The 127,537-nt window shown below is 43.3% G+C and overlaps 3 protein-coding genes across 4 annotated transcripts; 1 reads left to right on the top strand and 2 right to left on the bottom strand.

Annotated features, from left to right (window-relative positions):
- The first annotated feature begins 10,602 nt into the window (after window positions 1–10,602).
- LOC139381258 (1-phosphatidylinositol 4,5-bisphosphate phosphodiesterase epsilon-1-like) lies at window positions 10,603–57,202 on the top strand. The gene is made up of 32 exons (XM_071124727.1): window positions 10,603–11,787; window positions 23,191–23,485; window positions 23,807–24,126; window positions 29,551–29,696; window positions 29,782–30,037; window positions 31,266–31,486; window positions 31,825–32,551; window positions 32,742–32,924; window positions 33,062–33,303; window positions 33,719–33,841; window positions 34,056–34,192; window positions 39,057–39,295; window positions 39,416–39,477; window positions 39,620–39,785; window positions 40,079–40,186; window positions 40,642–40,758; window positions 45,679–45,837; window positions 46,001–46,136; window positions 46,292–46,333; window positions 46,693–46,817; window positions 47,051–47,168; window positions 47,368–47,526; window positions 47,719–48,018; window positions 48,370–48,533; window positions 50,703–50,964; window positions 54,007–54,125; window positions 54,305–54,433; window positions 54,642–54,875; window positions 55,211–55,366; window positions 55,550–55,774; window positions 56,038–56,279; window positions 56,569–57,202. Exons 1-31 carry the CDS (start codon window positions 10,603–10,605, stop codon window positions 56,230–56,232), a joined length of 7,050 nt encoding a protein of 2,349 aa, XP_070980828.1. The 3' UTR covers window positions 56,233–56,279; window positions 56,569–57,202.
- Window positions 57,203–62,457: 5,255 nt separating this feature from the next.
- On the bottom strand, window positions 62,458–93,160 carry LOC139381446 (hypoxia-inducible factor 1-alpha inhibitor-like). Of its 2 annotated transcripts, XM_071124987.1 has the most exons (8): window positions 92,850–93,160; window positions 81,822–82,072; window positions 76,107–76,255; window positions 75,217–75,362; window positions 74,853–74,959; window positions 69,981–70,044; window positions 68,900–69,010; window positions 62,458–67,767 (listed from the first exon to the last, which is right to left on the bottom strand). In XM_071124987.1, the coding sequence occupies exons 1-8, from the start codon at window positions 93,021–93,023 to the stop codon at window positions 67,711–67,713; spliced, it is 1,059 nt and encodes a 352-aa protein (XP_070981088.1). In that variant the 5' UTR covers window positions 93,024–93,160; the 3' UTR covers window positions 62,458–67,710. The 2 variants fall into 2 exon arrangements, with proteins under 2 accessions (XP_070981088.1, XP_070981087.1); XM_071124986.1 differs by lacking the exon at window positions 62,458–67,767 and having other exon boundaries at window positions 68,594–69,010.
- A 13,957-nt stretch (window positions 93,161–107,117) lies between these two features.
- LOC139381529 (protein Wnt-8b) lies at window positions 107,118–115,012 on the bottom strand. The gene is made up of 7 exons (XM_071125148.1): window positions 114,867–115,012; window positions 114,169–114,202; window positions 112,756–112,894; window positions 111,761–111,886; window positions 111,331–111,473; window positions 108,325–108,465; window positions 107,118–108,233 (listed from the first exon to the last, which is right to left on the bottom strand). The coding sequence occupies exons 1-7, from the start codon at window positions 114,938–114,940 to the stop codon at window positions 107,805–107,807; spliced, it is 1,086 nt and encodes a 361-aa protein (XP_070981249.1). The 5' UTR covers window positions 114,941–115,012; the 3' UTR covers window positions 107,118–107,804.
- Between the last annotated feature and the right edge of the window lie 12,525 nt (window positions 115,013–127,537).

Here is a 127,537-nt window from a genome sequence, read left to right as displayed (position 1 = left end):
AAAAATAATAAAATCACAACTCCTCTATTTCAATCTATGTAGTCCTACTTCAGGGCAACAGCCTGAAAGGATGAGACACCACCACTTAACACACCATGTAACTATTCTGACATCAAGTCTCTCACACCCAAATACCTCTCTGCAGCTGCCACCACAACATCAATTTTCTGCGATTTAAGTTCCATCCCTGCAGTACAGTTGATAACCATTGCAATAAATGCAAAAAATCCAATCTTACTGAAACATACAGTACCAGTCAAAAGTTTGGACACACCTACTCATTCAAGTGGTTTTCTTAATGATTACTGTTTTCTACCTTGTAGAATAATAGTGAAGACATTAAAACTATGAAATAACACATATGGAATCATATAGTAACCACAAAAGTGTTAAACATATTATATATTTGAGATTCTTAAAAGCAGCCACCTTTTGCCTTAATGACAATTTTGCACACTCTTGACATTCTCTCAACCAACCAATCAATCAATCAATCAATGAAATCTATTTATAAAGCTCTTTTTACATCAGCAGATGTCACAAAGTGCTATACAGAAACCCAGCCTAAATCAGGAAGCAATGCAGATGTAGAAGCATGGTGGCTAGGAAAAACTTCCTAGAAAGGCAGGAACCTAGAAAGAAACCTAGAGAGGAACCAGGCTCTGAGGGGTGGCCAGTCCTCTTCTGGCTGTGCCGGGTGGAGATTATAAGAGTGCATGGCCATTTAAGGCCAGATTTTTCTTCAAGACGTTCAAACATTCATAGATGACCAGCAGCTTCATGAGGTAGTCACCTGGAATGCATTTCAGTTAACAGGTGTGCCTTGTTAAAAGTTAATGTGTGGAATTTCTTTCATTCTTAATGCATTTGAGACAATCAGTTGTGTTGTGACAAGCTAGGGCTGGAATACAGAAGGTGTGTTTGGTAAAAGACCAAGTCCATATTATGGCAAGAACAGCTCAAATAAGCAAACAGAAATGACAGTCCATCATTAAGACATGAAGGTCAGTCAATACGGAACAGTTCAAGAACTTTGAAAGTTTCTTCAAGTGCAGTCGCAAAATCTATCGAGCGCTATGATGAAACTGGCTCTCATGAGGACCGCCACAGGAAAGGAAGACCCAGAGGTACCTTTGCTGCAGAGGATAAGTTCATTAGTTACCAGCCTCAGAAATTTCAGCCCAAATAGAGTTCAAGTAACAGACACATCTCAACATCAACTGTTCAGAGGAGACTGTGTGAACTCCTTCAATACTGTTGAAAAGCATTCCAGGTGAAGCTGGTTGAGAGAAGGCCAAGAGTGTGCAAAGCTGTCATCAAGGCAAAGGGTGGCTACTTTGAAAAATGTAATGTCTAAAACATATTTAGATTTGTTTAACACTTTTTTGGTTACTACATGATTCCATGCATGTTATTTCATAGTTTTGATGTCTTCATTATCATTCTATAATGTAGAAAATAGTAAAAATAAAGAAAAACCCTTGAATGAGTAGGTGTGTCCAAACTTTTGACTGGTACTGTATATCATTTGTTGGCCTATCCCTCTGTATTGGTACAAATCTACTACTCACACCACTCCTCTCGGGATCCCTCCCTCTTGACCCATCTTCCTCTATTTTCTTCACTGCCACAGTGTAACAGTATAACTTTAGACCGTCCCCTCGCCCATACCCGGGCGCGAACCAGGGACCCTCTGCACACATCAACAACAGTCACCCACGAAGCATCGTTACCCATCGCTCCACAAAAGCCAAGGCCCTTGCAGAGCAAGGGGAACCACTACTTCAAGGTCTCAGTGCAAGTGACGTCACCGATTGAAACGCTATTTAGTGCGCACTATTCCACCGCTAACTAAGCTAGCCGTTTCACATCCGTTACACTAGCATATGACAACTTCTTCACTACTCTAACCCTGGATACCTCAATCTGCCTCTCTCACACTGGACATTTCTGATCTCCAGCCACATGGGCACCCCTACAATTAACAAATATCACTACTTTCCCCAATACTACACATTCCTTTGTCTCGTGCCCTTCTGCACACTTCTCACACATAGGAACCTCCCTCCTACACACTGCTGCTACATGCCCAAAAGCTTGACACCTGTTACAATGTTGTTAGAGCCGATTTGGACATATTTGTATAAAAGCTTCTATCCCTGATGAACACAAAGCAGATAAAATAACTGAACCTGGACAGAGAAAAGCTGCCTGTTGAAAGAGCACTTGGAATCCGATGGAACATTGAAAGTGATGCGTTTACCTTCCGAGTCACTGTCAAGAAGAGGTATTCTCTCAACTGTCAGCTCTATTTATGATCCATTAGGTTTCCTCGCCCCATTCGTATTAAAGGCAAAGCAAATTCTTCAAGTGCTCTGCAAGCTAAAGTGTGGATGGGACGAAGTCATCCATGAAGAACACTCTATTTCATGGAAGAGATGGCTCTCAGAGCTGGACCAGCTCTCCAGATTCCAGATAGACAGGTGTATGATGCCTGAGAACAAGACCGCACAGCTGCATCACTTCGGTGATGCAAGTGAACAAGGTTATGGCACGGAAAGCTACCTTAGGTTCACAAACAGTATGGAAAAGGTCCACATTGCATTCATACTGGGGAAATCAAGGGTGACTCCACTCAAGCAGATGACAATCCCCAGACTGGAACTTGCTGCAGCAACATTGGCAGTGCGAGTGGACAGGATGTTAAGGTTGGAGCTCCAGATTGAACTTGAGGAGTCAACTTTCTGGACAGACTGCCAGTCTGTGCTAAAATACATCCGCAATGATACCAAGAGATTCCATACCTTTGTGGCTAATAGGGTTGCTATGATCCGTGACCTATCGAAAGCAAAACAGTGGAGGTATTTGAACTCCAAACACAACCCAGCCGATGATGCCTCAAGAGGATTACATGTTGAAATTTTCCTGAACTCAAAGAGATGGCGCAAAGGACCAGAATTCCTGGAGAAAACAGAAACTCAATGGCCGAAAGTCCCAGAGGAGCTTGACTCCATCCCTCCGGATGATCCAGAGGTGAGAAAAGACGTAATCATAAACAGTACAAGTGTGGAAGAAAAGAGTCCAACCAGCAAACTGACTGAGTACTATTCAACATGGAACAGCTTGAAGAAAGCAGTTGCCTGGATGCTGAAACTGAAGAGACTTCTTCTACAGTTAAGCCAGAAAAGGAAAATTCTCTCACAAACTGATCCAAGATCAGATCAGAGTCTGACAAACTCACTGAAGGAACAAATTGACAAGTTCAAACTGACGTTTGGAAAAGAAAGTCTGTCTGTGGATGACCTAGATGAAGCAGAAAAGGTCATCCTTTGATTTGAACAACAACAGCACTTTAAACAAGAAATTGCACTAGTTGTGAAGGGAAAACAATGTGCCAAGAGAATCTGTAAGCTTGATCCAATTGTTGACAATGACATTCTGAGAGTGGGAGGAAGGTTAAGCAAATCTGCTATGCCTACGGAACTAAAGAATCCTATGATCCTGCGCAAAGACTCCTACATCTCCAGACTGATCTTACTCCACATCCATGAGCAGGTTGGCCACTCTGGGAGAGGTCACATGCTTTCTAGACTTCACCAGCGATATTGGATGCCCTGTGCCAACTCCTTAGCAAGGAAGATCCTTAAGAGCTGTGTCTTCTGCAGGTGGATGCAAGCTAGAGCTGGAGAATAGAAGACGGCCGACCTTCCACAAGATCGGGTGTCACCTGATTTGCCACCTTTCACCCATGTGGGCATAGATTACTTCGGCCCCATAGAGGTGAAGCGAGGCCGAGATCATGTGAAGCGGTATGGTGTCATCTTTACTTGCCTTGGGAGTTGAGCTGTCCATCTAGAAGTTGCTAGTTATCTGGATACTGATTTCTGCATCAATGCCCTGTGCAGGTTCATCTGTCGAAGGGGCCCAGTAACAAGTATCAGAACAGACAATGGCACCAACTTTGTTGGAACACACAGAGAGCTAGGAGAAGCTCTGAAAGAGCTGGATCACAACAAGATTCAAAATTAATTACTGAAGGAAGGAGTGATATGGTCATTCAACCCTCCCTCTGGAGCCCAACATGGGGGGGAGTATGGGAGAGGTTAATCCGACTGTTGAAAAATATCCTCTATTCAGTCCTTAAAGAGCAAGTACTGGATGATGAGGCTTTGCAGACAGCCTTGTGTGAAGTTGAGGCGATTATGAACCACAGACCAATCACAACTGTAACTAATGATCTAGAACCCCTGACTCCGAACCATCTGCTTCATCTGAAAGCTAAGCCAGTCCTGCCACCAGGACTATTCCAGAGAAGCGACCTATACTCACGAAGGACCTGGTGACCTTGTGGTCATCGTCGATGACACCGCCCCAAGGAACTCTTGGGTAATGGGGCGTGTGGTGGAGGCGTTGCCAGGGGCCAAAGGTCTTGTCCGGAGAGTCATGGTTAATACTAATATTTTACAGAGACCTATCAATAAACTCTGTCTGCTCCTTGAGGCAACGGAGTGACACACACACACACACACACACACACACACACACACACACACACACACACACACACACACACACACACACACACACACACATATATATACACACACACACATATATATATACACACACACACACACATATATACACACACACACACACATATATACACACACACACACACACACACATATACACACACACATATATACACACACACATATACACACACACACACACACACACACACACACACACACACACACACACACACACACACACACACACACACACACACACACACACACACACACACACAGTGCTCCATCTTAGAATCACGTGCACCTCTGATTCATTGATGTTGTACTCTTACATTCTTTGATGTCATAGTCATACATTTTTGGACGTCAAACTCTTGACATTTTTGGAAGTTGAACACCTTTACACTTCAACTCAGACTGAGATCTATGGACTATTTTTCCTATATGGCACCTTGTATATTTGTATATAGCTATGAACTGTAATAGTGCTCTGGTATAGAACGTTTTGTGTATTGGCTCTACGTTTGAATATTAAGTAATTGTTGTGCATTCAGTGCAGTCAACAATTAGGGGCCAATTTAGAGCCAATTTGGACATATTTGTATAAAATACTGTATAAAAGAGCTCCATGTATATTTGTGTAAATATATGAAATATTAATGTACATGATGAAATATTAGGTACATACCTTTATGATTTATATTTACCTGATTGAGATATATTCATTTGTTAGTGTAATTCAGTTTTTGCCCCCCCCCTCTTGCCCATTCATTGTACTGTGGTAAGTGTGTTAGGATAAAGGCAGGAAGTTGGGCCTTCGGGGGAGGGAGTCCTTGCTAGATGCAGGAGCGGTATAGTTTTTTGACCATACAGACATACATACATACAGACAGGTCATATTATGTATTTTACATATCAAGTAATCTATGCTTTAAGTTTATTGGAGAATCATTTCTTTGTTAGATATAAGAAGAATAAACATTTTGCTCCATATCCCTGTATCTCATTGAATGTTTGGCCGTTTGGAAACCTTGAGTGTGGACTGTATGCGTACCAAACAACCCCGCTTCAGGCTTGGGCAGTGGCTATGGTAAAGAGGAAAGGAAGCCACGACAAATATAATGTATTCTGCACAAATCTTGACCCTGTCTGCGTCGCACTAAACGACAAGCATCACAAACACCGGGAATCTTCACTTCAGTTGGTCAACTTTCACATTTACCGCTACCCCAGTAATCACTCCTTTCAATGGTGCCCTTTTCCTGAGAGCAAAACTATTCACATCTCTTGCCCCCATTCATTTAACACGGAGTGCCTGCTCCCTCTGACCAGCAGAAACACAAACAATTATCACAAGACCACTTCTGCTTACCCACACCACTTACCCACTCCACAGCACCCAACTCTGTTTTCACCCACCCTGAAACCAGAAATGGATCAGCCAAAAGTCAAGGGTCCACTTCTTCCAAATACTTTACACCTACTGTCAAAGACTCATCTTTATCCTGACCCATGGCGCAAGCCTCAGGCTCCGAGAGCTTCACCACACCTACCATCTCCGACACTAAGCCCTCGTTCACTTCCCTTTCTCCTCCTGTCCTCAGCTCACTCTGCTTACACTTTCTACCATTCTTCTTTAACAAACCATCTCAAGCTCACCCTCTTTCTCCCTCTCTCTTAGACCTCCTCTGCCTCTCTTTTCCCTCCATTCCTCCTCCATATTCCAAGTATATGTATCCTTATGATAATACTGCACTTCTCCTGACATACATCTTGTTCTTGTCTTCTCAAGGGACGCCATTTAACCGGCTGTCACAATATCCGTACAATCAGCACGAACCCCTCAGGATGTAGAACGGCTTCCATATTCATTTAGCTATTGCTTTTATCCAGCCCTGTGTTTCAACAGCAGGAGGTTGGTGGCACCTTAATTGTGGAGGACAGGTTCGTGGTAATGGCTGGAGCGGAATTGGTGGAATGGTATCAAATACATCAAACACATGGTTCCATGTGTTTGATGCCATTCCATTCGCTCCGTTCCAGACATTATTATGAACCGTCCTCCACTCAGCAGCCTCCCCTGGTTTCCACCTACTATTCTGGAGTGTGAATAAATTACACTTTGTGGCACAAAAAGGGAAGTGAAAACAACGGGGAAAAGAGAAGAAAAGTGCCCTACCAACTAACCCTACATACACTATTCTGCTACTTGGCCTTATCTGATCCTACACCAGGCAGACATCCTTGTAGGATGGGACAATGTTGTTCCACACACCTCGTAACTCTTCTGTAGTAAAATCTCGTACACCCAAGTACTTCTCTGCAGCGGCCACCACAACCTCTATTTTGTGTGACACGTTCCATTTCTGCAGTACAGTTGATTATCATGGATATGGACGCTAAGAAACCAACCTTACTGAAGCACATGTTATTTCTATCACTCTGTATTGGCCTTGTCCTCCTCACAGGGATACTCTCAGGATGCCTCGCCCTGTAACCTTCAAGACATTTATTTCCTTCTTCTTCACCTTCTTCTTCGTGTGAATTTACGGCATACTAGACGCTGTGTTGCGTATTGCTGCCTTTCGCCGGTCAGAGACCAGATTGCACATTTTGGTCACAAAAAAGGGGGAAGGTGTCAAATTTGTATTACACAATCATCTAACCCTGCACCTATATACTAACCCTGCACCTATATACTAACCCTGCACCTATATACTACTAAAACTCACCCTCTCTGGATCTCTCTCTTCGGGCCTACTCACTGGGGGGCTCCCAGTCGAATCCCTCACCCTTGGGCTATCCTCTACTCTCCTTACTGCCTCAGCATATGAAACCTTCCCCACTCGAACTCTGGTAATCACAACTTGTCTCTCTCGTACAGGACACTTCAGATACCCAGCTGCATGGGTGCCCCCACAGTTTACACACAGTGCTTTCTCAAACCAAACTGCACACTCCCTCTGACTATGCCCTCCTGCACACTTTCCACATCGTGGGATCTCCCTTATACATACTGCTGCCACATGTCCGAATCCTTGGCACCTAAAGCACTGTAGCGGTTTCAGAACAAACACCCTCACCAAATTGTTAATAGAATGTACCCTAGCCTGACCTTATCAGGTAGAAACTCCATATCAAAGCTCAACAAGACAATCAGGGTATCCTCCGTCTCGCCATTTTCACCGGATCTGCATCTCACCAAATGGCGGGCGTCACAAACACCAGGAACATTCTTTCTCATTCACCTCTACACGTATCCACCTCTACACTGACCACTAATTTGAGCGGGGAGCAAAGCACGATGCAGGCTGAGCCCCGAAATGTGTGACGCGGAGCAACCGCTGCGTCCTCGCGGCCTCTCCCTTCCTGCAACTAATTATTCTCAATCGGATAACTGAATCAACCATTTGACATGTAATGACTATTCTATCTCAGCTGGAGACACTATTATACAGAGTTTGCTGCATGAAAACAGTAATCCAGTTGTTTCATCAAAGTGACGGAAAAGGTTTCAAACCTCTCTGGTTTCCTGCCTTTTTTGGTTTGATAAGTTAAGACATTTATACCAATGAATTTCATACAGAGATAAGTCATGTGCTTCACAATGAAATACTTATCGGCACCCGCCTCTGTCCCGTCTGTGTTGCTGGTACAGAATTCCTCCAACATAATGCCGGCCCGCCTGCCTTTCTGTGTCTTCCTCCTTGTTGGTATTCAGAGACGTCAGAGCGAGAGGTGGGTGCAGGTGGAGTCCACAACAGCTGTGAACACCAGGAGAGTCAACGCTGTCCGGGAGATGCGTCCCTCTGTGCACACTCAGAGATTGACCTTGCTGCCGTGCCGGCCAGGCTGACACATCCCTCGTCAATCTGCAGGGGACAGCAGGAGAACCCAAGTTAGCTGAAAAATAGAACACACTGTTTTGTGATGAAGACTATCCCAAGCCAACAAATTAGATTGTGTCCTAATGATATTTATTGAACTCGGAATACAAACAAAATCACAACAAGATAATTATTATTAGCTGTAGTGAGAGGTTTGAAGTTACAGTGGATACTGGACAATGCACCATAACCTGTGAAAGGGAAGTGACTATGATGTGATGATTGAAGGCAGATGAACCATACAATCAGTATTCCCCTCACTTTCCCTGCCTAAGGTGTGCATGGCCAAATAGCTCTATTTTCATGTCACCTGACCATAGCACCAGTTCCAATCCAAGTTCGAATGCCGTTTAGCAAACTCCAGGCATTTACATTGGTTGGATGACATGAAAATAGAGCTCTTTGGCCATGCACACCAGTGGTGGGTTTGGTGTTGAAATGAGAATGCATAAGCAGGTAAGAACACTCCAACACACACATAACATGCACACACATTAATACTGACTCTACACACACACACACACACACACACACACACACACACACACACACACACACACACACACACACACACACACACACACACACACACACACACACACACACACACACACACACACACAATCATAATTTACGCTGCTGCTACTCTGTGTATCATATATTCTGATGCCTAGTCACCTTACCCCTTAAATATGGAACTGACCCTGTATATAGCTTACTTACTTTCTCGTGTTCTTCATATTTATTTATTTATTGTTTTGTTTTTGTTCTACTGTGTAATTACTGAATTGTTGGGTTTGGCGCTAGCAAGACAGGCATTTCACTGTACTTGTACACTTGACATTAAAACTTGAAATATCTATTAATGAATATTAATATTAATATAAATTTCTGAATGGGCAACTCATATGATTGATTGTAAACTCATATTGATGTGAGGGTGATGGTACAAATTTCTGATTGAATAAATGGCCGTAAAAAAGCAAGGCTATTTAAGTGACTGCCACTTTAAAAGCTGTGAATGTATTAGCATTAGGTTCTGTCCAGTGTGATTGCAAAATAATCCAGTGAGCTGTGAGTAAAAAAAGGGGAAAAACTGAAAAAGCTTCAGCTCGTTGTCCTGCCAAGTTCTGTAAAGGGAGCCCTGCCCGGTGAGATCCCTATTTCTGTGGCTCCCCCCTTTTCCCCTCTTCCCAGATCCCTCTCTTTTCCTCTCTCCCTCTCCCCTGATCACTCTTTTCCTCTCCTCCCAATCCCCCTCTTTTCTTATAGCCTACTGTGGATAGAGACGGAACAGGGACACATCTGGTCCGCTGCAACTGAATCTGGAGAGACAAACACCAACCTTTCACACAAAGGTAAGGAAAACCTAACCATTCAACAAGATCACAGGCTGAAAAGGTTGAGAAGTTTCAGTCGTTTGACCTTCGATCATTCTAATAAGGTTTTCATGTGATATGTCGGCGAGTAGACCATTGATAATGCAGGGTTTTACATTGTTATACTGTAGCTGAAGAGAATGGGGTACAATACTTTCTTAACTATTTTTCATTCACCACTTTAGGAGCTTTAATGCATGTAGGTCACTGCACAGAGCTCTGTTACAGTTACCTCATAATCCGGTCTTAATGTTTTCTCACATTGTTTGGCCATAAGCAGGGAAAGTGTTTGGCCTTAGGCAGGGAAAGTGAGGGGAAGACTGATTGTATGGTTCATCTGCCTTCAATCATCACATCATAGTCACTTCCCTTTCACAGGTTATGGTGCATTGTCCAGTATCCAGTGACAACTTGGCACTGCAACTTCAAACCTCTCACTACAGCTAATAATAATTATCTTGTTGTGATTTTGTTTGTATTCCGAGTTCAATACATATCATTAGGACACAATCTAATTTGTTGGCTTGGGATAGTCTTCATCACAAAACAGTGTGTTCTATTTTTCAGCTAACTTGGGTTCTCCTGCTGTCCCCTGCAGATTGACGAGGGATGTGTCTGCCTGGCCGGCACGGCAGCAAGGTCAATCTCTGAGTGTGCACAGAGGGACGCATCTCCCGGACAGCGTTGACTCTCCTGGTGTTCACAGCTGTTGTGGACTCCACCTGCACCCACCTCTCGCTCTGACGTCTCTGAATACCAACAAGGAGGAAGACACAGAAAGGCAGGTGGGCCGGCATTATGTTGGAGGAATTCTGTACCAGCAACACAGACGGGACAGAGGCGGGTGCCGATAAGATAGATCATGGGATTGTAAAGCCCAGGAGCCCACATGGGACCCAGCGGAGAGTTAAAGTCCAACTACACTCTGATGACACAGACGCACCGCCACCGCCATTCCAACCGGATAAACACTCCAGCAATGGCTGCCGTTCAGTGGAGTCTCTGGATGCTGGATTGAGACAAAGAGTGTGTGTGACTGTGCGGCCTACCAGTAAACCTTCAGGCTGCTGCTGTGGCGTAAGCCGCAGGAAGGGCCTTGGGCCTTGTGTACTGTGCTGCAGCCAAAGTAAACCGATCACAGACGTCTGCAATGACTCTGACAGTAACACTCCAGTCCAGAGAGCAGGGATCTCACCTCAGACATACACAGCGGATAAAACAGGATATGTTACACAGAGCATTGTGGGTACTGTAGTACATCATGGTACAGATGTACGTAGGAGTGTCAAGGAGTTGGAGTCGCAGGAGTTGTCTCCTCTGTGCAATGCAAGGACACTGCCAGGTGAGGGCAAGAACTGGTTTCAGAGCTTGCTCTACTCTGGTACCTCCTTAGGTGATAGAGGCAAGGAGGCTGTAGGGGGCAAAGTGTCAGGCTCAGCATCCTCAGTCCCATCTTCCCCCACAAGAGTCGCTACGGGCAGCTTTGCCTTCTGTCTCGTAGAGGAGATGACATCATCAACAGTCGCTGACACCAGCTGTGCCCACGGACTCAGAGATGGGCACATCAGCCCAGGGGGCAAGGCCAAAAAGCAAAGGTGCTCTACACTGGCACTCCTTCCCACCAGTCCTCCCAAAAGCCCCACAACTTTGAAGATGGACTCAGACAATGGGTTAGGATTTGACTGCGAGACTGAGGATAGCTTTGTATATAATAAGAGGGAGCGTTCGACGGTCCTGGTCCGTAGGTTCTTGAGGGATAACCAGAGGGTGAAGAAGTCTGTGTGTACAGGGACTAGGGCAATCATCAGGACATTACCCTCGTGGAGGATCAGTGAGGAAGCGTGGGACGCTGTCTGCAGAAGGGACCGTTTCTCTGGGCCTAGTGAATACAGTCGCTTGAGTGGATACAGTTCAACCTCTCAGAGTCTACATCTGCAAGCATGTAAACCTCACCTTGGAAATAAAGGAGACATGTTTTTTGAGGTAAGAACATACACACAGTTATCTTTCATGGTTCCATTGAGCAAAACTGTGTCACTTTTAGTTTCAAATCTAAAAGCCCTAAACTGCACTGGACTCAATCACTCACACTCACACACACACACACACACGCACACGCACACGCACACACACACACACACACACACACACACACACACACACACACACACACGACGGGGCACAAAAAGGGAAAATGTGTGTGAAATCCCCTGCTACAGTATGTAATAGTTACTACACACAGTGCAGTGTGAGACAAAACTCCCGGAGCTGCAGGGGAAATGGGGGTTGGGGTAGCCGGGTAGGAGAGCAGAGGGGAGGGGTGGTTAAAAGTTAAGTAGAACACTAGAGGCCTGTATTATAGAGGGTGTGTCTCAAATAGCACCTTATTCCCTAAAGTGCATTACTTTTCAACAAAGCCTTATGGTGAAAGGTAGTGCACTATATAGGGAATAGGGTGCCATTTGAGATGTAGAAAGAGGGTCTGGGATTGCTTCTCTGCTCCAGTGGGTACACACCCAATGGAAAAGTTAGGCTACACCATTACATCACAATCACTTGGCAGATGGTTACAGTCTCAACCATGAGAAACAAATAAAGTCAGTGGAAAACAAAGCACACACAGTCCAGAGTTTGTTTTTAAGGTGTTGCCGAGTCAAAAACAACAAGCTTCAGGGGAAATGAACGGAATAACTTACATACTTAGCCTACTTACTTACTGGTCCATAATTTGCTAATGGTTTGGCTGATAGACCCAGAGCAGGTCAAGATATTCATAACCTGTATGGAAAGAAGAACCTCTGAGATTAGGATGATTAGAGAAAACTGGTGATGGTGATGTTTGTGTTGACTTAGAATAAATATATTTTACCATAATGGAAATAAGCCTTTGGGTTATATTTTGTTTTTCCCCCTCAATAATTTTGTGTGTATGTAAAGTTAATAAAAACAGGATGTGTGTACAGTGGTCCCACACAATAAATAGTTTATGAGTACATTCATAAAGAGGGGGATGAGTGGCATAAACTCAGAGGGGTTATGGTGGTTTAAAGTGTCAATCTGGGATAGAAACTAACTGCAGACCTCATTCAGTACTAATTCTGCAGTGGCAATAGACTCGACCCTGACAGGAAACAATACCGTGGATTAGACTTCCACCTAGTGGTAAACTACATATTGGTCCATATTGAATCCTTGGAACAGAGAAGTGACCAATCTGGAAAACACTGCTGTTTGCTCCAGTCAAAGCAATAACACTCCGGATTCAATTTAGCAATAAATAACAGTCTGCGTTAAATACTTTACTCGTTGAATTTGGGCAATAACATTTCAATCTAATTCCAGTAAATGAATTGCACTTCTTTGAAAATCAATTATATGGCTGATTTCAATGGTTTCTTCTTTTTTATTACCGTGAACCTGCAACAAAGAAGCTCAGATGTGTGAGAGCCTTTTGCATTTTGATTTAACTGGCAGCCATGGAAATTGAATTAACTCCAACTCTTGTTGTACAAGAGGTATTTGTACCAGAGGAGGCTGGTGGGGGGAGATATAGGAGGATTGGCTCATTATAATGGCTGGAATGGAATCAATGGAACGGAGTCAAGCGTGTGGTTTCCATGTGTTTGATGGGTTTGGTAAGGTTCCATTCCAGCCATTACAATGACCCTGCCTTCCTATAGCTCCTCCCACCAGCCTCCACTGATTAGTACTGAACCGCCATGGTCTCAGCAGAAAATAAGACTTTAGATCCTGGTTAAGTTGTTTCTGTACAAAATAATGGCAGAATTTATGTCAGTAATCAGGTGATCAAGGTTAAAATAGGTCATTTAGGGTTGGCTGAACTCATAGAAAACACAACACTTGTTACATACTACTTTTAACTGTGGGTCAGGGTTAAGGACAATTCAAATAATTATTAGGGGAAATTCTGTGTAATGAAAACATTACCATTGAAAATAACAGCTAAGCAATTGAATAAACAATTGTGATTGGTAATTGTGTGTGCATGTGTGCATGTCCTCTGTGTGTCTTGAGTGCACTCACTGCCGACCAATGTGTTAAAATAAGGCTTTGTTTATATAGTAAAGAGATTTTCACCCATCACCCAAACTGCAGCCTTTCGTAGGATGGCTGTGTGGCAAAAAAACATTGCTGTCTTGGTTTTGAAATACATTGGGATCAAATGTATTTACAGTATGATATGAAAGATGTAGGCATGTGTACATGAGCTGCAGACCTGGGATAACTATAGTTGTAACCAGGGGCATTTTAGAAGTGGGGAGGACATAATATTTTTATTTCTATATATATATATTCTTTTTTAATCCTGTAGGATAAACACTCCAACCAGTCTACCAGATTTCTCGGAGGCGTCTGCATGGTCCTAAAGCACACCTTTGCCTCATTTTGTATCACATTCCAATGATAAAACTGGGGGGGGGGGGGGGGGGGGGGGGGGACATGTTACTGTTAGCATTCTCAGTATCACTTAACATTAAACTGTTCTTGTGCCTGTATAATAAAACTGTAATTACTTTTGGAGCAACATTTTATTAGCATGTTGTTACATAATACTTTGGTAATTGCATTTTATTGCATACAAATGAGCTGAGAGTTTTTGTAACTACTGTACACAAGAGGAAGGGACTGTGCTTTATTCCACTTATGTTATAATTCATTATTTATGCAATTATAAAGCAATTTCCAAAGTCTTATAAGACAACAATGCTGCTATTGTAGTAATCACTAAGTTACTACACATATAGTAAAACTTGATGTTAAGGGTTACTGTATTACCTCATGTCTCACTCATTGTGAAAATATACTTGTTAGTCATTTTGATGCTACAGAAGTGGTCTACTATAATGTTGAGGGGATTCCATGTCATGTATTTCATTCTAGAAAATAGGCTATATTAAGATTAATATCTAAGAGCCCTCCAAACCATGTGCTTATGATCATATATTTAAACTAATCAAACTAAGTGTTGTAGTTTTTGATTCTTCATCAAATATTTGGCAGCCATCAAATACATTTTTGTTTTCAAACAACTTGCATGTATTCAAATACCTTCAAATATTATTTGGTTTTCTGAGAGGTATTCAACATTTCTGAGGCCTTTATTTGAATATCAAAGAAAATAATTGAGTATTTGAAAAGTTTGTATTTTCAAACAAACAAAAAAAGATAACTATTTTCTTCCCAGATCTGATGAGCTGTGATAATTTTCTCCCTGTATATTTTAGTTGAAGCCCACGGCATTGTCACGGCTGTCGTAAGAACGGGACCAAGGCGCAGCGGATGTTTGAGTTCCACATATTTCATTCAAAGAGAAACTTAAACAAAACAAAATATATCAAATAAACGGACAACTAAACGTGACTACGTGGTGCACAAACACAAAACAATATCCCACCAACACAGGTGAGAAAAATAGCTACTTAAATATAATCCCCAATTAGAGACAACGATTACCAACTGCCTCTAATTGGGAATCATACAAAACACCAACATAGAAAATATAAACTAGAACACAACATAGAAATGTTAAACTAGAATACCCCCTAGTCACGCCCTGACCTACTACACCATAGAGAAACAAGGGCTCTCTATGGTCAGGGCGCGACAGGCATCTTGTATCAACTCCTGTCATCAGGGAGTTCTGACACCAAATCATTGCAAGAAAAAAAAACTTTCTATTGAAAAGACCTGGCTGTTTTTAATGCAGAACTAAGAACTGTAATTAATCTATGCTTCATATCTATCTGCAACACTTACCATTTTGCCATAATGAGAGAGAGAGAGAGAGAGAGAGAGAGAGAGAGAGAGAGAGAGAGAGAGAGAGAGAGAGAGAGAGAGAGAGAGAGCGAGAGAGAGAGCTATTGAATGAACCCACAGTAGAGTCATTGGTGAATTACATCACAGTGGCTAATACTGGCTATGTAGTCACTGTAGTGGTTTACAGTAGGAGATGAGAGATGGTGATGTGTGTTTTATATATAAAGGTAATGTTATTTTCCTAATACCTCTTACTAATGTCCAGTCTCCCTAACCATATAAGGGGAGCTGTCCCAAAACACACACACACACACACACACACTCTTTCTCTCTCTCTCTCTCTCGCTCTCTCAGGTTTCAGACATGCTCTCCCTCTTCTGTCTCAAACATATCTCCCTCCTCTCTTCCACTACAAACTGGAACATACAGACATGACACGACTATTGTGGATTTACTGACTTTCACCAATTTTGGATGCTGTATCACATCAGGCATGATCTTCTAACGTAAGTCAGAATATATTTTATCTTTCTTTCAGATGGTTAATTCAAAGAAAGCACTAGTACTTTACTAACATTTCTACCAAACCATGCATACTATAATCTTTGCTATTCATATCAGTGGGGATCGCTCGAATTAGAGTATGATTGTCTTTCTGATGGTAAATGTGGGTCCAATTTGTCGGTCTTCAGACGGCTGGAACATAATCAGAGAACCTTGATACTGATCAACTGTTTTGTAAAACCCTACCAGACATAGGCATAGTGTTACTTATGACAGTTGCTCATGACAGTGTTGCAAGGGTTCCATGCATGTTCTTCTCAACTATCGTTTCACAGGGTTTCATTAGAAAACATACAGTACATGCATCCTTGTGACAAGAGCTGCAGTATTATAGTCTATTGAAGGCTCTATGGATGGCTGAAGTTTCAAGTTTTATTAGTTTAGTAGTATGTACAGGATACACATGGTATACACTGTCCAATGAAATGCTCACTTGCAGGTTCCTTCTCGACAATGCAACAACAATAAGAAATAATACAAGTTAAGAATCTGAACATAAAGTTAATGGCTCAGTAGAATAGAATAAACATTTTAGCATAAGTATAATACAGGAAGGCACAATTTATAGTCCAATATTGACATGTGTTTTGGGGAAGGTGTGTGTGTGTGTGTGTGTGTGTGTGTGTGTGTGTGTGTGTGTGTGTGTGTGTGTGTGTGTGTGTGTGTGTGTGTGTGTGTGTGTGTGTGTGTGTGGATGAGTGTGTGTGGATGAATATAGATCTGTATGGGTGTGTGCGTGAGTGAGTGCATGTGTGCTGAGGTGCAGAGAGTCAGAGCAGGTGGTCAGTCCAGTTCAAGTGTTCAGCAGTCTGATGGCTTGTAAATAGAAACATTCTCTGAGCCTGTTGGTATCAGACCTAATGCTCTGATACTGTCTGCCCAATTGCAAGGTAGTGAATCAAATCAAAATCAAATTGTATTAGTCACGTGTCGAATACAACAGGTGTATTACAGTGAAATGCTTACTTACGAGCCCCTTAACCAACAATGCAGTTTAAAAAAATATGGATAAGAATAAGAAATAAAGGTAACAAGTAATTAAAGAGCAGCAGTAAAATAACAGTAGCGAGACTATATACAGGGTGGTACCGGTACAGAGTCAATGTCCTGGGGGCACCGGTTGGTTGAGGTAATATGTACATGTAGGCAGAGTTATTAAAGTGACTATACATAGATGACAACAGAGAGTAGCAGCAGTGTATTAGAGGAGAAGAGGGGGGGGGGGCATTGCAAATAGTCTGGGTGGTCATTTGATTAGGTGTTCTGGAGTCTTATGGCTTGGGGGTAGAAGCTGTTTAGAAGCCTCCTGGACCTAGACTTGGCGCTCCGGTACCATTTGCCATGCGGTAGCAGAGAGAGCAGTATATGACTAAGGTGGCTGGAGTCTTTGAACAGCTCATGGCTGGGGTGTGTGGTGTCCTTGAGGATGCTGCAGGCCTTCCTCAGGCACAGCTTTGAGTAAATGTCCTGGATGGGTGGGGGCACCCGCTGAAGGGCCTTGCGGTTATGGACGGAGTAATTCCCACACCAGGCCGTGATGCAACCGGTCAGGGCGCTCTCGATGGTGGAGGGGTAGTATTTGGAGAGGACCCAGGGTGGCATGCAGTACTTCTTCAGCTGCCTTAGGAAGTAAAGATGCTGTTGTGCCCTCTTGATAAGAGTGATGGTGTTGTTGGTCCATATCAAGTCCTCGGTGATGTGGACGCTAAGGAACTTAAAACTGCTCTCTCTACTGCAGTCCCATTGACGTGGATCAGGGCATGTTCCATGCTGCTTCCTGAAGTCAACAATCAACTCCTTTGTTTTGCTGACGTTAAGGGAGAGGTTGTTGTCCTGGCACCACAACGCCAGTTCACATGATGGAGTTAGTGTCATGCAAAGCCACTTAGCAAAGGGACACCCCTGGGGGCCCCCTGTGTTAAGAGTCAGTGTGGAGGAGGTGTTGTTGCTAGTCCTGACAGCCCGTGGTCTGCCTGTCAGGACGTACAGGATCCAGTTGCAGAGGGTGGTGTCCAGACCCAGGGCTCTGAACTTGTTGTCGAGCTTGGAGGGAACAATAGTGTTGAATGCTTAACTGTAGTCAATGAACAGCATTCTCACATAGATGTTCCTCTTGTCCAGGTGCATTAAGGCTGTGTGAATAATGAAGGAAATGGCATCATCCATGGAGTGTTAGGCAAATTTGAGTGGGTCCAGTGTGCCTGGCATACTGGCCTTGATGTGGGCCATGACCAGCATCTCGAAGCACTTCATTATGACCGGGGTGAGTGTGACGGGGCAATAGTTATTTGGGCATGTTACCTTGTCTTTCTTGGGGACTGGGATGATGGTGGTCTCCGTGAAGCATTTATCAAACGTAGTAGGGTGTTCCCTCTCATCCCTCTAGACTAAACATGTTCTGTTTCATTTAAACAGACAGAAATGTATAAACTGACTACATGAGTTTAACTTTTAATATATGAAAGGTATTTGACTAACACTTAACATTAATGTAACATTTCTAAAGGGGTTGTAAAGAGTTTATCAGTAGTTTAAAGACAGGTGGTAATAAACAGTTATTACTATTTGAGAGAGAATGTTATTGGTTTAGACCTTCAAATCATTGTACAAGTACTAGCAACAAGCTGAATGGAAAGTAGGACTACAACTCACTTTCTTCTTTTAAATGTTGAAACTTTACAAAATTGGCAAAACCAAATATAATAACACTGTATATCTCAATAACCAAGGCTTTCTTCACCTGCTCTGATATGAAACAAATGGACTGGCAGATGCAAATATTAAAGGCTTCTTCTAACATACAGCTCTCGCCTTCCTCATGATCAGGACACAATGAAGGGAGAGCGGATGAGGAGAGGACACCACTATAGACAATTGTGATGCACCCTATGATCATGTTGAAATCGGCCAAAATCCTGAGCTTTGAGTGAGAATGAAGAGATTTGACCACACAACTATTTGACAAATGAGGTCCATTGATGGCTATTCTCCCAACGTCTGGGGAGGCCTCTGGTCCAGCCCAGCTCATGCTGGGTCTTATTCATTATTCTCCCAACGTCTGGGGAGGCCTCTGGTCCAGCCCAGCTCATGCTGGGTCTTATTCATTATTCTCCCAACGTCTGGGGAGGCCTCTGGTCCAGCCCAGCTCATGCTGGGTCTTATTCATTATTCTCCCAACGTCTGGGGAGGCCTCTGGTCCAGCCCAGCTCATGCTGGGTCTTATTCATTATTCTCCCAACGTCTGGGGAGGCCTCTGGTCCAGCCCAGCTCATGCTGGGTCTTATTCATTATTCTCCCAACGTCTGGGGAGGCCTCTGGTCCAGCCCAGCTCATGCTGGGTCTTATTCATTATTCTCCCAACGTCTGGGGAGGCCTCTGGTCCAGCCCAGCTCATGCTGGGTCTTATTCATTATTCTCCCAACGTCTGGGGAGGCCTCTGGTCCAGCCCCAAAAAATATCTTACGGAAAACAAAAATAAGCTGTTCTTATTGGACAAATCCAAATAAACAACCAGAAATAACAATAGATTTTTTGGTTCAAAGCTAAACTTAGATATGTGTTTTTGGTTGTCGAGTCTATTAGACCATGGCCATTTCAAGCTTATCTTTCTATTAAAAAAAAGAAAGGTTATTTCAGAATATTTATGCAAATGTATTGGCTAAGTTATTGATCCCACTTTGTAGTATACCCCTCAGGTATAGTCCCTCCCTGTTTAAATCCGTTTTCTTACGTTTGGTGCCTAATGAACATGACCCAGGGTTTGATAAAGCATGTGGCCGTGGAGCCAATGGAGCTGTGCAGGTATCAGACTGTCTAAACATGGCTGATTGATCCTTGATAAGGATGGAGGCCGGGCCAGGCCAGTCCGGGCAAGGGGACGTACACGTCCTGGAAAACAAAATATTTAGTCAGCCCTGACGCTCTCCAGACCTGAGATGCATGCCATAGAGAGTGCTGGAGGATAGAGCAAGTCACTTGAGCATTCAGATGATACAGTCGGTATGCTAAACTAAATGATGCACAGCCTGGTCTCAGATCTGTTTGTGCTGTCTTGCCAACTCCTATGGTCGTTGGTCATTGGCAAGGCAGCACAGACACAACTGGGGGTCTGGGACGAGGCTAGCAAAAATGTTCTAACTTTGTCAAAGGTAGACTGGAAATAGGACAACACCATACAGTGTTTCCCCTATATTCATTGCCCATCGCTGCTAAATTGTTGCCACCGCTGTAAAAAATATGTAATTTTAAAAATATATATATTGCTGTCGATACGCGCTTTTAAATTAATAGTCCTTTGCTCAAAGACTGGAAGTCTATTGGAAGAGCTAGCATGTCATACCTGAGGGGTATACTACAAAGTGGGATCAATAACTTAGCCAATACATTTGCATAAATATTCTTAAATAACCTTTATTTTTTTTTGCTAGTAGCAATGCACCCCACCCTTGTCACCACTGCTGAAAGAAATCCTCGGGGAAACACTGTCATCATACAATATGATTGGGGCAACCGTTGGGTTACAGAAATCAACAACAGCACAATTCAAATCTGTCAATAATGATGCCATTGACTTTTACCAATGTAGCCATTTCTCAAGGCTTTTATATCTGTAAGCAAGAAGACAACCTGTTGTGTATGATATCTGCACATAGATATAGAAGTATGGAGAATGGAAGACATTCTATAAGAATTAACGTGTGTGTGTGTGTGTGTCTGGTGTATGCATACGTCTGTTCATTAGTGCGTTCATTCATGTGTTGGAGAGAATAACATAATTTATGACTATGAGTTCCATACCCTTTAAAGGAACCGAAGGAGGATAAAGTGCTGTGAGGATGATGTGAATATAATTTCTGAATATTCGACTCCAGGGAGTAAATATTTGGTTTAGCTAAAGCACAATGTCTGTTAGGCTCTGCCAGCTGGATCTGCTTCCCTGACTTCTCTCTCTCCTCTCTCCCCATACTGACTAACAGCCAAAGGGGACTGGAGAGGGGGGGGGGGGGGGGGCTGGATGTCCTGGGTCCTACGGAGGGTTGGTGGAGGTTTAGGGCTAGAGGTCCTCAGGATTGGTGGGGATGGTGGTGGTATGGGGTTGCTCCCTGTCTCCTCTCTCCCAACACTGAGTAAAATACACAGTTTGGGAGGGACTATGGTGGTGGGCGCCCTCCAAGGGTGCTGACCTTCCCTCTCATCTTTCCACATACTGGCTAACAACCATCTCCCCAGGTTCAGAGGGTTTAGATAAGCAAAAAGGTGTGGGTCCGCACTCAAAAAGATGTCTCATAAAGCTTCTTTAATGTTTGTATTATTTTTACAGGATCAGAGGGTTTACCTACAGCCAGTGGTGTAAAGTACTGAAGTAAATACTTTAAAGTACTACTTAATATGTACTTTACTATATATATATATTTAATTATTTTGTGAATTTTACCCCTTTTTCTCCCCAATTTCGTGGTATCCAATTGTTTAGTAGCTACTATCTTGTCTCATCGCTACAACTCCCGTACGGGCTTGGGAGAGACGAAGGTTGAAAGTCATGCGTCCTCCAATACACAACCCAACCAAGCCGCACTGCTTCTTAGCACAGCGCCATCCAACCCGGAAGCCAACCGCACCAATGTGTCGGAGGAAACACCGTGCACCTGGCAACCTTGGTTAGCACGCACTGCACCCGGCCCGCCACAGGAATCACTGGTGCGCGATGAGAAAAGGATTTCCCTACCGGCCAAACCCTCCCTAACCCTGACGACGCTAGGCCAATTGTACGTCGCCCCACGGACCTCCCGGTCGCGGCCGGTTACGACAGAGCCTGGTCGCAAACCCAGAGTCTCTGGTGGCGCAGCTGGCGCTGCAGTACAGCGCCCTTAACCACTGCCCCACCCGGGAGGCCCTACTATTCATATTTTTGTTAGCCTACAGCTAACATGCAACAATGCTACAATGTGAGAATTGAAATACTTACATGTCAGATACACAGATCAGGAACGAAAGCAATACATTTCTACTACGGTCTCTCCATGTGGTCTGACCAAAATACCTGTTGCTTAATTAGGTTGGTTCACATCAATCAGGTTTTCCCATGTAGCTAAAGAGCTTAGTACTAGGTAGGTCCAAGAGCCGGGGACAAGGCAGAGAGGGGGGTGGGGGTTTAAAGGTGTTTGTGACACAATTGTTATGGGGCTTTTAGTGCACTGTCTTTAGATGTGTCACCTAGCAACAGAAGAGCCTCTTCCTCATAATGGCACTACTTTGTTAACTGAGAATCGTTGTTAATATCACAACCCTCATTTTCACACTATTTTAATGCTCAAACAAATGCATTAGAAAAACAAAAATGTATTGATATTATACTAACTGCCAAGTTGCATTTCAGAAGCAGACAGACACTTCATATAGATTTTGTCAGGCTAAAATGGAATACAAATAATTTCATATGTACATGTAGGTAGGGGTAAAGTGACTATGCATAGATAATAAACAGCAAGTAGCAGCAGAGTAAAAAAAGGGGGGGTCCAATGCAAATAGTCCGGGTAGCCATTTTATTAAGTGTTCAGCAGTTTTGTGGTTTGGGGTTAGAAGCTGTTAAGTAGCCTTTTGGACCTAGATTTGGCACTCAGGTATCGCTTGCAGTGCAGTAGCAGAGAGAACAGTCTATGACTAGGGTGGCTGGCGACTTTGACCATTATTAGGGCCTTCATCTGACACCGCCTGGTTTAGAGGTCCAGGATGGCAGGAAGATTGGCCCCAGTGATGAACTGGGCAATACACACTACCTTCTGCAGCGCCTTGGGGTCGGTTGCTGAGCAGTTGCCATACCAGACGATGACGCAGCCAGTCAGGATGCTCTCGATGGTGCAGCTGTAGAACTTTTTGAGGATCTGAGGACCCATTCCACATTTTTTCAGTGTGTTCAGTAGGGAGAAAGGTTTTTAACATTTAGGGACTACTATCTGAACTTGTCCAATGACAACAAAGATAATTGTTTTCCGTAGCAAAAAGCTTTGCCTTGCTGAACACGACTATCTTCCTCTGTCTTCCCAGGCATGCCATGCTCTGAGTGCTGAAGTAAGGGTGGCCAGATCCGGAGAGCTACTCCTTTCTTCCAGGAAGCTGCTGTCGTCTGCCGAGAGGAGGGATCTGTGCCGTAGGAGGGCCACATTGCCATGGCCAGGAGGAGGAGGGGCGTCTAGCTACCGAGCAACCCTAAAGAGGACTGACGTTTCTGCCTACATTTCAGGGACCCTCCTGGAAGTGGTTCTGTCCATCGGCAACAGGGGAGAAAACGACTCTCCTCCCTGTATCACAACAAGTCCATTGGGCTGGGCTGTCCTGAAAGGTCCCATAACCAATATGAATCTTATGAAATTCAAGTTGATTAAACATTGAATCAAGTCAGCTTACATAATAAATTAAATGACATGTATATTAATCAAATGTGGTTCAAATACTACCTGAATTATCAGAGAGAAGGATGATCCATTCAGTTCTACAGGAAGTGTCTATGAGTAGGGGCTAGGGGACACATTGGAATTCAGAAACAATCTACAGTATGTTCCTCCTGTCTTAACTCCCTCTTGACTCACCCTCCCTCCACTCCCTCCTCCTTCCTCCTTCACCCTTCACCCTCCCTATTTCCTATTTCCTCCCTCCCCCTCAGAGCGCCAGCTGCACTCCCCCATGGCGGGGTCCAGCGTGGTGCCGGCAGCTCCGCTGGCAGAGGTCAACAAGGAGCTGTCTGACCTCTGTCCCCTGGTCAGTTTCCCGGAGGAGATGGCCTACGTCCTCATGGAGCAGGAGCTGCATCTATACAGCCGGATCTTACCCCTGGACTACCTCTGTTTCCTCACCCTCGACCTGGGGGGCCCTGATCAGCCACAGCCCCAGGGGCAGGCACACCAACCTGGACAACCCCATCTTATGGCTGGCTGCAGACGGCCCCACAATGCTGTAGAGGACCTGGTCACAAGATTCAATGAGGTAAGAGAGACATAACTCAGCAATACGGTGCATTAAAACTTAAAGCAGATTTACCTAGCTTACTCCTACTGTAGGAGCCTCAAGAGTTAACCAGTCCTGTGAATGGGTTAGGTGACTCAGGTGTCTGTCTATACTACATCAGCAAAGTTAGATAAGACGGAAGTTTATGAAGAAGGGCAACAAAAAGTGAGTAATGTAGAAATCTATGGTCTTTAGCGAAGTCCAGCCGACCTTCTGATACAGGAGGCAGTGATGAGTATCAAAACTGTCACCTGTAACAAAATGAAGGGCACTATAGTAGATTGCATACAAAGGTGTAAGAGTAGTAGCAGCTCCACATTGATAAATGATATAACTATAATCAAGAACAGATAAAAAGGTTGACTGAATAATCTGCTTCCTACTGCTTAGAGAAGACATGATTTGTTTCTGTAGAAAAAACCTACTTACATCTAAGGCAACAGCACAAAGGGCAAGAAGGCAGAGACAACAATACATCATAGGACAAATGGATATTAATTTTCTTAGGCCAACAAACCTTACATCTAAGCTTATTAACCAGCTCATTTATATGTTTTTAAAAATGTTAAATCCATATCAATCCACATACCTAAGTATTTATATACGGGAACATGTTTGATTGGAGAACCATGTAATGAGTGAACATGTAGTTCATCTGAAACATTCTTACGAGAGTGTAAAAATAACATGTATTTCATTTTGCCTGAATTAAGCACAAGTTTTAAATTGTCAAGGGATTCCTGCATAGACATAAAATCTGACTGTAGTTTTGACACAGCCAGATCAACAGTCGGGGCAATAACATACATAATAATATAATCCGTAAATAGATGGAGTTGACTTATTTACAGATTGACCATTGGATTTTATATAAGTAGTGAAGAGAACAGGTCCCAAAATCGACCCATGTGGTATGACCACGGTGGTAATTTAAGAAATCCAGACTTAACCCTATCAACCACGATGGCCTGAGTTCTGTCACTAAGATAATCGTGAAACCATGAACAGGCTGTCACGTTGGTATGAAGGATCAGGAGACAGGCGCAGTAATGCGTAATAGTTTTTAAAATTAAGCCCCAAATTACGGCGTGCCGTGCGTGTAAAGGCACGGGAACAAAGACCAAACAAAAACACAGGGTTGAAACCCAAACAAAATAGCGAGGAGTACCTTGAGTAAATAAGACACGCGCACAATGATTAACACATGGGACGAGACCCGTAATCAACTGCACAATCCACAAGGGCACGAAAGCCCAAGACACACAGCACAGGTACTCACACACCAACGGACATTGTAACAATAACCGACACCACCGTGGTGAACAAAGGGCACATATATACAAATACAATCAGTGGGAATAGGGGCCAGATGTGCGCAATAAAAGTTCCAGAGGGATCCGTGACACAGGCGTCAGAGCTCAGGCCTATCGAGGACAACTTATTAAATAAATTCAATAAAAAACACAATAAATATTCAAAGAACTTTCTAAGAATATTATTTACAAACATATACATTCCGTTCTCACCATAAACACTCTCTCTATCCTCTATCTTGCGAAGTGTGTTCAGGTTTGTTGGCCTAAGCAAATTAATATCCATGTGTCCTATGATGTATTGTTGTCTCTGCCTTCTTGCCCTTTGTGCTGTTGTCTGTTGGTGCTGTTGTCAATAATGTTTGTACCCTGTTTTGTGCTGCTACCATGTTGTGATGCTGCCATGTTGTGTTGCTACCATGCTGTGTTGTCATGTATTGCTGCCATGCTATGTTATCGTCTTAGGTCTCTCTTTATGTAATGTTGTGTTGTCTCTCTTGTTGTGATGTGTGTTTTGTCCTATATTTTTATTTTATTTTTAATCCCAGCCCCCGTCCCGGCAGGAGGCCTTTTGTCTTTTGGTAGGCCATCATTGTAAATAATAATTTGCTCTTAACTGACTTGCCTATTTAAATAAAGGTTAAATAAAATGTAAAAAATGTAATATCTGTGCTTGGAGTTCAAAACCATTAACCTAAGCTAGGAGTGTAATATATAGCAGAACATGATAAAAAAAACAATCATAAACCATTCTCAGAATATTAATAAAACCTCCCAGGAAGACTTTCAGGGAACCATAGTAAAATGTTCTCAGAATCTCCCTTCACCTTAAACACTGACGTTCCCAGAACAGACTAAATTTTTACTTACATTTTAAGAATGTAAAAAAAAATGGCTCAATTTTACAGGTCAGGAAATTTATGGCTTCGTTCCCAGAACCAATGGGAAACCAAAAACGTACGTTCCCACAACTTCAAAGGAACCAAATGTGCTAGCTGGGAACTAACCTGTTATGTGTCTCAGCAAACCGTGCACATGTACAAAATGTCCCCTAAAATGTGCATGCGCAAGTTTTCACGCAAAAGTGGGCATTTGTACAAATTTAACTTGAAGTGAGAATGTGCTCACCTCCTCGCAAACCTTAGACCATGCATACAGATGTGCTGACATCTGTTAGTTGTTGAAATATTGTATTGCAAGCTGGTAAGTAATATTTGTGCAAATGGAGAATATGATTAAAAGCTTATTCATAAAAAACTAAAAACAGGAAAACATATTAACAATGCAACCATTATTGAGAAGTGCGAAAATCTGTTTTATTTTCAGAATCTAAAATAATTAGACAAAAAATCTTATAATTAGGGTGCAGAGGTTTAAGGTACTTGGCCCAGTGTTGTCCAGGTTAGGGGAGGGTTTGGCCGGTGGGGCTTACTTAGCTCAACGTGCTCTAGCGACTCCTTGTGGTGGGCCGGGTGCCTGCAGGCTGACCTCGGATTTCAGTTGAATGGTATTTCCTCCGACATATTGGTACAGCTGGTTTCTGGGTTAAGCGGGCGAGTGTTAAGAAGCGTGGTTTGGCGGGTCGTGTTTCTGGGAATGCATGACATGACTCCCGAGCCCATTGGGGAGTTGCAGCGATGAAACAATATAAAAATTGGGGAGAAAAAAGGGGTATAAAATAAAACTTATAATTAGACATAAGAATATTTTCCTACTTATTTTATATCATAATCATTGCAGAACACACTTTGCATCCAGAACAGCCTGAATTCTTCAGGGCATGGATTCCACAAGTCGGAAATATTCCACAGGGATGTTTGTCCATGCTGACGCGATGGCATCACACAGTTTCTGCATATTGGATGGTGGTACATCACTACCAGCCTGTACCGTTTACAGCAGGCAGGATGGGTCCATGGACTCATGCTGCTTACGTCAAATCCTGACTCTGCCATCAGCATGACTCAACAGGAACAGGGATTTGTCGGACCAGGCAATGTTTTTCCACTCCTTAATTGTCCAGTGTTGGTGATTGCTTGCCCACTGGAGCCGCTTCTTCTTGTTTTTAGCTGACAGGAGTGAAACCTGGTGTGGTCCTTTGCTGCAATAGCCCATCCGTGACAATAGTCGACACTATGTGGACCTAATAGCCTAGTAAAAAGATAGTCTATATGTATTTGCAATATCATAGGCAGTGCTGTTTATAATACCGGTATACAGTTAAAATTAGTAGCTGCTATTTTACATTGAAGTAGGCTTATGTACAGTTGAAGTCAGAGGTTTACATACGCCTTAGCCAAATACGTTTAAACTCAGTTTTTCACAATTCCTGACATTTAATCCTAGTAACAATTCTGTTTTAGGTCAGTTAGGATCACCACCTTATTTTAAGAATGTCAGAATAATAGTAGAGAATGATTTCTTTCAGCTTTTATTTCTTTCATCACATTCCCAGTGGGACAGAAGTTTACATACACTCAATTAGTATTTGGTAGCATTGCCTTTAAATTGTTAAACTTGGGTCAAACATTTTGGGTAGCCTTTCACAAGCTTCCCACAATAAGTTGGGTGAATGTTGGCCCATTCCTGCTGACAGAGCTGGTGTAACTGAGTCAGGTTTGTAGGCCTCCGTGCTCGCACATGCTTTTTCAGTTCTGCCCACACATTTTCTATTGGATTGAGGTCAGGGCGTTGTGTTGGCCACTCCAATACCTTGACTTTGTTGTCCTTAAGCCAGTTTGCCACAACTTGGAAATATTCTTGGGGTCATTGTCCATTTCGAAGACCCATTTGCGACCAAGCTGTAACGTCCTGACTGATTTCAGGAGATGTAGCTTCAATATATCCACATAATTTTCCTCCCTCGTGATGCCATCTATTTTGTGAAATGCACCAGTCCTTCCTGCAGTAAAGCACCCCCACAACATGATGCTGTCACCCACGTGCTTCACGGTTGGGATGGTGTTCTTCGGCTTGCAAGACTCCCCCTTTTTCCTCCAACCATAACGATGGTCATTATGGCCAAACAGTTCTATTTTTGTTTCATCAGACCTGAGGACATTTCTCCAAAAAGTATGATCTTTGTCCCCATGTGCAGTTGCAAACCATAGTCTGGCTTTTTATGGTGGTTTTGGAGCAGTGGCTTCTTCCTTGCTGTACGGCCTTTCAGGTTATGTCGATATAGGACTTGCTTTACTGTGGATATAGATACTTTTGTACCTGTTTCCTCCAGCATCTTCACAAGGTCCTTTACTGTTGTTCTGGGATTGATTTGCACTTTTCACACCAAAGTACGTTCATCTCTAGTAGACAGAACGCGTCTCCTTCCTGAGCGGTATGACGGTAGCATGGTCCCATGGTGTTTATAGTTGCATACCATTGTTTGTACAGTTGAACGTGGTACCTTCAGGCGTTTGGAAATTGCTCCCATGGATGAACCAGACTTGTGGAGGTCTACAATGTTTTTTCTTAGGTCTTGGCTGATTTATTTTGATTTTCCCATGATGTCAAGCAAAGAGGCACTGTTTGAAGGTAGGCCTTGAAATACGTCCACAGGTACACCTCCAATTGACTCAAATGATGTCAATTAGCCTATCAGAAGCTTCTAACGCCATGACATAATTTTCTGGAATTTTCCAAGCTGTTTAAAGGCACAGTCAATTTAATGTATGTAAACTTCTGACCCACTGGAATTGTGATACAGTGAAATATAAGTGAAATAATCTTGTTGGAAAAATTACTTGTGTCATACACAAAGTAGTTGTCCTAACCGACCTGCCAAAACTATAGTTTGATAACAAGAAATTAGTAAAGTGGTTGAAAAACAAGTTTTAATGACTCCAATCTAAGTGTATGTAAACTTCCGACTTCAACTGTATGTATAGTATGTGCACAGACTTTTCAGAAATGGCGCATACAGTAATTGAGTGTGACATTTATTAAGGTTTTAAATGAGGCCCCTGAAGACTTGTGTTGGCTTCCAGAGCTAATGCCTTGGCTTCAGCTCAATAGGCTAACACAGTCCTGTTACACAAAGGTAACCCAGGATTCACACCCAGTTACCTACACTTACATTTACTGTATTTTCCAGGTGAGCTCCTGGGTGACGTGGATGATTATGACAGCCGGTTCTATGGAGGAGAAGAGAGAGGTGTTCTCATGTCTGGTCCATGTGGCCAGGTGCTGTTGGAACATGGGAAACTATAACACCGTCATGGAGTTCCTGGCTGGACTCAGGTAGAAACAAGGATGGAACCAATTATTCAAGGGAACACTACATCTCTCTATTCACACTCAGCATCTCCCCCATCCTACCCTTCAGGTCTCGCAAGGTGCTGAAGATGTGGCAGTTCATGGAGCAGTCGAACATCGAGACCATGCGTGTTCTGAAGGATGCTATGGCGCACCACGAGACATCTGCAGAGTACAGGAAGGTGGTCTCGCGTGCCCTCCACATCCCGGGCTGCAGGGTAGTGCCCTTCTGTGGGGTCTTTCTGAGAGAGCTAGGGGAGGCCCTGGATGGAGCAGCTAGCCTGATCAGCCTCAGACCACGCCTCAGCTCACAGGACTCTGTGGAGGTGAGGAATGATACATTTTTGACCCAGATCTGTTTGGGGGGTGTGACAATGGCCATAGGAGTTGTCAAGACAGTAAAAACATATCTAGGATCAAGTTAGAGCATTGACATCACTGCACTTGTTTTCATCTGTTGTTTCCCATACTTCTGTGATATTCCTTACAAGACATTTAAATAACAAGGTTAACGTTTCAAATTGTATTGTCACGTGCCAAAGTATAGTAAAATGGCTTTCTTGCAATCTCTTCCCCCAAAAATCTGTAATCAATATTTTTAGTACTATCAAAAAAAGTAAAGTAGAACAAAAACACAAGAAATAGAAATAAGAAGAGCATGAGAAAGTAAGAAGCTATATATAGGGTCAGTGCCAATACCATATTTACAATGTGCAGGGATACTGGAGTGGTATAGGGGTAGATATGTATTGGGGTATGGTGACTAGGCATCAGGATATATTATAGACAGAGTAGCAGCAGCGTGTGGGATGGTTGTATGAATGTGTGTGCGTGTTATGTGTGTGTGAGCAAATGAAATGTGTGTGTGTGTGCATGTATGTGTGTTGGATTGTCAGTGTGTGTATGTGTGAGTGAGTGTGTAGAGTGTGAATATAGTGAGTGTGCCAGTGTGCATAGTCAGTTGGAAAATAAAAACAAAATGGAAGGCTCAATGCAGCTAGTCTGTGTAGCCATTTTGTTAGCTATTTAGCAGTGTTATGGTTTGGGAATAGAAGCTGTTCAGGAGACTGTTGGTGTCAGACTTGTTGCTCTGGTACTGCTTGTTGTGCGGAAGCAGAGAGAACAGTCTATGGCTTTGGTGGCTGGAGTCTTTAACAATTTCCTTTCACACCACCTGATATAGAGGTCCAGGGAGCTGGGCCCCAGAGATGTACTGGGCTGTCCACACCACTAGCTGTAGCACCATGTAATCAAGGGCTGTGCAGTTTCCATACCAAGCAGTGATGCAGCCAATCAAGATACTCTCGATGGTGCAGCTGTAGAACCTTTTGAGCATTTGAGGGCCCATGCCAAATCTTCTCAACCTCCTGAGGGGGAAGAGGCGCTGTCATGCCTTCTTCACAACTGTTTGCGTGTGGGCGGACCAATTAAGTTCTTAGTGAGTTCTAGACCATCCCTTTAGGCCAAAAGTGATTCTCCACACAACCCGACTCATCATGAATATACTTCAGTAACTGTTCCCATCCTAAACACCACCATGTCTTCTTTCCATAGTTTCTCTCTGACTACAACGGACAGGACAACTTCTTGCAACGGGCGGGGCCAGATGGGCTCAACCAACAAGAGAAGGAAGGAACTGTCAATAACATCCTACAGACCATCCGTAGCTGCAACCGCAGTATGGAGTCTGAGGATGGGGAGGAGTCCGGAGGGGCTAGTGATGGAAGCATCCCTGGTTCACGTAAAAACTCCTTCATGGACGGCTACCGCAACCAGTAAGTGTTCACAATGGAAGCACCTAACTTTTTAGTGGATTGTGCTTGATTTTGGCTTAGATTGTGCTAAAGAGTGTCAATAAAATGTGGAAACATTGGTACCACAACACCATACGATAAGTTGATCTGCTATCTGATACAAGCTAGGTGAAGTTGGCTCCTCATTTCAATATTTAATTGTGTTAAATTTAATTGTCAATGCATTATCATTTGTTTAGCATTTTGCATCTTTAGAAATATTTGTGTTGGTGTCTAATTTTATATAATCTGCATTAATTTGAATGTTTTTTGGGGGTAATTTTCCTCTCCTGAAAACCCTCTTCTCCGCAATTGGTCAGGTTCACCGTGGGCGATCTCTCCGACTCTGCGGGTGACCCATCTGACCTATCACAGGGCAAAGACCCAGACCTCCAGGGTAGTGGTGAGAGGACTCAGAAGGCCTTTGCCCATGGTACGGAGCTCATCCCCTGGTACATCCTTACCCTCCACCCCCACGTGCAGCACTTCCTCCAGCAGGGCGCTACTGTGATCCATTACGATCAGGACTCCCACCTCACCGCCCGCTGCCTGCTCAGACTCCAACCTGACAATTGTGTCCTCACCTGGGCCAAGCTCCACAGTGGCGGTGGGGGCCTCCCTGGTTCTAGCTCTGTCCCTGACTCATCCAAGCTTCGGAGCCCCACCGGGTCAGGGGCTGGTGGTCAGACCCTCCCCCACTGCAGGCCTCAGTACTGCGGGCAGTCCATACTGAAAGGCCTGGCGGATGGATTCCTGGATCTCTCCGTGGCTAAAGCTGTCTTCATGGGCCATCCAGGGGCTGACATTCAGGCGGTATGCCTGCAGAACAAGCTCTCATGTGGGTTGAGCCTGGAGGAGTGTGGGGTGACTCTGCTCTATGGGCTCCATACAACAGACAATAGGTTATTACACTTTGTGGCTCCCAGAAACACAGCTAGGATGGTGTATTCTGGGCTGCAGGCCCTGTTAGCTGCTCACAGGAGGATGAGGAGGTTCCCTGATCAAAGGCTGCAGTGGCTACGTAGGAAGTACATCAACCTCTATCAGGTGAGGGACTGTGATGTAGTGATGGAGTCAAGTTACTAAACCTCAGGTCAGAGTTAAGTCCCAATTCCATAGTTTTCCAGTCTGAGTCATAGTCACTACAGGTGACACTAATGGTGTCACCAGTCATGAAAATCGTGACACGAGTGAGTCCTGGACTCGAGCACTTCAACAGTATTTCTCTGTCTTCTAGGAGGATGGCAGGTACGAGGGTCCGACACTAGCCCAGGCCATCGAGCTGTTTGGAGGCAGGAGATGGAGTGTGGGTGCTGGTAGCATGGAGAAGTCTGGAGCTCAGAAGAGCAGCCATCTCACTGTGACCTCCAATCAGAAGACTGGTAGCTCTAATAAAAAGAAAAAGAAGGCTGTGACTAGGGTGAGAAAACATATTTTCAGTAGAGATTAGAGAACTCCTGCACAAATTCCTGGTGCTGGGTTGGAAGAGCATGTTGAGTCAGTTTCAATAAAATAACTAAATTGTTTGTTTGTGTGTGTGTGTGTTTATGGTGATAGGGGGACAGTGGGGATGCCACAGATGATGAGATGGTGTCACATAAGGTGAAGAGTGGTTGGGATATCTTAGTACGGAGTGCACCGGACCCAACAGACAACATGGACCAAGACCAAGATGACAACAGCTCCTATAGTTTCCCAGGGCCTCTCTCCCCCTCCAGCAGTAGATCCATGGTCATTAGCACATCTTCCTCCTCCATCTCGTCCTCATCCTCAGCCTCCAATCAGAAGGCTCAACCAGGGTAATATGCTACAAAGTGGGGTATATTCTTCATTATAAACTGAGTGGTTTGAGCCCTGAATGCTGATTGGCTGACAGCCGTGGTATATACCCCGGGTATGACAAAGCATTTATTTTTACTGCTCTAATTACGTTTGTAACCAGTTTATAATAGCAATAAGGCACCTCTGGGGTTTGTGGTATATGGCCAATATACCACGGCTAAGGGCTGTATCCAGGCACTCCACGTTGCGCCGTGGATAAGAACAGCCCTTATATATTGGCCATATATCACACCCCCTCATGCCTTATTGCTTAAGTGTGTGAGTGTGTATATGCTTAATGTTTCATTCATTTGTGTGTGAGGATGTTTGTGCTGGAATTCGGTACACATAACATCTCCTTTAATGTGTATTTTTATTGGCTTCTCGCTTCAGTAATAGGCCCAATCAGACACTACCTAGCCGGGGTAAGAGCCAATCAAAGAGCTTCCAGAACCTCATGGTATCAGATGGCACCATGAGCTTTACTGAGTTTATTGAGCTCTTTAAGTCCTTCAGGTAATCTGCTCTAACTCAACATGAATCTATCTATGCTGTAAATTGTAATACATTAACTGTTGATAAAATGTACATTCCTTTCCCAGTATTTAATCAATGGCAGATTGTGGCATTCCAGATAGGGCTTTCAGTAGTGTGTTTGATTTGCTCACTAGCATGACCTACAATTGAGTGAATTGGGGCCTACATATTTTGTTCCCATGTTGGTGAGTAGTATCCGGAGTCGTAAGGACCTGAAAGATGTGTTTGATGCCCATGCTGTGCCCTGTGGTCAGTCTGCCTCTGAGCCTGCTCCTCTCTACACTCACCTCAGCATCGACGACACAGTCACAGAACTGCAGCCAGACCTGGGTGAGTTACCTGCCCAGTTGGGGTCAATTCCATTTGGATTCCATAGGAGTAATGTAGCCTGGTCCCAGATCTGTATGTGTTGTATAGTAATGCTTGGCATGCTACGGACCACTGGCATTGGTGAGAAAAACAGATCTGGAAAAGGGCTAGAAGTAACAGGAGGCTAGAAATAATAATCTTCAAACTACAAACTCACAGGAAGCTCAGAAAATGTGCAGTGTGAAAAGCCCTTAAGTGCCCTAACATATTTTTTTATTTAACCTTTATTTAACCAGGTAGGCAAGTTGATAAAGCAAAGCAGTTCGACACATACAACAACACAGAATTACACATAAAACAAACATACAGTCAATAATACTGTAGAATAATAAGTCTATATACAATGTGAGCAAATGAGGTGAGATAAGGGAGGTAAAGGCAAAAAAAAAGGCCATGATGAAGTAAATGGCGAAGTAAATACAATATAGCAAGTAAAACACTGGAATGGTAGATTTGCAGTGGAAGAATGTGCAAGGAAGATATACAAATAATGAGGTGCAAAGGAGCAAAAATAAATAACTAAATACAGTAGGGGGAGAGGTAGTTGTTTGGGCTAAATTATGGATGGGCTATGTACAGGTGCCTTAATCTGTGAGCTGCTCTGACAGCTGGTGCTTAAAGCTAGTGAGGGAGATAAGTGTTTCCAGTTTCAGAGATGTTTGTAGTTCGTTCCAGTCATTGGCAGCAGAGAACTGGAAGGAGAGCCGGCCAAAGGAAGAATTGGTTTTGGGGGTGGCCAGAGAGATATACCTGCTGGAGCACGTGCTACAGGTGGGTGCCGCTATGGTGACCAGCGAGCTGAGATAAGGGGGGACTTTACCTAGCAGGGTCTTGTAGATGACCTGGAGCCAGTGGGTTTGGCGACGAGTATGAAGCGAGGGCCAGCCAACGAGAGCGTACAGGTCGCAGTGGTGGGTAGTATATGGGGCTTTGGTGACAAAACGGATGGCACTGTGATAGACTGCATCCAATTTATTGAGTAGGGTATTGGAGGCTATTTTGTAAATGACTTCGCTGAAGTCGAGGATCGGTAGGATGGTCAGTTTTACAAGGGTATGTTTGGCAGCATGAGTGAAGGGGGGTTTAACTTTGGATTGGAGATGTTTGATGTGAGTCTGGAAGGAGAGTTTATAGTCTAACTTGACACCTAGGTATTTGTAGTTATCCACATATTCTAAGTCAGAACCGTCCAGAGTAGTGATGTTGGACAGGCGGGCAGGTGCAGGCAGCAATCGGTTGAAGAGCATGCATTTAGTTTTACTTATATTTAAGAGCATTTGGAGGCCACGGAAGGAGAGTTGTATGGCACTGAAGCTCGCCTGGAGGGTTGTTAACACAGTGTCCAAAGAAGGGCCAGAAGTATACAGAATGGTGTCGTCTACGTAGAGGTGGATCAGAGACTCACCAGCAGCAAGAGCGACATCATTGATGTATACAGAGAAGAGAGTCGGTCCAAGAATTGAACCCTGTGGCACCCCCATAGAGACTGCCAGATGCACGGACAACAGGCCCTCCGATTTGACACACTGAACTCTATCAGAGAAGTAGTTAGTGAACCAGGCGAGGCAATCATTTGAGAAACCAAGGCTATCGAGTCTGCCGATGAGGATGTGGTGATTGACAGAGTCGAAAGCCTTGGCCAGGTCAATGAATACGGCTGCACAGTATTGTTTCTTATCAATGGGTGAGGTGCACCCATGACCAGCTCTGAAACCAGATTGCATAGCGGAGAAGGTATGGTGGGATTCTAAATGGTCGGTAATCTGTTTGTTGACTTGGCATTTGAAGACCTTAGAAAGGCAGGGTAGGATAGATATAGGTCTGTAGCAGTTTGGGTCAAGAGTGTCCCCCCCTTTGAAGAGGGGGATGACCGCAGCTGCTTTCCAATCTTTGGGAATCTCAGACGGCGCGAAAGAGAGGTTGAACGGGCTAGTAATAGGGGTGGCAACAATTTCGGCAAATCATTTTAGAAAGAAAGGGTCCAGATTGTCTAGCCCGGCTGATTTGTAGGGGTCCAGATTTTGCAACTCTTTCAGAACATCAGCTGACTGGATTTGGGAGAAGGAGAAATGTGGAAGGCTTGGGCGAGTTGCTGTGGGGGGTGCAGTGCTGTTGACCGAGGTAGGGGTAGCCACGTGAAAAGCATGGCCAGTCGTAGAAAAATGGTTATTGAAATTCTCAATTATAGTGGATTTATCGGTGGTGACAATGTTTTCTATCCTCAGTGCAGTGGGCAGCTGGGAGGAGGTGTTCTTATTCTCCATGGACTTTACAGTGTCCCAGAACTTTTTTGAGTTTGTGTTGCAGGAAGCACATTTTTGTTTGAAAAAGCAAGCCTTGGCTTTTCTACCTGCCTGTGTATATTGGTTTCTAGCTTCCCTGAAAAGTTGCATATCATGGAGACTGCTCGATGTTAATGCAGATGTTTTTGTTTTTTAGGATGTTTTTGTGTTGGTTAAGGGCAGTCAGGTCTGGAGAGAACCAAGGGCTATATCTGTTCCTCGTTCTAAATTTCTTGAATGTGGCATGCTTATTTAAGATGGTGAGGAAGGCATTTAAAAACAATAATCAGGCATCCTCTACTGACGGGATGAAATCAATATCCTTCCAGGATACCCCGGCCAGGTCGATTAGAAAGGCCTGCTCGCTGAAGTGTTTCAGGGAGCGTTTGACAGTAATGAGTGGAGGTCGATTGACCGCTGAGCCATAACGGATGTAGGCAATGAGGCAGTGATCGCTGAGATCTTGGTTGAAAACAGCAGAGGTGTATTTAGAGGGCAAGTTGGTTAGGATGATATCTATGAGGGTGCCCGTGTTTACGGCTTTGGGGTGGTACCTGGTAGGTTCATTGATAATTTGTGTGAGATTGAGGGCATCAAGCTTAGATTGTAGGATGGCTGGGATGTTAAGCATGTTCCAGTTTAGGTCGCCTAGCAGCACAAGCTCTAAAGATAGATGGGGGGCAATCAGTTCACATATGGTGTCCAGAGCACAACTGGGGGGAGAGGCTGGTCTATAGCAGGCGGCAACGGTGAGAGACTTGTTTTTACAGAGGTGGATTTTTAAAAGTAGAAGTTCAAATTGTTTGGGTACAGACCTGGATAGTAGGACAGAACTCTGCAGGCTATCTTTGCAGTAGATTGCAACACCACCCCCTTTGGCCGTTCTATCTTGTCTGAAAATGTTGTAGTTAGTGATGAAGATTTCAGAATCTTTGGTGGTCTTCCTAAGCTAGGATTCAGACACGGCTAGAACATCTGGGTTGGCAGAGTGTGCTAAAGCAGTGAATAAAACAAACTTAGGGAGGAGGCTTCTAATGTTAACATGCATGAAACCAAGGCTATTATGGTTATAAAAGTCATCAAAAGAGAGCGCCTGGGGAATAGGAGTGGAGCTAGGCACTGCAGTGCCTGGATTCCGCTCTACATCACCAGAGGAACAGAGGGGAAGTAGGATAAGGGTATGGCTAAAAGCTATGAGAATTGGTCGTCTAGAACGTCTGGAACAGAGTAAAAGGAGGTTTCTGGGGGCGATAAAATAGCTTCAAGGTATAATGTACAGCCAAAGGTATGGTAGGAAGTGAATACAGTGGAGGTAAACTTAGGTATTGAGTGATGATGAGAGAGATATTGTCTCTAGAAACATAATTGAAACCAGGTGATGTCATCGCATGTGTGGGTGGTGGAACTGAAAGGTTGGATAAGGTATAATGAGCAGGGCTAGAGGCTCTACAGTGAAATAAGCCAATAAACACCAACCAGAACAGCAATGGACAAGGTATATTGACATTAAGGAGAGGCATGCTTAGTTGAGTGATCATAAGGGTCCAGTGAGTAGTGAGGTTGGTTGGGGTAACGGCGATTCAGACAGCTAGCCGGGCCATCGGTAGCAAGCTAGCAGAGGATGGAGGTCTGTTTTTAGCCACCTCGTGCATTTCCGTCGGTAGATTAGTGGGGTTCCATGTGGTAGAGGGGATCAATCCAATTGGCAAAATAGATATAGTTATAGTGACCCAAGAAAAATAGTCCGATAGACCTATTCAGATAGCAGCCGATAAGACAGCTAACGATTAGCGGGCCGCAGATGGGCGTTCAGGTAACGTCGCGTCGGAGGGGCCAGTTGGATAACTCCCTCGGGCAGATAACGTCGGTAGTCCAGTCGTGAAGGCCCGGTGGGGCTCCGCATCGGCAGTAAAACGGGTCCGGATAGGTGATTGTAGCCCAGGAGTGGCTGATGGAACTCTTCAGCTGGCTAGCTCCGGAATAATTGATGTTTGCTCCGGGATCGACGTAAGCCAATAGTCACACGGATAGCAGCTAGCTAGCTGCGAGATCCAGGTGTAAATGTCCAGAGCTTGTGGTTGAAATCTGGGGATATGGAGAGAAAATAGGTCCGGTATATTCTGGTCTGAGTCGTGTTGTACAAAACTGCCGATAGCTTTTCGAGCTACATGATAGCTGATAACCACAAACCGTGGTTAGCTGAATACTAACGTTAGCCAGTAAACTGGCTAGCTTCTGGCTAGCTTCTGGTTAGCTTCTGGTTAGCTTCTGGCTAGCTTCTGGCTAGCTTCTATTGTGGATTTCAAATTTGAGGTAAATACATTTTTTTTTTAATTGGTGAGGCGGGTTGCAGGAGAGTGTTTTGAAGTTTGAAAATAAAATATATAAAAGATATGTGAAGAAAGGTGTAAATATATATATACACGGGACACTACAAGACGAGGACAAAGGACGTCTGACTAGGTCGTCTGATATACTTAGCTACTCATATTTGCTTTGAAGTCAAGTCTATAAATACTTATTTGAATTTTCCTCCATACTAGACCTTCTGACACGTAACAGCCTGGATCTTGGCCTTTCCATCCGGATCAAGCGACACATGTCAGACAATCAGAAGCATATTTCAGACGCCATAGCTGCAGCCAGCATCGTGACCAACAGTACTGGCGTGGAGAGTGTCTCGCTGGGAGCTCTGGGCATGACCATCATGCACCTCAATGACTTCCTGGTCAACTGTCAGGGAGAGAACCACTCGCATGATGAAGTCCTAAGAATTATCCAGGTGTGTGTGTGTGTGTCATTGTCGGTGTCTGTGCATGTGTGTGTGTGTATACTTTCTACTTTGTCTTTTGTCAGACAATCTTCCACTGAATTAATGTAAGAGACGTGTTGTGTATTCCAGAAATTTGAACCGTCTGCCAGTTTGCGTCAGATTGGCTGGATGTCCTTTGAGGGATTTGCACGGTCAGTATTTTTAGTATGTGTTTGTGATCCCTACCGGAATTGAACCCATGACCCTGACATTACTAGCACCATGCTCTTACAAACTGAGCCAAAAATAACCACAATTCAGAAATAACCTAGGTTTGCTTTCCCCTGCTATAAGGTATCTGATGGACAAGGACAACTCTGCTTCCAAACTGGAGGAGTCTCAGCTGAATGTGTTAGAGCTCCAGTACCCTCTGTCTTACTACTACATCGCTACATCACACAACACCTACCTGACTGCCCACCAACTCAAGGGAGAGTCATCTGTGGAGCTGTACAGCCAGGTGAGAATCAGAACACTCGGTATTACCATGATGGGGATAATACTCCATGTAATGTTATTTACTCAAACCGATTGAGTGTACAGCAATACAGCTGTTGTGCTGATAAACTGTCAGTGAAAAGCCTATCCTGTAGCAAATTTGGAGGGAAGCCCTACCAGGGCTTGAACCCGAGTCCTTGCGTCTTATCCAATTACATCAAGAGATCCAAACCTTCTTGATCCAAGCCAAAGAGGTCTCTAGGTGTGATGCTAAGGTCGCTACATTATTGTTTGTTTGGTTTCTTGTTGTCTCAGGTGCTCCTGCAGGGATGCAGGAGTGTTGAACTGGACTGTTGGGATGGAGACGATGGCATACCAATCATCTATCACGGACACACCCTCACTACCCGCATACCCTTCAAGGTGTGTTGAGTTGAGTTGATCTGAGTTGAACACAGTTTAGTTGAATTGAACAGAGTTGAGTTGGTTTGAGCAGGTTTGAGTTGAGTTGAACTCAAAAAGATAAGATCACTTTATTGGTCAATTGCACACAAGTTACAACCGAAATTTGACTTCCGCTTATAACCCAACCCCTCCGAAAGACACACACATACATAGACCAGTTTTGGAGAGGTGCAGGGTGCCACACTGGGCACCCATGAGGCTGTTATTGTGGGGCGATAGGTGCCTTGCTCAAGGGCACAACAGCATCTAGGATTTGGTAGCAGCAACATTTTGTGTTGCCTGCTCACTTCCCGACAGATTTTTTCTGTCAGAACCGGGGTTCAAACTGGCAACCCACCAGTTGTTGGCTCGCCTCTCTAACCGCTAGGCTACCTGCCGCACATGTAATCCAGTTCCTACTCCCATTCCTGCAGGATGTGGTGGAAGCAGTGAACCGATCAGCCTTTGTGACCTCTGACCTGCCTGTGATGCTGTCCATAGAGAATCACTGCTCCCTGCCGCAGCAACGCAAGATGGCCAACATCTTCAAGGTGAGTAGCCCTACTTACTATCCTGTCCAGTTCATTGTTGAAATGTTGAGATGTTAAATGGGCTCTCATGCTTGTTGGTGTTTTACTCAAGAAAGTGGATATTCAGGCAGCAGATCAAAAAAAATGAAGGTTAGGGATAGATGGGGTGAGGTTAGGGTTAGAGGGGGTGGGGTTAGGTTTAGAGGGGGTGAGGTTAGGGTTAGAGGGGGTGGGGTTAGGGTTAGAGGGGGTGGGGTTACGGTTAGAGGGGGTGGGGTTAAGGTTAGAGGGGGTGGGGTTAGGGTTAGAGGGGGTGGGGTTAAGGTTAGAGGGGGTGAGGGGAGGGTTAGAGGGGGTGGGGTTAGGGTTAGAGTGGGTGAAGTTAGGGTTAGAGGGGGTGGGGTTAGGGTTAGAGGGGGTGAGGTTAGGGTTAGAGGGGGTGAGGTTAGGTTTAGAGGGGGTGAGGTTAGGTTTAGAGGGGGTGAGGTTAGGGTTAGAGGGGGTGGGGTTAGGGTTAGGGGGGTGGGGTTAGGTTAGGGGGTGGGGTTAGGGTTAGAGGGGGTGGGGTTAGGGTTAGGGGGGTGGGGTATCGGGGGTGGGGTTAGGGTTAGAGGGGGTGAGGTTAGGGTTAAGGTTATAGAGGGGGTGAGGTTAGGGAGGGGGTGAGGTTAGGGTTAGAGGGGGTGGGGTTAGGGTTAGAGGGGGTGGGGTTAAGGTTAGAGGGGGTGGGTTAGAGGGGGTGGGGTTAGGGTTTTATTTCACCTTTATTTAACCAGGTAGGCAAGTTGAGAACAAGTTCTCATTTACAATTGCGACCTGGCCAAGATAAAGCAAAGCAGTTCGACACATACAACGACACAGAGTTACACATGGAGTAAAACAGACATACAGTCAATAGTACAGTATAAACAAGTCTATATACGATCTGAGCAAATGAGGTGAGATAAGGGAGGTAAAGGCAAAAAAAGGCCATGGTGGCAAAGTAAATACAATATAGCAAGTAAAACACTGGAATGGTAGATTTGCAATGGAAGAATGTGCAAAGTAGAAATACAAATAATGGGGTGCAAAGGAGCAAAGTAAATTAATTAATTAAATACAGTAGGGAAAGAGGTAGTTGTTTGGGCTAAATTATAGGTGGGCTATGTACAGGTGCAGTAATCTGTGAGCTGCTCTGACAGTTGGTGCTTAAAGCTAGTGAGGGAGATAAGTGTTTCCAGTTTCAGAGATTTTTGTAGTTTGCTCCAGTCATTGGCAGCAGAGAACTGGAAGGAGAGGCGGCCAAAGAAAGAATTGGTTTTGGGGGTGACTAGAGAGATATACCTGCTAGAGCGTGTGCTACAGGTGGGAGATGCTATGGTGACCAGCGAGCTGAGATAAGGCAGGACTTTACCTAGCAGGGTCTTGTAGATGACATGGAGCCAGTGGGTTTGGCGACGAGTATGAAGCGAGGGCCAGCCAACGAGAGCGTACAGGTCGCAATGGTGGGTAGTATATGGGGCTTTGGTGACAAAACGGATTGCACTGTGATAGACTGCATCCAATTTGTTGAGTAGGGTATTGGAGGCTATTTTGTAAATGACATCGCCAAAGTCGAGGATTGGTAGGATGGTCAGTTTTACAAGGGTATGTTTGGCAGCATGAGTGAAGGATGCTTTGTTGCGAAATAGGAAGCCAATTCTAGATTTAACTTTGGATTGGAGATATTTGATATGGGTCTGGAAGGAGAGTTTACAGTCTAACCAGACACCTAAGTATTTGTAGTTGTCCACGTATTCTAAGTCAGAGCCGTCCAGAGTAGTGATGTTGGACAGGCGGGTAGGTGCAGGTAGCGATCGGTTGAAGAGCATGCATTTAGTTTTACTTGTATTTAAGAGCAATTGGAGGCCACGGAAGGAGAGTTGTATGGCATTGAAGCTTGAATGGAGGGTTGTTAACACAGTGTCCAAAGAAGGGCCAGAAGTATACAGAATGGTGTTGTCTGCGTAGAGGTGGATCAGAGACTCACCAGCAGCAAGAGCGACCTCATTGATGTATACAGAGAAGAGAGTCGGTCCAAGAATTGAACCCTGTGGCACCCCCATAGAGACTGCCAGAGGTCCGGACAGCAGACCCTCCGATTTGACACACTGAACTCTATCAGAGAAGTAGTTGGTGAACCAGGCGAGGCAATCATTTGAGAAACCAAAGCTGTCGAGTCTGCCGATGAGGATGTGGTGATTGACAGAGTCGAAAGCCTTGGCCAGATCAATGAATACGGCTGCACAGTAATGTTTCTTATCGATGGCGGTTAAGATATCGTTTAGGACCTTGAGCGTGGCTGAGGTGCACCCATGACCAGCTCTGAAACCAGATTGCATAGCAGAGAAGGTATGGTGAGATTCGAAATGGTCGGTAATCTGTTTGTTGACTTGGCTTTCGAAGACCTAAGAAAGGCATGGTAGGATAGATATAGGTCTGTAGCAGTTTGGGTCAAGAGTGTGTCCCCCTTTGAAGAGGGGGATGACCACAGCTGCTTTCCAATCTTTGGGAATCTCAGACGACACGAAAGAGAGGTTGAACAGGCTAGTAATAGGGGTGGCAACAATTTCGGCAGTGCTGTTGACCGGGGTAGGAGTAGCCAGGTGGAAAGCATGGCCAGCCGTAGAAAAATGCTTATTGAAATTGGTGGATTTATCAGTGGTGACAGTGTTTCCTATCTTCAGTGCAGTGGGCAGCTGGGAGGAGGTGTTCTTATTCTCCATGGACTTTACAGTGTCCCAGAACTTTTTTGAGTTAGTGTTGCAGGAAGCAAATTTCTGCTTGAAAAAGATAGCCTTGGCTTTTCTAACTGCCTGTGTATAATGGTTTCTAGCTTCCCTGAACAGCTGCATATCACGGGGGCTGTTCGATGCTAATGCAGAACGCCATAGGATGTTTTTGTGTTGGTTAAGGGCAGTCAGGTCTGGGGAGAACCAAGGGATATATCTGTTCCTGGTTCTAAATTTCTTGAATGGGGCATGTTTATTTAAGATGGTTAGGAAGGCATTAAAAAAAAAATATCCAGGCATCCTCTACTGACGGGATGAGATCAATATCCTTCCAGGATACCCCGGCCAGGTCGATTAGAAAGGCCTGCTCGCTGAAGTGTTTCAGGGAGCGTTTTACAGTGATGAGTGGAGGTTGTTTGACCGCTGACCCATTACGGATGCAGGCAATGAGGCAGTGATCACTGAGATCTTGGTTGAATACAGCAGAGGTGTATTTAGAGGGCAAGTTGGTTAGGATGATATCTATGAGGGTGCCCGTGTTTAAGGCTTTGGGGAGGTACCTGGTAGGTTCATTGATAATTTGTGTGAGATTGAGGGCATCAAGTTTAGATTGTAGGATGGCTGGGGTGTTAAGCATGTTCCAGTTTAGGTCGCCTAGCAGCACGAGCTCTGAAGATAGATGGGGGGCAATCAGTTCACATATGGTGTCCAGAGCACAGCTGGGGGCAGAGGGTGGTCTATAGCAGGCGGCAACGGTGAGAGACTTGTTTTTACAGAGGTGGATTTTTAAAAGTAGAAGTTCAAATTGTTTTGGTACAGACCTGGATAGTAGGACAGAACTCTGCAGGCTATCTTTGCAGTAGATTGCAACACCGCCCCCTTTAGCAGTTCTATCTTGTCTGAAAATGTTGTAGTTTGGAATTAACATTTCAGAATTTTTGGTGGTCTTCCTAAGCCAGGATTCAGACACAGCTAGAACACCCGGGTTGGCAGAGTGTGCTAAAGCAGTGAATAGAACAAACTTAGGGAGGAGGCTTCTAATGTTAACATGCATGAAACCAAGGCTATTACGGTTACAGAAGTCGTCAAAAGAGAGCGCCTGGGGAATAGGAGTGGAGCTAGGCACTGCAGTGCCTGGATTCACCTCTACATCGCCAGAGGAACAGAGGAGGAGTAGAATAAGGGTGCGGCTAAAAGCAATAAGAATTGGTTGTCTAGAACGTCTGGAACAGAGAGTAAAAGGAGGTTTCTGGGGCGATAAAATAGCATCAAGGTATAATGTACAGACAAAGGTATGGTAGGATGTGAATACAGTGGAGGTAAACCTAGGTATTGAGTGATGAAGAGAGAGATATTGTCTCTAGAAACATCATTGAAACCAGGAGATGTCATTGCATGTGTGGGTGGTGGAACTAATAGGTTGGATAAGGTATAGTGACCAGGTTACAGTGAAATAATAAGGGTTAGAGTGGGTGAAGATAGGGTTAGGTTTAGGGTTAGAGGGGGTGGGGTTAGGGTTAGAGGGGGTGAGGTTAGGGTTAGGTGGGGTTAGGGTTAGGGGGTGAGGTTAGGGTTAGGGTGGGGTTAGGGTTAGAGGGGGTGGGGTTAGGGGGGTGGGGTTAGGGTTAGGGGGTGGGGTTAGGGTTAGGTGGGGTAGGTTATGGGGTGGGGTTAGGGTTAGAGGGGGTGGGGTTAGGGTTAGAGGGGGTGGGGTTAAGGTTAGAGGGGGTGAAGTTAGGGTTAGAGGGGGTGGGGTTAGGGTTAGAGGGGGTGGGGTTAGGGTTAGAGGGGGTGAGGTTAGGGTAGAGGGGGTGGGGTTAGGGTTAGAGGGGGTGGGTTAAGGTTAGAGGGGGTGGGGTTAGGGTTAGAGGGGGTGGGGTTAGGGTTAGAGGGGGTGGGGTTAGGGTTAGAGGGGGTGGGGTTAGGGTTAGAGAGGGTGGGGTTAAGGTTAGAGGGGGTGAGGTTAGGGTTAGAGCGGGTGAAGTTAGGGTTAGAGGGGGTGGGGCTAAGGTTAGAGGGGGTGGGTTAGGGTTAGAGGGGGTAAGGTTAGGGTAAAAGTTTAGGTTAGGTATAGAGTTAGTGAACAGGAACATATACATTGCCTTTGATAAGTCAATCATAATTGATCCGTCTTCCCTTCCATAAACAGATTAATACTCTGATGGTGTGTTTGTGTGTTGTCCTTCAACAGACTGTGTTTGGGGATAAGCTGGTGACAAAGTTCCTGTTTGAGAGTGATTTCTCGGACGACCCGCTGTTGCCATCACCATGGCAACTGAGGGGGAAAATCCTCCTCAAGAACAAGAAGCTGAAAGCTCACCAGACGCCGGTGGACATCCTCAAACAGAAAGCAAGGCCCCTGATAATGAACACTAAACAAAAGTTGTCTTAACAGTTACTGATCCAGTCCTTTATCTGTATCATGTGCTGTACTGTATGTACCTAAAATGATGGTACATTGATACGTAATTAGAATGAACTAAGATTGTCCTCAATAACTCTTCCTGATACAGGCTCACCAGTTGGCACAGATGCATGCTCAGGCCAGTAGTGTGATGCCTCCTCCCTTCCCAACCATCAACAATGAGGAAGAAGAGGAAGAAGAGTATGAGGATGAATATGACTATGAGTACGAATCACTATCTGATGGTATGATCACACCATCAATAGCATCCCTGTGTCTGCCAGTTTATAGTCAAGCCATTTGGGTCGTAACACCCTCATGATACCCTCAGACAGCATACGTTTAATTATCCCAATTCCTCTACTCATCCTGTGACCCCCTACTCACTCTTCCTCTGCAGCTGACGTCCCCACTTTATCTCCTGCTTCTTATGTCCCAGAAGGTAATACAAGTAATCAAATGAATCACTTAAGATTAGCTAAACCCACCGCATGCTTGTTGTCCTGTTGCTGAATAGATTTGTGCAGTGCTCTGGTACACTGGCTGTGACTGTGTCCATTGCACAAGGGGGTTCAAAAGATTCTTGTCTACTAAATGAGTATCCACTGACACTCAATTTGATTACCAAGTGGGTCAAAGACAAGAGATGGCTTGAAAGCCAATAGCTTTTGGCCAAATGTTTGAATGTTACATAGTTCTTTGTCACCGAAAACATCAAATTAGATTATACTGAATGAGTGTGTGTTTTTGTTTAGACTGCAAGAATAATGTATTTGGCTGGGAATGTCTGCGTTGATACAGATAATATCCTGGAGGATAGACCGGAGGGAAAGTCTTCATCGGGGGAGAAGTTACAGACTGAACACAGTGACGAAGTCCCCAAGAAGATGAAGAAATGTGAGAGCGCTACTCACAACAAAGGAAAGGTGTTTGTCTTCCATCTCCATTCGTCACATTTGGTTGGATCTAGTAAATCCAGAAACAAAAAAGCTAATTAACCAGTTTGTACGTTAATGTTTGATTAATCACAGCATGAGACATGGGGTTAAACATTTAAAAATACATATTTTACATATTATTGGTATTTGTCTGAAATAGTTTTGTCTCTTTTGTATTTTTCTACACACACACACACACATACATACACACACACACACAGGTATTTGGCAAGGAGTTGGAGGAAGAATTCAAGCTGCCTCGAAGCAAGAAGGAAGGACGACAGATAGCCCAGGAGCTCTCAGATCTGGTGATCTACTGTCAAGCTGTCAAATTCCCAGGTAGTTCCTTACATTACATCCCCTTCTGTAAACAAACTATACAATTCCTTGTAAATAGGTTCGTTTCCAGTCTTTTGATATAATTGTAGGTATAGGCCTATATAATATCTCTGAAGCATTTGTCTTACTTGTGAGACCCCTTTGCAAAGGTATTCACTATTTTCACATTTGGATGACTTCTGTGTGTGTGGGGTCCCAGGTCTATCCACCCCTACTCCATCTGATACTCCCAGAGAGAGAAAAGAGAGAAAAGAAGTTCTTTCTTCTAGAGGAAAGGGCAGGAGGTCCATCTTTGGGAATCCCCCAGGGAAAGGTTTTCCAGGGGACCCATCGACAGTGATGCGCACCCCAGGGCGAGGTAGGCTACTCTTCTCTGCCCCATGACAGAGTTCTAACTCAATGCTAGCGGTCTGCTACTATTTCCTAGACAGGCTAGACATCTTTTGGATATACTTGAAAGTTAAACCCTTTGCGGTCAGTGTGTCTCACACACACACAAACGCATACCTCTAACACACGTCTCTCATAACCCTTTCCCCTAAATCTGAAGGAGCAGCATCAGAGGGCCCCCGTCCCAACTGGGAAGAATCACCCACCTCCCCTCCCTACACCTGTAATGCCTCCCTCAGCTCCCTCATCCGCACCCCAAAATGCTATCACGTCTCCTCAGTCAATGAGAACGCTGCCAAGCGCCTGTGTCGCCGCTACTCCCGGAAGCTGATCCAACACACCAGCGCCCAGCTCCTGCGAACTTACCCGGCAGCCACACGTATTGACTCCACCAACCCCAGTCCCCTACTATTCTGGCTGCATGGAATACAGCTGGTCGCTCTCAACTACCAGACCGATGGTGAGCTTGACGCTAGGAGTCGTCAACTAAGTCAAGTTTGCTTTATTATGCCTAAAGTGGGAAATTCATTTGGCTAGCTTCATTCAAGCAAACCATGTTAGACCTACTGGCAGAATGAGTTGGCGCTGTCTGCATTCAGTTGAAAGTACAAGGGAACAAGGGGTTTGGCAAATTCACTATTTCAGAAGTTGAATCAGGGAAGCCAATTGAATGGAGCACAAGTCGACAACATCCTTCTTGAAAATGACGTCTGTCTGAAATTTTAGTTGTTGGAGCACAAACCTCTTTTTGAGTCTTTCTGAAAGTGACCATATTTCTCTCTCTCTCTTTCTCTCTCTCCTTCTCTGACAGACCTGCCCCTGCAGCTGAACGCGGCCATGTTTGAGCCTAACGGGGGTTGTGGGTATGTACTGAAGCCCCCGGTCCTGTGGGATGCCAGCTGCCCACTCTACAGACACTTCTGCCCCCTTGACAGAGACCCAGAGGGCATGAGCCCCGCCTTGTTCACTCTCACTGTGAGTATATAGCAGTAATAGTTGGATGTATACAGTGCATTCAGAAAGTGTTCAGACCCCTTGACTTTTTCCACATTTTGTTTACGTTACAGCCTTATTCTAAAATTGATTGAATTGTTTCCCCCCCCCCCTCATCAATCTACACACAATATCCCATAATGAAAAAGCGAAAAACTTTTTTTAGACATTTGCAAATGTATTAAAAATAAAAAAACAGAAATACCTTATTTACATAAGTATTCAGACCCTTTGCGATGAGACTCGAATTGAGCTCAGGTGCATCCTGTTTCCATTGATCATCCTTGAGATGTTTTTACAACTTGATTGGAGTCCACCTGTGTCAAACTCAATTGATTGGACATGATTTGGAAAGGTACACACTTGTCTATATAAGGTCCACAGAGCAAAAACCAAGCCATGAAGTCAAAGGAATTGTCCGTAGAGCTCCGAGACAGGATTGGGTCGAGGCACAGATCTGGGGAAGGGTACCAAAATATTTCTGCAGCATTGAAAGTTCCCAAGAAGACAGTGGCCTCCATCATTCTTAAATGGAAGAAGTTTGGAAGCACCAACACTATTCCTAGAGTTGGCCGCCCGGACAAACTGAAAAATCGGGGGAGAAGGGCCTTGGTCAGGGAGGTGACCAAGAACCTGATGGTCACTCTGACAGAGCTCCAGAGTTCCTCTGTGGAGATGGGAGAACCATCCAGAAGGACAATAATCTCTGCAGCACTCCACCAATCAGGCCTTTATGGTAGAGTGGCCAGATGGAAGCCACTCCTCAGTAAAAGGCACATGACAACTTGGAGTTTGCCAAAAGGCACCTAAAGACTCTCAGACCATGAGAAACAAGATGCTCTGGATTCCAAGCGTCACGTCTGGAGGAAACCTGGCACCATCCCTATGGTGAAACATGGTGATGGCAGCATCATGCTGTGGGGATGTTTTTCAGCAGCTGGGACTGGGAGACTAGTTAGGATCGAGGGAAAGATGAACAGAGAAAAGTACAGAGAGATCCTTGATGAAAACCTGCTCCAGAGCATTCAGAGCCTCAGACTGGGGTGAAGGTTCGGGACAAGTCTCTGAATGACTGTCTGAGTTGCCCAGACAGAGCCCGGACTCGAAACCGATCGTACATCTCTGGAGAGACCTGAAAATAGCTGTGCAGCAACGCTCCCCATCCAACCTGACAGAGCTTGAGAGGATTTGCAGAGAAGAATGGGAGAAACTCCCCAAATACAGATGTGCCAAGCTTGTAGTGTCATATCCAAGAAGACTCGAGGCTGTAAAAGGTGCTTCAACAAAGTACTGAGTAAAGGGTCTGAATACTTATGTAAATGTGATATTTCAGTTTTTCCTTTGTCGTTATGGGTTATTGTGTGTAGATTGATGAGGGGGAAAAATACGATTTAATACATTTTATAAGAAGGCTGTAATGTCACAAAATGTGGAAAAAGTAAAGGGGTCTGAATACTTTCTGAATGCACTATACATATACTGAGCGTACAAAACATTAGGAACACCTTCCTAGTATTAAGTTGCAACCCCTTTTGCCTTCAAAACCTCCACAATTTGTCGGGCATGGACTCTACAAGGTGTCAAACTTTCAACTGTATAATGCTGGGCAATGTTGACTCCAGTGCTTCCCACAGTTGTGTCAAGTTGGTTGGATGTCCTTTGGGTGGTGGATCTTTCTTGATACACATGGGAAACTGTTGAGTGTGAAAAACCCAGCAGCTTTGCAGTTCTTGTCACACTCAAACCGCTGCGTCTGGCATCTACTACCATAAGCCGTTCAAAAGCACTTCAATCTTTTGTTTTGCCCATTCGCGCTCTTAATGGCACACATACACAATCCATGTCTCAATTGTCTCGAGGCTTAAAAATCCTTCTTTAACCTGTCGCCTCCCCTTCATCTACACTGATTGAAGTGGATTTAACAGGTGACTTCAATAAGGGATCATAGCTTTCACCTGGTCCATGTCATGGAAAGAGCAGGTGTTCTTAATGTTTTGTCCACTCAGTGTACAATCACATGATAACAGTAGTATACAACAAGTAGCTAGTGATCCGCAAAAGCAGCAGTGTCAACTGGTTTCCTTTTTTGTTCAGTTTTTTATGGATGTCTTTCTCCGTCTCTTTCTCCCTATCTCTTTCCATTCCTTCCAGATCATCTCTGGTCAGAATGTATGCCCAGGGACCACAGCAGGCAATCCCTACATTGAGGTAGACATCATGGGCATGCAGGCAGACGGGTGCCACTTCCGCACCAAACCCATCCACCGTAACCCCCTGAACCCCATATGGAACCAGAGCTTCCACTTCCCCCTACTCATGGCTGACCTGGCCTTCCTACGGTTTACTGTGGTGGAACACAACAGCTCCCAGACCACGGCTCATAGGATCATACCACTCAGAGCACTCAGGACAGGTACAGTAGGCGCACACACAGAGACTCTGAAAAAACACACACAGAGACACACACATGCTACATAATTTTATCTATGACTTATCTTCCATGCACTAATCTCATTTTAAACACAGGCACACACACACACACACAAAGATTGTGTTTTTTATTAAAAGACTAGAAGACCCAAGCTTGGTACAGCTACAGTCCTTTCAGATGAAAAAAATACTAATTACCAAGTTAGCATAGAAAAATGTAGTCATGATTAAAACTCCAGACATTCCAAACTGTTGAATGCAAATGTCAGCCTATATGCTGCTATAATGAGCCTAATTCATGCACAAACTATTCTGTTTGAAATTATCATTTCTGTTTGTGCAAAGACACAGAAACTGCAAAAACTGTCAGAGCTTTTAACACATCATTTTGGAGGGACCTTGATAGTTCAACAATAGACTTGCAAATAGCCTAGTTGGTAAAAAATAAATAATATATAAAAGTTATATTGTTTTGTACAAATAGGCCATTCCTTTCCTCAACAGCTATCCTTCCAAGAACAAGCTACTACTACTACTCAACTGTCATTCAACCAATCGATAGAAAAAGAGCAGACTCTCTGAGCTATCCATCCGTACCGGCACCCAAAACGAGTAGAGCTTTCAATTTCAATTCACTTGAAGCAGTGATCCTCTCAATACCGGGAAGCAGGATCGAACATGATGGCTACATCTACAAAATGGAACAAAAGCCTGCAAAAAACAATTCATACTGCATGTGCATCAAATAATTCTCACAAGTGCCGAGGTCCCATATTCTTCACTGACTGGGGGACCAATATTTCCAACGTGTCAGGAGTACACAACTATGACCCGGATGGAACTGTGACAGGTCAACAGGTGTGGAACATGACAGAAAATGGGAGTTGAATATCCAGAAGAAGAGGAATCTGGAGACCGAGAAAAGCAGACACCGTGTTTTGGAGTCATCAGTTGTCCGAGACTGTCAGAAACAACCCTGTACACAACGTAAAAAAGTGTGTAGACCTACAGAATCACCGGCAAAAGAAGAAGCAGGCGCCGCCGGTACTGGCTGAAACCATCCCTGAGAGCCATGGCATGGCAGCAGGTAAAGATAGAACTCTTCCCGACCCTGTCATCCTTGAGGCAGGAGTCACAGATGAGGGAGACACGACGCCGTCTGAGCCGGCAACCCTCTCCGATTCCGATCTACCTGCAACCCTCTCCAACCTGGTCAATCATACCTGAGATCTATCATAGCACCACGCGTGAACAAGGCCGTGAACCCCATTTCTTCCAGCACGACAGTGGACCAGGACAGATTCCTTATCTTCACAACGAAACCCAACTTAGAATTCTGTCGGGCATGCAAGCATGTGTTTGCAGATGGATCATTCAAGAAGATCCCATCTTTATGCCAGGAGGTGCACACCATTCACAGGATGCACAGAAAGGATGCACCCCACCTGCATGATGGAGTCAATGGTTTATGCAGCAGCCTATATTGTTATGACGGATAAGTCTGAGGTATGTACCAACAATTTATATAGCCTAATTATAAATGTGTTTTTTTTTACATTATATTGTAGGCCTGTTTAAATGTGTTTTATTGTTGTAGGTCTATATTCAGATTTGTGCTGCCATAGGCCTACACGTGAAATAAAACTAGGACTAAATTTAAATGATTGCTTTAGTCTAATAATGTGTCCATTTACAAAATTGGGCAAAACACCTTGAATTGAACATGCCATCTAATGTTATATTTATATTTTTTAGCAAACATGTTATTGCACAACACATATACTTGTGCGTTCCAAGTGCTGAAGAGCCTGCGACCCACCACGTCAAGATGTTCTACACACTCACATTTGTTCTGCCGGCTGACGCGGTGAAGTGTTCCAAGGAGCTGAAGAGCCTGCGACCCACCACGTCAAGATGTTCTACACACTCACATTTGTTCTGCCAGCTGACGCGGTGAAGTGTTCCATGGAGCTGAAGAGCCTGCGACCCACCACGTCAAGATGTTCTGCACACTCACATTTGTTCTGCCGGCTGACGCTGTGAAGTGTTTCAAGGAGCTGAAGGAAACGGCATTCTTTTAGGTACCGGAGCTGTCCACCTTTCTGGAGAACTTTGAGAAGACGTGGATTGTCACTGGGGAGAAAGGAATATAACATGGGTATGATGTTAAAAACAGTAGCCTAGGCGTATTAGGCTAAGATGATATTTTTTGTTGTTTTTTTATGTTGTTTTTGTATATTCTTATTCTAGAAATGTGTAACAACCACGATGTTGTCCTACAAGACATCTGGAAGACCAACAGCATAGTGAAGGCCTGGTATCGGTCACTTGGGTTATTTTTTGAGAAGACCAGACAACCCACAATCTGGGAGTTCATTGACAACTTGTGACTCCTTGGGACGACCACTCATTACCAAACTGTGGCCTAAATGTTCTTGCCCCTGCATCTATTTGTGTTTTTAATGCAGGCACTTCTTTTTTTGCTATTTTCTATTTTAGATGCAAACTTTGTTAAACCAGGCTTTTTGTAAATAAACGTTTCATTGTAAATCATCGGCTTGCTTCATTCATTCTTGAGGGATGCACAAAACAAATTTGGAGACTGCTGTGCTTTCCCGTTCAGGAACATTTGGTACTCCAGTCCTGTCCCATTGGTTCCCACATTACTCAGACCAGACATGAAGTCTCTCTGTCACATCAAGTCTATGCTTGGCAGCTTTGGCTCAGCTAACGGATTCTCTAAATATTTTTACCGCTATCCAATAAAACGGTCTGTGTTAAAATAATTCCTATACTTTACAGAAAATTTTTAAAAAAATAACTTTTCAAATTTGATTAGCTAATTGAATTCACACAGAACTGTAGAAATGCTATGCCCATATAAAGTTTGTTTTAAAAGAGAGAGCAGGGTAAAAAATATATATTAAAAAACTTGAAGGGAGAAAAAGCTACAATGCTGTCAAATGAGAGCATTATATTCCCAATACTAACAGTGGCAATTATTTCCAAAACGTGTGTGTGGCAGGATACAGACATGTGCAGCTGAGGAATCAGCACAACGAGGCCCTGCCAGTCTCTAGTCTGTTCATCTACAGCCATAGAACTGAAGACAGTGGAGCAGCAGGTTCACAGCCTGCATCACGGGTGAGTGTATAGTGTGTAGTGTACAGTATATTGAGTGAAGTGTGTAGGGACTATGTCTAGTGAGTGAATGTGTAGTGCAGATTTTTCCTACTAATGTCCTGGACAGAAACTCGGTCAGTCTACAGGATTTTGATTCGGCCCTGCATTACCCCTAAACTCATGCTGTGTGTGTGTCCCAGCTCTTCAGTACAGAGGATCGAAGGGCTGCTGTGCAGTACAGGGTCACCGTACATGGAGTCCCTGGGCCTGAGCCTTTCATAGTGGTCAGTGTGAGTGAGAGGACCACTGCCAGACAGCTCCTACACATTGTGAGTGAGCACTGCATCTTCTCACATCACCATATACTGTACCTGCTGTACCTCCATATTCTACACATTTTGGGCAACTCTGTGGTATCTGAAACTCTTATGGGAATGTATTTTTGAGGGGAGGAGAGGTAAAGATGATCTGGATCTTCGAGATTCATTTCAGAAAAGTGAGTGCAACAATATAATGCTTAATCTCTCTCCCACCTAGATCCATCCATCCCTCTCCTCCTCCACTCGCTTCTCCCTCTCTTCTTGCTTCTTGATGGAAGAGAGGGTGGCATTGCCCCGGGAGAGGGGGGAGAGTAGGGGTGAGAGGGGGGAGGCTCGAAAGCCTCTCCTGCAGAGGACCATCAGGCCTGAGGAGGAGATATTCAGGGTCATTCAGAGTTGGAACCCTGATGAAGGCTACCTGGGCAGAGTGTGCCTCAAAACGAGAGAAAAGGTCTGGGTGCATTCCAACCTACTCAAAATCACTGTTCTGTTCTCTTATGATCAAATGTATGACTTTCAGTCAGTAAGAAAGGCATTGCACAGTTTTCCCATTTTGTTGCTTCAGAGTCTGGAATTCTAATAATTTTGGTATTTTCTCTACTCAACCTTGTTCAACCCCCAACACTGCTCTGGGGCTGCTGAACTGCAGCTGACCCTGTTCCTTCCAATGTCTGTGTGGAATTCACCAGTTATGCCATTCCTTGCCATTATTAATTATACTATTATTGATGTCTGTAAAAAAAAAACTACCTTTAACCATAAGTTTACTATTCACCTTTGTTTCAGCCTTTGAATGAAGGGAAGACAGATATAGAGATGGAGGTAAGCTGTGGACTGGAGGATGATTCCTTCCTGGTGGAAGTACATGGAGTGTGTCCTGACCAATCACAGATGACCCTCAGAGCTCCCCGACACATCACAGCCAATGACCTCATCCAACAGGTATATGGGAGTCAGGCACACGCTTGATGTTTTAGATGTTCAGTGTGATTAGAGAATCAAATGGACTGTCAGTCTTTGCATCAGTCTATGAATTTGGGCGTGGTTACCTTTCCTTAACTACACCTCTTGCAGGATGTTGAAATTATAGATCACGCCTTTACCTGATCTCCATTTCACTCGTAGACACTGAGCAAAGCCAGACAGTCCAGCGTCCTGCCGTCTGCGGGCAACGCCAGCGACTACATTCTGATAGAGGAAGTGGTCAAGGAGCCCCTGGGGCGCAGGCTCCCTGCCAAACCCACCCAGAGGACCCTCCTGGACCAGGAGTGTGTATTCCAGGCCCAGGGGAGGTGGAGGGGTCAGGGGAAATTCATTCTCAGACCCCGGGAGCAGGCTCAGGGAAAGGAGGTGAGGATATGTGATTGTGTGATGCTTCAGTTGTTGTTGATTGCCAAATGTGTTAGATTTCCTGCACGGGCAATGTGTTTTTAATTTGTCAGTAACTGTAAATATGTTTCTGTAAAAATGTTTGCTGTGTTGAGGATGGCAAGACCAGCCCAACCAAAAGAACAGTTTGCAAATGTCTCAATCTAATAAATCCCACTATTTTGTAATGACCGATGTTGGGGATATTTTTCCGGAGTAACTAGCCATAACTTTAATAACCTCAGACAGCTCAGCGTGAAGACTGTGTCAGACCAGTTCGCGAGGATCGGCGGAAAGGAATATCGTTGGCGGGCGAGTTGAAACGACTGACAGGCCGGAGCCGGGCCGTATGGATCGGGGCTCACGCCTGCTCTGAGGTGGTGCACAGCAAGGACGAGAGGGCAGCGTGCTGTCTTCATCTGAGCGAGACCAGAGAGTGACGCTAGTGGTTCTCCTCTACACCCGTTCTACTACACACGCACACAAGGTATTATGAGAACTCAAGCATCATGGAGATCCTGCTGATTCAGTGAATTATAGGATCTCCATGTCTAACCCTCTCTGTAATTTCTGGACAAGCAAATCCAAGTCTACCTCCTTATAGTTAAACAACCTCGCTATCGTTAAGAATTTGGGGGATGGAAACATTCCATTTTGCACCTGAGTTCTCCACTGAAGTGTGAAATATGATCTCTTATATTCTCTATTTTCAAATGGAGAGTATTTGTACGTGTACTGTATATGCTTGTAATCTGTTTGTCTTTATCTCCCTTCAGGCAGTCAAATTAAAATTTCCAAGCTGGCCTGACAGGGCAGATGTGGAATTGGAGCCGTGCAACTCCTGGGTATCTTTTGTCACTCAGGGCAGTCCACAATCCAATAAACCTTATCTTAATCTACCTGGAGCTGGCACAATATCAGCATGTGAATTTATTGAAGACTTGCATTAGTTCCCCAAACTAACGCCTAACACAATCTTCTGGCATGCAAAGACCCAGGTTTTAATCCAGTCAGACATAAGAGACAAACACACCAACTGTAGGACAGATACAGACCAGCAGATGGTGATATTGTGCTTTCCTATGGTTACAGAAGACCTCAACCTGACAAGTCTGAAGTGGTTGAAGAATCAATCATCAGACAGAGCCGATTTCACCGGTCATCCCTCAAACCTAATTTATACATTAAAGCCTATGGGTTTTGTTCAACCTTTCACTACTTTACTGCTGGTTTAAAATACTGTGATATTACTATTGTATTACTATATAACATTTTCCCAGTGCTTTAGCTGTATCCTTTGGTCCATTTCTTCAGAATGAATCTCTGCAATGACAGAATTTGACACCAAACCGCTGTGATGACTGATACAAGGGCTTGATCAATAAAGTTGAACATTTTATTTCAAAGCTACTTGCACAACAATAGAACTCCAGTCATTTATAAATCAGTGCACAATACAGCAGACACACTCAAATCATACAAGTGCAGGAACCCAGAAAACAATGTTAAGTTTTTTTTAGAAAAGACACGAGAAAAAAAAAGATATCCATTGTTCTTGCGATTTCTTGAGCCATGCCATAACAGAGCTAGGCACACAAAGTACAGGAAGGAGAAACAGACACAGTGAGAGCAATTTAACCTCTGGGACTTAACTGTAAAATTACTTAACAGACCATTTCATTGAACTAGTATTTTTCATGAACAATATTGATACTATAAACAATCAAGCACACACTCCCTTGCTGCTACACACTGTTAGAATATCAGCCTAAATATAAACAACAAGACATGAACATTCCGCTTGGCACATTCCATATTTGTTTTGAGATTGCCAGAGGAGTACAATACGGCCTGTTGGGGAGATAATACACATGGCTAGTACACTCCTAGAACATTTGTAGTCAGTCACTGAAGGTGTAGGATTTTAACACGCAGCATTAGTATATTAGCCTAGTGAATGCTGCGTTCACCATTGAGCACAGCCATGGTCAGTCTGGTTTAACCAGACTATTAATATATTACTGTTAATAACAAACTAATATGATGGCGTTTAAAATCACCACATTACCAATCACAGAAGGGCCTCCATACTATAGGGCTGTTGCAGTGACGTATTATCGCCACACCAGCAGTCAAGAACGCAGTAAAATTCCACGTGACAGTTGAGTAACGGTATTCTCCTATTATGCACTCTGGACAAGCTTTGGTAGTAGCCAACTCACTAACTACCATCAGGTCCTTAACGGCCTGGTACTCAGGGCTCTATTGTCCCTCTAACCACTCTGATATCAATGCAAATGCATCAAAAATCACATCAAACACTCATCAAAACGGTGTCATGCTTTTTAAAACTCACCTCACTGTGATCGATCAATTTGAAGAAAGAAGTTCAACAGCAGGTTGAAACAGAGTGTAAAACATGGTTGTTGTGGAAAAGCCTAACAATGAAATGGACAGTGCTTTCTATGGTGATTATTAATTCAAAACATCCATATGCATATTAGGGCATATGCATAGGCTTATAAGACCAAGCCTGAAAAAAAAATATATATATATATATATATATATATGATTGTGCCTTATACAATACATAGCCTACTGCATATTATACGTGGCAGAAAACCATAAAACAAATCTGATTTAGGATGTCTTTGGTACACATGTCTAGCCTAAAATCCAAAATTTAAAAAAAATTGCTTAATCCCCTTTGAGTGTGGACTGTATTATTATGCATAGGGGTTCATACCTCCAACACTAGAGGCGCTATCTCAAATAGCTCATTTGTGTGACTACATGTTCTATGGTCAACTTCCTGTTCACATGTGGTCATGGTTACTAATCTGAGGTGAGCACAAGTTCCTTATTTTTCCCCTTGAAAATAAAAAAAATTGCACTTTACATTTTATGCAATAAAACTTTTAGGTATGAATGTTCAAAATGATAATTTTGCACTGAATGGAGGAGACAATAACGTGTATTTTGATACTTTAGCTGCAGTCCTATGTTGAGCTAACCTTGAGATTTAGCCAACATTAGCACACGTGTCAGTTGTCTCAATGACCTTGGGGAAAGTCTTCACATGTGACAATTTGCCCCAGTATACATAGAACATGCTCAAAAAACATTGTGATATTGTGTAATCAGCTCTGATAATAGTATTAAATGTTACTGTAAATGGATTATCATATATACATATAGTTTAGAGCAGCAGACATATCCCTGGACTTCACAAAACAGACTCTGGTGTGTGTGTGTGTGTCTACTAACACACAACATGCCTACTGTATGAGACAGTATATCCACACACAACTCTAAATTTGTGACAAAGTATGAAGTAGTGTTATGAATTGCATTGTGGCAACAAGAATAGTAGACGGGAAGGTGGGCGTGATAAGCCTGTAATGAATCTGTAATTGCAATGAGGAAATGTGTTTTTGAAGGAAGGAAGGAAGGAAGGAAGGAAGGAAGGAAGGAAGGAAGGAAGGTTAGAAATGATAAAAGAAAGACAGAATGGCAGCACACGACCTGGCATAATGTTAAAGGCAGTGAGGCAGGTGAAGTTGCAGAACAAATCAAATCAGGAGTACAGAGAAGGATTTTGCCATAAATTACCATATTCTGACTAGGTATTGTCAAAGTTTACCAGAGAAGAAGTTGAAAGTTAGACAGCCATGCCAACAACCGTGGTAGGCTATACAAAGCCACGGCAGATTTTTTCAGCTGATTTGGAGATGCAGCTTGTTCAGTATATTATTAGGTCAGCTGACATTTATTTTGGTCTGTCGCCAAGTGAGGTCAGAAGACTTGCCTACCAGTTTGCTGTGGCACACCAGCTGAAGCTTGCGCCAATGTGGGCAGAAAAGGAAAAGGCCAGCTCGGAGTGGTTTACAGGCTTCTTAAAGCAGCACCCAACGCTGTCGCTGAGAAAGCCAGAGGCAACTAGCCTTGCCAGGGCAAGTAGCTTCAACAGAGAAAATGTTAATGCTTTCTTGGACAATGTCGCAGAAGTGCAACAGAAAAAAACAAATTTGGACCAGGAGACATATGGAATGTCGATGAAACTGGGGTGACCACTGAACATAAACCTGACAAAGTGGTGGGCAGACGTGGATTCAAACAAGTAGGATCACTGACCTCCGCTGAAAGGGGAACCCTTGTCACACTGGCCTGTGCTGTCTCAGCCACAGGGAATAGTATACCTCCATATTTTATATTCCCCGTGTCAACTTCCACAATCATTTCCTGATAAATGGGCCACCTGGCAGCAAAGGAGGGGCAAATCTCTCTGGGTAGATGAAAGATGTGCACTTTGTTGACTTCCTGAAACATATAGTCAAGCATACGAGGTGCTCAAAGGAGAAGCCCTGTTTACTCCTTTTGGACAACCATGAGTCTCATCTGTCCATTGATGGACTCAATTATGCCAAAGAAAATTGCATAATTATGCTGTCATTCCCACCCCATTGCTCTCATCGGCTTCAGCCCTTAGACAGGTTTGTCTACAGGCCACTAAAGAGGCACATCAACACCACGTGTGATTCCTGGATGAGGAACAATCCCAGGAAGACAACGTCAATTTATGACATTCCTGGGATTGTTGCAATTGCCAATCCTCTGGTTGCAACACCCTTGAACATCCAGGCTGGCTTTAGGGTGGCTGGGGTACAACCTTACAACAGGGATGTATTTCTGGAAAACGAGTATGCGCCATCCTACATTACAGATCACCCCATTCAGAACCCAACCCTACCAGGCCCCAGCACCAACCCTGCCAGGCCCCAGCACTATTCCAGCTCTGCCAGGCCCCAGCACCAATCTGCCAGCACCATTCCAGCCTAGCACAAGCTCAGACACAGACCTGCCCAGTTCAAAATGTGGATCTGCAAAGAACAAGAAGGCAGCTAAAAAAATAAATATATTGTAGAAGAGTCATCAGATGAAGAGTGCTTCTGCCTCATCTGTGTGGAGCCATTTTCAAACAGCCTGCCAAAGGACACTTGGGTGAAGTGTGTGAGATGCAACAAATGGGCCCATGATGCTTACACCTCAGGCCAGGCAATGTATGTGTGCCAGAACTGTGTTTCTGAAGATGAGTCTGATTAGTCAGATACGGATGTAGGCTGTTACAAAACTGTGCATTAGTGTGTTTAAACACCAAGTCTGTTTTGCTAAGACTTTAAACATTTAAGCAATTTATCTGCATAATTGAATAATATGTCCCTGAACAAAGGGGGGGGGGGGGGGGGTCAAAATCAAAAGTAACAGTCAATGCAGCTGGTGGCAACACCAGATACTAAAGTACTGCAGTGCATCTCCTCCTCATGGACTGCACCAGATTTGCCAGTTCTTGCTGTGAGATGTTACCCCACTCTTCCACCAAGGCACCTGCAAGTTCCTAGACATTTCTGGGGGGAATGCCCCCCCCACCTTCCGATCCAACAGGTCCCAGATGTACTCAATGGGATTGAGATCCGGGCTCTTCGCTGGCCATGGCAGAACACTGACATTCCTGTCATGCAGGAAATCCCACACAGAACGAGCAGTATGGCTGGTGGCATTGTCATGCTGGAGGGTCATGTCAGGATGAGCCTGCAGGAAAGGTATCACATGAGGGAGGATGTCTTCCCTGTAACGCACAGCGTTAAGATAGCTTGTTGTCATTGCAGGCACAGTCCGATGATGCTGTGACCATCCACCTCGAAATTGATCCCGCTCCAGAGTACAGGCCTCGGAGTAACGTTCATTCCTTCGACGATAAACGCGAATCCGGCCATCACCCCTGGTGAGACAAAACTGCAACTCGTCAGTGAAGAGCACTTTTTGCCAGTCCTGTCTGGTCCAGCGATGGTGGGTTTGTGCCCATAGGCGATGTTGTTGCCAGTGATGTCTGGTGAGGACCTGCCTTACAACAGGCCTACAAGCCCTCAGTCCGGCCTCTCTCAGCCTATTGCGAACAGTCTGACCACTGATGGAGGGATTGTGCATTCCTGGTGTAATTCAGGCATTTGTTGTTGCCATCCTGTACCTGTCCCACAGGTGTGATGTTCGGATGTACCGATCCTGTGCAGGTGTTGTTACACATGGTCTGCCACTGCGAGGCTGATCAGCTTTCTGTCCTGTCTCCCTGTAGTGCTGTCTTAGGTGTCTCACAGTACGGACATTGCAATTTATTGCCCTGGCCACATCTGCAGTCCTCATGCCTCCTAGCAGCATGCCTAAGGCACGTTCACGCAGATGAGCAGGGACCCTGGGCATCTTTCTTTTGGTGTTTTTCAGAGTCAGTAGAAAGGCCTCTTTAGTGTCCTAAGTTTTCATAACTGTGACCTTAATTTGCCTACCGTCTGTAAGCTGTTAGTGTCTTAACGACCGGTTCCACAGGTGCATGTTCATTAATTGTTTATGGTTCATTGAACAAGCATGAGAAACAGTGTTTAAACCCTATACAATAAAGATATGTTTAGTTATTTGAATCTTTACGAATTATCTTTGAAAGACAGGGTCCTGAAAAAGGGACGTTTCTTTTTTTGCTGAGTCTATGAGTTCATGCCAGAGAACGTTTGATTTCAAAGTTCAAAGTGAAGTGGTCTTGCCACTTAATGTGGGCTCTGACAGCATTATTGTTTTGATTGAAAGGCATGATTTTCCAGATTCTCTAGGCATGATTGTTTTTATTTTGAGTTCTTTAATTAAGTTAAATTTGGTTTTGAATTTGAAATTAAAATCATTATTTGTTAATAATCCAATGTGACAACTTACCCGACGTAGTGTGACAATTTACCCGCTGATGGGGCAAATTGTCACAAGTGCACACTATTTAACGGTCTACAACTCCGTACTGAATGAAGTAAGATATGAAGACGTAATGAATGCAAAATATATGCCCAAGATGTCCTTCTTTCATTTGCTATGACATTTATACCATAAATGCTCTGCCCTAACATATGTTTTCATAATTAATTGTGTGGCACATTCCCTTTAGCTATACAGAATATCTCACCACCATGCATTTCTATCTCCTCAACCCTCTCCTTTATTCATTTCTAGAGCGTGCAGAGGGGCTGTCAACAGTTTAGTTAAATATGTTTCGTTGCGAAAACATGTTAACATTGATGTTAACGAACCGATTACATTCAGTTTCCCAAATTCAGCACTGGGTAGCTGTAGGAACTGGGTTGGCGAGCCCATGGCATAGAGTTTGGGTGGAATGTCACCTGTCGCGCAGCAAGAGCATTCTCCTCAAACTGTGGGTGATGCATGGAGCAGCTCATATTAAGTGAAGCTCTGCTCTTAAACCGAAGTACCAGGCATCATTGAAAAACACACCGTCGAGAACGCGCCAGGCCTCCATTCGCAATTCGAGTGCATACAGATGGTGTCTTTTTCCCCCTGCGCATTTGATAATGGGCCATTCTAAATCTAAACTCATTTCACATATTAATAAATATTAAATTGAGAATAGTCTGATGGGTGAAAATATGATCACTTGATGAAAGAACAGCTGTGCAGCCTGAGGCAAGGAACAGAGCGCAAACTGGTTTGCGACTTTCAAATCATAAATAGCCTATAGTCACATCACGCAGGCCATATATGTTTTGATTCATACGGTTTGCATCATTCACAACTAAAGTTGCCAAATAACTCTAAATCTAGCATATACAGTGCCTTGCGAAAGTATTCGGCCCCCTTGAACTTTGCGACCTTTTGCCACATTTCAGGCTTCAAACAAAGATATAAAACTGTATTTTTTTGTGAAGAATCAACAACAAGTGGGACACAATCATGAAGTGGAACGACATTTATTGGATATTTCAAAGTTTTTTAACAAATCAAAAACTGAAAAATTGGGCGTGCAAAATTATTCAGCCCCTTTACTTTCAGTGCAGCAAACTCTCTCCAGAAGTTCAGTGAGGATCTCTGAATGATCCAATGTTGACCTAAATGACTAATGATGATAAATACAATCCACCTGTGTGTAATCAAGTCTCCGTATAAATGCACCTGCACTGTGATAGTCTCAGAGGTCCGTCAAAAGCGCAGAGAGCATCATGAAGAACAAGGAACACACCAGGCAGGTCCGAGATGCTGTTGTGAAGAAGTTTAAAGCCGGATTTGGATACAAAAAGATTTCCCAAGCTTTAAACATCCCAAGGAGCACTGTGCAAGCGATAATATTGAAATGGATGGAGTATCAGACAACTGCAAATCTACCAAGACCTGGCCGTCCCTCTAAACTTTCAGCTCATACAAGGAGAAGACTGATCAGAGATGCAGCCAAGATGCCCATGATCACTCTGGATGAACTGCAGAGATCTACAGCTGAGGTGGGAGACTGTCCATAGGACAACAATCAGTCGTATATTGCACAAATCTGGCCTTTATGGAAGAGTGGCAAGAAGAAAGCCATTTCTTAATTAAAGATATCCATCAAAAGTGTCGTTTAAAGTTTGCCACAAGCCACCTGGGAGACACACCAAACATGTGGAAGAAGGTGCTCTGGTCAGATGAAACCAAAATTGAACTTTTTGGCAACAATGCAAAACGTTATGTTTGGCGTAAAAGCAACACAGCTCATCACCCTGAACACATATCCCCACTGTCAAACATGGTGGTGGCAGCATCATGGTTTGGGCCTGCTTTTCTTCAGCAGGGACAGGGAAGATGGTTAAAATTGATGGGAAGATGGATGGAGCCAAATACAGGACCATTCTGGAAGAAAACCTGATGGAGTCTGCAAAAGACCGAGATTTGTCTTCCAACAAGACAATGATCCAAAACATAAAGCAAAAATCTACAATGGAATGGTTCAAAAATAAACATATCCAGGTGTTAGAATGGCCAAGTCAAAGTCCAGACCTGAATCCAATCGGGAATCTGTGGAAAGAACTGAAAACTGCTGTTCACAAATGCTCTCCATCCAACCCCATTGAGCTCGAGCTGTTTTGCAAGGAGGAATGGGAAAAAATGTCAGTCTTGATGTGCAAAACTGATAGAGACATACCCCAAGCGACTTACAGCTGTAATCGCAGCAAAAGGTGGCGCTACAAAGTATTAACTTAAGGGGGCTGAATAATTTTGCACGCCCAATTTTTCAGTTTTTGATTTGTTAAAAAGTTTGAAATATCCAATAAATGTTGTTCCACTTCATGATTGTGTCCCACTTGTTGATTCTTCACAAAAAAAATACAGTTTTATATCTTTATGTTTGAAGCCTGAAATGTGGCAAAAGGTCGCAAAGTTCAAGGGGGCCGAATACTTTCGCAAGGCACTGTAGGACCTGTTTCAAATGATCACTTTTACGCTAAACATAGCCACTTCATATGTGCACTCGCTCCGGAATGGGAAAAATATCATTTTCTACATTATTTAGCAAAGCTCAGTTATATTCTTCTCACTATAAAATAATATAAAATAATGGCACGGCACTTAAGCATATCTTGTCAGCTAAATGAACAAGCCTATGGCATGGCGCATAGCCAGATAACATACTGTAGGCCAAGTCATATTCTGTTCTTCAGAAATACATTTCTTTAGAACTGACTTAATTAAAAAATGGCTTTATTGTGATGGTGTATATTAAATTGATTTACTATAATTTTTTAAATGTAGATGTTCCAAAGGCGCGCATCAACGGCTTGTATGCCTGGAGGCCCGGAGACGCTAAACGTGTAATTGTTAATTAACGTTATTTTGCATGACAATAACCAGCTGAAAAAATGTCATGACTGCCAAAGCACTACCCACACATACAGCTTTTTGAACATCGTTTACTTGTAATTTACTTATTTACTCCCATTAACTTGAAACCACCTTAACGGTTCTATGACACCAGGGTTGGGTCAATTTGAAAAATTGAAATTAGAATTGTTAACTTCCTGAATTGACTGAATTGAAATGAAAACAGCCCCAACCCTGAAGGACACACCTGGTTTGGAACACAGCACTAGGTCTAAGTCCCAAATGGCACACTATTCCCTTTAAAGTACACCTCTTTTGACCAGGGCACACAGGGGAAAGGGTACGATTTGGGATGCCACCAATATGTGCTTTAAAACCGGTCCTATGCTCTAAACTGCACCTGTTGAAGTGAAGTGTTCACTGGAAACACTTGACAATGGCACAATAACAACCATCATTCAACTCTACTGACACACACTGAGTGCGGTTGCATGCACACACACTTGTTATATTCTTATTTTACTTTGCAGTTGCAATTGATTAAGTTAAAATACTTTTTAGCCCATCCTCAATCTTGACTTAAAATGTACCATGTATTATAACATAAAAAATTCAAAACACACCAACAGAAAATCAGTTATGCCTAAATGTACACAAACCATCATACAAAACATACTTATAACATAGCAATGTTCAGAAATCATTTAAATTAAATAAATCAAGTACAGGCAATCACACAATCAAGCGCTCTTTCAGTGTTTATAAAACACAATATAACTTGTTTTTTGCTGATTTTTTGCTCCTAAAAACCGTAATACCATACAGAAACAAGTCAGCTTACTGACTGACGGTCAACAATTAAATCAACAGAATAACCAAAATATGACTCATCTCTTTCAGGGTGAAAGTGCAGCAAATTAATTTAGAAGTTTGTCACAAAATAAATAGGCCTACTTTAGGTACTAGAAATGTATTCAGTTGATACACTCATCAGCCAGTTTATTAGGTACACCACCCCGTTCACAAATATGAATCGTTCATTAAGACAGTGAGTCACGTGGCCATGGCTTGCTATATAAAGCAGGCAGACATCGAGGCATTCAGTTACTGTTTGATTGAATGTTAGAATGGGCAAACCAAGTGACGTCAGCGACTTTGAGCATTGTATGATTGTTGGTACCAGGGGCGCCGGATCCAGTATCTCCCTCCAGGACAGTGTATAGAATTGACCAAGAATGGTGCAACAAACACGTGATAACCAACACTGGACATTTGAGGAGTGGATAAACATCACCTGGAACATGACAGTGAGTTCAGTTTATTTGAGGTACCTGCACAGTCTCCAGACCTCAACCCTATAGAGCATCTATAGGATGAGATGGAACGGGCTGTTGTTTCACAGCATCAATGCACCGCCGTCCAATCTGCAGCAACTGCGTGACGGCATCGGGTCAGCAGGGACCAACATCCCTGTGGAACTTTTCCAACACCTTGTAGAATGCCCCGAATAATTCAGATTGTGCCTAATAAACTGTCCGGTGAGTGTATGTTATATCTGAGGGGAGCTATTCGTATTTAATAAATCAAGCTACAGTTGTGTTGCTATAGTTACAAACAGTAATGACAGGCGGAGGGGTTGAATAGAGGATGGGAGTTTCTGGTTGGTTATGACTCAGATGTAACAACTGCCCAACACACACCCTTTAGTGGTTCAAGTGCTCAAGGTAGAAATAGCCTCCAACTACAGATCTAGGATCAGATTATCCTAACCCCAATTCTATTTCGTGTGATGATAAAATGTATATTATCTGACCCTGCATCAGCGATTAATTAGGGGCAACTTCCACCTTTAGGGTATTTGGGGGTTATTCTTTGATACCTACACGGCTGCCTATCACTTGACTCACACACAAATACCACAAGTCTACATTATGTAATTTACACAGTTCATCAACAGAGTATCAGTCTCTGACGGCATACTGCATGTGGGTGTCCATGGCTAGTCTGTCCATCCACTAGTCTTCCCACTGGTGGCGGAGGTTGCGATGACTATGGTTCCCAGACAATCAAAGCAGAGCAGAAAGTGTGATTGGCCAAGTCTCTCAAGGTGACTAGCTTGACTAGCTTGACAGCCCGAATGTGCACACACGTATACACATGCTCGCCTACATACACACAAATCAGGCGTGTGTACTGAACGCACACACAAGCAGCAGTTTGGCAACAGTTCTGCGGCAGTACCTCTAGCTGAATCCCTGGTCATATCGGCCCTGGATCATCATATTCAGTAAAGGACCAACCTACAGTACAGACAACACAGATTAATGAAAACATTTACATTAAAACAAAGTCAGTTGTTGGAAACATAAGGGCCTACTATTAGGTAAGATACTGTATACTGTAGCTATAGCATTGTTTCATTGAGTGGCCTGTCCTCTTTGAACTGTACCCCCCCATTCACTTTGTACTGTACCACATCCCCCTCCCAATCCTCCATTCACTTTGTACTGTACCACATCCCCCCCTCCTCCATTCACTCTGTACTGTACCACATCCCCCCTCCTCCATTCACTTTGTACTGTACCACATCCCCCCTCCTCCACTTCACTTTGTACTGTACCACATCCGCCCCTCCTCCATTCACTTTGTACTGTACCACATCCCCCCCTCCTCACTTTGTACTTCACTCTGTACTGTACCACATCCCCCCCTCCTCCATTCACTTTGTACTGTACCACACCCCCCCCCCTCCTCCATTCCACACTTTGTACTGTACCACATCCTCCATTCACTTTGTCCTCCATTCACTTTGTACTGTACCACATCCCCCCCTCCTTCATTCACTTTGTACTGTACCACATCCCCCCTCCTCCATTCACTTTGTACTGTACCACATCCGCCCCTCCTCCATTCACTTTGTACTGTACCACATCCGCCCCTCCTCCATTCACTTTGTACTGTACCACATCCCCCCTCCACCATTCACTTTGTCCTGTACCACATCCCCCCCTCCACCATTCACTTTGTCCTGTACCAACACCCCTCCCTCCTTCTGCACTATTCCTACAGGACTAACTACATACAGAGCAGCCTGACGGAATGTCATTCATTTGATTTAATGTCATGTTCTAGTTCTGGAACCAGTGAGAATCTTGGACCTCAGAGCTGTGAAATCTCATTTGATGTTCTAGAAATGTGTGACTCAGAATGACTCTGAGGTAGTCATGTTCTAGCTCTGAAATCATTGGGTAGGTGGGATCTTCGGTAGCCTGGTCCAGATATGTTTGTGCTTAGGTTTACCCAACTATGGCGGTCATGCAAGATATAACAACAACAGTCAGAGGTGTTGGCTTCAGCAGCACATACAGATACCAGGCTAGATCTCCCATAAATACTATCATAATATTCCACCCGTCTGTCCAGTTCCAGTACCTCGTGTGGGTCTCCCAGTGCCTCCCCCAGCATCTTCTCTATGTTTCTCATGACTGCCACCTTCTGATGGGCTCTCAGTGGGTTTTCTATCCTCTTGGGCGTTGGCGCACCCTGGGGGAAAGATAGATAATTTAGTAAGGACAGAACATCAAATTCCATTTCTATGAGTAAGGATGTGTCGTGGTGATTCAAGTTTATTTAAAATTACTAGTGAAGAAAAAAATATATATCCCTCAATGCAAAATGATTCATTTCACCAATATTTTGACTAACGCTGCCTCCTTCGGGGTGCCACAACATTTGTTGACATGAATGTAGTAAAGGTGATACTGTCAGTGATATGAGACATGGTGACATATTTCAGTGAGTTCATACACAATATATCCAAAAGTATGTGGACAGCCACACCCGCTGATGTCATGTGTATAAAATCGGACACACAGCCATGCAATCAATCTCCATAGACAAACATTGGCAGTCGAATGGCCTTACTGAAGAGCTCAGTGACTTTCAACCTGTTCACCGTCATAGGATGCCACCTTTCCAACAAGTCAGTACGTCAAATTTCTGTGCTGCTAATGGTCTAGGGCTTTATTTCATGGTTTGCGCTAGACCCCTTAGTTCCAGTGAAGGGAACTCTTAACGCTCCAGCATACAATGACATTCTAGATGATTCTGTGCTTCCAATTTTGTGGCAACAGTTTGGGGAAGACCCTTTTCTGTTTCAGCATGACAATGACCCCGTGCACAAAGCGAGGTCCATACAGAAATGGTTTGTCGAGACTAGTGCGGAAGAACTTGACTGGCCTGCATAGAGAACTGTCCTCAACTCCATCTAACACATTTGGGATGAATTTGAACGACGACTGCGAGCTAGGCCTAATTGTCCAACATCAGTGCCCGACCTCACTAATGCTCTTGTGGCTGAATGGAAGTCCCCGCAGCAATGTTCCAACATTTAGTGGAAAGCCTTCCCAGAAGATTGAAGGCCGCTGTAGCAGCAAAAGGGGGGACCAACTTTGATTTTGGAATGAGATGTTCGACGAGGAGATGTACACATACTTTTGGTCATGTACTGTACCTTGTACCAGAAGTTGACAGTAATGGTCACGCCACCACTCAGCAGGGACTCAATGTGGTGCCACCTGAGTTAGCCGTGAAAAGAAAACAGAGCAGGATTAGCAGATCATTTACAATGTCACCAACAGGTCAAACTATCAAGTCAGGTTCCACAATGCCACAATGTTGGCATTTCAACGACAGCATCCTTAGTGAGAAAACAGCATCATACACGCTACATAACATCTCTTACAAATACAGGGCTTAGTTACAGATACCCTCACATTGTGACTGTGGGGGGGGGTTCTACTTAGCTAACATATATCATTGTTTTAAGATGGTCATACCAAGGATCATTTACCTATTTGATGTGGAATTTTAGTACCCCTTTAGGTGTTAAAAATAAATATTAAACAATTATTTGATGAAACGTTGAATTTGGCCATACTGCTACTAGCCCACAGAACTAGCCCATAGAAACACTTAATTAATGGAAAAAGTAAAAAAAAATGTTTTAAAGTGTCTGTCCTACAATGCATTTGGAAAGTATTCAGATCCCTTCCACTTTTCCACATTGTGTTACGTTACATCCTTATTCTAAAAATTCTGATCAGTCTACACACAATACCCCATAAATAATGACAAAGAGAAAATTGGTTTAGACATTTTTTGCAAATGTATAAAATACAAATACCGTATTTACATAAGTATTCAGACCCTCTGACATGAGACTCGAAATTGAGCTCAGGTGCATCTTGTTTCCATTGACCCTCAACATGTTTCTACAACCTGATTGGAGTCCACCTGTGGTAAATTCAATTGATTGGACATGATTTGGAAAAGTTACATACCTGTCTATATAAGGTCCCAAAGTTGACAGTGCATGTCAGAGCAAAAACCAAACCATGAGGTCAAAGGAATTGTCTGTAGAACTCCAAAACACTATTGTGTAGAGGAACAGATCTGGGGAAGGGTACCAAAACATTTCTGCAGCATTGAAGGTCCTCAAGAACACAGTGCAGGGATGCAAACTGGTGAGGGCCCAAAAAAGGTGACATTTTTTTTGTTGTTGCACCGAAACAAGAAAAAAAAAGTCCCTGCTAAGGGGAAAGACAGGCTTTATCTAATTAAACAACAAAGAATATGATCTACATGCTCAGTCTGTGTGTGTAAAATGAAGTGGTTAATGTGAACCTAACTCACCAGAAAAAAATATAAGGAAAGCAATCCAATGTTATTACTTGCCTAGACTTTACTGCAAATGACACTCAAGTCTGGAGAAAAAACAATACACTAATATTGCAGTCAGCCATGACAGCCTTTATAATAGAATGCTTGTGACCACACACATCTAATTATTGCACTTGGGAAAAAAACTTCTTAAAGTAGAAATAGAATGAAACAAACATATTTTTGCTCTATTATAGTGGTCACAATAGTATTCATTGATCAAGTGCACAAGGCTACAAAATAACATTCACCAAGTAAAACATGTAATAATCCCCCACTCATTCACAAGTGGTACTGTCAAGTTCAACACAACAAAAGCAATATCAGAACAGATCGCCAACCATTTCAAATTCCACCGTACCTTCTCCAGAATGCAATCTGGTTTCCAAGCTGGTCATGGATGCACCTCAGTCACACTCAAGGTCCTAAACGATATCATAACCGCCATTGATAAAAGACAGTACTGTGCAGCCATCTTCATCGACCTGGCCAAGGCTTTCGACTCAGTCAATCACAGCATTCTTATCGGCAGACTCAATAGCCTTGTTTTCTCAAATGACTGCCTCGCCTGGTTCACCAACTACTTCTCAGATAGAGTTCAGTGTGTCAAATCGGAGGGCCTGTTGTCCGGACCTCTGGCAGTCTATGGGGGTGCCACAGGGTTCAATTCTCGGGCCGACTCTTTTCTCTGTATATATCAATGATTTCGCTCTTGCTCCTGGTGATTCTCTGATCCACCTCTACGCAGACGACACCATTCTGTATGCCTCTGGCCCTTCTTTGGACACTGTGTTAACTAACCTCCATTCGAGCTTCAATGTCATACAACAATCCTTCCGTGGCCACCAACTGCTTTTAAATGCTAGTAAAACTAAATGCATGCACTTTAACAAATCGCTGCCCGCACCTGCCCGACTGGCATCACTACTCTGGACGGTTCTGACTTAGAATATGTGGACAACTACAAATACCTAGGTGTCTGGTTAAACTGTAAACTCTCCTTCCAGACTCACATTAAGCATCTCCAATCCAAAAGTAAATCTAGAATCGCCTTCCTATTTCGCAATAAACCCTCCTTCACTCGTGCTGCCAAACATACCCTCGTAAAACTAACTATGCTACCGATCCTTGACTTCGGCGATGTAATTTACAAAATAGCCACCAACACTCTACTCAGCAAACTTGATATAGTCTATCACAGTGCCGTCCGTTTCTGTCACCAAAGCCCCATATACTACCTACCACTGCGACCTGTATGCTCTTGTAGGCTGGCCCTCGCTACATAGCCGTCGCCTAACCCACTGGCTCCAGGTCATCTATAGCACGATACAGCAGGTATATTTCACTGGTCCTCCCCAAAGCCAACACTTCCTTTGGTCGCCTTCCCTTCCAGTTCTCTGTTCTACAATGTGCCAGCAGCAGAGCATGAGACCCTTTGTTGGCATAATTGATCTCTTTTGGGCAGAGTACACCTGGCATACCCCTTTTTATCCACTGTATTGAAAAAGTGAGAGCGTTTGTAACCACCTCTATAGTGGCAGCTACACTTGATCCCTGAATCCACTTGTTTTAACAAGCAACGCCTCATTTTCACCTAATTCTCTCATTCTGAAAATTAACCACATATTGTAGATGGAAAACATTAGTTCACAGATAGTAGCTAGTTAACTCGTCAACATTTCACAGATTGCGTTAGTTGCTTACTGGACGCTGGCACTATAACTTGAGGAATGGCAAAGAGTCGTAACGTTACACCAGTTAAGACTATAGTGAATTGGTTAGGTTACAAATGTTAGCTCATCTGATGTTCTAATGTTAACTAGCAAAAGTTAGCTGTCTGACTTTATTAGCCAGCTAATTTTCACACCATAAACTCAATTATAAAAATAAAAAAATGTATTTGACCTTTATTTAACTAGGCAAGTCAGTTAAGAACAAATTATTTTTTTCAATGACGGCCTAGGAACAGTGAGTTAACTGCCTTGTTCAGGGGCAGAATGACAGATTTGTACTTTGTCAGCTCGGGGATATGAACTTGCAACCTTCGGTTACTAGCCCAACACTAACAACTAGGCTACCCTGCCGCCCAACTTGATCAGTTAAGTTATAGCTAGCTAACGGAGAATTTGATCCAGCTAGCAAGATAACGTTACTTAACGCTAACAATACTTGTTCCACCACACTTTCTCCCTCACCTCAAACTTTCCAAATGCCAGTTGTTTTTCAGTTACAGCTCATGAAGTACTCTTCATCACCTTCTCACCCCTGTCTCTATGGTCAGGCTTCTCACCTACCTCTTTGTTATTGTTCAGGGGGCGCGCTGCTGTAAATGGCAGACTGCCTTTCTACTCTCTGCTGCCAGAGAATGCGCTGATGCTGTAACTAGCAAATTGGTTGCTCTTCTCTCTTCAGTCGCGTGCTGCATTCTGCTGTTATGTGAACGATTGGCTGAGCCTTTGATACAGCCAGTATTGCTCCAAATGCACATCACTCATTCGCTTATAGCCAGTAGACCTCAGATTGGGGCGAAGGTTCACCTTCCAACAGGACAACGACCCAAAGCACACAGCCAAGACAATGCAGGAGTGGCTTCGGGATAAGTTTCTCAATGTGCTTGAGTGGCCCAGCCAGAGCCTGGACTTGAACATCTCTGGAGAGACCTGAAAATAGCTGTGCAACTATTATCCCCCATATTTAAACAATTTTGGGGCTCTAAAACTACCTCCCTATACACTGAGTGTAGAAAACATTAAGGACACATTCCTAATATTGAGTTGCTACCACCCCTTTTGCCCTCAGAATAGCTTCAATTCGGTCGGGCATGGACTCTACAAGGTGTCAAAAGCGTTCCACAGGGATGCTGGCCCATGTTGACTCCAATGCTTCCCACAGTAGTGTCAAATTGGATGGATGTCCTGTGGGTGGTGGACCATTCTTGATACAAACGCCAAACTGTTGAGAATGAAAAATACAGCAGCACTACAGTTCTTGACACAAACCGCTGCACCTACTACCATACCCAGTTCAAAGGCACTTACATATTTTGTCTTGCCCCTTCACCCTCTGAATGGCACACATACACAATCCATGTCTCAATTGTCCCAAGGCTTGAACATCCTTCTTTAACCTCTCCTCCCCTTCATCTACATTGATTGAAGTGGATTAAACAAGTGACATTGATAACGGATCATAGCTTTCACCTGGATTCACCTAGTCAGTCTATGTATTGGAAAGAGCAGGTGTCCTTAATGTTTTGTACACTCTGTGTATACTTCCATTCATTTTTTTAACTGGTACTGGGCTACCTACAGACGAGTTTGGTGAGGCTTGTGGATGTCCATAGAGGGGTCACATTAGTGTGTACCCCAAACTGTTAGGATGCTACAAACAGAAGTGTTTGTGAAAGTCTCACCTTTCCATAATATTATTTTTTAGGCCAAATCGCTATTGAGAGTTTCGGGATGTCTCCTGGTCTGACAAACACCGCTGTAGTTCGGCCACCTGCCACTGCAGATGTGGAAGGCCGACATTGGCAGATGTGGCAGATTGAGACTCAACCCATCTCTAGCTTAGACAGATTTTGATGTGGATTTTTTTATTATGCTATTTGATTTCTGTGGGGGGCGTGGACATTGACTCTAGGTGGTTATTAAACAGCTCTTACCAGTACATGGGGATGTAAAGAACATCTCCGGGGCCGACCACAGTCTCATAGCCCACTACATTCTTGAAGTTGGGAAACCTCTCATAGTCAGGGTTCTCAAAGTCAACCTAAAAATGGCCAAATCAAAATTGCTGTTAGTTGGATTAATTAAAAACAAAACAGAAACAGTTGAGAAACAGAAAATCCATGCATATCAAATAAAACAGTGTTGTGTGTGGCATATTCCACAAGCCTTCTTACCGGTTTCAATTGGGACTACAATGGAAATAAGTTATACTCAATCATTTTTTTATGCATTGTGTCCACGTGCGGTTGATTATATTTTTAAATTGTCAAATACATTTTATCAAAAAGTAGGGGTTACCTGGCTCTGCCTGTCACATGGGTGGTGAACGGGGAAGGGGTAGAGACACTCAAACTGGTCCGGAGGGAAGAGGATACACCTTTTGTAACCTTTGATTTGTGCAAAGAAGTTCTGCTGCTCGTCGTAATGGGCTGGCGTTACATTGCCTACAAACATTGAGCAGATCACAAGATTATCAATCCGTCTATGCAAGTGCAATGCTCTTAAGCTAATTTCAGCTGATTTAAGGTGAGTGGATTTCTTTCATAACGTCCTTTCCACAAGGCCTTTTACTGCATATTGAGACAGTAGTTCACTCTTTCCATCAGCAATACATGGCACCCACATGGAATATATTATTTATATAATTTCCTTGTCTGACATGACTAGGGAAATCACCTGCTAGTCATCATCCCCATGCCTCGAAGCCCCAGAGTCCCTTCCTTACCCTCCATTCCCTCACCCGCTACACGTACAGGTCTATACCCGCAATGCCTGTATGCCCGTTAGGTCTCTGCTATAGGGCTCTTACCCTCCACGCCTATGAGCAGCAGGCTGGAAGCGAGGTGGCCCCAATTCTTCTTGCTCTGCTGCTTGGTGATCCAGCTATCCCCTGTATCTATAGGCCGCAGCTTGCCAGGGTCCCTAATAGCCCCTTGGTCCCGTATCCTAGAAGCACTTCCTCAGTCCCCTCCACAGGTTGGCATTTAGTGGGATGACTCATGTACTGGAGGAAGCTCTACAGGGTGGTCACTAGCTGGCACAGTCAAAAAGTTATAGAATCTGATTTGAAACATAACCCTAATCCCAATGCAAACCTTATACCCAAACATAACCTTAAATGAAGACGAAAATTGTCATTTTAGTTTAAGATTTATCCCAATAAACGTCAACCTACGTCCATTCCTTACCCTCCATGCCTATGAGGAGCAGGTTGGAGGTGAGCTGGCCCCAGTTCCTTTTGCTCTGCTGCTTGTTGATCCAGCTCCAGTTGAAACCCAAGAAGTCCACCACGATCTTCCTGCCCACGGTGTCGTTCAGGGTCTGCTGCAGGTACACCCTGGGAGGATGAGTAGAATTCAATAGAATAAGCCCATCTGCGGAGACGGAAATGGATCTTCTGTTTTGCACTTATTTTCAAAAGAGCACAGCTACTGAGAGCTGCAGTACAGTGCCCCTGGAGTTAGTTGTGGAGCATAATGTGGATAGATACACAAAGATAGGATAAGACTGATAAGACTGTCCTTCATGCAACTAATTGACCAACGTCGGTTCAATTATTTGAATTCCATTTCGTTCTGTTTTTTTTTCTGTGAGCTCAAAAGGCGCAGTTTATCTAGAGATAAAATCAGATCAAGCCCAAACTGTGCAAAACAAATGTAATAAACACAACTAAAATATTTTATGAAAGTAAAGTTAATGTTACTAAATGATGGTTAATAAGTGATAAGCAGTAATAGACAGTCACTACCATCATGGGACTTTTAATTGCTTTATTCTGTGTTGTTACAGCATTCAACCCACATAATGCATAGCGCATTTGATGTCTAAAAGAATTATCAAAACCAATTTTTTATTTATCGTTGAACCAACCTTAAAAAGCATTAATCGTTTGATTTGGACCAAACTTCTTCCTACCAATGAGTAAGACATAAGGAGGCCCCTTACACTTCAGTGTTGTGATGCAAAAATTCTAGCAAAATGTATAGCACATATAATTAAAATTGTATTGTCGGACATTATTCATTATAAATCAGACAGGTGTTTTACATGGACGATACATAGGATATAATATAAGTACTGGAAACAATAGAACACTATTGTCAGCTATTCATAGCTGACTTTGAAAAGGCTTTTGATAAAGTATGACTGGAGTTTATATATAAATGCCTGGAACATTTACATTTTGCAGAATCTCATAAAATGGGTTAAAATCATGTATTGTAACCCTAGGTGTAAAACAGTAAATAATGGCTACTTCTCAGAAAGTTTTAAACTGTCGAGTGGTAAAACAAGGTTGTCCACTATGGGCATATCAATTTATTATGGCCTTCGAAATGTTAGCTGTTAAAATCAGATCCAACAATAATATCAAGGGGTTAGAAATCCATAGTTTAAAAACAACGGTGTCATTGTACGCTGATGATTCATGGTTTCTTTTAAATCCACAACTTGGATCCCTCAGAGGATCGATATAATTACAACCAAATGATAAAATGTACTAGATTACATATTGGATCACAAAAAAAATACAACTTTCACATTACTGTGTAGTTTACCAATAAAATGGTCTGACAGTGATGTGGATATACTGGGTATACATATCCCCCAAAATAAATAAATGATCTCACTACAGTACATTGTTATAGAAAGTTAGCAAAAACAGATAAGATCTTGCTACCATGGAAAGGTAAATACCTATCTATTTGTGGAAGAATTACCCTGATTAACTCTTTAGTCACATCCCAGTTTACCTATTTACTTAGGGTCTTGCCTACACCTTTCCCAGCTGCTCCAGGGACACCCTCCTCTTGTTCCGCTTCCGAGGCATCCAGTCAGGCTTGATCTCTCGCCATATGACAAAGGCGTTGTAGGAGGACACGTCAAGGATGTTGTGGAAGACGACCAGGGGCCAGCGGGCAGTCACCCGTCTGCAGCTGTACGTGCCGACCACCTCGTCTAGGTTGTCCACGCCGCCCTTGTTGCAGTTGTAGTCTAGGATGACGGCCAGCTTCCTGTCGCGGCGATCGCTGACTTGGGCCTCTGTGTGCAGCGTGGTCAGAAGTTGCACGTTCTTATTTTTCTTTGCCAGGTAGGACACTAGAGTGGCGGTGGGCGTGAAGGCAAACCTGGAGGACAGGACCTGTCTGCCCTTTGACTCGAGCAGGGCCGGCGGGAGCTCGGCCTTGTTCTTTCTCACCATGCCCACCATGGTGAGGTTTCTCTCGAGGAGCCGCTGTCCCAGTTCGTAGGAGGTGAAGAAATTGTCACACGTGGCATTGCGACTGCTCAGTCCCGTTGTCAGATCGAGGACGACGCGCATCCCCTGGTTCTTCTCGGGGTCTCTGCTGGCCGCCTTGCCAGTGTACACTTGCATCTTCCAAGTGTAGCTGGACTTGGCGTCGCAGGCCACCCACGACTTGATGCCGTATTTTGCAGGCTTGCTGGGAATGAACTGACGGAAAGGACAGCAGCCTTTGGCAAGGGGAGAAGAGATTAGCATTCATTACTGGCTCATTGGGGCCAACGGTGTTTATGTTACACACACACACATCTACTACTGCTACCTCTCTATACACATATATACATACGTACACACACGCACAGTACCTCTGAACAGGACCAGTTGCTCGTCCACTGTCACGTCAGGCCCTGGGGTGTAGAGGGCCGGCAGCCGCGCCTCCCAATGGTCTCAGACCTCTCGTATGGCTGCGAGTTTGTCCGTGGCGAGTCTCGAGGGTCTCGACTGGCGATCATCGAATCGCAGCAGCCGAGTACTTGTGAAAGGACTTGAGCGGCATGGTGGCTCGGAACACGGTCCTGCCACTCTCCGCGTCCCACAGGCTGGCCGCGGCCTCGCCTTGGGACCTGTAGACACCCGCTAGGAGCAGCAGCCCTACGTAGGCGCGCAGGTCGGTGGCGTCCATGGCTCACCAGCCGTCGACGTATTTTCTCGCCCTGTGCAGATTTGTCATTTCCAGAATGATCCTTTCTATCGCTGGTGTGACGAACCGGTGGAAGGTGGACGCGATGTCGCGAGTCACGGCATAGGCCGTAGGGCCCGGAGTCTCGTCCGGGCCAGCGTGGCAGATCACACGGGCCCTGTGGCGGCCACAGGCCACAAGGGAACCATTTGATTTTGCCGTTTTTCGACAGCAACGTCTCCCTTTGGGCTTGAGCCGGAATCAGAGTAGTCTTCTTGGTCAATGCTGAAGATCTGTTCTAGAACCTGCACAGCGGTGAAACACACGGCCATGGCGGCCTGGGTCACCTGATCGGGTCCACTGAGCAGCGGGGAAGAGCACACGGCACGGGGGAACCGATGACTGTGTGCCGCTGACAATATTAGTGTCCTCTCTACGGCCAGCTTACACGGGAGACGACGTGAATCAACGAGGTGCGTGTTCGCCCCTGTGCGTGTGTAGCCGTGTGCAGTTCACCCGTGCACCACTGGGCTGTCCTCTTGCACACACAGCGGGGCATGTCTGGACGTGTGTTGCCCTGGCTGGGTCACTCAGACCCCGAGCACAGAGGGGGAGCCGCACACAACCTCACCACTAAAAGACTCTCTACACACACAGTACACACAATAACATATGCCTCGCTAGTGGCTGGCTGGGCCATGCTGACCCCCAGCACAGAGCACAGAGGGGGAGCCCTCCAAACACAAGGACAACGGGAGGGTTAAACACTATTATTGCGCACAAGTCCATGCAACTTATTATGCAACTTGTTAAGCAAATGTTAATTCCTGAACTTATTTAGGCTTGCCATAATGAAAGGAGTTGAATACTCAAGACATGCACGCTTTTCATTTAATTAACTGGTTTAAACATGTTTTTAAACATAATTCCACTTTGACATTATGGGCTAGTGCATGTAGGCCAGTGACAAAATATTGATTGAATCCAGTCTGTAACACAATTTTTTTTTTGACAAAGTCAAGAGGTGTGAATGCTTTCTGAAGGCACAGTAACAGCATGCCAGTGGAAGGGAGGACAGCAGCAGGTGGCCCAACTGTGGTTTGTGACTGTGATTTCCCATTTTAGCCAATTAAATTGCAGTCATTTAGTTACAGATTTTGTAACAGAATGACAAGTTTTAATCACTTAATAAATCATAAACAAAATTGTTATTTATAAAAAGAAAACACTAACTAATTGGTAAGTCTACCTTTACTTGTTACTTCTGTGAACTTTTTTATCCTCCCTCATGAGGGAGAGAAATTTGAAAATATCTAACAGACTGGCTTTTGTAAGAGAATGACTAGACAATAGGCAATATTTTTTTAAATTAAAACTTCAGGCTAGGGTCTATTTTTCTCCACTTCCTGTCTGACTGACGTGCCCAAAGTAAACTGCCTGTTACTCAGGCCCAGAAGCCAGGATATGCATATAATTGGTACCATTGGTTAGAAAACACTTTGAAATTTGTATAATGTTAAAATAATGTCTGAGACTATAACACAATTGATATGGTAGGAGAAAATCCAGAGGGGGAAAAAAAATTCTGGTTGGTTTGAGAGCCCATGCTCTTCCAATGCAACTTACAAGGTCATATGCAAATCCAGCTCCCAGATCCAGCTCCCACTATGGCTTCTACTAGATGTCAACAGTCTTTGTTCAAGGTTTCTGGCTTGTTTCTTCCCAAACGAAGAATAATTTTGAGTTATAGTACTGGGAGTCAGATTTGGAACCGAAAAGGATGCACACCTGCTAATTTTGCTTTTCTATTGAACATACTTATTTCCGTATGAAATATTATAGTTTAATTACATTTTAGGGTACCTGAAGATTGAATAGAAACATATTTTGCCTTGTTTTAACAAAGTTTAGCGGTATCTTTTTGGATTCCTTTTTCTGCGCGTTGACCGAGTGGATTACTCAAAATCGATGGTGCAAACTAAACTAACTTTTTAGGATATAAAGAAGGATTTTATCTAACAAACCGACCATGCATGTTGTAGCTGGGACCCTTTGGATTGCAAATCAGAGGAAGATTTTCAAAAAGTGAATATTTAAATCGCTATTTGTGATTTTATGAAAATCATTTTTTCAAAATTAAATATAGAAGTTTATATTAGTAGGCAAGTGTCTCAACTTCAACAATAGTATTTCTTGGAGATGTTTTCTAAGACCCCTTTTCCATCTGTTGGACCAGAAATCTGTTGAACCCCCTCCCCCAAAACAATATGCCTTAATTAAAATAAAATAGTTGTGCTCAGTGGTGCACACTGATATCCAGAGAAATTAAGAGGAATGTAATTGAATAGGTACAGTTGAACTGAAAAGCACTTCCACAGGAGTTTGCATCAGGAGTCAAGTGTACTCAGGAAGATTATGTGCATCAGGAAATGAAAGCTTGTTTTGCCAATATAAACCTTCCTCTCGGCTCAGGAGAAAGCATTCCTATCCAAACCACAAAGAATGATTTAAATCAGAATCAAAAAATAGTATTGCCATGCAACAAATGTTGCAAGGAATCTTTGTACTGTTGTGGTGGTTTTGTGCAAACTTAAATTTGACAGCAAACTTATTTGACTGAATAAATCTACAGATATGTGGACACAAGCAGCAATCATTAGTTCTAAGGAAGGGGCTCAGTGCAGCAAGTGATATGAGTGAGTGCGTGTGTCCCAGGCCAAGTAACTCAGTCAGATGAGAGTGGTACAAAGAGTTCCCAAGGTGCCGACATAAAACACTTAAGTCATTCAACAGAGCTACATTTCAGTTCCTGCATTAGATTTCACTGGATACACACACCAGCAATGTAAACACCTAGACTGGAAAGCATGTAATTTTTTATTACGCATTGAGAAAATTTAGAATCTTTCTAATCAACTGTCCCTAAGGACCTAGCTCAAATGCAGCAGGACATATACCTACCCATTTAGACAAAAACATTACCTCTCGTCTCCTCCCTCTTCCTGCGTTTTCTCCATTTTCTCCACAAAATCAGAGAATTTCATGTCTATCCGTCGAGACTTGGGTAAAAAGTTCTCAAAGTTGGCCATTTTCTTCTCGTCATAGTAGAGGAATTTGTGGTTTTCCGCTATGTACACAGAGAAGTCCCCGCTCCCAATGTTCTCCTGCAGGTACGCGACGTCCCACTTCAGAGCCGGATACACTAGATTGGTGTCTGTTAAAACCAATGGTTCCTGGAAACAAAAAAAGTAGGACATGTTAGATAAGATTAGAATAACAGAAATGGATGGGATTATAACAAAAATAGCATACATGCAAAGACTGCATGTACTCTGATCTACCCATTACTTATAATATAGGACTGAAGCAAGCAAAAAATGCCTTTAATTCGATAAAATGAATTAAACCTTTTTGCATAATTTGTGAACACATGCATGCATTACTAATAGTAATAGACCTACAGTGCATTTGGAAAGTATTCAGACCTCAACTTTTTACAAATTTTACAGGTTACAGGTTTTTTTAATCTACACACAATACCCCATAATGCTAAAGCAAAAACAGGTTCAAAATTGTTTGCAAATGTATAAATAAATAAAATAACTGACATGACATTTATATAAAGTATTCAGACCCTTTACTCAGTACTTTGTTGAAGCACCTTTGGCAGCGATTACAGGCTCAAGTCTTCTTGGGTTTGACGCTACAAACTTGGCACACCTGTATTTGGGGAATTTCTCCCATTCTTCTCTGCAGATCCTCTCAAGCTCTGTCAGGATGGATGGGGAGCATCGATGAGATATGTTCGATCGGGTTTAAGTCCAGGCTCTGGCTGGGCCACTCAAAGACATTCAGAGACTTGTCTCAAAGCCAGTCCTGCGTTGTCTTGGCTGTGTGCTTAGGGTCGTTGTCCTGTTGGAATGTGAACCTTCGCCCCAGTCTGAGGTCCTGAGCGCTCTAGAGCAGGTTTTCATCAAGGATCTCTCTGTACTTTGCTCCGTTCATCTTTGCCTCGATCCTGACTAGTCTCCCAGTCCCTGCCACACAATCTTGCTTTCATCAGAACAGATCATCTTGTTTCTCATGGTCTGAGAGTCCTTTAGGTGCCTTTTGCCAAACTCCAAGCAGGCTGTCATGTGCCTTTTACTGAGGAGTGGCTTCCGTCTGGCCACTCTACCATAAACGTCTGATTGGTGGAGTGCTATAGAGATGGTTGTCCTTCTGGAAGGTTCTCCCATCTCCACAGAGGAAATCTGGAGCTCTGTCAGAGTGACCATCGGATTCTTGGTCACCTCCCTGACCAAGGCCCTTCTCCCCAATTGCTCAGTTGTGCCAGCTCTAATTGCTCCGGTCAAGATTTCTGGTCAAGACTCTATCCCTCCTCCTCCCCCATCCGAGTTCACCACAGGTCATAAGTGGGACCACCATCCTTTTCATACTTTCCCACTTTCCTCTCAAAAATCTATATTTGGATCACAGAGGCAACTGGCCTCACACTGCTCATGTCAGCATGATTCTAATTTTTAAAAAAAATTGCTGTATAAAAGACCAAGGAATACCATATTGAGTTGACTCTATAGGCCATGGATGGGCACCTCCAGTCCACACTTTTGCCCCAGCGAACACATCTGACACCAATAATCAACTAATCATGATCTTCAGTTTAGAATGCAATTAGTTGAAATCAGCTGTATTGATTACGGATTGGGGGGGGGGGGGGATCTGACACCACTCCAGCCCGAGTACCGGAGTTCCCCATCCCTGCTATTGGCTATACTGAAGATCTACCCGAGGTGCAACTTTAAGGCAAGGACATCTTTTAAAACTATTTTGATACTCACCTCATGTCCTGATAATATGAATGAGAACGTAGTCCATTTTCTTTTGAAATCAGTATTTGTCCATCTCTACCATTGTTCCAATTTTCAAGAAAAAGAGTATGCCAGAGAGAGTTACAAGACTTCAACATTGGAATGTTGTACCCTGGCTGGCGAGGACACTCGGGTGAATAATAATAGGCACAACCTGAAGGAGCCTATTTTAGGATTTTTTAAACTTGAGATTCTCACCAAGACAGGCAGACAAACAATACAGTAGGCTAGACTTTAGAGAATGAACGCAAATGTATGCAGCCATTGAATAATAAATAGGCCATTACACATTACCTTTGAAACTGTCCTCTTTGAATTGGCAGATCTGTATAAATGGGTTGGATGGATGGCTTTGATTGTCCATCAATCTAATTGCAAGTCGTTCATATGCCAATAATAATAATAATAATAATAATAATAATAATAATAATAATAATAAATAAATAAATAATAATAATAAATAATAATATTCTGCTTAAAAAAGACCCTGCACTGCTACCCTCTGCATTCATTATTCTTAGCGGTCAGAACAAGAAACCGGGACATCACCACTTTCATAACCAGGGGAATTTCATATTTTTATTAAATGTATAGATTTTTTTAATTACAAATATTTACATTGACGGCCTATCCCAGCCAAACCCGGACGACGCTGGGCCAATTGTGCACCGCCTTATGGGACTCCCAATCACAGACACATGCGATGCAGCCTGAATTCGAACCAGGGACTGCAGTGCCTTAGACCGCTGCGCCACTCGGGAGCCCCGAAGGCATGAAGGCTACACCTACGGATGGAAACAACAGACCACAAATAAGTCCTTCTGGAAGTGCACCAAATATTATGCTTTCGAATGCTGAGGTTGCAATAGGCTCATCTCCAAGTTACGCTGGATACACAGTTCATTCAGTGCCAGGAACATCATCTGGAGGAGCTCCTGACATACAGTACCAGTCAAATGTTTTTAAATGTATTTGTAGACATCAAAACTATGAAATAACACATATGGAATCATGTAGTAACCAAAAAAGTGATAAACAAATCAATATATATTTTATATTCTTCAAAAGCAGCCACCCTTTGCCTTGATGACAGCTTTTCACACTCTTGGCATCCTCTCAATCAGCTACACCTGGAATGTTCTTTAAGGAGTTCACACACACATGCGACAGGTGGCTGCTGTTCCTTCACTCTGCAGTCTAACTCATCCCAAACCATCTCAATTGGGTTGAGGTCAGGTGATTGTGGAGGCCAGGTCATATGATGCAGATAGCCCTTACACAGCCTGGAGGTGTGTTGGGTCATTGTCCTGTTGAAAAACAAATGATAGTCACACTAAGCGCAAACCAGATGGGATGGCGTATTGCTGCAGAATACTGTGGTAGCCATGCTGGTTAAGTGTGCCTTAATCTAAATAAGTCACCAACAGTGTCAGCAGCAAAGCACCTCCACACCCCCTCTTCCATGCTTCACGGTGGGAACCACACGTGGAGATCATCCGTTCACCTACTCTGCGTCTCACAAAGACACGGCGGTTGGAACCAAAAATCTAACATTTGGACTCATCAGACCAAATGAGACCAGCTCGTGTTTCTTGGCCCAAGCAAGTCACTTCTTATTATTGATGTCCTTTAGAAGTGGTTCTTTGCAGCAATTCGACCATTAAGGCCTGATTTCACGCAGTTTCCTATGAACAGTTGATGTTGAGATGTGTCTGTTACTTGAACTCTGTGAAGCATTTATTTGGGCTGCAATTTCTGAGGCTGGTAACTCTGAAATTATCCTCACGATTCCATGTATTATTTCATAGTTTTGAAATAACACATTCTACAATGCAGAAAATAGTCAAAATAAAGAAAAACTCTAGAATGAGTAGGTGTGTCCAAACGTTTGACTGGTACTGCACTTTCAGGCAACATGGGTTGGGAGAAGGATGGACGCAATGGAAGAAAGCCCATGTTTCACATAGGTACCGTATATCTTGTTTAACACAAATTACTATTATTCTTATTTTTGATGACAGCATGCCCAAGGCCAATAACATGGTTGATAATCTGCTTTATTTTTATCTAATTTTTTTCAGAATTATGGAACTGCTAAAATGCTGTCCTGCAAGACTTGGCGAAGACCAACAACGGAGTGGAGGACTGGCATGGAACATTTTTGGCAAATCTTGGTGCTACCCACCCCCACCATTTGGAAGTTCATCAAGGCATTGCAATGACAGCAGCAAATAAGTGAAATGAGAATGGAGCAGCAACTTGCTGGCGTTTCTCCACCACAGCAAAGACCCCGCTACCGCATACAACAGAAGGATCTGAAGTCACTGGTTCAGGGGTACACCACAACTGAACGGCTGGTGTCTTAAAAGGCACTGCATGGTCAATCCGACTTCTGCATTGGCTGTGCAGCATTTACGGGGATACAGCCTCTGCAGAAGTCAGAGCATTCATACGTCTTGCGCTTATCAGAGCAGCGCAGAGCTGTTGTGAAGGAAGTTGTCAAGGAAGTGAATTTGTGTTTTATACAGGCCTCACCTACCGTCAAGCAATCATCTCAATGCAGCGCTATATGAAGCCCTCCGCATTGTTACAAGATTTGTGGGGCATACAGCATGTCCCCGGATGCATCAAATCATCCATACAGCGCTTCTGACCACATTTTCAGATCAAGCATAAATTGGCTTTGACCCTGCATACAATCTCAAGTTGCAGTTGTGAATAATCCAAAATCCATCTGAGAAAAATGAGCACCTAACCTACTTGAACACTTCAATCCTTTCAATGACTCAAAAATCCTTATTAAACCAGAACATTAAGCACATTCTTGGAAAATGTGTTCCTGAACTTCTTTTTGTTTTCATGGCACTGCATTGTCATGTAGCCTACTCTTATTTGTTGTATTTTTTGGTTAATTGAAAATAAATGTTTTAGGCATACTTGTTTTTTGCCCCATCATTTTTTGTATTCTGCTAAGCTTTTTTGTTGATAAAGAAAGGTTTTATAGCAAATGGTTGGTGTTAATGGATAGTGTAAAAACTAGATCAAATGAAAATATATTATTTAAAACGAAAATACATTGTAGAAACTAGATATTGGTTGTTTTTAGCCTTCAGCCTTTATCTAATCATATGAACAAATGTACATACAAATTGTGTAGCCATTCATATATTCTGCCCACATGAAAAAATGTATATACACACAATTTGTAGCCATACATGATTTGATGAAAAGCAGTATACACATTTAATAACTTAACGCTTCACAGCTTCTTGTAGAAACTCAACTTATCAGATGGAGGAAAAAGTAGAGGAAGAAGTTCACTTCTGCTGCAGTGCTTGTGGTAAAATATTATGTGTTGTGGCAGTGCTTCACAGTAGAATAGAGTGGAGTAGAGTTCAGTACAGTCAGGCTGCAATTGAATGTGAGGTTGGGCTGGTACAGTACACAGTTCAGGGGTCGACATTAAATTCTTGTCCGCCTGCACGGGGCAATAATTATTATTTATTTTTTAATTCAGACAAGTAGATCATAGATTTAAGTTATCCATTCGGACAAGTAAAAATAATAACACATAAATCACAATATCAAACAATTAGGCTACTCCGATCAGAATTGCCTCAGTGTCCTCCGGATGCACATTTTTAGTCACCTTTTCGGCCTATGGTGTTGCAGAGTATTTTTTATTTTTGGACAAGTGGCTTGAGCTTTAAATGACAAGTAAAAAAATCTGTCCTACTAGTCCAAAGGACAAGTAGCTAAAAAAGTTAATGTCAAGCCCTGCAGTAGACCACACTAGAATGTACTGAACTAAACCCTTACTTGTCTGTACTGAACTGTATTCTACGCTATTGTTCTGTACTCTACTGTACTTTCTGCACTCTACTGAGTTCTACTGTGCTATACTTTGATGTCCAAACTTGTGAAACAGAGGTCTGTGATTGGTTCAGATTTGGTCCAGACAAACCAAATTTGATTTTGTTTGGCAGCGGAGATCATTAAAATAATAGCCAGTGTGTAGAACAATAGCCAAATAAGCAAAGGAGGATATTGTATATTTTTGTACCTATTTAGGATACATTACCATGAAGAGAATGATATTCATATCAAGGTTTTCCATTAGATGGCTTTTGGCCCCCAAAAAATCCCATTGCAAAACAACACTTTCTATTCATTGATGAAAATACCAATCAATATAAATACATTTGACCTTCATGCTTATCGGTTTATAGGTTAATTAGCATAATTTAGTAGAATAAAATTGTCTTGTGTGTATTTCCGTTAGTCATCATGCATCTTATTTATCCAACACAACCATCACATGCGCACAGCATACAGAGCCTATTTTGAGCATATTTCTCCTGCAGCTGGAGTAAAATGTGCTTTTATAAGCCCATTGATTGCACAACAATTCTAAATGCAACATTTAATTAACAGCTAGTTAACTTATGCAAACTAGCTGGCTATATTTATTTCACCACTGCTAGTGACTTTCTGCTAGTGAGGTTGTTAGTTAGCTAACTGGGATAGCCAGTGCCTACATTACAGCTAGAAAAGGGCGAGATTCCCCCGGGGACAGCCCCACACTCATGTTGGATCCAAGATGGCGTAGCAGTAGGACATGTGTCTTTGTCTTATCCCGTATAAATAGCCGGTCTTTTCGTATATATATCTTAATCTCACTTTCTATCTATTACCTAAATATACTTTCCTGCAACCCTCCTCACCCAATGTGGTACGGATCTGCTATTTTTATTCCATATTACTGGAACTTCCATCAGGAGCTACACCTTTTTCTGGGTCACCAGCCAGCCTTAGCTCGGACAACACCTGCCAGTCTGCACAGCGCAATATCAGACTGCTTCTCTCTACCACATCACCGGATTCCTGCCGCTCTGGATCATTACACCGGATCATCACAGCTAGCTAGCTGCAAACGAGTGGCTACTGTTAGCTAACGCCTCTGTCCCGAAGCAAGCACCAGCTAGCCTCGAGCTAGGCCCATATACCAGCTAATTCTAGGGCTACAATACCTCCTTTGCCAATTGGCCTGGACCCTTTATTGTCGACACTGCCCCAGCCTCGAACTCGGGTCCTGTATGTACCCAACTGACTCACACTGCCCATTCATCACCATTTACCCGTTGTTGTCTTAGCTCTCCTGATCAACACCTGTGATTGCTTTATGCCTCTCTCTAATGTCAATATGCCTTGTCTGCTGCTGTCTCAGCTGCTGTCTCAGCTAGTTCTTATTGTTTTATTTCACTGTAGAGCCCTCAGTCCCGCTCAAAATGCCTTAGATAGCTCTTTTGTCCCACCCCACACACATGCGGAAACCTCACCTTGCGTAACTGGTGCCTCTAGAGACGTCACTCAACGCTTAGGTTTACCACCAATGTACTCACATCCTACCATACCATTGTCTGTACATTATGCCCTGAATCTATTCTACCAAGCCCAGAAATCTGCTCCTTTTATTCTCTGTCCCCAACACACTCGACGACCAGTTCTTATAGCCTTTAGCCGTACCCTCATCCTAGTCCTCCTCTGTTCCACAGTGATGGAGGTTAACCCAGGCCCTGTAGCCCCCAGTTCCAGTCCTATTCCCCAGGCGCTCTCATTTGTTGACTTCTGTAACCGTAAAAGCCTTGGTTTCATGCATGTTCACTAGAGGTCAGCCGATTAATTAGGGCCGAATTCAAGTTTTCATAACAATCGGTAATCGGCATTGTTGGACGCCGATTATATTGCAATCCACGAGGAGACTGCGTGACAGGCTGACCACCTGTTACGCGAGTGCAGCAAGGTAAGTTGCTAGCGAGCATTAAACTTATCTAAACATAATCACTAGTTAACTACACATGGTTGATATTACAAGTTTAACAAGCTTGCATATAATCAATGCGGTGCCTGTTAATTTATCATCGAATCACAGCCTACTTCGCCAAACAGGTGATGATTTAACAAAAGCACATTCGCGAAAAAGCACAATCGTAGCACCAATGTACCTAACCATAAACATCAATGCTTTTCTTAAAATCAATACAAGTTAATTTTTTTAAACCTGCATATTTAGTTAAAAGAAATCCATGTTAGCAGGCAATATTAACTATGGAAATTGCGTTCAGTGTAAGCAGAGTCAGGATATATGCAGCAGTTTGGGCCGCCTTGCTCGTTGCGAACTGTGTGAACCATTTCTTCCAAACAAAAACAGTAGTTAATTTGCCAGAATTTAATTATGACATAACATTGAAGGTTGTGCAATGTAACAGCAATATTTAGGCTTAGGGTTGCCACCCGTTTGATAAAATACGTAAAGGTTCCGTATTTCACTGAAAGAATAAACGTTTTGTTTTCGAAATGATAGTTTCCGGATTTGACCATATAATGACCTAAGGCTCGTATTTCTGTGTTTATTATATTATAATTAAGTCAATGGTTTGATAGAGCAGTCTGACTCAGCGGTGGTAGGCAGCAGCAGGCTCGTAAGGATTCATACAAACAGCACTTTCGTGTGTTTGCCAGCAGCTCTTCGCAATGCTTGAAGCACAGCGCTGTTTATGACTTCAAGTATATCAACTCCCGAGATTAGGCTGGCAATACTATATTGCCTATAAGAACATCCAAAAGTCAAAGGTATATTAAATCCAAATGGTATAGACAGAAATAGTCTTTTAAATTCCTATAATAACTACAACCTAAAACTTCTTAACTGGGAATATTGAAGACTCATGTTAAAAGGAACCACCAGCTTTTCATATGTTCTCATGTTCTGAGCAAGGAACTTAAACGTTAGCTTTTTTTACATGGCACATGATGTCCTAGCCGTGTCTGAATCCTGGCTTAGGAAGGCCAACATAAATTCTGAAATTTCCATCCCCAACTACAACATTTTCCGACAAGATAGAACTGCCAAAGGGGGTGGAGTTGCAATCTACTGCAGAGATGGCATAACAGAACTCTGCAGGCTATCCAGGTCTGTGCCCAAACAGTTCAAGCTTCTACTTTTAAAAATCCACCTTTCCAGAAATAAGTCTCACTGTTGCTGCTTGTTATAGACCCCCCTCAGCCCCCAGCTGTGCCCTGGACACCATATGTGAATTCATTGCCCCCCAGTTATCTTCAGAGCTTGTACAGCGGGGCAAAAAAGTATTTAGTCAGCCACCAATTGTGCAAGTTCTCCCACTTACAAATATGAGAGAGGCCTGTAATTTTCATCATAGGTACACTTCAACTATGATAGACAAAATGAGAAAAAAAAATCCAGAATATCACATTGTAGGATTTTTAATGAATTTAATTGCAAATTATGGTGGAAAATAAGTATTTGGTCAATAACAAAAGTTTATCTCAATACTTTGTTATATACCCTTTGTTGGTAATGACAGAGGTCAAACGTTTTCTGTAAGTCTTCACAAGGTTTTCACACACTGTTGCTGGTATTTTGGCCCATTCCTCCATGCAGATCTCCTCTAGAGCAGTGATGTTTTGGGGCTGTTGCTGGGCAACACAGACTTTCAACTCCCTCCAAAGATTTTCTATGTGGTTGAGATCTGGAGACTGGCTAGGCCACTCCAGGACCTTGAAATGCTTCTCACGAAGCCACTCCTTCGTTGCCCGGGCGGTGTGTTTGGGATCATTGTCATGCTGAAAGACCCAGCCACGTTTCATCTTCAATGCCCTTGCTGATGGAAGAAGGTTTTCACTCAAAATCTCACGATACATGGCCCCATTCATGCTTTCCTTTACACGGATAAGTCGTCCTGGTCCCTTTGCAGAAAAACAGCCCCAAAGCATGTTTCCACCCCCACGCTTCACAGTAGGTATGGTGTTCTTTGGATGCAACTCAGCATTCTTTGTCCTCCAAACACAACGAGTTGAGTTTTTACCAAAAAGTTATATTTTGGTTTCATCTGACCATATGACATTCTCCCAATCTTCTTCTGGATCATCCAAATGCTCTCTAGGAAACTTGCACAATTGATGGCTGACTTTTTTGCCCCACTGTAGCAACCTATCCAGTTGTTGCATCTTTAGATTCCCCCTCTTTCTAAGTTTCATCTCTGTCACATATGGAACCGCTATCAGGTGTGCTGTTTAGAATGGTGTTTTCACACTAATTGCATTTTGACAAATGTTTGAAAATGTTTTATTGGCTGCTTCATTACAGGAGTTGCGTGTTCTGTTAAGATGCATTACCATAATCTAAATGTGATTTGTCATTCTGATCACCATGGGTAGACGCCCTAATGGGTTATGCACCCAATGCATATGCGTCCGGTAAATTTCTCAAATGGCCGGTCAATTAAAATCTTACCGATCACGTTGTCCGGTGCCACATTTTCATAACGGAACCCCTGATTCATATCCATCCACGTTTCACCTAATCAACTGATCATCAAGCCCTGCCTTAATAAATCAGTACAGGAACTGCACATTCTGTGTAGGACCCCAGGGCCAAGTTTGAAGAACACTGGACTTGTACATTATTACCCAGACCAGGTGGGGTCTCTCTTGCATGATATTTAATCCATGCAGCACAAACCTGGGTTAATAGAGGGGGGAAAAGCAATGTGACTGTCAACATATTGTAGCAAAGGGAGGGAACAGGAAGCAAACCCGGGTCTCCGGCATGAAAGGTGTAGCGCCAATAGGATTAACCCTATTAATTGTAACGTGGCTCATATAGTGAAGCTGGCTCCACTGCCCCCTCCAAACGGGAAGGACATTTTCCATGCTAAAACTTTCTTTTAAGCCCCTTCACACGTCCACTATGCATTCCAATGACCTCACGGTACCATCCCACTTTGGACACCAGTGTAGATAACGGAGGGCGTGGGAAGCAAACTCTGGTCTCCAGCGTTAACCCATAATAGGGATTGTATAACATGGCTCATTTGGCGAGGATCGCTAAAATATGCTTAGCTAGTTAACGTTAGTTAGTTGGACTAGCTTGCCCAGCTGATTCAGTTGGGAGGACATTTGGGTACCTTACCACAACATACAGGATACAAATTTGAGGTTTTGACTAGCTAACCGTTTTGTCTCACTGAACACTAACTTAGGTTCCAGTTCGAGTTAGCTGTCAGACTCGAACAGGAAACTGACAGTGCATATGAATTATCATGACTTGTCACTTTACCTCGTTGTTTATGAGCATCTCCGCTCTAGGATCCGTGTGAGAGAGTCTGGGTATCGGTCTGGTCTGGAAAGGATACTTTCGAAGTTGATATTCTTTCCAGATAGGACTGTGGATCTTCGAGAATGCTGCGGCACCGCCTTCGCTCGCCTTCGGATCATTCTCGACTGTTGCCATGCCCGTGTACCGAACCCAAGATTGCCCACTGTCAAAAGATGTTCCCTTAACTCGATATACGAGAACTATGCCGTATACTACGTGTTTGCTCAAAACATAGCCATGCAGAAATAGTCTGTTTCCTTTCTGATGGAAGAAAGTCTACAAGTATCGTCAGCAACACTAAAGAAAGTACTTCCGGTTCACAGAATTTCGGAAATAAAAAAATAAAAGTCCCCCACGTAATAGTAGAAAAGTGTCAGACTATTTATTCATAATCAGATGCAATATTAGCATGTAAATCACGGTGGGGCAACCCTCCCACAACACAACACTAAACAATACATTGATTGCACTATAACAGTGACAAACAGTGCCCACAAACTATTAGGGCCTACATAAAGCTGTCCCAACAGCAGAGCTATTCTTTCCACACCATGGAGTGAATCCTTACCATCGCTACACCTGGCTATCAGTAGAGCCTTGTCTGGCACGGAAAACAGTTCATTAAGTCCTCATTTACTGCCTTTTTAAAAACCACAGCTGATATTGATGACTAGCTTAAACGGATGTGTCTACTACTGACTCCTTGTGGATTTGTGAAATGTTGATAAGAACCCCATTCTCCTTCAATAATAACAAACTGAAAAATTAGTTTTGAGTTTTGAACCATTCACAAACATTATTACATTGATGTTCAGTAAATTCATAATGTTTATTCATATATCATTAACACTTAGCTCTAAGTATAAGCAAGTGCAAGCAAACGTGTTGCGACAATTCGTTCAGCACTTTCAAAATGGACTTCAACAGAAATTCAGATAGATGTTAGTTCAGATAAATTCAGCAAGAGGTTTTTGACACCTTAACTTTACTCTTCTTTAAGTCACCACAGAGAGAGAGAGAGAGAGAGAGAGAGAGAGAGAGAGAGAGAGAGAGAGAGAGAGAGAGAGAGAGAGAGAGAGAGAGAGAGAGAGAGACTTGGTTAGCCTACAATTTGAAGTATTTTATTAGCCTTAAGTGGCCAAAAAAGGAAGGATAATACAATCATGAGGATCCACTTTTATATACAATATACTGATGCACAGGGCATTGCGCAAACAAAACAACACTCACAATATCAACTGGAATTACATGGCCTATTACTGAACGAGCTAAGATGAATGTAGTCAATATAACTATTTGTTCAGCACTTTTGAAATGTACAGCGATACAATTCAGAACATGGGCCATTTTTAAAGTATTCTTCCTGTATACCAGGTCAGAATCGTAGGATAAATGAAGGGGGAATATTAGCAGACAAAGAAAGCTCTTACAATATTAAATTATTACTTTTCTCTTAAACAGGCTACAGACCACATGTGGACCACCAAGTCAGAAAAGTAGGCTAAGTTCTGAGGGGGAAAGGGACCAAATTATTAGGGTGAGGCACATGGGCTACTAACAGCTTATGACACAACATATACTTAGGATTACTTTCTTAGCTACAGTATACATATTTCCCTGGCATATTACATAATTTATGCAGCAGCATACAATACATTTTTGGACTCACAGTTGTTGTGCTGTTCTCACTTGAACAGGAAAGTGGCTCAGCAGTCCTTCTTGTTGGCAAATTCTGTCATCAAACTTTGTCATCAAAGTCTGGCATTCTCTAGATTTATTGTGCTTTCAAGACAACTGGGAACTCTGAAAAAAACAAGGTTGACTCATGACATCAGTGATGTTCAGGTCTGCGCTCTAGAAAGAGGCCAGAGTTCCCGACTTGGAATTCTGAATTAGATGACAGTTCAAAGCGTATTTTCCCAGTCGGAGCGTGTTTTCTTCCGAGTTCCCAGTAGTCTTGAACTCACTGAAGTCTGATATTTCCCAGTTCTGAGTTTACAGTTGTTTTGAACATGGCAGAAGTCATGCTGGATTGACAGCATGTCCATGGTATTCAACTTTTTCTGGCCATGGTGTTGCGTGTGAATGTTTAGCCTTTTAAACTTGGAAAAGAGACCCTTTCAAACAGATGTTTTAAATCTTTAAAACCAGACTTACATTTAAATCCAGAACAATTTACAGTAGTGACTGCATATATTTTCATTTATACTGGTCCCCCATGGGAATCAAACTCACGACCCTAGCGTTGCAAGAGCCATGCTCTACCAACTGAGCTACATTGGACTTGAACCACACACACACTAGTATTATGTTATGACAATGCAAGTTGCTTCCTCTCTGGAGCTCAAAATGGTCTTTATACCATCTTTATCTGAATGCATGATATATGAGACCTGGAAATCTAGTGCATTCGCAGTGTCCAGAACAATAACTAATTTGATCTCACATGAACAATGGCCAAGTATCCACTTATTTTAATGTATGTTATTTTTGTATCCTTTTCTGAGCAGCTGAAAATGTATGATTTCGAAAATGTACTACACAGTAAGGATTGGACTCGTTCATCTTTCCTGCAAATAGGCCTACCCATGAGAACTTATTGAAATGCCTACCACTTCTCTCAGAATGGACCCATTCCCATTAATCATGAGCCAATGTAAACACACTATTATTTGGAGTGGTATAACTGAACCCTCCAAAATATGCCTCATCTGACAAAACCCATTTCCTTTCTTATTTTGACATCAACCTCTCCAGTTACATGTGCTCAACTGAATCTGTTGTTCTACCCCTGGGTAAGGCAGTTAACCCACTGTTCCCAAGGTGCTGATGTCATTTCAGGCAGCCCCCTGCACCTCTCTGATTTAGAGGGGTTGGGTTAAATGTGGAAGATGCATTCAGTTGTACAACTGCCTAGGTATCTCCCTTTCCTTATTGGTATTTGGCACCTCCATTAACAAGATTGCATGAAAGTTGTGCATGGAATTGAGTTTTATTCCACACTACGGTAAGCAACAACAAAACAAGTATTAACTTGATTTGTTTCTTCAACTGATATTCCTCACAAAAACAGCGAATTCATTTATTGGAATTAATATAACATGCAGAATTAAATGTGGGCATTACAAGAAAGACAGAGTAATAACCAGGAGGCTGTTTGACACAGCCCCCCTGAAAAACGTAACATATTGGGGTTAGTAGAACCCTGAAAAACATAACATATTGGGGTTAGTAGAACCCTGAAAAACATAACATATTGGGGTTAGTAGAACCATGAAAAACATAACATATTGGGGTTAGTGGAACCCTGAAAAACATAACATATTGGGGTTAGTAGAACCCTGAAAAACATAACATATTGGGGTTAGAAGAACCCTGAAAAACAAAACATATTGGGGTTAGAAGAACCCTGAAAAACATAACATATTGGGGTTAGTAGAACCCTGAAAAAAACAGAACATATTGGGGTTAGTAGAACCCTAAAAAACATAACATATTGGGGTTAGAAGAACCCTGAAAAACATAACATATTGGGGTTAGAAGAACCCTGAAAAACAAAACATATTGGGGCTAGTAGAACCCTGAAAAAAACAGAACATATTGGGGTTAGTAGAACCCCAGCTGAGTATTTTCCACCCCAGTTTATTTGAGACAGGTAGTAAGGTTTTCTCTTTACCAGTTTGTGGTCTTAAAATGGCAAAACTATAAAATCACATTAATATTTATTTTTTATTTTATTTCAACTTTATTTAACCAGGTAGGCTAGTTGAGAACAAGTTCTCATTTACAACTGCGACCTGGACAAGATAAAGCATAGCAGTGTGAACAGACAACAACACAGTGTTACACATGGAGTAAACAATAAACAAGTCAATAACACAGTAGAAAAAAAAGAAGAAAAAAAAGAGTCTATATACATTGTGTACAAAAGGCATGAGGAGGTAGGCGAATAATTACAATTGAGCAGATTAACACTGGAGTGATAAATGATCAGATGGTCATGTGCAGGTAGAGATACTGGTGTGCAAAAGAGCAGAAAAGTAAATAAATAAAAACAGTATGGGGATGAGTTAGGTAAATTGGGTGGGCTATTTACCGATGGACTATGTACAGCTGCAGCGATCGGTTAGCTGCTCAGATAGCAGATGTTTGAAGTTGGTGAGGGAGATAAAAGTCTCCAACTTCAGCGATATGTGCAATTCGTTCCAGTCACAGGCAGCAGAGAACTGGAACGAAAGGCGGCCAAATGAGGTGTTGGCTTTAGGGATGATCAGTTAGATACACCTGCTGGAGCGCGTGCTACGGGTGGGTGTTGCCATCGTGACCAGTGAACTAAGATAAGGCAGAGCTTTACCTAGCATGGACTTGTAGATGACCTGGAGCCAGTGGGTCTGGCGACGAAATGTAGCGAGGGCCAGCTGACTAGAGCATACAGGTCGCAGTGGTGGGTGGTATAAGGTGCTTTAGTAACAAAACGGATGGCACTGTGATAAACTGCATCCAGTTTGCTGATGACATCGCCAAAGTCGAAGATCGGTAGGATAGTCAGTTTTACTAGAGTAAGTTTGGTGGCGTGAGTGAAGGAGGCTTTGTTGCGAAATAGAAAGACGATTCTAGATTTGATTTTGGATTGGAGATTTTTAATATGAGTCTGGAAGGAGAGTTTACAGTCTAGCCAGACATCTAGGTATTTATAGTTGTCCACATATTCTAGGTCGGAACCGAGGTTGGAGTAGCCAGGAGGAAGGCATGGCCAGCCGTTGAGAAATGCTTGTTGAAGTTTTCGATTATCATGGATTTATCGGTGGTGACGGTGTTACCTAGCCTCAGTGGGCTGGGAGGAGGTGCTCTTGTTCTCCATGGACTTTACAGTGTCCCAGAACTTTTTTGGAGTTAGAGCTACAGGATGCAAATTTCTGCTTGAAGAAGCTGGCCTTTGCTTTGAGACTGACTTCCCTGAACAGTTGCATATCGTGGGGACTATTCGACTATTCGAATATGCTTTTGGGCCACATATTTGCCACATATTTGGAGTTAGGCTGACAGTGACAACATAAGGTTCTAAAAGTGTAGCTGTCCACAGTGCTGATATGCGTCTCATCATCAAATGTCAGCATAAAGCTTCCTATGACTTAGCTTTTTGTTCAAACTCACCGGTTTTGTATTCTAAGGACTCAAGTGAGCAGACTGAACCCTGGCTTTATGGACACACAATTGATCGCTTTTCCTTTACAGTGCTATTTATGTACCATGTAGTGTCCAGGCACTACATGGTTGACCAAAGTAAAAGTCCAGCAACACTTCCTATGACCTAGCTTCTTTTTCAAACTCCTCTTATTTGTATTTTAGGGACTCTAATGAGTAGACTGATCCTGGTTTAATGGACACACAGTCAATAGTTTTTCCTGTAACGTGCAATTCTTTGCAATTAAGCAAAAATACAGTAAGACTTTACTTAAACATAACATTTGAATATGTTTTACCAGTAGGCTATTATTGTGATCTTGACATTTATCTACTTAAGCTCCAACCATTTCTCAATGTGCTCAACCTTATATAATGTTATGTATCTTTTGTAAAGTAGTGATTCTCTTTAGTTTAGATTTCTCCCCATGTAGTTATACATATTTTTGGCTTTACATCATTTTATGCACTATGCACTATGCAAATGTGCAAAATAAGATTGGATTTCGTATTAACGCAGTGGTTACCAGGGACTTTTATTTTGAAGGCAAAATCCCAAAACCGGAAGTCTTAATGTCGATAGGATCCAGCTAGTGTTGCTGCATAAAACCCAACGGGAAATACCAAGCTAAGTGTAGTACCTGGAATGTGAGGACCGCGACATCTAGTGTACTAAATTATGAACTCCTATTGAGAAACTTTGTACACATCCATCAGATGGCGTCAGAGTACTAAACTCTGCAAAAAAAAAACGTCCCTTTTTCAGGACCCTGACTTTCAAAGATAATTCGTAAAAATCCAAATAACTTCACAGATCTTCATTGTAAAGGGTTTAAACACTGTTTCCCATGCTTATTCAATGAACCATAATGAACCATAAACAATTAATGAACATGCACCTGTGGAACGGTCATTAAGACACTAAGAGCTTAGAGACTGTAGGCTCTTACAGACTACTGACTCTGAAAAACACCAAAAGAAAGATGCCCAGGGTACCTGCTCATCTGGGTGAACATGCCTTAGGCATGCTGCAAGGAGGCATGAGGACTGCAGATATGGCCAGGGTCCCTGCTCATCTGCGTGAACGTGCCTTAGGCATGCTGCAAGGTGGCATGAGGACTGAAGACGTGGCAGTCCAGCAATAAATTGCAATGTCCGTACTGTGAGACACCTAAGACAGCACTACAGGAAGACAGGACAGACAACTGATCGTCCTCACAGTGGCAGACCACATGTAACAACACCTGCACAGGGGTACATCCGAACATCACACCTGCGGTACAGGTACAGGATGACAACAACAACTGCCTGAGTTACACCAGGAACGTAATCCCTCCATCAGTGCTCATACTGTCCGCAATAGGCTGAGAGAGGCCGGACTGAGGGCTTGTAGGCCTGTTGTAAGGCAGGTCCTCACCAGTCATCACTGGCAACAACGTCACCTATGGGCTCAAAACCCACCATCGCTGGACCAGACAGAACTGGCAAAAAGTGCTCTTCACTGACGAGTCGGGGTTTTGTCTCACCATGGGTGATGGTCGGATTTGCGTTTATCGTCAAAGGAATGAGCGTTACACCGAGGCCTGTACTTTGGAGCGGGATCGATTCGGAGGTGAAGAGTCCGTCATGGTCTGGGGTGGTGTGTCACAGTATCATCGGACTGAGCTTGTTGTGATTGCAGGCAATCACATCCTCCTCCCTCATGTGGTACCCTTCCTGCAGGCTCATCCTGACATGACCCTCCAGCATGGCAATGCCACCAGCCATACTGCTCGTTCTGTGCATGATTTCCTGCAATACAAAAATGTCAGTGTTCTGCCATGGCCAGCGAAGAGCCCGGATGTCAATCCCATTGAGCACGTCTGGGACCTGTTGGATCGGAGGGTGAGGGCTAGGGCCATTTCCCCCAGAAATGTTTGGGAACTTGCAGGTGCCTTGGTGGAAGAGTGGGGTAACATCTCACAGCAAGAACTGGCAAGTCTGGTGCAGTCCATGAGGAGGAGATGCACTGCAGTACTTAATGTAGCTGGTGGCCACACCAGATACTAACTGTTACTTTTGATTTTGACCCTCCCTTTGTTCAGGGACACATTATTCAATTTTTGTTAGTCACATGTCTGTGGAACTTCTTCAGTTTATGTCTCATTTGTTGAATCTTATGTTCATACAAATATTTACACGTGTTAAGTTTGCTGAAAATAAATGCAGTTGACAGTGAGGGAACGTTTCTGTTTTTGCTGAGTTTATTTGATTCGAATGAAAGCTCTCAGAAAAAAATATATTGCTCAGGTTTCTGACAGACAGTCACAGTGGGTACAAAAAAATGTGAATTACATTCACTTGAAATCTTGAAATGAGAGACACCCATGAAATGATGTAGAAATAAGATCAATTATGTTTCCATGCCCATCTCTCTGTGTATGTGTGTGCAAGGTTGGACAGATCAACTATGTTTTTAAAAAATGCTATTTTTGTGTGTTGAAGGCAAACACTTGTAGCACACATCTTGATATAAGAGTAATCCAATATGTAATCAGATGTTGAATGTAATTTTAATCTGATTAGACATTTTTCAATAGTAATCTTGTTTGATTACAGTTAGGCCTACTTCATTTTTGTAATTTTATTACATAATCATTGTTACATGTAATATGTTAGTACCCAAAACTGTGTCTGTGTGTTGTCTGTGCATGTATGTGTGTGTGTCGGCCAGTTTCTGTACCATTTGTACCAACCACTTTAAAGGCCAACTCTGTTATAGTTAGGGATTGGGGAGTTGAATAATTATTTTGCCATAAATAACACTTTATATTTTATACTGTAAATATTGCGGTTATATGATCTCCTCCCCTCTACTCTCTTCTCCTCTCCTCTCATTTTCTCTCCTCTCCTCTCCTCCCCTCTCCTCTCCTTTTCCTTCTCCTTCATTGTCCGTCTATCAGCATCATTCAAGCCCCGGGACTGATGACGGCCTCCTGGTGTGTTCCCATGCTCAGTGTTTCCTGCTCCGAGCAGGGAGCTGAGCTGATCCCTCTGATGCATATTCTCTTCCTATTCTCCCCACAGATCTCCACAGTAAATGGATTGACTGGCATCCCTGCTGTGTTGAGACAGGGGCTCACATCTCTATCCTGCTGATACCCCACAGTATTCTACTCCGCTCTTTTCCCCGGCCGGACAGACAGTAGATAACTGATGGGGAAATCAGTTGATTTAGAATAGATATGCACTTTGTAGCAGCAACATTACTGTGTGTGTGGGGTATGGGGGGGTAAGCACTATATATATTATGAGATCACTTTTATTACAATACTTTTTATTATAAGGCTAATTTACTGTATATTCAACTCAACAACAGTAGAACAGAAACTGAAAAATGTAGTAGCAATAATAGTTATTAAACCATTCTTCTCATGGGATCCCTCGATGGTCTCTCTCTTGTCTCCTGGCCTCTCTTCTCCTCTGTTTGTCTTTGCTCTCTCTCTCTCACACACATCCATAGTGACCCTGGCCCCTCTAGGTGTTGTGTGTCCAGATCCACTAAGCCTACAATCCTATTAGTTAGGGATTCCAGGAGGCATTAAATGTAATGTTCCTATTTTCCATGCTTGTATCATCACTTGAGTGAATTAGAGTCATTCTTGTCCTGTTATCTGTCTGTTATTCTTCGTCCGATTGAGACTGATACAACGGCCGTAAGAGATTACAGATCAATGTTAAAGGAATGTTTTGTTAACTCATCTTTTTAGGTATAGTTTGACTAAACAAAACTGTCGAATTTTTCCTGTCACATTGTAATCAGATTTCCAGCAGAAGTTCCAAGACAGATACATTCTAGAATGAATCCTAATTAAAATGCCATTGTCATGGAATATCTGAAACCATCATGGAAGACAGTTTGCTGATCCCATGACATCTCTGTCTCTGTTCTCTATCTGTCCCTCCGCTTCCAGTGACACCAGAACTACAGAAGAGATTGACCCTCCAGGCAGTGAGAGAGAGTGGATCTTTAATCGCTCCCTCTTCCTTGGCAGTGTCACCTCTACCTCTCCGCCACCTCGGACTCATACCTCAGAGAAAACTGAACCTGGCAGGACCAGCCCCCCCACCCTGACCCTCGGAGCATTGGACGGAGAGAAGACGGAAGTTCAGGCCCCAAGGTTAGAGGTCGTGTCACTTTCCGGAGGGAGAACTGTTGTGTGCGTGAACCATGTTTCACGCTGCGTTCTGCATTTGAAACATAGGTGTTGGTGTGTGTGTGTGTGTGTGTGTGTGTGTGTGTGTGTGTGTGTGTGTGTGTGTGTGTGTGTGTGTGTGTGTGTGTGTGTGTGTGTGTGTGTGTGTGTGTGTGTGTGTGTGTGTGTGTGTATGTTGTACTATAGTTGTGAGTACCAGAAGGGTTAGGGTTAGGGGTTAGGGAAAATAGAAGTTTGGATGGGAATTAATTGTTGGTCCCCAACTTACAAAGCATGTGGAGGTCTGTAATTTTTATCATAGGTACACTTCAACTGTGAGAGACGGAATCTAAAACAAAAATCCAGAAAATCACATTGTTTGATTTTTAAGTAATTAATTTGCATAAGTATTTGATACATCAGAGAAGCAGAACTTAATATTTGGTACAGAAACCTTTGTTAGCAATTACAGAGTTCATACGTTTCCTGTAGTTCTTAACCAGGTTTGCACACACTGCAGCAGGGATTTTGGCCCACTCCTCCATGCAGATCCTTCAGGTTTCGGGGCTGTCGCTGGGCAATACGGACTTTCAGCTCCCTCCAAAGATTTTCTATTGGGTTCAGGTCTGGAGACTGGCTAGGCCACTCCAGGACCTTGAGATGCTTCTTACGAAGCCACTCCTTAGTTGCCCTGGCTGTGTGTTTTGGGTCATTGTCATGCTGGAAGACCCAGCCACGACCCATCTTCAATGCTCTTACTGAGGGAAGGAGGTTGTTGGCCAAGATCTTGCGATACATGGCCCCATCCATCCTCCCCTCAATATGGTGCAGTTGCCCTGTCCCCTTTGCAGAAAAGCATCCCCAAAGAATGATGTTTCCACCTCCATGCTTTACTGTTGGGATGGTGTTCTTGGGGTTGTACTCATCCTTCTTCTTCCTCCAAACACGGCGAGTGGAGTTTAGACCAAAAAGCTCTATTTTTGTCTCATCAGACCACATGACCTTCTCCCATTACTCCTCTGGATCATCCAGATGATCATTGGCAAACTTCAGACGGGCCTGGACATGCGCTGGCTGGAGCAGGGGGACCTTGCATGCGCTGCAGGATTTTAATCCATGACGGCGTAGTGTGTTACTAATGGTTTTCTTTGGGACTGTGGTCCCAGCTCTCTTCAGGTCATTGACCAGGTCCTGCCGTGTAATTCTGGGCTGATCCCTCACCTTTCTCATGATCATTGATGCCCCACGAGGTGAGATCTTGCATGGAGCCCCAGACCGAGGATGATTGACCGTCATCTTGAGCTTCTTCCATTTTCTAATAATTGCGCCAACAGTTGTTGCCTTCTCACCAAACTGCTTGCCTATTGTCCTGTAGCCCATCCCAGCCTTGTGCAGGTCTACAATTTTATCCCTGATGTCCTTACACAGCCTTCTGGTCTTGGCCAATGTGGAGAGGTTGGAGTCTGTTTGATTGAGTGTGTGGACAGGTGTCTTTTATACAGGTAATGAGTTCAAACAGGTGCCGTTAATACAGGTAATGAGTGGAGTACAGGAGGGGTTCTTAAAGAAAAACTAACAGGTCTGTGAGAGCCGGAATTCTTACTGGTTGGTAGGTGATCAAATACTTATGTCATGCGATAAAATGCAAATGAATTACTTAAAAATAATACAATGTGATTTTCTGGGTTTTTGTTTTAGATTCCGCCTCTCACAGTTGAAGTATACCTATGATAAAAATTACAGACCTCTACATGCTTTGTAAGTAGGAAAACCTGCAAAATCGGCAGTGTATCAAATACTTGTTCTCTCCACTGTATGTTGTATATTTTATTGTATTTCATCAATAAATTTCATATTTTGTTCAATGATTCCACTGTGTTTGTAGTATTCTCTTCTACTAGTCATTTTACAGTGATGTATTTACATGTAGAAGCATAATGAAACGTGTCAAATATTTTGTACAACAATATATAGAACGTTTCCCTGAGCATTTCTATGTATAATGTACTGCTTCACGTAAAGTTCCTTAACTTCTTAATGCAGTATCAACAGTATTTCTTCTATAGACATCCATAGAAGCAGACTCATGTTCAAACACTGCACATGATTAGGTACAGAGTGAAGCAAGGTTGAGAGGGTCAGCCAGTGCAGTACTATTTTACAGCTGTAGGCTTTACGTCTCTGAGGTGGTCCTAGTCCAGAAGTACACCAGAGTCATGTGTGTGCGCCTACGTGTGTGCATGTGTGTGTGTGCTTGCGTGTGAGCGTGCGTATTGTGTCTGTGCGTGCGTGTCTGTGTGTGTGTGTGTGTGTGTGTGCGTGCATATGTGCATGTTTGTCTGTTTTGTGTGCGTGCGTGTGAGTGTGTGTATTGTGTCTGTGCGTGTGTGCATGTGTGTGTGTGCGTGTGTGTGTGTGTGTGTGTGTGTGTGTGTGTGTGTGTGTGTGTGTGTGTGTGTGTGTGTGTGTGTGTGTGTGTGTGTGTGTGTGTGTGTGTGTGTGTGAACCTGAAGACCAAGAGGATCTAAACTAAAGGCTCCCCAGGTTCAGATTTATCAAGCATGGAATTATCTTTGACCAGATCAAGCCTGTTTGAAGAACAGGATTAGTCCACTGTTTTAAATCACTCCTCTTTCATCTCTTCCCCCCAAGCACAATCGCTTCTGACTGAACGGTGTAGAACAGTGGTGTCAAACTCATTCCATGGAGGGCCGAGTGTCTGCTGTGTTTTTATTTACTTGTGTCCAATTAAGACCTCGACAACCACATGAGGGGAGTTCCTAACTAATCAGTGACCTTAATTGATCAATCAAGGACAAGGAAGAAGTGAAAACCCGTAAACACTCAGCCCTCAATGGAATGAGTTTGACACATGTTGTGTAGATGGTGTCACAGGTGTACCTGACGGTTGAGGTGTTAAACTGCTAAACGTGTTCGGTTGGGTCAGCTGCTGTGTGGGGTTTTCATTCCTCCCACAGTTCCACTTCCACAGGCAGTGTGCTGTCAGCAGGGCTGTGTTAATTAGGCACCAAACGGAAGAAAGCGGACTGAAACAAACAGGGACTACCTGTTTTTTTCCAATAAGAAAGGATCATTTTCATTTTCGGTTGCAAAACGTTTGAAAACATTGTCCGCTGCATACCCTAACAACACAACCCATTTACAACATTTCCCACTGAGTGCCCTAATAAACACAATCCAGACCTTGTACTGGACCTCCATAACAATGATGGTGACTCTGAGGGCCAAACCTTAACTTCAGATCAGCGAGTGTAACTGAGCCATTCCCTTAAAATCATGTATTTATGTCAATGGACACGCATTTCGCTACACTCACAACAACATCTGCTAAATATGTGTATGTGACAAATACAATTAGATTTGATGGGAGACTTGCACAAACATTCTTGTTATATGCCTTAGTGATTAGAGAGTTGCTCTGCAGAGCAGGCTACCCCCTAGTTTGATCCAGCCAACAGGCTGAGTTTCTGATCATTATTTCATAAATAAGATGTCAACAATGTGTTTCCTTGACACTTTATTGGCTAGAAAGACGAGGGTACAGAAACAAACTGCCTCTACTCTCGAAGGGGCTTTTAATCTCCTCTTTCAGGTCTCATCTCATCTGGAGGGCCCCGTCGGGCCCCTGGAGGCCCCTGGGTCTGGCTGCCATGCGCTACTGTCTGCCCCCGGCCCTGGCACCCTCTTTAGGCTACCACAGGTGGGGTGGTGGGTGGGTATCCACCCTGGCAAGCATTTGTTTATCATACCCACTTGTTGTGGGCACAATACTTGAACTAACTTGTATTGAGGGAACAGTGTGAATCTGTGCAAAGCCTTTTCCCAAAGCCCTTTTGAAGGCGGAGGTCCATTGAGTCGGTGGAGGAGGAGAGGGGATTAAGCAGCTCGGCAGTGGCGCATTTCCGAGAGGGCTGATTAGCTCGACGCTCATTGTTAAATCGAGCAAAGGAAGGCCCTAGAGGAGAGAAAGGATCCAAATAGGTGAGCCGAGGAGGCCGAGGGGGCCCAGGAATGAAACAGCCAGCAGGAAGCCACTGGCGAGCCCCCGGCGAAGGAAGGCAACACCACCAAGTTTTCCCAACAGTTTTTGTCCCAACTCACCACTCACTCCTAAGGAGGGGCAGCGTGAAAAAGGAGATTAGCATACAAAATTAGAGGCGGGGTGGTTGATTTTTAAAGATTTTTAAGGGCGACTTGTTTTGCTTCTTCGTGTTTCCCCCCCCCATCATGCACTCTGTCTGGACAAAGTTAATTAAACTAGTATTAAACTGTAAAGAAAGTTCTGAGTTCCAGGGCGTAAGGAGAGGCTCTTAGAGGATTAGACGGACGAGGGGCAGAAAGAAAGGGGAGGTATTTGTCAAGGCGAAAGGCGTGAAGGAAGGAAGAGTATAATGAAAAGTTTTCTCTTGTTGTTACTTTGCCCGAGGGTTATCGGATCCCCAAGTGAACAATAAAAAGAGCCTCAGGTTGTGTTGTACCACTGCTGAACATTGGTGTTTTACATGTCACACGGCGGGAATATAGGAAAGAATCGTGCATTCGATATCAACACTTCTGAAATTAATTCAACACTTCTGAAATGAATGGATGTGAAATGTGAAACGGGTGATTGGCATGGTCAATAAATTCATATAATAGGGGAGTTGTAGATTATACTTCTTTAATTACAAACGTTTTATAGAAAATAATAACAACCATGAAAGCAACTATGAATAAATCAAAAACTAAGGAAAAAACTGTGCAATAAATAAACAATATACCGAACAAAGTGCTTCATTTTATTTACAATTAAATACATCCTCAAGGTAAGGCTGGGCTGGGGAGGGCAGGGCAGGGCAGGGCAGGGCAAGGCAAGGGATTGGATTGGACGAGAGGAATGCACCCCAAAGTCTCTTCTTGTTTTTCAAACCTATAATCTGAATATCTGTTGTGATACATGCTTGAACAAACTACAGGGATGCTTCGATCTCAGGCACTGTCACATGTAGAGAGAGCTTGGTCATCATGACAGGAAGGAATGTTTGATAAACTGACCAATCGGAAATGGCGTAGCTCATTGGTGGTACTTATGACAATAAATAAGATGTTGTTGAGGTTTACCGTTGACGGATCATTAAGGAAGAGTTGTTCAAGATATCAGGTATGAAGGAGATTATTGAGTGTGGCCGTATGCAACATGCTTTAAATGCCCAATGACTTATAATAATATATATAATTGGGGGAAAAAGTTTTTTTTTAATAATTTTAAATATATGTATACCCTTTATACCATCAGTTCTACACAACTAATAGTTTCCCTCTATTTTTTCTCATGTAGTTTCATCAACATGTTTTTTACACACATTTTCTACCCCACTATTAAGCATTTGATTGGGATACAATACTTGACTTATTCAATAAATTATTTTCCAATGAAGTCTTTTGAATACAAGCAGAAAGCCTGTTGTAAAAACATTTGAGAGGGTCTGTGAAAATCATCTTGTGAGAAGACAAGGCGTATGGCAGTGATGATGATGGTGAGGAAGATGGACGCAGCTCAGTGCTTCTTCCTCAGCCTCAGGTTCTTCTTACGGCTCCCAGCACTCTGGTTCTTCCCCCTCTGCCCCCCCTTCTTCACACAGAAGTACTTGGTCACCGTCTTACGGCACTGCTCACACTTCACCGCACAGCACCAGTGGAACTTACAATTGCAACTCGACACCAACTCCGCCTTCCTCTCCTCCACGGCTAAACCGCACTCCCCACACAGCCTCTTGCAGCTCCGCTTCTCCCACTTGTTTAGGTTCTTGCCCTTCTTCAGGCATTCTCTGCCCTCCGTGCCAGGCAGACCCAGAGTACGGTTCTCCAAACAGTAATCTGGGGAGTCCTCTAGGTGGACCAGTTCTTTACGAGAGAAGGAGCTGAAAGTCTCTGCGATGGCCCCTCGACTGGCTGCACTGTTCCCGGCCCCCCGGAGCAGGTCCACCTTGAATTAATAAATTAATAAACTTTATGTGAAGTTCCTTTAAAGTGCCTATAAACAATATTGTTTAATATAAACAATAAATAATATATACCTTCAGGGCTCGGTGGTACTTCTCCTTCAAGTAGTTTCCCACCTCCCGGAACTCTGGTAGCTGTAACCAGCAGGTCTGTGTGGTGCAGGACCCGGAGACGCCATGGCACTTACATGTCTTCTGCATGGTTCCTTTCACAGCCTGGGAGTGAGAGGAGAGGGGAGGAGTGGAGGGAGAGAAGTGGAGGGAGAGGAGAGGAGTGGAGGGAGAGGAGAGGAGTGGAGGGAGAGGAGAGGAGTGGAGGGAGAGGAGAGGAGTGGAGGGAGAGGGGAGGAGTGGAGGGAGAGGAGAGGAGTGGAGGGAGAGAAGAGGAGTGGAGGGAGAGGAGAGGAGTGGAGGGAGAGGAGAGGAGTGGAGGGAGAGGGGAGGAGTGGAGGGAGAGGAGAGGAGTGGAGGGAGAGGGGAGGAGTGGAGGGAGAGGAGAGGAGTGGAGGGAGAGGAGAGGAGTGGAGGGAGAGGAGAGGAGTGGAGGGAGAGGAGAGGAGTGGAGGGAGAGGGGAGGAGTGGAGGGAGAGGAGAGGAGTGGAGGGAGAGAAGAGGAGTGGAGGGAGAGGAGAGGAGTGGAGGGAGAGGAGAGGAGTGGAGGGAGAGGGGAGGAGTGGAGGGAGAGGAGAGGAGTGGAGGGAGAGGGGAGGAGTGGAGGGAGAGGAGAGGAGTGGAGGGAGAGGAGAGGAGTGGAGGGAGGGAGAGGAGAGGGGAGGAGTGGAGGGAAGGAGACTTTGGTTAAGCTTTATTCTACAGTCTGATTCACCTGGAAAATGGTCATTATAATAACCTGAATATTACATCAAGTAAATACTCTGTCAACTCCAGAAATAATCTATTGTTGCCATATAATTATTATGTAGAATTTGTTCTTAACTGACTTGCCTAGTTAAATAAAGGTTAAATAAAATAAATGTAAGCACTAGGCAAATACCAACTGAAACAGGAGTATAGAAAAATAAATCATTAAAGAGACTTATTTTTAAAGCACAACTGAACACACTGATTCAGTATGTTTCTCTGTTGCTCATCACTGTAAGAAACAATATTTCAGTCTTGGGGTGTGGTTCGATGTGCCAGTTACTGATGTTTTTGTCGCCCATGAGATGCCATAGGAACAAAGCCAGTATTACTTTCTCAAAATAGTCTGAATGAATCTAAGATAACTTGCACAATTTTACATCTAGCTAAGGTATTTGGTGCAGTATTTCTCAAGTAAAAAAACTGTGCAACCTGTTGTCTTATGTGAACATGTCTGTCTCACTGTATCTGTGTTCTGCGGTAGGATTGGATAGAGTGCAATCACTGCAGCTGTGTATCACTTGTTAGTGGGAAAGTAAGCATTGTGAAATGAAAGCCCAACCCTCAAGTAAGTCATGACGAACTCATTTACAAAACTTTGCTTCTGACTAATATCGTTTTCTATCAGAGAAGTTGTTTGTTGCCTTCAGTTGGGCTTTAAAGCAGCAACATGCAGATGAGAAGTTTATTTATTTGGTCTCAGGAAATCAGTTTTGTATGTGTGTGTGGCTGAGCATGGTTTTGTTTCAAATAATCAGTTGTGTAATGTGAAGACCATTGGCTCTTGATTGATGTGTTGTCAAATGAACCCATTGTACGCTCAAGCCTTCCCACTTGACAAAAAGAGGATGAATTCACTGAGGGGAGAAAGGATAGGTTCAAGGTTCATGCTCAAGTTTTTGTCAGCTTTTGTGATCCCCCTCAATATTTCCTGACTTCACCCCGACACATATGTTAACAGATGTCGGTTCAAAAGGAACGTTTCTTTACGGGGAGGGGAAGAGCTTCCTCGCGAGGTGAGGGCCAAATCAAAGTTTCACATCGAGACACTGACTGTGTCCCTCCTGGAGTGAGAGGAGTATTTATTTAGCAAGGCCATTGTCAACATGTTTTCTGCCATGAGAAGAACCAATGAAGAGACTATGGGGAGTCTATTGAGTGTCAAAATGAAGAAGGGGTGAGTTTTTCTTTTTTTCTCTGGTATTTTTTTTGTTACAATGATGCTCCAGGTGCCATGGGGTTCGGAGGGGCAGCGGGGGCCCAACAGGAGGGCTCCTAGGCGGGATAAACAAAGACCACTCCATTCTCTCGCCTGTGGTCCTTCATCCCTGACTATGGACTCCTCAGGGGCCACACAAAGACCAACAGAATAAATGTTGGATGCTTATTGCAAGAATGAAACTAAAAACGTATTTAAAGAGAGCAGACAGGCATAATACTGGCCCCCGTCTGCAGTGTGTGGAACCATGGGATACTCTAATTAAGAAGTAGCACCAGTGATCCTGAGATCTTGCAACTCAAGTCTTGTCATAATAAAGGACATTCAGTAACTGGTAAATAGGCCCTTCTGGTACAGCGAACACACTGTGGTTATTGGAGGACGAGTGGCACCTCACTTATGGGGACGTGAAAGGGGACGCTTGGGTGGTACGCTTGCTGTAAGCTGTAATTCTCACTGGGCAGGTTGAGAAATAAAAAAATTATTCAAAAGGTACTTTACATTGAGCAGTCGGTCGGTTGGGGGGCCGAGTGGGAAACGCAAATATCAGACAGGCCATCTGGCCCTCCAGCTTGAACTACAAGAGCTCCTCCCTATGGCAATCTCACTGATTTAATCTCAAAGTGATCTGGAGTTCAGAACACCCTGAAAGCCAAGCTCTATATCTATCTGGAATTATGATAATATTTCACTATATCATCAAAGTTTTGTACAATGCCGAGGGATAGCTCACCCCTTGCAGCACCAATGTGTTGCCTAGCACTCGCCTGCCGATTTGCACCAGAATGGTCATCACACAGCAGATCGCCACACAGCAACTATCAATCTGGAAAGCTGAGGAGTACAGTATTTCCTTGTGTGTCCTTATTCACAGATGTTTTGGGGGACGTATGGGTACTGTTTTTATGGATGCCTTACTGTATGTGTCACAGCCAGGGAACATAGAGAATATAGTAAATAATGGTAAAAGTAAAAAGTACAATATAAAGTAAATACTGTACCTTGCGTCCAGCCTCGTTGTTGTGGAGGTTCATGGCGGCCCGTGCGTCCTGGCCTGTCTCCAGCGCGTCAACAAACTGCTTGGAGATGGCCTCACCGAACCCCACGTTGTCACTGCAGCCCCCCCACTGCCAGCCTGTACCCCCTGTAAACATAACCCAACCATCAGTTCAGTGCAGCAGCCCCCCCCCCCCCTCCCCACCCACTGGGGACACAAGCAGGAGTTTGTCTGTACGAGAGGGTGGCTCACCATTTGTGACAGAAATACGTGGAAGAAAATTATTTCCGAAGTACTTGAAAAGATCATTTAAATGTTGTTTTGCCTACAACCGAATCCCATCACATGACTACAACACAGTATGTACATCATCTGTTTCATCTATGCGTGTCTTGCAATGATCTGTGTGTGGATTTTTTAAAATCTTCTCTTACCCCGCTGTCCATTCCTGGTGTCATCACAGCCACAGTTGTCAAAGTCCCCCAGACTGCAGTTCCTTGTCAGAGTGTACATGACTCCTGCTGAACTGATGGCATGGACAAACGCTGTCTCCCTGTTCGCTGTGGAAAAAACAGATGATATATTATTATATTATAGTAGCAATGATTACTGAACTGATGTCAAGGACAAGTGCTGTCGCTCTGTTTGCTTTGGGTGAGAGAGACATTTTAAAATGCACTCAGGAATGTCTTCTGTACTCAGGAATGCCTTCCTCTGAATAGGTCATTCCTCTCCTCTAGCCTGTGACCCTAACCCTTATCTTTAGAGTGGGGCTTCTATTTCAACGCCTCTCACTCCACAGTATCCTTTATCTCCTATCTCTCCTGGTAATTAACACATTGCCTCTAATTGCCATTGGGGTGCCATGTTTTCACAAGGCCCCTGAGCAGGGTCCCGTCGATGGGAGGCTCAGTAGGATGTTGTGAATTGGATTAGTAGTGTTTGTTTTGGCCAGTGTGACCGTGGGGTTGCTGTTGTATTGGGTGAGGGAACCGTAGTGGCCGTGGGGTTGCTGTTGTATTGGGTGAGGGACCCGTAGTGGCCGTGGGGTTGCTGTAACAATCCTTTTGACTGATGAATCTCCTGACTAAACAAACAAACAAACGCCATCTCACTTTCTAGAAAGAGTCCTTCCTCCTTGATCTGGATGGGCTGATCTGTGACTTAAAGCTGGCCTGTTATTAAAGGGCAAATCAAATTATTTCCTAGTCAGCATATAGTGCACTACTTTTGACCATATAGTGCCCTAGATTTGGTCTGGTCAACAATAGTGCACTATATGGAGAATAGTGTAATTTAGGCAGAAAAAGAGGGAGTCATTTGGGCAGCACAACTGAAGTTCCAAAATTCTCCAAACTTTCTAATTGAAATTCCAAAGTTCCAAAGTGGAATTCAGAATTCCAATGGAGCCTTGGTCATTGGCTCTTACCGCTGCGGAGGCTTCTGTGTGTGGACAGCTGCAGGGCTCTCTCAGGGCAGTTCCATCGGTCCCAGGCAAACTGGTACTTGCACTCCTCGATGCCGCTCTGCGCCCCGGCTGCTACGCTGCTGGAGTAAATCAGGTAAGCCTGGAGGAACACAGAGGAGTATATCATCATGGCATATGTGATGGTACAATATACTAAAAACTGAATAGGTTCAATCATGAAAAGCAACTAATTCTAGAGACATTTAGTTCTATAACCCCAAAATTCCTAGTGTATTAACTGAGTTTTTGTTGAAACAATACTAATAAACATTAGCTTCGGTTAGCAACAGAAATTGACCAAAAAAGTCTTAATACAATATTAATTCAACTTTTTGAACATGATTCACAACCCCTGAGTGAGTTAAGAATCCCAAGCCCTATTCTTTACATGTTCACCATGTCCACTTGGCTTGTTCGCCCAGCTCTCTGGTCCTTGTTGAGACTGTGTGAATGATATGTCTCAAGTGGCCTGTTGAGAGACTGAGCCACCACCTCTCTGCTTCTCACTGGGGTCTGGTGGGATAATGATGACCACCCACCACAGCACAGCACATGCCAGCACCGCCTTTCCTGCCTCTACTGCCTCTGGTTTATTCCCACTCAACACAGAGAGATCTCTACTGCCTTTCCTGCCTCTAGTTTAGCTCAACAACCAACGGACCTCTACTGCCTCCATTGTCTCTATACCACAGGTGGCTGGTGGCACCTTAATTGGGGAGGAGAGCTTATAGTAATGGCTGGAACAAAATGAAGGGAACGGTATACCATTCCAGTCACTCCATTCCAGACATTATTATGAGCTCTCATCCCTTCACCAACAGCCTCCTGTGCGATACACACTCAATCCTGGGATCTCTTGTGCCTCTACTGCCTCCATTGCCTCTCATGGGTAAAATTGGAATTGGAATTTCAGTTAACTTGAAAAAGAAATTAAATTGACCAAAACCCTTTCCAGGTCCTCTCCTGCCACTGCCTCTATACACACTGAACCCAATAACTCTCCACCTCTACTACCAAAACCCATGGACATTCAAAGCTTCTTAGCCTCAGTAAGGTCAAGTGCATTAGATACAAATAAGGAGTGAACCCAAAAGGCCAGCATAACCCTGTGAAGTTATACTCTTGCTGTTGTTATAACAAATAAATGATGAAAATGCATATGTATATGAACCATAAACTCTCATTGTGGAGAAAATTAGATGCTGTCTATAGATAGAAACAGAGAGGGAGAAAGAGAGTAACGTAACGCAATAATGTCTTCGGAGTGAGGTTTTGTAAGAGATCCTCACAGGGTGGTTTTTGCTCTCTTTTTAGGGAGGGAAGGAGGGAAGGGAAAGGGGATCTGGGCAGAAGATCAAAAGAATGTTGGCTTACCTTAGGTCCAGTCATCAGGAAATTATTCACTGACCTGGAAGAGGAGACAGCTTATTAACTCTGGGAATTAAGTGTCCTTCAGCAAGGGCAGGAATTCCACAGCTCCCTCACTTAACATCTCTCATTAGGTATCTTTAATAGCATTGAATAATATGGTACTAAAGCATCATTATCTATTTTAAATAACGCAGTACTAAAACATATAATAACATGGTTCTAAACCATATCATTCCTATAAATCCTTGTCTCCCAAATGAATTAAACCCTGGCCTGCTGATCAATAACCATGGTGTTAAAGTTACATTTTTTGGGTAGGTTATATCCAAAAGACCTAAACAAAAACAAAAAAATCCTGAGAAAAATAGACTGAGATGAAAGAAGATTCATGAGTAATAAACATTACAAGAATTACAGGACAATATTGAATTATCATTATTTAATACTTTTCCATCCGTACATTCTCATAAAGGAAAATCAAAAAGCCTAATTGGTAAACCATTTGGTAAACCATTTTCAAACTTAAACTAACTTTTTTTATTTGATTAGTAAATAGAAAAACCTTTCACCATCAAAATCATTGAATTATTTCTCTATTCCAAAAAGCCTATGTACAATACTTAATTAGCAACCTTCCTATCACATCCATTGCTTTGGATGGATGAGGCAATAACAAAGAGTCCAAAATAGTTTAAACTCACCAGCTGAAGCAGGACCTTGTCATGTGAGTCATCAAAATGAAGATATAGTAACAGACCTCCAAATGCATGAACATCCTGACAGAAGAGATGAGAGAGGATAGAGGGATGGCATGCACATTCAGCAGCTCTCTAAATGAGGATAGATGATATAGTGAGAGCTACTACCCTACATACATCCACAACTCCAATCAACACTGGCTGTATATGCTAAGATACTCATGTGGGACTCGCTAGAGGGGGGCTCTGAAATGGACCCACTCTCATCCCAACAAGAGATTATCTACTTAATTAAAGATTTTCCCCGTTTTACTCCCTCGACCAATCAGAAGGAGCGCACCGAGGAGAGATTGAAATGATCAAAAGGGCACCCTGGGCCTCGCGCAGACAAATAGCAACCAGGGAAGAGTCGGCCCGAACTCTCTCTCCATGCCCGCGGCCTTCTGAAGGATTCAGGATAAAGTGAATTAATATTAAACCGGCTGAAATCGACTCATCTGGCGGAGTTTTCACCCTGAAAAGTTAATTTACTCACCATCTTGAAAGAGTTTGATACAGCGGCCGGTAACTGATAGGCTAACAGTACTGGTAGTATCTTCTTAGAACAAACACGAGATGTTATTTGGATACTGTGGGAGTTCTTGAGAGGTGTGTTTTTTATGAAGTTATTAACCTGGTTTTACAAATGCCACGTCCGATTAAGTCAACGTTCGTCCCTCTAAAAAGACGCATAGGCTATGACTAATTAACATCCTAATGTTTGAAATTCAGTGTTGAAGTATGTATATAATTTGACATTTTCCAGATGCACACAATTTCCCAAAAGATAATTTACAACCTCTGATTTAAAAGAAAATATAAACCTACTACAACGAATTTTAATTGGCTTAACCTGAACTAAATTTACAAGAGAGAGCAGTATTATAAATAGGCCCACAAGTGAGGAAAATTGATTTTAAAACAACATCAGATAGGCTAAACACTGCTCAATATACGAATAGGCTAACCTAATCAATTCACTAACAAATTTCCAAACAACAAATTCACTAACATTTCCATCTCTATATGATCCATATTAACTAGGTATCGAAAGTATTAACGTTGATTGTTTTGGGAGTGGATAGGCCTGTTAAAAACATCCCTTTAAACAATGAAGGCATTTTATTCGAAAATGAGTTTTTAAAAAGATGCCATTAATTTGCCTAATACAAATCGAGGAAAAAGTTTGAATTTATGTGCATGAATGACTATAGCCTACCTAAAACGCAATTGTTTATTTAAAATAAAATAAAATTGCCCAGTGAACATTTATAGAATTTCAAGAAATGTTAAGGTAGTGTAAAGACGTGTTAATACATTTAGATTTTTGAAAAGTTTGATGCATTGATCAAAAGATAAGAATAGGTTTAGAGCCAAATCTAGTAACTGCACTCTCATCATGTATCCTAAACGTTTGCAGAATGAAGTTGCAAATTAAAGCCGTTGCGCATTATTGGCAACGTCCTTCCTCAAAATGATGACATTAGCCCTACATAAGAAGGCCAACAGTTGCATTGTAGCCTACTGAAGTCAGCGAATTAATCGGTCACTTAATTCAGGCCTTTGACAATTTCATTGAATCGCCTGCTGTTGTAATATACAGGCCTAATATGACGTGAAAACTTCATGTCAATTTCAGGTTAACATTTCACCGAAGTGCTGCTCTAGCTTGTGAGAATCGGATACACGTTTTACCTAACAAAACCAAGCGCATTTAAATTGAATGCGATGACATTTTGAGATACCAGAAAATAAAAAAGGTGAGAGGATCCAAAGATTAAGGACTCTAGCCATTGATCAAATTGGCATTTGCATCACTAATCCAGACGGTCGCTATCTAACTTCTCATGTGGGGTTATTGTCCCCAAATAACCCCTCGTCTGAACCTTTAAAACCGTACAGCTCCTTTGACGTCCGCGCATTTTCTTATATGCAAATTAGGATTAGTGGAAAGTGATTTGGAAAAGTTCATTCGAGGGATGTTTTTGGATTACATTTTTAAGCGGGTTCACTGATCAATCAACAAAAATAGCAAACATAGTTTCGGATTTATTTAGGTAGGCATATATTACTAAATTTAGGCCTATATGCGGATATATATTTTTCTGTTCAATTGAGTAATTTCTTCGTATAGGCCATCATAGTCATCTAATTGTTTCATCGGCTTTGGTTATGATGACTACAGGCTATTTTAGTTAAATAATTTATTTTTAATGTATTTATTTTCTATTGTTTAAAATCAAAATAAGTTATATTTAAATGTAAGCCTATAGGAACTAGTCTATTGGCCTACACTTAAAAAATAAAATGCACGATTGTTTTAGGCCTAAACAGGCGGTGCAGCTACAAGCGCCTGGGCCGTCTACAAATCGTTGAGCAAGTGCCTTTTCAGTTGAACGTCATTTTGCTGACTGATTATCTGTGTGTGGCCTAGTCCATGAGCCAGACCCACGCACCAAACGGAACATTTTGAGATTTGATAATGTTACAATCTAAAGTAAGGTAGCCTAATTTAATTTAAGAAAATAAGCATTATGTGAAACTATTAAATGTATGATGCCTATTCTATTTGAATGCAGTATTTCACGGTCATGTAGCATATAAGATTTAAAACAAACTCTAAAGCAGTTGATTTCATTGTGACTATGACCTCATATCACACCCCAATAGCTTTCCAATGTGTGATGAGCAGTCCAACACACCAGACATGAATGAGTCCATGGGCCAGAACGCCATATTTCACATATTTGTCCACTTTGGGTGGCAAAGTCTAATTATGATTTTCATTAAGGTCTATGCATGTCTGTTGGTTATATTATGGTAAAATACCCACGAATCGGAGGTACCTAAATGAGGGTATCACTGCATGTTATGACTCCTATGCAGTTAGTTGGGCCAACAGGATTAAGGGTATGAAATGTAATTTTGTATTATCAGGGAACAATCTTCTCAAACTAAGGAAATTTGATATGTTATTAACTTCATAATTACAACACATACATTCGGGCTCCCGAGTGGCGCAGCGGTCTAAGCCACGGCATCTCAGTGCTAGTGGCGTCACTTCTGATTCGATTCCAGGCTGTATCACAACCGGCCGTGAAATCCCAAAGTGGGATTGAAATATATTTAATAGTGGTTTCTCTTTGTCATTGATCTACACAAAATACTCCATAATGTCAAAGTGAAAAGAAAATTCTACAAATATTTAAAAATTAATACAAATCAAATAACTCAAATATAGTCATTGCAATAGTGTTCAACCCCCTTTGTTTAGGCATGCCTAAATTAGTTCAGGAGTAAACAAATCACATAACAAATCACATAATTAGCAACATGGATTCACTCTGTGTGAAATAATAGGGATTGACATGATTTTTGAATGACTAACCCTTCAAATAAAATAAAATATTATTGGTCATATATGCAAATGTAGCAGATATTATTGGTCATATATGCAAATGTAGCAGATATTATTGGTCATATATGCAAATGTAGCAGATATTATTGGTCATATATGCAAATGTAGCAGATATTATTGGTCATATATGCAAATGTAGCTGATATTATTGTGGGTGCAGCGAAATGCTTGTGTTCCTAGCTCCATCAGTGCAGTAGTATCTAACAATTCACAACAATATACACAATTCTCAAAGTAAAAGAATGGAATTAAGAAACATATAAATATTAGGACGAGCAATGTCGGTGTGGCATTGACTAGAATACAGTATATACATATGAAATTAGTAAAACAGTATGTAAACATTATTAAAGTGACCAGTGACCATGGTGGAACGTGACCATGTCTATGCAGGGTAGCCTAGTGGTTAGAGTGTTGGGCTAGCAGCCGAAAGGTTGTAAGTTCAAATCCCTGAGCTGACAAGATACAAATCTGTCGTTCTGCCCCTGAACAGGCAGTTAACCCACTGTTCCTAGACTGTCATTGAAAATAAGAATTTGTTAACTGACTTGCCCAGTTAAATAAAGGTAAAAAAAAATAATAGGGCAACAGCCTCTAAGGTGCAGGGTTGAGTAACTGGGTGGTAGTCAGACAGTGACTAAGTTCAAGGCAGGGTACTGGGTGGAGGCTGGCTAGTAATGGCTATTTAATAGCCTGTTTCTGTGTTGTGGTTTTGTTTGTGTTTCAGGATGGCTTCCTGAAATTCCCCCAAGCAGCTGGTCGGTCCCATTGCTAATTGGAGCTGACCCCGCCCCCTCGTCAGGATACAGACTCCTTCTCCAGCTATAAAAGTCAGTGTTCCTTTGTAAGAGAGAGAGCTGAGGGTTATATCATATGTTGGTTGTTTCTCAGAGGGAGATGATTAGTGTGTCGGTTGTTAAGCGAGATTTAGTATGTCCTGTGTTGGTTTTTGCTGAGAGAGGTTTTTGTTAAGTACTTTGTAGCCGCTGCTTCTGAGGTATGTGTGTCCCCATAGGAGGCAGTGTTTTTGATTATTGAAATTGTTTACTTACGTTTGTATTCTGTTTTTGTTCCCAGGGGGGCACCTAGGGAACGCGGACATACATAACCCGTAGTATTTACACACTAGGTAAGACCTGGGTGGACCACCCCCTGTATTTTGGTTAGTGCACCAGGTGGTGCTAAGTTAGGTAAGTAGTGGGTAGGCAGGTAAGGTAGGAGAGGGTAAGTTAGGTAAGTAGTGGGTAGGCAGGTAAGATAGGAGAGGGTAAGTTAGGTAAGTAGTGGGTAGGCAGGTAAGGTAGGAGAGGGTAAGTTAGGTACAGTGCCTTGCGAAAGTATTCTTCATACTTCATTCATGATTCTTCACAAAAAAATACAGTTTTATATCTTTATGTTTGAAGCCTGAAATGTGGCAAAAGGTCGCAAAGTTCAAGGGGGCCGAATACTTTCGCAAGGCACTGTAAGTAGTGGGTAGGCAGGTAAGGTAGAAGAGGGTAAGTTAGGTAAGTAGTGGGTAGGCAGGTAAGGTAGGAGAGGGTAAGTTAGGTAAGTAGTGGGTAGGCAGGTAAGATAGGAGAGGGTAAGTTAGGTAAGTAGTGGGTAGGCAGGTAAGGTAGGAGAGGGTAGGTTAGGTAAGTAGTGGGTAGGCAGGTAAGGTAGGAGAGGGGGCTTTGACATTTACTTTCTTTGCTTTGGTTCCATTCAGCCCCTTTTCCCCAAATTTACCATGTGAAGGAATAAATTCCCAGTAAATGGTAAATTCTCTGCTTTTGTCATCCTTACTCGCACGTACAGTCCCATACCTCTTTCACTCCATGGGGAGGTGAGTTGTAGCAGGGTGTTGCGTTCCCTCTTCCTAGAGGCGTACGTAACACCTCCATAGGTACATACAGTGCATTCGGAAAGTGTTCAGACACCTTGACTATTTCCACATTTTGTTACGTTACAGCCTTCTAAAATTGATTAGTTACAGACTTATTCTAAAATCGATTCCATAGTTTTTTCCATCAAGTTACACAATAACCCATAATGATGACTCAAACAGGTTTTTAACATTTTTGCAAATGTATAAAACATTTCAAAGAAATCACATTTACATAAGTATTCAGACCCTTTACTCAGTACTTTTTGAAGCACCTTTGGCAGTGATTACAGCCTTGAGTCTTCTTGGGTATGACACTACAAGCTTGGCACACCTGTATTTGGGGAGTTTCTCCCATTATTCTCTGCAGAGCCTCTCAAGCTCTGTCAGGATGGAGGGGGAATGTTGCTGCAAAGCTACAGTATTTTCAGGTCTCTCCAGAGATGCTCTGGCGGGGCCACTCAAGGACATTCAGAGACTTGTCCCGAAGCCACTCCTGCGTTGCCGTGGCTGTGCTTAGGGTCATTGTCCTGTTACTTTGCTACATTAATCTTTCCCTCGATCCTGACTAGTCTCCGAGTCACTGCCGCTGAAAAACATCCCCACAGCATGATACTGCCACCATCATGCTTCACCGTAGGGATGGTGCCAGGTTTCCTCCAGATGTGCTGCTTGGCATTCAGGCCAAAGAGTTCAGTCTTGTTTAGGTGGCTTTTGGCAAAATCCAAGCGGGCTGTCATGTGCCTTTTACTGAGAAGTGCCTTCAGTCTGGCCACTCTACCATAAAGTCCTGATTGGTGGAGCGCTGCAGAGATGGTTGTCCTTCTGGAAAGTACTCACATCTCCACAGAGGAACTCTGGAGCGCTGTCAAGAGGTACAATTGGGTTCTTGGTCAGCTCCATGACCAAGGCACTTCTCCCCCGATTGCTCAGTTTGGCTGGGCGGCCTGCTCTTTGAAGTCTTGGTGGTTCCAATCTTCTTCCATTTAAGAATTATGGAGGCCACTGTTCTTGGGGACCTTCAATACTGCAGAAATGTTTTGGTACCCTTCCCCAGATCTGTGCCTCGACACAATCCTGTCTCGGAGCTCTACGGACAGTGTGCAAAGCTGTCATTAAGGCAAAGGGTGGCTATTTGAAGAATATAAAATATATTTAGATTTAACACTTTTTTGGTTACTATGTGATTCCATATGTGTTATTTCATAGTTTTGATGTCTTCACTATTATTCTACAATGTAACAAAAATTAAAAACCCTTGAATGAGTAGGTGTTTGGAAACTTTTGACGAGTAGTGTATGTGCACAGAATTTGAGAGAAATAAGATTTTTGTGTGTATGGAAAATATGAGATCTTTATTTCAGCTCATGAAACATGAGACCAAGACTTTACATGCTGCATTTATATTTTTGTTTAGTTACTCCACAATAATGACTGTGAAAATAATTCAAATATACAGAACAAAAATATAAATGCAAAGCCTTATGTTTGGGGCAAATCCAACACAACATATCACTGAGTATTTTCAAGCAAGGTGGAGGCTGCATCATGGTATGGGTTTGCTTGACATTGCAAAGACTGGGAAGTGTTTCAGGATAAAAATAAACAGAATGGAGTTAAGCACAGGCAAAATCCTAGAGGAAAACCTGCTTCAGTCTGCTTTCCAACAGACACTGGGAGACAAATTCACCTTTCAGCAGGACAATAACCTACAACACAAGGACACATTCTACACTGAAGGCACTTACCAAGAAGTCAGTAAATGTTCCTGAGTGGCGAAGTTACAATTTTGAATTAATAAATATGCTTGAAAATCGCTGTGTCACCATGACCATCAACAACTTGACAGATCTTTAATCAATTTGAAAAGAAAAATGGGAAAATATTGCACAATCCAAGTGTGCAAAGCTCTTAGAGACTTACCTAATAAGACTCAATTACTGTTTTTCTTGAACATGTATTGACTCGGGGTGAATACTTATCTAATCAAGGTACATTAGTGTTCATTATACATAACTTTTTAAGAATTGTTTGAATTTAGACATTACATTGTAGATCGTTGACAAAAGGCCCACTTCGTAACACAATAGAATGTGAAGAAATCCAAGGGAGGGGGGGGGGGGGTTGAATACTTCTGATACCCACTGTATTGAAGTATGAAGCAACTGGAATTATGACATCTCAATGGGCACACCTTGGGGGGTCAAATCTGGTCATACATGTATGCATTTTGGGGTATATCGAGCCAGAATGGACAGTATTGGGATGTGCTCTACTATCACATGGTACTAAACCAAATTTCACACAGAACAAGGAGACCCATTGGAGACATTTATTTTTGCTATATAGAGTCATCATCAATTTAGTCTATAATCAGTACAACTCCCAGCAGCCTTTTTTCAAAATGGCCACTATTCACTTCAACAGGGAGGAACTGCATTGATTTTGCATGGGCATAACTGAATAAATGTATTTGTATTTTTTTTATTTCACCTTTATTTAACCAGGTAGGCTAGTTGAGAACAAGTTCTCATTTGCAACTGTGACCTGGCCAAGATAAAGCAAAGCAGTGTGACAAAGACAACAACAGAGTTACACATGGAGTAAACAATAAACAAGCCAATAACACAAACAAGTCAATGACACAGTAGAGAAAATAGATCTATATACAGTGTGTGCAAAAGGCACGAGGAGGTAGGCAATAAATAGGCCATAGGAGCGAATAATTACAATTTAGCAGATTAACACTGGAGTGATAAATGAGCAGATGATGATGTGCAAGTAGAGGTACTCGTGTGCAAAAGAGCAGAAAAGTAAATAAAATAAAAACAGTATGGGGATGAGGTAGGTAGATTGGGTGGGCTATTTACAGATGGACTATGTACAGCTGCAGTGATCGGTTAGCTGCTCAGATAGTTGATGTTTAAAGATGGTGAGGGAAATAAAAGTCTCCAACTCCAGCAATTTTTGCAATTCGTTCCAGTCACTGGCAGCAGAGAACTGGAAGGAAAGGCGGCCAAATGAGGTGTTGGCTTTGGGGATGATCAGTGAGATATACCTGCTGGAACGTGTGCTACGGATGGGTGTTGTTATCGTGACCAGTGAACTGAGATAAGGCGGAGCTTTACCTAGCATAGACTTATAGATGACTTGGAGCCAGTGGGTCTGGCGACGAATATGTAGCGAGGGTCAGTCGACTAGAGCATTGGTGGGTGGTATAAGGTGATTTGGTAACAAAACGGATGGCACTGTGATAGACTGCAGATTGCTGAGTAGAGTGTTGGAAGCCATTTTGTAGATGACATCGCCGAAGTCGAGGATCGGTAGGATAGTCAGTTTTACTAGGGTAAGTTTGGCGGCATGAGTGAAGGAGGCTTTGTTGCGAAATAGAAAGCCGATTCTAGATTTGATTTTAGATTGGAGATGTTTTATATGAGTCTGGAAGGAGAGTTTACAGTCTAGCCAGACATCTAGGTATTTATAGTTGTCCACATATTCTAGGTCGGAACCGTCCAGGGTGGTGATGCTAGTCGGGCTGGCGGGTGCGGTCAGCATTCGGTTGAAAAGCATGCATTTGGTTTTACTAGCGTTTAAGAGCATTTGGAGGCTACGGAAAGAGTGTTGTATGGCATTGAAGCTCGTTTGGAGGTTAGTTAGCACAGTGTCCATGGAAGGGTCAGAAGTATACAGAATGGTGTCGTCTGCGTAGAGGTGGATCAGTGAATCGCCCGCAGCAAGAGCGACATCATTGATATATACAGAGAAAAGAGTTAAAATAATTGGTGTAATAAGACCAATAATGGATTAAAATGTGTTACAATTAGGACAACCTGAAAATATTGTCCAAGTACAGTATGTCAATGATATGTATTTAGCTTAATATTACCAGAATAGTGGTATAAAAAAAGCTGTCAGAATTACTGAGTTTTGGAGTCGTTTCAAATATTACATTAAAACAGTTAGAAAATGTTGTAGAAGAATTCACTGATGTCTATTCATTAAAATGATATGCAATATGATTCTATAAATCGTTTTAACATCAAGAAATGTGATGTGAAACATTGTATATTGCACCTTATGAAATCCCATAGGAATGCATTACATCAAGCAAAGAAGTACAGGTAACCCATTTTTGCAAAATGCCTTCGTAATGAGAGCACAAAACTTCATATAAAGCTAGGAAAAGTCTAAACAATGATGTCCAACTATTGCTGATTTAACCCAGAAAGGAAGAGGCAAAGTGAGGCTTTATTCCGCCCAAAATCTGTCCACGAAAATAAGACCATGAAGTCTTATTTTTGTATGGAGGTCAATGACTGTCAAATTTGGTCAACAAAGAATGTAATTGCTAAATTGCTACATGAGGCTTTTTTCATCAAATATACATTTTGTAATGGTTAGGCTGTTGCGAATGCACTGATATGAGTGGACCAAATGTGCATTCTTGACTTTTTCCACATTTTGTTACGTTACAGTCTTATTCTAAACTGGATTTAAAAAAAATTATCCTCATATCAATCTGGTTCTTGGTCAGGGAGGTGACCAAGAACCCAATGTTCACTCTGACAGAGCTCCAGAGTTCCTCTGTGGAGATGTGAGAACCTTTCAGAAGGACAACCATCTCTGCAGCACTCCACCAATCAGGCCTTTATGGTAGAGTGGCCAGACCGGAGGCTCTCCTCAGTAAAAGGCACATGACAGCCCGCATGGAGTTTCCCAAAAGCCACCTAAACAAGACTGAACTATTTGGCCTGAATTCCACATCTGGAAGAAACCTGGCACCATCCCTACGGTGGAGCATGGTGGTGGCAGTATCATGCTGTGGGGATGTTTTTCAGCAGCAGGGACTGGGAGACTAGTCAGGATCGAGGGAAAGATGAACAGAGCAAAGCACAGAGAGATCCTTGATGAAAACCCGCTCAGGACCTCAGACTGGGGCAAAGGTTATTCTTCCAACAGGACAACGAATCTAAGCACAAAGCCAAGACAACGCAGGAGTGGCTTCGGGACAAGTCTCTGAATGTCTTTGAGATGCCCAGCCAGAGCCCGGACTTGAACCCAATCTAACATCTCTGGAGAGACCTGAAAAAAAATGGCGCCGGAAGAAATGGAAGCAGTTTTACAGGCGCCTAACCAATTGTACTATTATGTCGGTTTTTTTCGCGTTATTTGTAACTTATTTTGTACATAATGAACAATAAATTAGATGAGGTACGATCAAGAATATCCTGCCAACGGGACATAAAAAATTGTAACATCTTATGTTTCACAGAATCGTGGCTGAATGATGACATGGATATTCAGCTAGCAGGATATATGCTGCACCGGCTAGATAGAACAGCACACTCCGGGAAGACGGGGGGGGGGGGGGGGGGGGGGCTCTGTGTATATTTGTAAACAACAGCTGGTGCACGAAATCTAAGGAAGTCTCTAGATTTTGCTCGCCTGAAGTAGAGTATCTTATGATAAACTGTAGACCACACTATTTTCCAAGAGAGTTTTCATCTATACTTTTCGTGGCTGTGTATTTACCACCAAAGACAGATGCTGGCCCTAAGACCGCACTCAGTCAGCTGTATATGGAAAAGAGCAAACAGGAAACCGCTCACCCAGAGTCAGCGCTCATAGTGGCCAGAGACATTAATGCAAGGAAAATTTAAATCAGTTTTACCTAATCTCTAACATGTTAAATGTGCAACCAGAGAGAAAGAATTTCTAGATCACCTGTATTCCACACACAGAGACATGTACAAAGCTCTCCCTTGTCCTCCATTTGGTAAATCTGACCACAATTCTGACCACTATCCTCCTGATTCCTGCTTACAAGCAAAACTTAAAGCAGGAAGCACCAGTGACTCGGTCTATAAGAAAAGTGGTCAGATGAAGCAGATGCAAAACTTGCTATCACAGTTTTGCTATCACAGACTAGAACATGTTCCGGGATTCTTTCAATTGCACTGAGGAGTACACCACATCAGTCACTTATCATTAAGTGCATTGAGGACGTCATCCCCACAGTGACTGTACGTACATACCCAAACCAGAAGCCATGGATTACAGGCAACATTTGCACTGAGCTAAAGCAACACTGAGGCATGCATGAGAGCATCAGCTGTTCCGGAAGACTGCGTGATCACGCGCTCCGTAGCCGACATGAGTAAGACCTTTAAACAGGTCAACATTCACAAGGCCTCGGGGCCAGACGGATTACCAGGATGTGTGCTCCGGGCATGTGCTGACCAACTGTCAGATGTCTTCACTGACATTTTCAACATGTCCCTGATTGAGTCTGTAATACCAACATGTTTCAATCAGACCACCATAGTCCCTGTACCCAAGAACACAAAGGCAACCTGCCTAAATGACTACAGACCCATAGCACTCATGAAGTGCTTTGAAAGGCTGGTAATGGCTCACATCAACACCATTATCCCAGAAACCCAAGACCCACTCAATTTGCATACCGCCCAAACAGATCCACATATGATGCAATCTCCATTGCACTCCACACTACCCTTTCCCACCTGGACAAAAGGAACACCTACGTGAGAATGCTTTTCATTGACTACAGTTCAGCGTTCAACACCATAGTACCCTCAAACCTCATCACTAAGCTAAGGATCCTGGGACAAAACACCTCCCTCTGCAACTGGATCCTGGACTTCCTGACGGGCTGCCCCCAGGTGGTGAGAGTAGGTAGCAACACATCAGCCACGCTGATCCGCAACACTGGAGCCCCTCAGGGGTGCGTGCTCAGTCCCCTCCTGTACTCCCTGTTCACCCACGACTGTGTGGACAGGCACGACTCCAACACAATCATTAAGTTTGCAGACAAAACAACAGTGGTAGGCCTGATCACGAACAACGACGAGACAGCCTATAGGGGGGAGGTCAGAGACCGGGCCAGCTGGTGCCAGAATAACAACCTATCCCTCAACGTAACCAAGACTAAGGAGATGATTGTGGACTGCAGGAAAAGGAGGACTGAGCATGCCCCCATTCTCATCGACAGGGCTAGTGGTATATAGGTATATATATACGACTAAATTATATATTCATAATACTTCAGGTTCCTTGGTGTCCACATCACCAACACACTAGAATGGTCCAAACACACCAAGACAGTCGTGAAGAGGGCACAACAAAGCCTATTCCCCCTCAGGAAACTAAACAGATTTGGCATGGGTCCTCAAATCCTCAAAAGGTTCTACAGCTGCAACATCGAGAGCATCACTGCCTGGTACAGCAACTGCTCGGCCTCTGACCGCAAGGCACTACAGAGGGTAGTGCGTACGGCCCAGTACATCACTGGGGCTAAGCTGCCTGCCATCCAGGACCTCTACTCCAGGCGGT

This window comes from Oncorhynchus clarkii, chromosome 23 (assembly GCF_045791955.1).
Source record: "Oncorhynchus clarkii lewisi isolate Uvic-CL-2024 chromosome 23, UVic_Ocla_1.0, whole genome shotgun sequence".
Taxonomy (NCBI): domain Eukaryota; kingdom Metazoa; phylum Chordata; class Actinopteri; order Salmoniformes; family Salmonidae; genus Oncorhynchus; species Oncorhynchus clarkii.
This window is presented reverse-complemented; position numbering and strand designations above follow the sequence as displayed.

Coding starts and splice junctions, on each gene's coding strand:
- LOC139381258 (XM_071124727.1), top strand. CDS start 10,603: ATGTTGGAGGAATTCTGTACCAGCAACACAGACGGGACAGAGGCGGGT. Junction 24,127..29,550: donor TGGTCACAAGATTCAATGAG/GTAAGAGAGACA, acceptor TGTATTTTCCAG/GTGAGCTCCTGGGTGACGTG. Junction 45,838..46,000: donor TGGACATCCTCAAACAGAAA/GCAAGGCCCCTG, acceptor TTCCTGATACAG/GCTCACCAGTTGGCACAGAT.
- LOC139381446 (XM_071124986.1), bottom strand. CDS start 93,023: ATGGCAACAGTCGAGAATGATCCGAAGGCGAGCGAAGGCGGTGCCGCA. Junction 75,363..76,106: donor GCTCCTCATAGGCATGGAGG/GTAAGGAATGGA, acceptor CAATGTTTGTAG/GCAATGTAACGCCAGCCCAT. Junction 74,960..75,216: donor CATGTGACAGGCAGAGCCAG/GTAACCCCTACT, acceptor GGCCATTTTTAG/GTTGACTTTGAGAACCCTGA.
- LOC139381529 (XM_071125148.1), bottom strand. CDS start 114,940: ATGTTCATGCATTTGGAGGTCTGTTACTATATCTTCATTTTGATGACT. Junction 111,887..112,755: donor ACACAGAAGCCTCCGCAGCG/GTAAGAGCCAAT, acceptor TTTTTTCCACAG/CGAACAGGGAGACAGCGTTT. Junction 111,474..111,760: donor CACCAGGAATGGACAGCGGG/GTAAGAGAAGAT, acceptor TTATGTTTACAG/GGGGTACAGGCTGGCAGTGG.